The sequence below is a fragment of the Sceloporus occidentalis genome, unplaced genomic scaffold, assembly GCF_023333645.1.
Source record: "Sceloporus occidentalis isolate IW3139 unplaced genomic scaffold, rSceOcc1.0.p SCAF_98, whole genome shotgun sequence".
Classification (NCBI taxonomy): Eukaryota; Metazoa; Chordata; class Lepidosauria; order Squamata; family Phrynosomatidae; genus Sceloporus; species Sceloporus occidentalis.
In genome coordinates this window covers 400,164-530,027 of record NW_028317078.1, presented here as the reverse complement: position 1 = coordinate 530,027, position 129,864 = coordinate 400,164, and the positions used below count along the sequence as shown (strand labels likewise).

General features: G+C 45.9%; 4 protein-coding genes and 2 pseudogenes across 7 annotated transcripts; 4 read left to right on the top strand and 2 right to left on the bottom strand.

The window, feature by feature from the left end:
• The first annotated feature begins 25,658 nt into the window (after positions 1-25,658).
• LOC149284168 (basement membrane-specific heparan sulfate proteoglycan core protein-like) lies at positions 25,659-73,682 on the top strand. Its single transcript, XM_089497106.1, has 93 exons — positions 25,659-25,809; positions 26,692-26,726; positions 30,100-30,109; positions 31,394-31,503; positions 31,664-31,722; positions 31,982-32,142; positions 33,382-33,507; positions 33,778-34,065; positions 34,188-34,307; positions 34,605-34,736; positions 34,847-34,991; positions 35,074-35,225; positions 35,420-35,566; positions 35,652-35,815; positions 36,034-36,213; positions 36,435-36,631; positions 36,880-37,027; positions 37,266-37,393; positions 37,642-37,728; positions 37,834-37,895; positions 38,157-38,224; positions 38,390-38,541; positions 38,850-39,012; positions 39,195-39,374; positions 39,521-39,639; positions 39,723-39,834; positions 40,024-40,137; positions 40,217-40,338; positions 40,491-40,577; positions 40,713-40,762; positions 40,840-40,931; positions 41,139-41,279; positions 41,477-41,668; positions 42,084-42,122; positions 43,534-43,623; positions 43,995-44,078; positions 44,750-44,842; positions 45,080-45,160; positions 45,251-45,481; positions 45,611-45,724; positions 45,832-45,959; positions 46,148-46,234; positions 46,471-46,529; positions 46,776-46,943; positions 47,194-47,301; positions 47,488-47,588; positions 47,919-48,099; positions 51,819-51,878; positions 52,967-53,089; positions 53,175-53,327; positions 53,501-53,643; positions 55,199-55,334; positions 55,472-55,620; positions 55,940-56,075; positions 56,393-56,544; positions 56,657-56,789; positions 56,969-57,120; positions 57,210-57,342; positions 57,471-57,616; positions 57,976-58,105; positions 58,887-59,014; positions 59,518-59,656; positions 59,867-60,010; positions 60,181-60,315; positions 60,613-60,794; positions 61,026-61,221; positions 61,327-61,506; positions 61,753-62,031; positions 62,426-62,588; positions 63,038-63,135; positions 63,436-63,702; positions 63,896-64,008; positions 64,114-64,261; positions 64,395-64,511; positions 64,840-64,857; positions 65,370-65,454; positions 65,778-65,922; positions 66,120-66,219; positions 66,335-66,444; positions 66,843-66,948; positions 67,085-67,183; positions 67,388-67,609; positions 67,917-68,161; positions 69,657-69,828; positions 70,071-70,214; positions 70,504-70,539; positions 70,944-71,019; positions 71,126-71,204; positions 71,704-71,745; positions 72,211-72,281; positions 72,387-72,470; positions 72,791-72,894; positions 73,510-73,682. The coding sequence occupies exons 1-93, from the start codon at positions 25,659-25,661 to the stop codon at positions 73,680-73,682; spliced, it is 11,904 nt and encodes a 3,967-aa protein (XP_089353232.1).
• A 429-nt stretch (positions 73,683-74,111) lies between these two features.
• On the bottom strand, positions 74,112-90,766 carry LOC149284167 (uncharacterized). The gene is made up of 7 exons (XM_089497105.1): positions 90,706-90,766; positions 89,516-89,647; positions 78,225-78,686; positions 77,599-77,784; positions 76,994-77,149; positions 76,611-76,663; positions 74,112-74,207 (listed from the first exon to the last, which is right to left on the bottom strand). The coding sequence occupies exons 1-7, from the start codon at positions 90,764-90,766 to the stop codon at positions 74,112-74,114; spliced, it is 1,146 nt and encodes a 381-aa protein (XP_089353231.1).
• Positions 90,767-90,929: 163 nt separating this feature from the next.
• On the top strand, positions 90,930-101,047 carry LOC149284166 (ubiquitin carboxyl-terminal hydrolase 48-like). Of its 4 annotated transcripts, none has more exons than XM_089497058.1 (27): positions 90,930-91,063; positions 92,338-92,458; positions 92,575-92,731; positions 92,828-92,955; positions 93,039-93,163; positions 93,346-93,454; positions 93,531-93,664; positions 93,753-93,835; positions 94,526-94,705; positions 95,892-96,017; positions 96,401-96,550; positions 97,359-97,559; positions 97,683-97,797; positions 98,058-98,188; positions 98,298-98,369; positions 98,495-98,619; positions 98,757-98,879; positions 99,025-99,086; positions 99,177-99,287; positions 99,369-99,502; positions 99,743-99,849; positions 99,934-100,038; positions 100,120-100,275; positions 100,439-100,564; positions 100,652-100,700; positions 100,873-100,899; positions 101,025-101,047. In XM_089497058.1, the coding sequence occupies exons 1-27, from the start codon at positions 90,930-90,932 to the stop codon at positions 101,045-101,047; spliced, it is 3,114 nt and encodes a 1,037-aa protein (XP_089353184.1). The 4 variants fall into 4 exon arrangements, with proteins under 4 accessions (XP_089353184.1, XP_089353183.1, XP_089353186.1 ...); XM_089497057.1 differs by having other exon boundaries at positions 94,526-94,710; positions 95,894-96,017; XM_089497060.1 differs by lacking the exon at positions 97,359-97,559.
• Positions 101,048-102,567: 1,520 nt separating this feature from the next.
• On the top strand, positions 102,568-106,139 carry LOC149284165 (chymotrypsin-like elastase family member 3B; annotated as a pseudogene).
• A 275-nt stretch (positions 106,140-106,414) lies between these two features.
• On the top strand, positions 106,415-111,414 carry LOC149284164 (proproteinase E-like; annotated as a pseudogene).
• Positions 111,415-113,361: 1,947 nt separating this feature from the next.
• On the bottom strand, positions 113,362-126,282 carry LOC149284163 (rap1 GTPase-activating protein 1-like). The gene is made up of 22 exons (XM_089497104.1): positions 126,238-126,282; positions 126,007-126,054; positions 125,763-125,801; positions 125,495-125,674; positions 125,036-125,139; positions 123,898-123,976; positions 123,598-123,651; positions 123,307-123,390; positions 123,029-123,129; positions 122,661-122,790; positions 122,178-122,333; positions 121,264-121,335; positions 120,714-120,800; positions 119,998-120,138; positions 119,683-119,814; positions 119,055-119,132; positions 118,298-118,407; positions 117,676-117,789; positions 117,463-117,583; positions 114,632-114,746; positions 114,381-114,460; positions 113,362-113,472 (listed from the first exon to the last, which is right to left on the bottom strand). Exons 1-22 carry the CDS (start codon positions 126,253-126,255, stop codon positions 113,362-113,364), a joined length of 2,154 nt encoding a protein of 717 aa, XP_089353230.1. The 5' UTR covers positions 126,256-126,282.
• Positions 126,283-129,864: the final 3,582 nt, after the last annotated feature.

Genomic DNA, 129,864 nt, shown 5'->3' with positions numbered 1-129,864 from the left:
AAGTACTTCCCATACCCAGTACAATAACCCCTCCCCTCTGCCAGGGGCAAGTGCTTCTCAAACCCGGTACAGTAATCTCTGCCTCTGCCAGGGGCAAGTACATCTTGTGCCCAGTACAATAAACCCTCCCCTCTGCCTCCCCAGGGGCAAGTGCTGCTCATGCCCGAGAGCCCATGAAATATTCCCGTAAATAACCTCAGGAGAGAGGAACGAAGAGACAGCGAGAAAACATAACGCAGCAAAAAAACAAACTTCATCAACCCTTTCAGTGCCAGGAGAGGGGGGCTCCAGAAAATACATGGGACCCCACTGGGACTGGTGAGCCGAGGATCCCAATCCGTGCAGCGACGGGATACGGCGGGCACAATTATCGGATCTGGCAGATTATCCGGGGAGAATGTCGTTATTCCAATTATGGGATTGTGTTTTCCTGATAACAGGTGGGGAAAGCCAGATTTTCAGGGACACAGAATTAAAGCCAAACAGCATTTCTGCACGATATAAATGATTCCGTGCAATAGCGCTGGCATATAGCGCAGCACGGTACAAAGGTAATAGTACCAACTGGGATTCGGCCATATTTTTTTTTGTACCCCTGGGGTAAGAGACATGATTATTGTGATCATTCTTATTCATTTACCTCTCAGACACCTGCCCTCACCAACAATTTACCTGCTTTTCCACCTTCGTAGCCTTTTGTGTGTTTGGGGAAACACAAGAAATCCGCCGCTCTATGCTGTCGATAAGGTGTGGGGTTCAGGCGCGGACCCTCGCTGCTCCGTCACTGGTTTACCAAACTGTTAATTAGCATTTGTTGGTTAATTGCTGAGTTTGGGGGCAGAACGGAAGCTAAATTGTTGCCCTGAGTCCACGGATAAGCTGGGGCTAGTTAAAGGAGCGGTGTGTGACCCCCGAGAGCCTGGCATTCGGTGGAAGGTGAGATGTCCTCGCAGTTTGGAGGCAGTGGTCCTGACCGCGGTGGCTCACACTGGCTGTACGTCTGTCTGCGCAGCGGATGATTGCTGTCTGCGCGTCTCGTAGCCTCGCAATGCCAGAACTTTCTGCGGATCTAAGTGCTGCCTCTTTTTTTATCGGCTCTCTGCTGCCACCACGTGGGTCAGTTCCAAAGGAAAATTCCACAGGATGGATGTGCAGCCACGGACGGCACTGACGCCCCTGCCAGGGCTGCGCTCGGGGACGAGCGGAACAAGCCCGTGAAGCCAAATAGTTTATAACAGAGTCACCGTATTAATGGGGAATGCAGAGGGGAGGACGGTGCGGGGAATAAAATCATTGGGCAAACCCCGATAATGAGTTTATCTCACGCCATCTGCGCAATATCTTCTACAGACGCCCAGACCGGGGCAGTCTGTAACCCTAAAAGAGACGGCTTGTGCCAGCAACAATCTAAAGTGATCATGGGTTGGCGTTTCCCTCCGTCAGCCGCAGACCTCAGAGATTCTGCCCCAAATAACTGAAACCATTAACAGGGGCGGTTGTGAAATCTACCCTGGACCCTGAGTGTGTCCGGTTTCACGAGTGGAAATGGTATGAACTCTTTCCCGGTCCTTCTTGTGGCGTCCTTTATTTGTTATATGACTGCATGGATCTGTTATACTCGTTGCGTGTGATTGGGTCACATGACAATCCCGGATATGCCAGCCGTGTGCGAAGGTGTGCCTGGAATGTGTGTCGTGTTTATCAGGCAGGAGGCCAATGGTCGTGTAATAATTGGGGTGGTATGCCTCTAATACTGCAGTGGTTGGTAAAGGTGCCTTCTTGCGTTGTCGTGGGGTAGATCTGCACGCTGTTCTCTATGTATACATATACAATTACTGATGCAGGACAAACCCAGATCCCAGACAGTGAGAACAGCCAATCACAGTGAGAGATCTGTCTCTGCCACCCAATCACAGCCAGTGATTTCTTGGCCACCCAATCACAGTGAGAGATCTAAATCTGCCACCCAATCACAGTAAGTGATATCGTGGCCACCCAATCACAGTGAGCGATCTACCTCTGCCGCCCAGTCACAGTGCACAATCCGTCTCTAGCAGCGAATCACAATGTGTGAGGAGCTCTGTCCGCAGGAGGGAGAGCTGTATAACCAGGAGCTGCCCTCCAGCTGTTGTTAAACTACAACTCCAATCACTCTGATGCCTCCCTGTTGCAGCCCCATGGAAGAGGCTGTCCATAAGGGATGGATCTCCTGGGGCTGAGACTCGGCCCCTGCCCCAGTCTGGATGTTGACCTGGCACACGCAGGGTTACGGGTGTGGAGAGCTGGTAATTTTCCGCTCACTGTGGGCCCGTGTGATGTGTAATAGGAGCGTGACACTTGTGTAATACACCAGTCAGCGGAGCTGCTCTGTGATTGGCTGCGGCCCCACACGGCCGCTCGCTGTGTGTGTAAACAATCAGGCGGTGGGGGCAGGGTAATACTCCTTACTGCTATGGAGTGCACCCCCTCTGCTGGAGCGAGCATTGCGCTGCTGCACAATCATATTGTACGGACTCAATAAAACATGTGAACACAGGTCACGCCAGGAACATTTCAATGTCTTGTGTGTGAAGCAGGAGAGAGCGCTGTGTGTGAGCAAGAGAGAGAGAGCGCTGTGTGTGAAGCAGGAGAGACTGCTGTGTGTGAGCAAAAGAGAGAGTGCAGTGTGCGAGTGAGAGAGCGCTGTTTGTGTAGGAGAAAGCGCTGTGTGTGAACAGGAGAGGGGGCCTTGTGAGTAGGAGCGAGAGGTTTGTGCAGAGACAGGGAAGCAGAGGCCTCCTCGGCAGTAGGATCTGCCCTTTGCCCCAGACACAAAAAACAAGTACCCTTTCAGATAATGTGAAATTCACCTCTCTATCTTACAAGGGCAAATAATGTGAGTTGCCCCTGCCCTGGGGAGTGTTGGGGGGGTAAGTGTCTGTGACTGTATTTACTTTGGGTGACTCAATAACCGTGACAGCTGCAGACGGCGGCTGGACACGAGAGGACAGTCTGTACTATAACAGAAATCACATCGCGGGGCCGTAAACAACAGGGGCAATTGTGACGATTCTCGCAGCGACCTGATCCAACTGCCCCATTCATGATGAGCAGCGATTAACTCTTACAGACAATAAATCGATAAAGACTGGCCCCTAAACAGTTAATTAACTGAATATTTATTGTGTAATTTCACCCCCAAAAATCAAATAACCTGATTCTGGTTTTAACCCCTTCTGCTAGAAAGCCCTGTTTGAAGTGGCTCCTGAAGGCCTGCTGGGGGCTGTGAGGGGCACAGCGGGAGGGAGGTGTGGGGTAAAAGGCTCTTCCCCTCAGTAATGGAGCACGGTGAGTTTCTGACTCTCAGGGGCCCGGACCTGTGCAGTGGCCCTCCTATTTCCTCGTAATGTATAATAACCCAAACGTGTCGTCTCTACGCAGACAGACAGACAGACGGCCACGTCGCTGTCACCTCTGCGTGATCTTCATTCTGCTCCATAGAATTATCCCGCAGATATCACGGAAATTCCCACCCCGGGAGGAGGCAGAAAGGTGGCGGGTTCTGGAGGAGGCAGAAAGGTGGCGGGTTCTGGAGGAGGCAGAAAGGTGGCGGGTTCTGGAGGAGGCAGAAAGGTGGCGGGTTCTGGAGCAGGCAGAAAGGTGGCGAGTTCTGGAGCAGGCCGAAAGGTGGCGGGTTCTGGGGCAGGCCGAAAGGTGGCGGGTTCTGGGGCAGGCCGAAAGGTGGCGGGTTCTGGGGCAGGCCGAAAGGTGGGGGGTTCTGGGGCAGGCAGAAAGGTGAGGGTTCTGGAGCAGGCAGAAAGGTGGCGAGTTCTGGAGCAGGCAGAAAAGTGGCGGGTTCTGGAGCAGGCAGAAAAGTGGCGGGTTCTGGAGCAGGCAGAAAGGTAGTGAGTTCTGGAGCAGGCAGAAAAGTGGCGGGTTCTGGAGCAGGCAGAAAAGTGGCGGGTTCTGGAGCAGGCAGAAAAGTGGCGGGTTCTGGAGCAGGCAGAAAGGTGGCGGGTTCTTGAGCAGGCAGAAAGGTGGCGGGTTCTGGAGCAGGGTGACTGCACCATTGACGCTTTGATGTGGAGCCGCTCTGAGTCTTTTCTGTGACTCCGAAGTTGTGTGTTAGGGGCATTAATGAGACAAAATAGGCAAAACCAATATTCTATCACATACGCAAAAAAATTACGCTATCAATTATTGTAGGACCACATCCACAATATTAATATAAAGAGAGACCCTATATTTTATCTCTGATCCTAAATTATTTCAGATCGCGCCAAAAATTATAATTAAAAATGAGATATCACCACGATATCAAAAATCAAAAATATTATTTATTGTAAAAACACAATTTATAAAATATCTATATTAGTCATGCAGTGCATAATATAAAACAGAACAGTTATCTTTAAAACATGTCACAATGAATCAAATCCAAAATACAGTATATTATCGATCAGATATCAAATATAAATTATTACTTTATAAGTCTAACAGACACAAAAAGCACATGGCATAAACACTTTAGCTTTATCAATTATCACCTTATATAAACAGCATTTATTATCAAATCAATTAATTTCCACTCCACTCAGCAACCAAAAATAATAATCAGGGCGGTAATAAAAAGATCACTATCTCTCTCTATATTATTTTTACTAATATGACAAAAATAATTTAATAATGTTTAAAGAGCATCAGTGAAGTTCCTAATAGATGCAAATAATGTCAAACTTCATCTACAGGTAAAAATACCTTTTCATTATTGTCATTATCACGGGTTATAAGCTGCAGTCTCACAAGCCGTCATATACAATAACGTCATATACTATTTCCCAGAAGAAGGGAATTCTATATTGAAGTAGACAAAATTCACCTCTATTCAGAATAATTATAATTACCACCACTTGTTGCTGTGGTCCAACTGGTCCTTGTAGATATCGAGCCAGGTTCAGTGGAAAATTAATTGGAAAGAAGAATAACTTTATATGTTAGAAACTCAAAGTAACTCTAAGAGTAAAATATGGTGCCAAGATCTTGTGACGTTCCAAAATTCCAATTGTCTGGGAATAAATGTGTCGGTCAGAGTCCCTAAATTATTTAAAACATAAACTTTTAAAGACCGGGCTTATTATCATATTCCCCACCCATTGATTGGAATCCTCCAATAATATTTGTGGGTTTTACTCATTATAATTAGGACTTCTTAGCGTATTTGCACCGTTGTATTTCCAGCATTTACCTCCGAGAGACGCTCTGGTCTAAGAAATAACTTTAAGACAATTAGATATACGTTGGAATTTATCCTTGGTCACCCATATCTCTAGACGTTACCTCCTGGGTAGTAAATCAGTTTCGAGGGTCTCGCAACTTATCCCCCATTCCAATTTACATTCCTAGAGATATGCAGCTTCTACTCCTTAACTTTCTCATAGAAGATAAGACTAATAGGAAATATTTGCTGAAGCAGCTATATTCAGAAACGCTTCCTTGTTCTCAATTATAGAGAGACCAAGGAGAAAAATAAATAAATATATGATTACGGAAAACAAAATGGTTCTGACTCCATTTTGTGCTCATATAAAATCCAGAAATATGGAATACTTGTTTTCCAGCCTAAAATATCTGACAGTGGGAAGCCAAACGCCCTGAGCGATGTAACAAATACGAGACTTTTAAACCACTTTAAATGCCCGTCACGTGTCACTATGGTGTCCCAGGGCAGAGAGGGGCCGAGAAAACAAGCATTGAAGGTAGACGTGGCCGGACCCTGTGCCGTGGCCTCCGTCCTTTGCTTATCTGCCCTTTCTCTTGGTTAATCCTACTTGCAAACGGGTCACATTTTCTGTGGATCACATCATCCGGTTCCCCCTGAGCTGTCGCTATCTGCTGATGTTTGTGTCATCCTCTCACACTAACTGTGATAAACAACCCAATCCGTCCGATGGGCCACGTGGCCCGGCACATGTCCTCCCACTGCAGTTAGCACCAAGACATCCTTTCCGGATCCCAGGACTTAGAGATACTGGATCCTGCTCATTTTGCTGCCTCCAGACTGGGTTCACTCACATTTATTAATCCCGAGATCTCTTCATTATAAAAGCCGAGATGTCTTCAAACTCCCGTAACGTGATCCACCCAAGCCCTGTGCCACTAACCACCGTGTCCCGTGTGGCCGGTACTGCCCCTCACACACATCATGAAACTCTATGGCAAGACATAAATATAGTGCCAACCAGTGCCATGACGCTGTCAACACACGACAACTAAATGAAGCCAGAAGACGTTGGGTGACTGGTAATCTAATGTGGGTCGGGGTTGGGGAGAGAGGGTAGACAGGTTGTCAGAGACGTGGCCAGTGGCCTGGAGACAAGAGAACGTAGCTGGGTTTGTGGCCAGACTGGGGTTTGGCCAACTGAATGTATAGGAAGCGTATATAGGGCTGTCCTGGCCGAGGTGAGTTGCAGAGCCCGACCAGATGCATGATCCGCCAGACTTTATAAACTCAAACGTGGAAGAAGACAATTAAGGGTTGGGCAGTTCCGGTTTCTTCCACCGGAGGGCAGCCTGAGCTTTGACACTGGTGTTAGGTCCCACGCACTGTTTATTAGAGTGTTGCCAGTTTTGGGTTTAAAAAAAATTTCTGCTCCGAATTCATGAAAGTCATCAATGCAAAAAAACAGAATGTTGCAGAATCTTGTAATACATTTTTATTGGACTAACAGTATTTAAAATAATAGACGAGCTTTCGGGAGTCCTCCCTTTATCAAGTCAAAAGCATTTCTCTAACAAACTGAAAGTCATCAGAAATTCTTAAACCATTTAATGCCCCGGACCAGCAGGGGAGGGGTAAATACCTACCACATTTTTAGCAAAATGTCAGGTGTTCATGTTTAGCAGCTCAGTAGGCATGCTGTTTTGCTGTTTTTTAGTTCTTGATTCTGAGCTGAGGGTGTTGGGAGTTGCATTCCAGTCTCTCCCAGGTTGCAGGTGATGTGGGCACTCTGAGCAGATGGGGCCACTAGGGAGAAACAATTGAACCCCTGGGTGACCCCGACTGGGGTATCTCTCTCTGCTCCCTCTGAGACAGATTCTGGAAAGCGTTTTCGTATTAAGTAATATTAATAGTTTGCCATGATCTGTAACCTCCTCGTTACAGCCAATACTGCGGCAATCAGACCCGCACAACGGCTCAGACCTTCTGTTTGTGATTATTTCAGCAGATGGAATTAAAGGGTTAAATGCCCTGTTATTACCACTAGATGGCAGCATTTCTCCACTCCGCCCTGTGCTCTGCCCCAAAATATGTTTCTCCAGCACCCTCCAATGCCCTGGCCAACTGGGAATCCCAATCAGCCAAAGGGTGTCAAAAGATGAACTCAGTTCTGTTGGGGCGTTCTGGTCCGCCCGATATCAGTGAGAAGATATGTGACTTCTCCCAGGAGCCTTTATACAAATAAATCAGGGGAGGGAGCTGAGCTCCTCACACTTCAGTCTCTTCCTCCAGTGGATTGATATCAACCAGAGAGGACGCCGAGGGGCTGTATTATCAGAGAGGAGACCGAGGGGTGGAGTTATCAGAGGGGAGACCGAGGGGATGCGTTATCAGAGGGGAGACCGAGGGGCGGAGTTATCAGAGAGGAGACCGAGGGGCGGAGTTATCCGAGGGGAGACGAGGGGCGGAGTTATCAGAGGGGAGACCGAGGGGCGGAGTTATCAGAGAGGAGGCAGAGGGGCTGCGTTATCAGAGAGGAGACCAAGGGGCGGAGTTATCAGAGGGGAGACAGAGGGGCTGCGTTATCAGAGAGGAGGCCAAGGGGCTACGTTATCAGAGAGGAGGCTGAGGGGCTGCATCAAAGGGGAGGCCTAGGGGCTGCGTTATCAGAGAGGAGGCAGAGGGGCTGCTTTATGAGAGAGGCGGCCGAGAGGCGGAGTTATCAGAGAGGAGGCTGAGAGGCGGAGTTATCAGAGAGGAGGCAGAGGGGCTGCGTTATCAGAGAGGAGGCTGAGTGGCTGCATTGTTGATTTCTGACATAAATATCGTGGTACAGACATGCACACTCATAGTGTCGCTTTACCACCGCTGTAAACTACGCCTGCTCACCCTCCTATACCGCCCATTGTTTGGGGAATCATGTGCTCAGCACCATAAAGCGAGGCAGTAGAACCGAAGGAGGAGGTTGGGGACCTGGAAGAGCATCGTGCTATGGAGGCCCAACTAGGGACAGGCAACGCGTACATGAGTCTCGGCACCTTCTATGTTTTATTCCCCTTTAAGACGAAATAACCTCCTTTGTATGTCAGCCTCAGACCAGGGGGCAGATGTTCTTTGTCTCTCAACAAACATTGGCCAAGGGTAGCAGTATGGGGTTTGTGCACCTGGACGGGGGAGATGTTTCCCGGCTGGACTGTAACCAGGGTCTGGAGGAAAGGATGCGATCGTTTTCTGACCGATAGTTCCTTCTGTAGCCAACTTATGTGTCCTTGGCCACAAATCCAAAAACCACCTAATTATCTATGATTAATGAAGAGCTATCATATTCCATGGCGCTGTACAATGGTTAAAAAGGACCCAGAGGGCCAGCCAGGGCACCTCCTCCTTACCGTTTGCCCCTTGCAGCCAGCAGCGGATTCGAGAGCTCTTCGGCCTCAATTGGTGGTGGGGACCGTAAATGCGATCAGCAGCACGGGAGCAGCAGCATGCGGGGATGTAGGGTGTGAGGGCAGGAAGAAAACGTTTTGGGCGGGGAGCTTGCTGCAGGAATATGTCACATTATGAGAAGTGTTTCAGACATTCACGCCTTAGTCGTAATAATTGTTCATTGTCTTTACATAAACCCTGTGCCCCAGGGGCATTCGGAGTCTGTTAACCCTTTTACTTACTTATTGTCCCACCTCGAGTTCTGCACCGAAGCTGGGGAGGGATCAGGTGTGGAACCGTCTGCATTTAAAAGCTTTCTACATGGTAACGGAACTAGTAACATAGTAACTGTCCTTTTAACCGAGTTTCCAGTTTAACCCTTTGTGTCTCCTATAAACCCGCTCAGATAGGACATGCTGTGTGCCCACGCAAGTCGTCTCGCCCCATGTGCACACACAGTGATACTGTGGGGGTGATTAGAGCACGGCCTGTGGCCTAGACAAAGGGTTAAAGTATGGGATTGATGAAACAGATGGTGTTATCGCAGGAAGCAGGTGCTGCACACATAGGAAGCACAGCTTGGGAAATGGCAGAATTAACTCTTAGAGAACCAGCAAAAGAAACCATCCCAATACCGAGGGAAGCTGTCAGCTCAGTGGCAGAACCCTACATGTAATGAAGGGGTTAATTAGCACAAGCCTGTCTTCAAGTTCGAGTTGTTACTGTAATGACGCCACGTTAAGAAGACACGTAAATATCACGTTATCGAGCATGATTGTTGACATCGGAATCTTGTTGTTAGTACTGATATCAAGTGTATTCAGACCCAGCAACCGGCATTATGAGCCACGTCAGTGTCCCGTTTAACCCTCTCAGGGGGCGCCTATCGTGGAACAAAAACAGGAAGACGTGAAGATTACAGCATCCTCTGATATCCCAAAACAGGGGCCGAGTCTTTCCTGGGGCAGAAATGAATGAATTAACTGGATAGCCACGGAAACCAGGTCCATTCCTGCCCCAGAACGCACACTGGCCAGTCTGGGCCCGCTGGACCCCCCGTCACAGAATCAGCCCAGAGGGAAACATGGATCGGTCCACAGAACTGAGCCAACCTCAAGATGGGAATCCCCGAAGCAGCTGATCATGGCTGTGACTGGCTGAGGGTTATGAGAGTGATGGAGATGTATGAAGTCACATATATTCCACACACTGAGAAATAGCTGTAAGAGTTTCTAATATTCTGTGGGGTTAGATTTGAGGGTCCAAGTTTCCGTCGCCCCCCCAGGAAAGCTGTTCCGGAGGCAGTATCTATAGAAACCTTTAGCCATACATTTTTATCGCAGTGGCATTTTTTTACCCATACATTTTTTCTCCAATCATCCATCGTGAGCCCCGGGTCAGTCATGCCTCAGGGTGAACCTTGAATTTTTTCCATGGGGGGCAAAAAATGATTCCTCTCAAAGGATTGGGGCTTGGGCAGAAAAGAGGATCCCATCTGTTTACTGGACATCTCCCAGCAGCCCCTGGGGGTAAAGATCTACTTTTAAAGTGAGATTATCTTCACTGCGCCAGATTAACACAGAAACAAGTGCAGAACGCAAAGCCCTGCAACCGGGGGGGGGGGGGGTCAGCAGAGATTAACCCTCCCAAAAAGAATTCATAAAGAGGGATTAAAGGAAACCAGGCAAAGTGCCCGCTGTGGGCACAACAACCCCATACTAATGAACCCCCTGAACCCAACTGCCCCTCCTCGAGACTCCTAAAAGCCCCCACCAAAGTACATGGACCCCTCCTCCCCATCATAGAACAATCTTGGCCATTGAAGAAAAGGGCAACCCGTGTAAATGCCACGCTTCCCACTCGCTGGAGATCAGACAGAGGGGCGCACAAATCAGGGATCACATTCCCAGGGCTTTCTATTAACCCTTTAGGTGTGCCATTTAACCCTTGACACAGAATTTGGATAGTGAACCAGACCCTCTCTCTGAGATCTTCAGAACTGCAACTCTCTCTCCCTTATCCTGCCCCCCTCCCAAATGAGCATCTCTCCCTGTCTCCACCAGTAATAGCATCCAAACAGCTGTCAGGTTTACTTGGCTTAATCCTAGAAATCAGATGTGTGTCTGTGGGGGCCGCCCCGGCCCCCGGCTCCGCATGGAATGTATGGAGAGTTTCCCATGTTTGTGGTCTGCCTGTGACATACCCCAATCTGGACGGATTATTTGGGGGATTATTCTATTTGTTCCGTAGTAATTACCGTAGTATTAACCCTTCAAATCACTTCCCGGGCCGAGCCATTTCATTATACCTCGTCCTGGGGTCCGCTGTTTGCCTTGGTTTCTCAGGCTCTGCCTCCTTTCTTCTTCAGATCTTTGAACGATGAGGATAAATCCAGAGGAGATTTAGACGGCCCTTAGTATAAGTGCCCCTATAGAATCTCACCTCCTGCACTTTGTGGCCCCTGATTCTCCCCCAGGCCCTTCATTTTGTTCCAAATCTCTTTTCATCCTGAGCGCCTCTCCCTCGGCCCCCTTTACCTGTCAGCCGCTGCTTTTATCTCTTATTTGCTTTCTGCTTCCTCCCACGATACGGTTTACCAGGAGCCACCCCGGGTCTCCAAGGACTGAACAGACAGGGGTAGTTGGTGTTATAACCCCATCTAAAACTTACGTAAATGATTGCAAGCTCTTTGGACCAGAATTGGGTCTCAGCGAGATCTTAAACTGTGTTTATTTCCCTCTGCATGCCCTGAAGAGCTTCCGACATTTAGGGGCGGAAAGACACTGCAAGGATCAATTCCGGTCCAAAGTGAGAAAAGTTACCATGGTAACTTCTCTCTTGTCCCGCTGGGTACATGTGAGGAAGAGCCCCTGATGTTGCTTGGCCCCTGGGCAATGACCCCTTGGAATGCGATCATTTCTCATTGATCGTATTTTATCACCTTGCTGATGGCGTTTATATCGCGTAACGGCTCCCACCGGTAGCCAATCACAGATTACTACAGGTACCTCTACTATGTAACTGATGATGCCCTAAATACAGCTACAGGGACTAAAGGGGCATAAAGGGGTTAAAGGAATGGAAAGGGTGGTATTTAGGGTGGCGATGATGTCATACGTTCCTGTCTTGATTACAAGTGACAGTCTGTGGACACAAATTCCTTGGATTCCTCTTTTTTTCTGATTATTACACGTCCTAGAGAAAAAAGGGGGAGGGCGAGGGGCAAACTCATTTGAATGCCCCTTGTGTGCTTCCCACTGCCACCTCTAGGGTCAGCACAGAGCAAATAATAAAGCCACATCCAAAACATCTAGGGGCTGCAACATACCCCAAATACCCTAAAGTACAGAGGTAATATTGGCGTAATGATCATCGATGGGCCGGTGGGTAGGGTCATCCAGACCCCTCTGGCTGGCTCACATTGAATATCTCAGGGTAGTTCTGTGCTTGTTGCAGAGGTTTCTGCCCCGTCTCTCTTCTCAGATGTACAGAACACTGATTGCACGTCCCTCCTAGATGAACAAAGCTGCCCATGAAACCGGAAAAACGCGCCGGGAAAACACGGTAACCGTTACATCTCTAAACGACATGGAGGGAATTCAGGGTAATGAACGTCCGCTGCTTCTTCTCCCCATTATAACTGCCCCAGCGCCGTATCACAGGGGGACAGTAGAAAATATATTGCTCGCTGGTAACCCAAACCATGATGTAATGCTTTCCATTGGTTGATGATATCACTCCGCATGCCTTTACACCAGTTAATGGACACCATCTTATTATTCCATTCAAAAGTTACCAAAAAAAGCCCTGAATAGGTGGAAACGGCATGAAGCTGGCGGCCGACGATGTTCTCAGACGGGAACCTTCCTGTTTAACTAATTGACTGCCTCGAAGATGATGCCTACCATTGCCCCCGGGGGTTAATGTAGTGACCCCTGAGCTTTAAATAGCGTTACGAGAGAGGTTTCGGTTTACGCTAAAAATAAGTGGCAGACAAAAGACTGCGCGAGAGGCCATTTTTACACCATTTCCCAGCATGGGGTTTCTGGAGCAGCCTCCACGGCCGCTAATAGCCCCACAGTCACCAGTCCGGGGAGGACAGTAATAGACAGACGAGAATGTGTTCGATGTCCCCAATCCGGTGCAAATTAACTCTCCTCTTCCCCACCAAACCCCAAGTGTTACCGGGGCCTGTAGTGGTTAGTGACTTATACCTTACTCGACATCAGAATGTATTGTAAACGCGGCATCTATAGATTAAATATATAGGAGTCAGTGTATAAGAGGCAGTATATAGGAGACAGTATTTATGAGGGTTAGCGTGTATTGGGGCAGTATATATATGAGTCAGTGTATAGGAGTCAGTAAATACGTGGTGTTGTTTGGAGGCAGTATATATGAGTCAGTGTATAGGAGTCAGTATATAGGAGTTGGTAAATAGAAGGGTTAGAGTGTATTGGGGCAGTATAAAGGAGTTAGTATATAGGAGTCATTATATAGGAGACAGTAGATTGGAGTCGGTATATAGGAGGGTTAGAGTATATTAGGGGCAGTCCACAGTATTAGGAGTCACTTTCGGGTGTGTCACATCAGGACTCTCTGCAGCAGGGTTTCCGTTGGCCGCGGAGCTGACACTCTAGTGGCTCCCTTGTGTGCTCGGTTCCAATCACTGCTTTCTCCCCGTGGAGTGGGTTCGTGCCCTCGGTGCCCCGTGTCAGCCAGTCGTCCCCGCCCCTCCCCATGCGGCTCCGCCCCCTGACCGCCCCCCTCTGCCCTCAGTCTGCTCGGTGCTGGGTCCCGGCGGCTGCTCAAACTTTGTGTGGCCCTCGGCGCAGAATGGGGCCCCCGACAAGACTGCTGTGCGTGCTGCTGCTACTCCAGGTAAGTGCCCGGGGCAGCTGATACTTTATAACCCCTGTAGCTATGACAGGTACCCGGGGGTGGGGCAGAAAAGTGCCCAGAGGGGCAGGTTCTGGGGCCCTGGAGAATGCAGTGTTTGCCCCTCACCCCCCAGACACGGAGCCCGTAAATGTTCTCATTACCTCAGGTTTGTGGCTGGCTTGGGGCCCCGCGTGGTACCGGCTGCTGCTTGGCTGTGGCACTGAGGGGCCGCCAGCCTTTGACAGACAGGAGCTGTTGTCGGGTATCTTCAGTTCCGACTCATTATAAATAGGGACGTGTTAGTTTACCCCGCGGCCGGTGCTATTCGTGGACTCGGTGCCTCCCTGTCCCCGCTCTCGTTGGGGGCTTCGTCTTCGCTTCATGCCAGGAAAGGCATTTGATTTCCCGAGAGCTTCCCTTTTGTTGGGTAAAAGTGGAGCAGTTGCCATAGCAACCAATGGACTGTTCCTGCCAACTGCTGCGCTTTTTCAACTTTGCCTATGGTGTGTGGCACGCCAGCACCCGCATGGTTAATGTGTACATTGGGACCCTTTTCTCTGTAAACCCCCCCCCCCCCCGCTCTCTCATGTTGGTTCCACGCGTGTGTGTGTGTGTGTGTGTGTCTCTCTCTCTCTCTCTCTCTTTACTCCGGGTTCCACGCGTGGCTCTCTCTCTGCTCCGGGTTCCACGCGTGTGTCTCGCTCGCTCGCTCTCTCTCTCTCTCTCTCTCTCTCTCTCTCTCTCTCTCTCTCTCTCTCTCTCTCTCTCTGCTCCCGGTTCCACGCCTGTCTGTCTGTCTGTCTCTGCTCCGGGTTCCACGCGTGTGTCTCTCTCTCTCTCTTTCTCTCTCTGCTCCTGGTTCCACGCATCTCTCTCTCTCTCTCTCTCTCTGCTCCGGGTCTACGCTCTCCCCCCTCTCTATAAGTGATTTCTCAGATGCTGCGCTCGCCGCGGACGGTTCCGGTGAAACCAAGAGAGAGTCTGAGATTGGGAGCAAAGTCCACCGAAATGTGTGCCGGATCCCATAGCAACAGGAATTCCTGCGCAAAATGCTTTCTTACTCTAGGTGTGAGTGGGAGAGGCGGGCGATGTGGGAGAGGCGGGTGAGATGATAGAGGTGGGTGAGATGATAGAGGTGGGTGGCGTGGGAGAGGCGGGTGAGATGATAGAGGTGGGTGGCGTGGGAGAGGCGGGTGAGATGATAGAGGTGGGTGGCGTGGGAGAGGCGGGTGAGATGATAGAGGTGGGTGGCGTGGGAGAGGCGGGTGAGATGATAGAGGTGGGTGGCGTGGGAGAGGCGGGTGAGATGATAGAGGTGGGTGGCGTGGGAGAGGCGGGTGAGATGATAGAGGTGGGTGGCGTGGGAGAGGCGGGTGAGATGATAGAGGTGGGTGGCGTGGGAGAGGCGGGTGAGATGATAGAGGTGGGTGGCGTGGGAGAGGCGGGTGAGGTGAGAGATGGAGAGGTGATAAAAGCGGGTGAGGTGGGAGAGGGGAGGTGGGCAGTTATCGGCATGCTGTCAGATAACGGGCCCCTGGGTTTCGGATGGACGGGTAATACCAGTCACCGCACAAAATTAAGGTGTGACCGGCTGGGGCAAATATTCCGGCTTCAGAATAACCCTGGGGTAAAAATAGCCAGGCAGATTCCAGGGCCGTGTCGGCTGCCAGCACAAGCCTCCGGCAGCAACCATGCACAGGATGCTACAAACCCTTTTTGGAGCAGCCTCCCAGCAGAGGTGGTAGAGGGTAATACAGTGAGGGTATTAAACATGCATGGGAAAGTCATACTGTTCCTGAATCTAAGACGAGACCGACGACTGATTAAGGTTTGAGTAATGTCAGACTAGAGGGGCCAATGGGGGCCGATCTGCAGGCAGGTTTGGAGTTACTACATTAATCAGTGATGGTGGGGTTAACCCTTGCTGTGCTAGACTAGCATACACCAGGAATCCCCCTTTAGCCAGGTGGGGCAGATAACTCACATTCCTGATCCAGAAGGGGGGCTTTTGTCTGAAACATGTGACATTTTTGTGTTCCTGTTCAAATGAAAAGCCCCATGGGGGGGGGCAGCCCTCTCCTCCCTGCAGCCAGGTGGCCCGAGGTGGCCACGTCTCCACAGGTCACTGCCCCTCCCAGACACGGCCAAGGAGCGTGAAATCTCTGTTTGACCAATAAATTGAGCAGATGAAAGGAGCTTTAAGTGGCAGCAAACACAAGCGGGGCCCCGGGGGCCGCCTTCATGTTAATGGTGCATCAAGACCGTAAGAGTTTGTTTCCTGAACCTTTTCACCTCCAAGTTACCCCTGCAGAGCATCTCACCCCGAGCTTACACTGCGTGCAGAGCATCTCACCCCGAGCTTACACTGCGTGCAGAGCATCTCACCCTGAGCTTACACTGTGTGCAGAGCATTTCACCCCGCCTTACACTGCGTACAGAGCATCTCACCCCGAGCTTACACTGCGTGCAGAGAATCTCACCCTGAGCTTACACTGTGTGCAGAGCATTTCACCCCGCCTTACACTGCGTACAGAGCATCTCACCCCGAGCTTACACTGCGTGCAGAGCATCTCACCCTGAGCTTACACTGCGTGCAGAGCATCTCACCCCGAGCTTACACTGTGTGCAGAGCATCTCACCCCGAGCTTACACTGTGTGCAGAGCATCTCACCCCGAGCTTACACTGTGTGCAGAGCATCTCACTGAGTTTACGCAGTGCGAGTGCGTCTTGGCAGACTAAATATTAGGAGCAGCAGTGTGCGAGGCCTCCATATAGTTGCAGCTGTTTATATCAGTTCCTGATGATGTCATAGATTTTCTGGTAATGCTCTGCAGTGATTGTGGTGGGTTAGGTGATCCTGGTCTTTTCACAATGTGTTTGAATGGACCTCTTCACACCGAGGCCGTGGTGGGGGGCCGACGATGGGGCAGAGGCTGCGGTGGCCGGCCGACGATGGGGGAGAGGCTGCGGTACGGGGCCGACGCCGGGGGAGAGGCTGTGGAGCGGGGCCGACGCCGGGGGAGAGGCTGTGGTGCGGGGCCCCGATATTCCCCTTAGAGGAAGCCCGGAAGAGGCTGGCGAACACACTGGGAAGAGTAGCAGCCAGTTTTTCTTTTGCTCCAGATTGCGTGGCCCCTGCGAGTTCCTGCTACTCCAGACTATATCCGGCTAAACTTCATCACGAACAAAGGAGCCTCGGAAGGAAAGGGCAGGAAACCCACAGCTTTTGTCTGGGCGACGGGGCAGGTTGGGTGGAGAAGGTGTCCTCCGTGGGTCCTGCTCCCGAGTGACATTTGGGTCAAGCGATTTTACTTGTGACCCGGATTATTTCCTTAGAGAGTTTCTGGAGACATAAAAGCCAAGAGAAAGCTTTGAAACGTTACGTGGATTACGTGTAACCCCCTGAACTTCCTAATGCCAGCTGGGCCCCCAACCTGCCTGCATTTAATGACGTGCCTGCTGGGTGAGGCAGGGGCCACAGAGAGACTCCCAGATACAGCCGAGTGACAACCCCCCCCCCGTTTACCTGCCACGACTTGCCGTATCTCACCCACCTCCTAGAATCTGCCCAGGTTGGGGGAGTTTAGCATCGTTCTTTAACTTGAAAGGAATTCTCTGTTGTCTGATTTAACCCCGTCAGCGAAATTCACATCTGGAGCCGGCGTCTCTAGACGTTGAAACCTGTACAGTAAGAGAATGAAGCACTCGGCCATGAAACGTCATGGGTTTCTGCTAAAATGGGGAAATGTTTGTGATTAATAAGGGATGGATCCAGCGAGACGGCCCATTGTAGCCTTTGTCACTCCCAGTTTTGGCTGCGCTCACAGGAAGTCATGTAATAGTAATGGTCATCCTGATCAATAATGGGGGACAGATGGCGTGAGCGGCATCCGCAGACCCCAATGCCACGCCCAGTTTGTATTAACTACTGTATTGGGTCAGGAGGTGAGCGGCCGCTAACAACGTGGCAGCCCCTGACGACCAAGCAATCTGAGATAAGACAAACCCAGAACCAGGGAATAAAGAACGATCTCGGATGAATGTAACCAATAACCGCTAGAGAATAAAGAACGATCTCGGATTAATGTAACCAATAAGTGCCAGGGAAAAAAGAACGATCTCGAATGAATGTAACCGATAATCGCAAGGGAATAAAGAACGATCTCGGATGAATGTAACCAATAACTGCCAGAGAATAAAGAACGATCTCGGATGAACGTAACCAATAAGCGCCAGGGAAAAAAGAACGATCTTGAATGAATGTAACCAATAACCGCCAGAAAATAAAGAACGATCTCGGATGAATGTAACCAATAAGCGCCAGGGAAAAAAGAACGATCTCGGATTAATGTAACCAATAAGCGCCAGAGAATAAAGAACGATCTCGGATAAATTTAACCAATAAGCGCCAGGGAAAAAAGAACGATCTCGGATTAATGTAACCAATAAGCGCCAGGGAAAAAAGAACAATCTCGAATGAATGTAACTGATAAGCGCCAGGGAAAAAAGAACGGTCTTGAATGAATGTAACCAATAACCGCCAGAGAATAAAGAACGATCTCGGATAAATGTAACCAATAACTGCCAGAGAATAAAGAACGATCTCGGATGAATGTAACCAATAACTGCCAGGGAATAAAGAACGATTTCGGATGAATGTAACCAATAACCGCCAGAGAATAAAGAACGATCTCGGATAAATTTAACCAATAAGCGCCAGGGAAAAAAGAATGATCTCGGATTAATGTAACCAATAAGCGCCAGGGAAAAAAGAACAATCTCGAATGAATGTAACCGATAAGCGCCAGGGAAAAAAGAACGGTCTTGAATGAATGTAACCAGTAACCGCCAGAGAATAAAGAACGATCTCGGATGAATGTAACCAATAACTGCCAGGGAATAAAGAACGATCTCGGATGAATGTAACCAATAACTGCCAGGGAATAAAGAACGATCTCGGATGAATGTAACCAATAACTGCCAGGGAACAGCAAGAGATCTCAGATGAATGAGTGCAACAAGCAATCTTGGATAGATCTACCTTTATAACGGGTTAGAATGAGCAACCTAAGATGCATCCAACCAATAACCAACAGGGTGTAGTCCCCCATCTTGGATACATGTACCTTATAAGTGTAGACATACATCTAACCAATAACTTGCGGGTTATACCGAGCGATCTCAGATAGATCTAACCAATAACTTGCGGGTTATACCGAGCAATCTCAGATAGATCTAACCAATAACTTGCGGGTTATACCGAGCGATCTCAGATAGATCTAACCAATAACTTGCGGGTTATACCGAGTGATCTCAGATAGATCTAACCAATAACTTGCGGGTTATACCCAGCGATCTCAGATAGATCTAACCGATAACTTGCCGTTACAGCAAGCGATTGATCTGAGATAGATCTAACCGATAACTTGTGGGTTACATTAAGTGATCTCAGATCTAACTGATAACCAGTAGTGTAAAGCGATCATCACGCATTCATCTAGTTGTATTTGATTTATGGAGTTTTCTTGTAAAGCCGATGAAAACATTACCGGTTTGTGATTTTGACCAGTTTAGGCCTGGGGCTCATCTTTAGCCGTATACACTGGTCTAGAAACTAAGCAGTTAAGCTGTAATGTGACACAGCGAGGGACCACCTACTGGCAGTCGATGAAAGACAAATTTAGGTAAGTTGGCACAGTTTGGGTTATTTACAAGGAATGCGGAATGTATTCTTGGCAGGTCTTTACAGGGAGATTTCCTGACCCCAGGTGAGGTGCAGAAAGATGTTTTACAGCCTGAGGGTGGGTAAAATGATGGGGAAATCTCTTGTTACGACCGGAAGGAGTGAAGGTACAACAGCAGTCTGTTTCAGCAAACCCGGCACACCTCTGTGTGTGGCATCCAGTCGGGCAAACAGAGCTGTATTAGATACAAGATCCAGAGCCCACTGGTCCCCTCCTTACCCCACAAGGGGCATAGTCGGCCCTGAATTTACCCAGAATGCCACATGCAAACAGACAACCTGAGAGCCCTCATACATGTACACAGACCATGTGAGAGTCCCTTATTTCAGGTCTTCACAAGGTCTGGGATCTGGGCTCCTTTTCATTTTAATCGTCTGTAGTAACAGTCTGTATCTATGTGTCTTAAGAAGAAAACTACATGGAGATGATACAGTGCCTGTACCAAACATGGCAGACTGCCTGCAGCCACTGCCTGCTCACTGACAAGGAAATGCTGCCATGATCCAGGGGAAGGAAACTGAGAACAGACCCTGCTGGGAAGGAAAGGGTTACATGGAGAGGTGAGAGAGGTGTGGAGTCTGGTATGGGAGAGGAATGATAGGAATGTGAATTCCTGGCCTGATGAAGGACTCTATACAATAAAGTGATCTTACGGGAGGCGGAGCTCTGCAGGAGACCCCCCCACACACACAACTTTTGGGGTGTAAACCCCCCCTGGCTGCATGACCGGACTATAAAAATGTATTAAATAAAATCAAGTATCCCATATAATTCAGGCTTTTGCCTCTCCTTCTCAGTGGAACTGCATGTCTCTGGCACTTTAACGGGATTTGGGATTAATAATAATATGGCGGTCAAGATGCCATCGATGTTAGTGGAGGTCCATCGTGGTGCGTGTGCTTCTCACAGCCTGCCCCGGTTTCCCTCAGGTTTCCGACACGCATCTTTCACTCCTTGCCTCGCATCCTCTATCCCCTCCCGGAGCCTCTAACAAAACGCGGGGGTAAAACCCTAACCCTTAATGCAACCTGAACCATCCTACTTTGTACATCAAGCAAGGCAGAGTATTGGCCTCCTGATACCTGGGCCTGGGAAGGAGTTACTTGTCATGTATGGTTTATGTTGGCAAGAAGCCGTTGGTTTGGCTGCGGGTGATCGGCTGCACTTGTTTAGTGTTTTTATAATTTCCCAAAGAGTAGATTTCATCCTGAGATAGTGATCTTGGTCGAGTAACCAGTTACCCCTGGGCCAGTTATGCCCTTACGTGTCCTGGTGATGTGCATTCTAGTAGCCCCTGTCCCCCCGCAGGGATTTCCCTGCGTGTTGGAGGTTCAAAGGGCTGCCTGCCCTATGAATTTTGCCTGGTCCTAGCACTATTTTAATGAATGAACACGGTTCTGCATGTGTTCGTACTCATGGCTCTGGTTATAGGCTGGATAATGAGCTCCCATACTATTGATGGTGAAATTTTGGTGTGCAAGACGAGAAGCCCCACTGAGCTGTTTGTGCCCCCCACTCAGGTCCCTGGCCGAGTGCAGACGGACACCTTTCCCTCTGGCTTCACATCTCAGGCAGTTGTAGCCACAGTGAAAAGAGAGATTTGAGTTTGTTGTGACTGGGGTCAGTGGGCTCTCTGCCCGACCCCTCCGTGCCTGGTATCCGATGCCAGTTCTGTAGGATCAGCACTTGGCACGCAATTTTCCCAACAGAGGCAAACATATGGTGGGGGTAACATGGGGTAAGATGTACCTTTAAACATTTCACGGTGCAAGTGTATTTAGACGGACTTTTAGTGCCAGACCCCTATGAATTCTGTATGTTGCCGGCTAGTGTGTGAACTTGTAGACCTTTAGTTTAAGGCGTTGTTGGTAGTTGGTCTTAAGTGGTTCTGTGATGAGAAAATTCCTCTGACTAATGCCTCTGTCTGGCTGTCAATTGCCCTTTCCTGTTTTTTTCCTGTAATACAGAATACTGTTTGCTAATCCTGCCCGTTGGGCTGTTAGTCGCGCCTCTCCCTGCAGGGGATGTAATGGCTGCTGGGACCCTGTCTCCTGTGAGACCCCCGCTGCAAGACAAGTAGGCACTAGGCCGACTAAAAATATTTTCCATTTCCGGTAACCTGAGCCGGTCCCTCTCCCGCATTCTGCCAGCAGCTAACAGGTGGCGGCTGGGGGTCGGAAGCTGAGGCCTACGGGTGAAGCCCAGACTGACCTCCATCAGCACGGAACCTGCGTGTCCTGCCAGCCGGTCACGCGGGCCACCCTTTGCTGTCTCTTGTGCTAATTCGTCACAAGAGTTCCCTTTACATTCCCAGCATTGAGGAAATTTCCATGGGATGGGTGGACAACTTTCCACCGATCCCCAGATCTCTGTGGGCTCCAGGATCACCAGCTCGTAGTCCAGGCCAATCCCTGATCGATTTAGAATCCTACGATGCCCTGAGTCACAGAAACTTTACGTCCATACGGTTGAGCCTGGGCGGTGAAGGGCAGAGCAATTCATTCTTAAGTGGCAGAGTGGCTCAGGGCTAGTAATGTGGCTTCCTGAATGCTCAGCCTAAAAGTCACAAAATGAGGCTTCCATGAGCTCCACCTGCTAGCCACCTGATGAGGCTGTCATCCTATTATCACCCCGTGTGTGATAACTGACCAGCCAGAGAGGGAAGTCTGCCTCTAAACACCACTAAACGGTGGCCTTCCTGAGGGTTTGTGGGTTAATCCCCTCCGGGGCGGCAGGTGGGGGTTTGTTTGTACAGTGTGTGTGATAAAGGGGCTGGAGGGGAACTGAAATTAGGAATTAGGCTGATGGCGATGGCGGCAGCTCCAGGGCTGGGGCACTAAATGTACAACTGTGTTTTCATAGTGTTACAATCCTACTGCTATTATGGAGCACGTGGATTGCAAGCTCTCCAGAACAGCATTGTCTTTCCCTGTGTATAGTGAACATGTGTTTAACTTTTCCTTTGTCGTATTTAACAAACTGTACTTTTTTCTTGTTATAATGACACTAAAATGGCCAACAATGGGAGACTATGTGAAATCCATAATCAGTGTGAGGAGTGTGCCGGCCGGTGGCTGTTAAACTGATTGGCCAACGAAATTGCATATTTAAAAGGCAAATCCCTACGTCAAAGGATCCAGATTCAAATGACATCATAAAACCTGGGAGCCTGTGCCCTCCACACAAACCCCAAGTGCATGTCTGGGGCTGTAAGGGGCAATCTGTGTAATCACATTTGCTTCTGTATATACCCTGCCCACAGGTAACTAGGGTTTCTATTATGTGTATCGCTCCTTCTGCCCATTGTGAGACGGCTGTAACGTGGGGCAAGTTCAATCACCCATGGGTGCAGCTTTTTTGTAAGGTAATGGACTCCGTTATGGAGTTGAGGTTCTAGGTTGGTTTGACCAATGGTGGCCCAGCAGAGCCGTCGATTGAACAGTTTGAAGTTCTAGTATTGTCCCAGTGGGGCGAGGAATAAGTAAGCCTTTCCTGTGGCCTTGGACTTCTGCTTCTCCTGGGGTCTAGTCATAACGTTAACTCCATATAGTGTCTCAGTATTCACTAAGCCTGCATGGATTCAAAGCTTGGTACTGCTCTATATTGCAGCGGCCCCTGTGGCGGGAACTCAGTCTGGAGCTGCTTTATTCTGCGTTTCTGACACGGCTACGTGGTCTGCCTGTGGTTTTTCACATTTCTGGCCTGCCACGTACCGACATGTGGAATTTGGGTTTGGAGCCCTGTGAGCTCACATTGTCCGGCCGCACATGTGTGATGTGTGTAAAGGCTGTATGTGTGTACGTTTTATGGGTCCTCCTCCTCTGCCCCCTCCATAATGGTGCCTTCCCCTATGTCTCACCCCCTCTGTGATTCAGCGAAATCACCCGATTCTCCTGCTATAAAGACTAAAATCTTAATAATCGTTGCTCTTGTCTTAGATTCAGGAGCGATCTGCTTACCCCCCTTCACCCTACAGATACTCTCCATTCTATGTGGGTGCCCCTTCTCCATGTAGTTGCCCCCCTCACCCTGTAGTTGCCCCGCTCTCTCCCCTCCGCACTGCTGCCAGCCATCTCTGTTTCAGGTCTGGGCGTTCCCCGTCTCCTGCCGTCAGTAGCCCCGGGGCATGTTTTCGGAGGGAGCTGTAAAAGCTCAGCTTGTTTAAAGACAGTCGGCTTGGGAACGCCCGAGGCCTCGTTTCTTTCTAATGGTGTGCTTTTTGTGTCCGGCTGGGAGTCCTTGTGATCCCCTGTTTTTGGTCTACGGACCACCTGTTTGTGTAACAGTAAAGGGGAATGTTTTACTGTACTAATGGCGTGCGCTGCGATCGTTCTATCCCACGGAGCGGGGCTCGTCTGGCGTCAGGTTCGTGTTACCTGGCAGACGCTGGGAGGTTTGTTCATCGGCAGCAGAATGAGAAGCGACTAAACAGCCTCCTGGCCGTCACACGGTTAATTTCACCTCGACTGACACCACTTCCTCAGGTTAAAAATATGCGGCATTGTTAAGGGTTTCCTCCATCCTAGAGAATTCCCTTTGGCCGAGCAGAAAGAATCGCCCCATGATCCCCGTGGCCCAGCTGCCCCGAGAAGGGGAAGAAAGGGTGTGGAGGGGAAATGTTTTTGTATCCTTCCTGGACTGTAAAGAGCATCTCAACTTAACTTAGCTGCGTAACGATCAAACGTATCATTAGTAGAACCAAAGCATCCCAGTAACACAAAGCGCGTCAGGGGTCACGACACCAGAAAAGCTTATTAAATCTTCTGCGAAAAAGACTTTACACAAAACATCGGCGAATCCGCTTTGGAATACCGCTGGGTAATCCGTGTTTTTTTAGGACAAACAGTTCCGGTTCCTCACAGAAGATAAATGTGATCAAATACTTTTTCTGCCTTTAGCCACTTATTTTTTTGGGGAGACTTTGAAATAACCGTTACCAAGAACATATGTGATCTGAAATTCATGTTCCCAACAGCGCCTAACCCTCAGGCGTGAGCAGGAGAGATCCGTTGCAGAGCGGAAATCTGATGAAGGGGCCGTGGGCTGTGAGATGGCATGCCAGGTAGGGGTCCAGGTATTTGAGATGAGACGCCAGGTAGGGGTCCAGGTATTTGAGATGAGACGCCAGGTAGGGGTCCAGGTATTTGAGATGAGTTGCCAGGTAGGGGTCCAGGTATGTGGGAAGAGACGCCAGGTAGGGGTCCAAGTATTTGAGATGAGACACCAGGTAGGGGTCCAGGTATGTGGGATGAGGGTCCAGGTATGTGGGATGAGACGCCTCATCACCCTGGCAATTTGTGTCATGTCTGCATCTGTGCCAGATAATGAGAGCGTCGCGGTTGGTGCCACCAGACTGAGAGACGTTCAGACACCACGTTGGTTCTGCTGTGTGACAACCACAATCCCGTATCCCACATACCAGCTCGGCTCTGCTTAACCCCTTCCTGTTCCTCTGTATAACATAACCCACCACACTTGGTCTCTGCTACACATCTCACTGGCATAATGTGATGCGGCCCCTGTGAAAGGCATGTCCCCCCACTACGCTGAGCCCGCTCCCCAGCAGTCTTAGGCCTCCAGGCCCCATTGAGCGAGCCTCGAGCTGATTAAACACCCTTTATGTTGGCGTTAAGTCCCTTTGTTTGGCTCCCGTCGTCCTGTAATCATAAGCCGCGTATTTGCACAGAAAGTGCTGTCCCCACACATTCCAGCCTCGTCCCGGTCTGATGAGCTGCAGCGAAGGCCGAGCTGGGCAGGGCGTGCAGTGAAATGGCTGCAGAGGAATTAAAAAGGTCTGACCATCTTGGGGGGGCTGTGCTTCTCTTTATATATTTGACGCTTTTGGATTTCCGGTTGTAGGAGCGTTATTGAGATTTTCATGCAGAGTTTTAGCATTCTGCTTCCAAACACACCAGGAGTTAGCAGCTCTTTGTTATATGATGTGGCCCCCACTTTCCAGTTTCTCTAAGTAAAAGGGATCAGGCCTCACTTGGCCCTGTCTGATGTCATTGAGTTAAAAGGGTTAAACACGTACTGTCCGCTGGCCCCATGACCTCATACTGACGCCCCTCCCTTTCCCGCGCCTACACTTTTTGAGCCTTTCAGATGATCTTATTCTCATTGTTTGGGGCTTGTAGGCGTCCGCCAGGTGACGGCGCAATCCGATAGGCGTCAGGGCAAAGTCACGGGGGGAGGGGAAATATGATGGTGAAGATTTAACCCTGCACTGGCTGTACAAAAATATCCTTCTCGTGTATTTTCATGTTTTTCTTTAAAAATTGGTATTTTCTGTATTTTTCTTACCTTTATGTAAAAAAGTATATATTCTGAGTGGTATTGAGGGAAGTCAGGTGTAGAGTGTAGGTTGTAGGAGGGCATTGGCTGCCTCCGGGGTATAGATATCGCTCACATGTTATATACTGTCTTTCAGGTGGCGCACAGTTCCCGCGTTTTGGATGAGGTGTATTTCCCAGAGTCAGACACACGGACGGGAAGTCACAGATGGAGCTATGGAGACCTGGCAGACGACGAGGATTTTGTGGCGGACGAGGCCTCAGGAGGTGCGTATACTGACCATTCAATGTGACGTTAATGTGAGGGTATCTGCTACAGAGATAGATGGGGAGGTACTCAACATTACCCAGAAACCCCAGATTAGACAGGAATAAAAGTCAAAGATCTGAGCAAATCAGAAACGACGGTAACCACCCCGGTGTGCTCCTCATGCTGCCCTGCATGCTCCTCACTCTGCCCCGATGTGCTCCTCACTTTGCCCTGGTCTTAGAGCTCCTTCCTCTGCCTTGCAAGCACCACTAACAGTTCCCCAGACACTGAACCTGTGCTGCCTGGGAAGTTCCTCCGGTGGGAAGGGGCAATTTACACCATTCCCTTAATTAGGCAAATTGTCTCCTGCAACTCGCTATAAAGCGCATGAACCCCAGACCCCATTAAGCTGATATCAGCGGCTGTGTGTGGAAGGGACACTGCTCCACTGCTTCCTAATTTATGGTATGGAACCTGGTGACCCCATAAAAACGGTGTAAATTACTGCGGCATATGGGGGTATGGCCTTGTACATTAGCACATATTAGCAGTATATACTAGTATAAACTATCACTGTTTGAACACAATAAGAACAGGGGACCACAGAACTGAGACGCGGGTTATTTGCTTTTCATTTAGTTTTGTGATCGCAACTCAAATGTAAGCTCGTTTGAGCAGGGCCCTCCTCACCTGTTGTCTCTGTAAGTCAATTTGTTATGTTACATGCTACTTGTTATGTCCTGTCTGCCCATTGTACAGCGCTGCGGAATTTGATGGCGCTATATAAAACAATAAATAATAATAAATTAATGGCTGTTTCTGCCAGAGTCTCATGTAACTTTAATGGATTGAAGGGGGTGACGTCTGCCCCGTGACTCATGGGACTGTTTTTTTTCCAGATGATAACGGGAGCTCTGAGATCGGCAGCGGAAACGTGGCTTCGGAACTAGAGAAACCAACGCAAGCACCCTACGCTACAGGTGAGGCAAGGTCATGGTTGGCCCTTCCCTTTCAGTCCTATGCCCCCTTTGAGGGCCCTTGCCCCTGCCTGCTGACCCTGCCCACCCTAATGGCCTCCTCTCTCCTAGTCAGCCTCTTCTCCCACCCTCCACCCTGGCTATTGAGTGTATTGAGTATTACAGCAGTAGCAGAATTCTGGTGGTGTTGGCTTCCTGTGTGCCTCACGCAGACGTGTAATGCACATGGTTGGGGCTTCGTGTTACATGTTTAGCCAGTGTGGTATGTGTGGGAGAACATGCTGGACGTGCTGAATTAAGGAGACGGATCTTTATATAAACAGGAAGGACAGGTGGGTATCAGGAACGCAAGGGGACCCGGCTGACTCGCCTGCTGTCGGCATGCTCACCAGTGCCAGACCGGGAGGTGACATCATAGCACCATCTGAGACCGAGCTCCGTAGGAGAGTTTTTCTTGGATATTAAATACAGAAAGTGGAGAAACCAAATGGAATCTCAGCCCAACAAACCCTATGCAGAAAGAGCACTTTATTCTAATTCATTTTACGACCACAACTAAATTGGTAAAAGTGGCTTCTGTCAGCAGGATATGGCTTCCCTTGTAGGACATGGCAGTCGTGGACTACCGGGTTTCTGCTCAGACCAGATCGTCCGCGTTAATTGTCTGTAAATGTCTATTTTCTATGTTGTACGCTTGTTGTGTATTTTGTTTTGTATTGTGCGATCTTGGCCATCTCCCGCCTCCACGTAACACCCCCCCAGCTCCGGAATGTCCTGGCTACTGACGCTCTTCCCACATCTGGATCTCCCCCTGGGAATGCCCCTAGTGGGGAGTACATGGAGGACAAGCATGTGGGAAGAGGGTCTCAACAATGAGGGACATCTGGCAAGTCCCCGTGTTTTTACTCCTCCGCCACTGCGTGAAGAACTGCAAGCTCTGCTTCTAGTAAGAGACGGTAACAGACATGGGGTGTTTCTTTGTCATGGAAGGACTCACCCCAACAGGCAGAAAGAAAGAAGCTTCGGGGGGTCATAGCAAAGTCAGTCGCTCGTATTGCCCCCAAGTCTTTGTATTGTGAATTACGTTTTTAGGAAGGAACAGTGGGGCCCTATTCTGGCCCCAGTGGGATCCTTTTCAGTTTCTGGTCCACATAGAACTCATATAAAACTAACCTGATCCATATTCCACTTCATTTTACAGTTTAATGCCCCCAATGTGTCCTACATGTGTTTTATTGGCCATCAATTTATAGTCAGTGTCAATAATGCCCAAACCATGTCACACGATCACAACTGTGAAATGAGGAATGTTCCAGGTTGGATTATAGAGGCCAGAAATATCTCCAGGCTTTTTCTCTTCTGCCCAAGTTGTTAAGTGGTTTTTGCGATACGTTGTGGATGGGTTCCAGCCAAAGACAGGGATGGACAGGCTCCTGGCGGGCAGCCGCACAGGATTATCCGGGTGAAAAGACCGGCCCTGAAGTTACATGCAAGGCTTTAAGTATTTTTGCACGTGATTTAATATGTTATAGGGATTTTTTTTAAAAAGTTTTAGATCCACAAACAAGGCATGCGCGACCATGTTCTGGGTCAGATATAAATAGCTTTTATGTATCCGTGTGGCCAGGGTACAGCGGGTGCCAGCTCGTGCAATTAAAACAATTCACTGATGCTGACCAGAGGTTACATCCCAGGGTGATGGCAGCTATCCGAGCGCCTGGCTGTCCCTTGGAAGCTATGGTGGACCCAGCGAGCGGAGTCCGCATGCTCTGCGCATGCTGCGTCTTGTTATACCTCACTAAGTGCTGCCTTGATCTGAGATTAAGATCACTGTATCTAACAAAAAAAAAACGCTTGGGACTCCTACCTTACCACTGGGATATCACTAATTACTTTACCCAGTTTGTTAGTTACCCTTGTGAAATATTTGTGAGGTGAGGATCACTGTCCCACTTGGAAATGTGAGGAGCAAAAAGCCTCCAGAAGCTCTTTGATGTTCTCTTTCTCAAATCTGTTTCACTTTTTTCTTCTTTGTCTTTTACTCCTCTCCTCCGCTGTTGCCTCTCCCTCCTGCCCTCTCGTTGCCCTTTCCTGTACCCCCTCTATGTGTTCACCTGCACTGCCCCCTCTTTCTCCCATGGCCTCCCTCCTGCATTTTCCCTGCCCTCTTCTATAATCTCTCTGCCCTCCTACTTTCCACCCCTTTCTCGCCCTGATTTTTGGCCCATCCTTGGGTTTCTTTGTGAATCCCCCATCCCTTGTTTGTTGCCCTCTGTCCTTCCTATCTTGCCCCTTTACCTCCTGTTACCCTGTACCAAATACCATACTTGTCAACCCCTAGGTATTTACACCTCCCCGATAGTGCCCCAGCTGGCGGGTATGAGTGTATCGGAACAGGACCCAGAGCCCTTTCTCAGTAAGTTGCTCCATGGGACTTTTGGCCAGGGTGGGGGTGTCAGTGTTTGTGTGGTTCATTGCATGCATCCTTTGTGTGAACTCTGTATGTAGCCTTTGTGCACGTGTGTGATGTGGTAAGGGCAACTGGACTATGTGATACTGTGTTCATGTGCGGTTACATGTGTTGCAGGAGATCACAGGCCCTGATCTGCTGCTCCTCGTTCTGCCTTTTATTCACGGTTTGTAGGTGATCTTTTATTGGTTATAATTAAACATCAGGGTTACCGCCAACCAGTAAAATCATGGCGCTTGCCCCCGTATTCCTCTGTATCGGGAATCTATGACTTCATTATGCAGTCGTGGCCAGAAATCTCAAATATTTTCCAACTGGGCGGAAATTCCCTTTTTAAATCTGGCCTCTTTTTCTCCCAGGTTGCAGCCTCCTCGCCCCCTGTTCTTAGGTTTATTGGAGGCTTCTGTTGAGTGTAACTCAGTCTGTGTTAGGCAGACGTGACAGTCTTCAGGTCCACGGGGTGCACACAGACTCCTTTCATCCACATGCAGCACATGGAGCTGAGAACGTGGCTCCCCCAGGCCATGCTGCCATCTCTGGGCAGACAGTGGCCATTGTGGGGTATTTTCAGTATCCTGTAAGAAATTCCCAGTTAGATTAACCCCTTCCTTGCAGCCATAGAGGGTACACGATGAATGTAGGAGCGTCTGGCCTTGGCTCACTTAATACCCTGATAAGCTGCTCTGTGAGCCTGACAAATTATTATAGGCTGGACCTGGAGCAGACTGCGCTCTCTTTTGCGAGTGCACAATGTCTACATTTCCAGACGTATTTCATAAATCGCTGCCTATGGGCCAGCCACTGTGAGCAGCTGAAGGTGGCCAGGAGCCTCTCCCCTCAGTGTACATTCCCAGGTGTAGTTTGAATCTGGTTCTGCCCCTTCATATGCTCTGAATATTGAATACAAAGGTTTGTTCTGAAATCAGCGCAAAAACAACAAGGAAGCCCATCCATCCTCCCCCACTGACTTTACACAGAGCCCCCAATGTATGTCCACATTTCAGGAGACCCTGCCGTACACAGCTGTACGTGGTACCTCCTAGCACACACTGCAGGGGCAATTTGGGGCCCTTCCAGCTGCTCGCTGCGGATGGGTCTGTTTTCTGGCAGCTGTCTCTGTGATTGTGTTTAACAAATTGCTCCTGGCTGGACTTTGGGCATCTGTATAACTGCAGCAACAGTGCTGGGGGTTGAAGGGTCTGGTGAGGGTTCCAGGGTCCAGGCCTGTACAGGGTTCCTTATTGCCCCAGCAGGTCTGTCTTCCACCGATCATAAATGTAGATGTCAGAGGGGGAAGTGGGTGTCCAGGCTCCAGATGGAAGCAGATGTTTGGAAGGCAATGGAGATACGTAATCTTTAGGAAATGCCTCAATGACCTTAGTAAATACGGCTGGTAATAGGGAGCCGAGGAACAGCAGGAGAGGACTCTGGAGAAAACTCAAGAAATATTTACACTTCTGGAGAGTTGTCGGCCTTCGCAGCTGAGCATTTGTCCCCAGTTTGCAGCCAGCTGTTATAAAATCACGTGTGACCCTTATCAATAATGTGCTTTGTTATTGTGAATTTATTCTTTCCGTGGTCAAGACTCCACTGGACGCTGTTATTATTCATTGATTTATGAAGCTAGCCAAACCCAGTTATTGTATGTCAGTGAGGGGCTACAGTGATAGTGCCCACTAGTGGTTGTGTTTATAGCGATGGTGCCCACTAGTGCCAGTCTTAACAGGGATGGTGCCCATTAGTGGTTGTGTTTATAGCGATGGTGCCTACCAGTGGCCGTGTTTAAAGTAGCTGTCTGAATGCTTTGCTTGTGGTTTGTTGCCAAAGTGTGTTCAGAAAGTGGAAAGGGATCCAGATAATCACGTCTTGTTGCATTTTCACTCTGTTGTTCTGTCTGTAACTTCATTGTCTTCTTGGGGGGATATAACAAATAACCGCAGGGCCAAGGCCTGCCCTCTCTGTATCTCCCAGCCTCTGACTCATTGTCACTGCCTGTTTGGGGGTCGCTGTCTTTGCCCTTGTGTTACCTCGCAGCGAGCGCTGACAACATGTTAATCCTCCTCAGAATTCAATCAAATCCAGTCAGCTGTTTAAACTGCCCTCGGCGCGGCGTGTTCCCTGTCCTTCCCTTTAACCCATTTTTATTTATTCTAGTCTATTACAGAGCGCTGGTGAATTTCACCCAATCTGTGGAATATTCCCCCAATTTGGACGATGTGTCGTCGGATGAATTTCGGGATTTGTCAGAGGCCGTTGTTGACACGGTGAGATGTTTCATGTTCCGATCAGATATGTTTTCCACCAGATCCGTCAAGTGGAGAATAAGCCAAAGATTGTAGTTTTAGGACGCCACAGTGTCATTTAATAGCCTCATCCCAGTGATCACTGCGCCCGCTGACTAATTCCTTACATGTCTTGTTTCAGCTGGAATCGGAGTATCAGAGAATTCCTGGAGAGCAAATGGTCAACGTCGTATATGTCAAGTAAGTCTCGATAAAGAATAAAGCAGAATTTCCGCCTGGGCTGTGTAAAGAACATGGAGCCATCTGTTCTCCCTTTGGAGTATTTGGATAAATTGATATTTAATTTCCCCCTTATCAGCAGTCAGTGCTCTGTGGGCAGAGAGTGGCCCTGGGATACCGTGGAGAGCATACGATAGTCTTCTGACCTCAGGAATCAGGATGTAACATTGGTCAGGAAGTGTCATTTGATTATTTTTTCGCTCACGTCTTGCCTTTACAGGCTTATTGATGGATACGTATTCGTGGAACTTGACGTGGGCTCAGAGGGTAATGCCAATGATGCCCAGATCCGGCAGGTGCTCTACTCTGTGATTGAAGGTGGATCCATCGCCTCATATGTAACATCCACGCAGGGATTTCAGTTTCGCCATCTCGGATCAGGTAAGGAATCTGTGAAGGATCCTTATAATATCCTGTCTGCGATCTTAGAAATTAATGTCTATTCTCATCTGCATCTGTTGTAAGGATGTTCTGGTTAATCCATCTCGCAAGCCGTGTCAAGGACCCCAGGCACCAAAAGTGTGTTATCTGTATGTAAAGCGTGTGAGGATGGACGCAACTCCAAACATACAGATTCCACCCCATTTCTAATAATGCACTGCATTTATATCATGAATGTGCATTGGTTACAGTATCGGCCAAAGCTCTGTACACAGCACTAACATGATTTTCCTTTGTAGCACAAACCCCACCATCTCCAGTGGGGATGGCGCTGCCAGGTAAGTGACAAGCTATGTGCTGTAAGCAGACGCATGGTACTATTTGTGCTGCACGTCACGTTGTAGGGGTTGTGTGTTTATGTGCACCTAGTGCTTTAGTGAGTATGCGGTTTGAATTGGGGACAATGTTTTACGTAATCCTCCTGATAAAGCTGATGTTTACTCCTTACTCGGTTGCTGTGATCTAATTGTCTTGGCAGTGTTCATTAGACTGTCACAGGACGCCATATGAGGGGATTTTCTTTTTCCTGTGAATAAAGTGCTTTGTGTTCCAAGGCCAGTAAATAGACCAGATTTTGCCTGCTGCAAGTTCTGCATTGTGCAGCAGATTGCTGCATGCACGTCTGCTTCCGTGTGTTGCTGGACTGGGGTTTTGTCATACTTGTAGTTATTGTTTCATAGTTGTGGAGTCGCATGCCTTGCTGCCACGCAGTGCTAGGGGATGTATTTGGCACCCAAGCTTGCGTGTTATGTGGGTGGCGTGCACCAGATCTGCCACGCCAGCATATTCCACAATCTGGTGGACAGCACAGGTGAAGACATGCGCAGGTTCCCAAATCATCTCTGAATTTAGCAGACCCTGGATGTCCTTTAGAGATATCGTCAGCTCTGTGCTAGCAGCATGGTGATGGATATGGACTTAAGTGAAATTCCCCACGTGAGGGGGCTTCCTGCGTCCTGGTGAGGGTATTCTGCATTGTTACCCTGAAGCAAGACAAGTCCTGCTCTTAAACTGCTAGATTCTGTATGTTTTTCATTTGCTGGACGCTCATCCTTTGGTTCCTGGTATTCTTGCACATTTGTGCGTTGCTCCCTTTGTGTGCATGTGAGCGTACAGCTGCATCGGTCGTTGTCTGTCATTCTGTATATGTGACACTCGCTGCGTGTTTTTCTCCTGCAGTCACTCCCACCGTGCGTTCCTGCACAGACTCAGAGTTCACCTGTGGCAGCGGAACATGTATCCCACTGGAGTTTCGCTGTGACCAGCGGCATGACTGCCAGGACATGTCAGACGAGGATGGATGTGGTAAGGGACGAGTATTGAGTATTATTAGCATGCGCAGGGACTAATTATTGCCTACTGCTAAGGGGTTATATGGTGTAAGAGGGGCAAGAAATGTCTGACCCCTATGGATCTTGTTCTCTCTAGAGAATTGGCTTAGGGGGGTGTTCTATTTATCTATCTGTTTATGCTGACCGTCAGCTACGCTTTACTCTTTTAAAAGCCGTGTATCTTCTGTAACGAGCAGTCCACAGTCAGTCTATATAGGGATTTCTCATTGATTTTGCTTTCCAGAGGTCTCCACTCCTCCGGTTCCAAGAATAACAACTGCGTCAGTTCCACGTACGATCCCTTACACAACGAGACCGACTGTTACTGCAACACCTCCTCGCGTATTTACTCGGCCTCCGGTCTACACCACCAGTACAGTCAAACGTCCTACCCCAAAACCAGGCCTTGATCTTGAGCCACGTCAGTGTCGGCGGGAAGAGGCTCGGTGTCCCAATGGACAGTGTATTCCCAGAGATTATCTGTGTGACGGGGAGAAAGACTGCACGGATGGCAGCGACGAGCTGAGCTGTGGTGAGACCTCTTTTCCGCTTCCCTATGCCGGCTGCCAGCCCAGTCCTGGACTGGTCAGAGGCTGGTAGTACCCCCACAAAAAAAAGGTTATTCATTTGCTACGACATATTTTCTTGCTGCAGGAACTCCTACTCCTTGCGAACCCAATGAATTCAAATGCAAAAATGGCCGCTGTGCCTTGAAGCTTTGGCGGTGTGATGGTGACAACGACTGTGGAGATAACTCAGATGAGCTGAACTGCCGTGAGTGCCATGAGAATTGGAGGGGAAGGGGCCGATAGGGGTATTAATATCACACACGTTTTCCAAAGACCTTTCCAAAAGTCACCTGGGTCCCAGGGATGAAAGAAAGATGTGGAGCGGGTTTTAGCGCTTGCAGGGCAGTTTAAGACTGAGCGATGAGAATAGGAGTAAAATAAATAAAAGCTGTGACAGGCTCCAGCCAGGTATGACAGGGAGGTCATTACACTGAATACTGAGCAGCGTCCATTGGCTGGCATACTGGTTTCTCTTTAACACAATACCTTTCTGTCCCCACAGCCACAAAGGGACCAAGCGATGCATGTGCCCCAGATCAGTTTGTGTGCGTGGGCTCCCGTACCTGCATTCCTGCCAGTTACCAGTGTGATGAGGAGGCCGACTGCCCTGACCGCTCCGACGAAGTTGGCTGCAGTAAGTGGGCTTCCATCATTCATTCAACATGCCAGCAGCTTACGGCTTTTCGCAGAGCACACTCCCCTCACTGAAGATCTTTAAGATGAATTTTCATTTGTCTTAATTAGATCCTCCCCAAGTCATCACACCTCCAGAGGAGAGCATCATGGCTTCCAGAGGGGATACCGTGCGTTTCACTTGTGTAGCCATTGGAGTACCCACTCCCATCATCACCTGGAGATTGAACTGGGGTCACATTCCCACCAGTAGCAGGTAAAGTCTATCTCAGACCCTGACTGCATGGGACAGAGAATGATGGGGCTGAACCATTTTGTGTACTTGTTTTGTATTGCAGAGTCTCAATGACCAGTGAGAATGGACATGGTACCCTAATAATTCGGGATGTAAAGGAAGCGGACCAGGGAGCTTACACTTGTGAAGCAATCAATGCTAAGGGCATGGTCTTTGGAATTCCAGATGGAGTCCTGTCCCTAAAGCCAAGCAGAGGTATGCACTCAATGAAGACATTGCAGACATGGCTGGCTTTCAGGATCCCGTCACCTTGGATGGATCTGTGAAACCAGATCCCTGATGACCCCAGCAGAACCTGACATCCAGCCTCATAAAAGGGTTCTGAAGCTTTTAGAACCTCTTGTTTTGAGTGTTTGTGTGATCCTGTCACTGTTTCCATTAACTGTTAGGCCCCTGTCCAGAGGGAACATTTCACATCGAAAGCACATCCAAGTGCGTCCCCTGCTTTTGTTTTGGGATCACCAAGATCTGCCACCACACGGGGCGTTATAGAAGTCAGATCCGCCTGAGGTTTGACATACCTGATGATTTCAAAGGTAATTCATTTTCCAGAATCTATAGATCTCCTAAATGAGAGATATAACCATTAGACATTATATGAAACTATGGATTCCCTCGTAGGGGTAAATGTTACGGCACCGGCACACCTGGGAATCCCCCCATTGTCCTCAAATCAGCTGCAGATCGAAGCAAGCGAGGAAGAGTTTCAGCTGGTGGATCTTTCACGAAGATTCTTGAGTCACGAGTCCTTCTGGACGCTCCCTGCACAGTTCCTGGGGAACAAGGTACGACAGTTGTGGTTTCCCTGCTAAAGGTTACTTCATTGAAACCATAATCCATATGATAATTCACAATGATATTAAAGAAAATGATTTGGCCGATTTTGGCATCTTAATGTTCTGAAATGTTTTTGCTCTGTATTATCTGTTGACACTGTACATGATCTGGTTGGATAGCAGATGTATCTTTGTTCAAGTTTGTAACATGTGATACATTCATTCAGGTTGACTCCTATGGGGGAACTCTAAGCTTCAAGGTTCGTTATGGGTTAACTCGTGGTCAGTCTGAGCCGGTGAGAAGACCTGACATGGTTCTAATAGGAAATGGGCAAAAACTGATCTACCGCATCCACACACCTACCCAGCCATCCGTTGTGAACCAGCGCACCATTTATTTCGCTGAGGTGAGTTAGTTAAGAGCGATGGGGTTATCTGTGTACGAATGGAATAGGTTTCCCTTCTAAGTGAAGGTCACAGTAGGATATGCGGTAAGTCAGCCTGATCTGAGTGATGGATAACGAAGTTACCTTTGTGTGTGGGGCATAAACAATAGTGCAGTGATTTTTTTTTTATGTCGGATATAGATGCACCATGCGTAAACACTGTATCTTCTTCACAATGTTAGGAGAACTGGATTCACGAGTCTGGGGCTCCAGTGACTAGGGAGGAACTCATGATGACGCTGCAGAACCTGGAAGGCATCATGATCCAAACGGTTTATGACAACAAGATGGCGAGCGTGGGAATTGCAGACATTGTCATGGACACAACATCTGTGGAGTATAGCCAGCTGGGCATTGCCACAGGCGTGGAGGAGTGCAGGTTGGTGTTCTCGCAGGCGGCTGATGCAAACTTTCTCACAATATAATTGGTATCTGTTGACAAGGATGTGACTTTTGAGGGGCATGTCCCTTGACCACCCAAGAGCACAGCATAGTGTTGCCCACCACACCTCCAAAACCAGGATCCCCATGTCAGGAAAAAAAAATTAAAAAAAATAAGGTTGTGGAATTAGTCTGTGTGTGTTCCATCTCGTATCGGCATAGGGTCTCACAGACACTTTCTTTCAGATGTCCAGGCGGTTACTCTGGCCTTTCTTGTGAGGTCTGTGCTGCGCAGTTTGAGCGAGTTCCTGGAGGACCATTCCTCGGCACCTGCTCTGGCTGCAACTGCAACGGCCATGCCACCTCCTGCAATTCTGAGACCGGTTATTGTGTGGTAAGAGAAGCCATTGTCTTCCTCTTGCAGAGTAATGGATTGGGGAGGTTTTGCAAAGCACATGACTAATACTTCCTAATACACTGCTCTAATACCATTGCCATTACAAATACTATGCCCCTAACTCATTAGTCTGCAGATGTTGTTGGGGTAATTAATGTCCAGTTTATGTCAGCCTTGGTCACTGCACCACTTTCTTTTGGTTTGATCTATAATATCATCCATTTTTTATATTCAGAACTGTCAGCATAACACGGAGGGGCCGCAGTGTAACAAGTGCAAGGCTGGCTTCTTCGGCGACCCCACCCGAGGTACTCCTGATGCTTGCCGGCCATGCCCCTGCCCGCACACCGACTACAGGCGCAGGTGGGTCCCAAATCCCTTTATCATCTTGATAAGTCTATTGTGCCACGAAATTGGAGACTGGGGATTCTTAAGGAATCTCCATCAACTGCCCTCAACTTCAGTATGAGGAAAAGATCATTTTGCCTTGTGGCTTATGTAGAGGAGATGTGAATTTCTGTCAAATTACTAAAATCTGGGGTTTTTTCCTTACAATTCCTACCATGGTTTTTGCTTTTGCCCCTGCCAATCATACCCTGTCACTTGGCCAGGTATTCTGACACATGCTTCGTGGACACGGATGGGCAGCCCACATGTGATAATTGTCTCCCAGGTTACACTGGACGTCGATGTGAGAAGTGAGTACAAGATCTTGAAGTTCTATGTAAATCTGGTTCTGGTGATGTCATCATTGGGTGCTGCATTGTGGGAAATGTTCAGGAATGTCCCATGTCACATTTCAGATGCGCAGCAGGGTATGAGGGCAATCCCATGCAGCCAGGAGGCCGGTGCGAGCCCAGCAGTGGTAAGTAGCAGCTCGAAGCATACACCACATTATTTCCAGAGGCAGTCTGTTTCCCTGAGGCGTGACCGGTGCTTCCTTTGTCATGTGTTTGATACATTTGTTTTAACTTGTTAATTTCTATAATGATAGGAAAATGCTAGAAAATCTAGTGTAAGAACGTGTTTTGTGTTCTGGGTACCTGGCACAGGTTACCTTAATGCTTGATTTTGAACACCTTACTGCATTATTTGCCAATATCTCCCAATCTTTACCCATTACCAGCGGGACCCCTGGAGGAGTGCGATAAGAGGGGCAGCGCATCCTCATCCGGCCAAACTTGTATCTGTAAGGTAAGCTTCTGCTCATACTATGAACTCATATTGCAACAGCTTGTTGTTTGTCTAACTTGTCCTTACCATGTGCCATACATTAGTTCTCTCAAACGGATTTAGTATTTAAATCATAATATCATGTGTCTTTTTGAACATATTTTTCATGATTTGCCTTCCTCGTAGTCACACGTGTCCGGGGGGCGCTGCAATGAATGTAAAGGCGGCACCTTCTACCTCAGTGAAAGGAATGCAGACGGCTGTCTGAAATGTTTCTGCATGGGTATCACCAGGCAGTGCTCTAGTTCCTTCTGGAACCGAGACCAGGTAATGCTAACGTCTGACACTTATAACAGTATGGGTGTCCGCAGGGGCCATAGAAAAAGTGGATGAATTTCAACTTTGTTGATGCCCAGCTTAGTGTATATAAAGCTATTAAACCTCAAAAGCAAACATAGCAGGATTAGGGTTGTAGTTCCCCTCAAGACAGCACAGAAGTTGGGGAGGCTGGGGGATGTTACTTGTCTTGATACAGCCCTTTGTCCATGCCACATTTTATTGTTACGTTCTGGTAGCAGTTTACACGATACGGATTTGCTAATCTTGGGGACAATCTATATCGACAGGTCCGCTCCACCTATGACAGCCATGAAAGGGTGCCCTTCACCATTTCGAATGCAGCCAGCACCAGAACGTTCACTGACGGTATCAGTGTCTCCGGCCCTTCAGAGCTCACATTTGGGAAATTCAGCAGCATTCCCCCTGATGTGTATTTCTGGGTCCTGCCCGAACGCTTCAAAGGAGATAAAGTGAGTAGGAACTGAACTTACAAACAGGGACAGGTGACCGGATGTGCGAGTGCAGAGAGCATTGTAACCTGACAATATGTCAATCAGAGACACAATATCCTGGGTTACTTTTTGACAAGGGTAATTACTGTGGGTTATCAGGTCAGGAGTTGCTTTAGAAACTTGTTACCTTTGTATCCCAGGTGACGTCCTATGGTGGGGAGCTGCGCTACACCATCACATATGAGTCCCGCCTGGGTTCCCAGCCCCTGTACAGTCAGCCAGATGTGGTGCTGCAAGGAAATGGGATCTTCCTGGAACACTTTGCAAACATCAGGATGGTACCTGGATTCCCCATCACTGTAGTTGTGCCATTCCGAGAGGTAGGTCTGCAATCCCACGCTGGTATCTTTGTTTTTGCTGTAAAGTCTGCAAAACATATGCGTGGTTCAGGACTACAGAGCCAGCACTAACCTAATGTAAGAGGTTGAGCAGTAAGTAACTGACTGTAATGTGTGTCCTGTGGCAGGACTCGTGGCGTCGGACAGATGGTCAGGATGCCACACGAGAGCACCTGTTAATGGCTTTGGCAGATATTGATCTTCTGATGATCCGGGCATCCTACGCAGATAGCATGGCAGAGACCAGGTAAGGCAGTTATAATCTGGTTGTATCCAGTGTTTTCCATTAGGTGGTTACCAAATTAACCGTCCTCTCTGCCCATTATTCAGGATCTCAAATATACACATGGATATTGCTGTACCACACACAACAGGCCTGCAGCGAGCAGTGGAGGTGGAGCACTGCGTCTGTCCCCCTGGTTACGCTGGGCCCTCGTGCCAGGTCTGCTCATCTATGTGTTACCAATACATTGGGAATGTGGGGTGGCGATGGGAAGAAGATCTTGTCTGGTCTGTTATTCCACATGCTAAGTAGATCTGCACCAGTGGAGAAATTACTGAGGACGATAGTCCCACAGGGCTAAACTCTGGACTATATCTCAAATTAGTGTCATCTTGTCATTCCTTGTAGGACTGTGACATTGGCTATACACGATCCACCAGTGGCCTCTACCTTGGCACCTGCGACCGCTGCCAGTGTGGTGGTCACTCCACTGAATGTGACGGAGAGACAGGAGAGTGCCTGGTGAGTGGTCAGTTAATGGGTCTATCAGGTGCTCTACGCAGTGGCAGATGCTTGAGTTGTTCATTCTATTCTCTTCTAGAATTGCCAGCACAACACGGAGGGTGCCAAGTGTGAGCGCTGCAGGCCTGGCTTTTATGGCGATGCCACTAGGGGGAGCCAAGGAGACTGCCAGCCTTGCCCCTGCCGTGGAACTTCCAGCCAGTATGTAACCATGCGCCGCGTATTGTTTGTCTGATCATGTTCTGGTATTCTGTCCATTTGGTGTTTCCTTTTTTAGCTTCTCCACCTGTTCTGCGTTTTGTGACGTATTTCTGTAATTCCAAACATTTTACTTTTTTGGAACTTCTCTTCAGGTACTTTGGAACATGCTTCCTGGACACAGACGGGTACCCTACATGTGACTCCTGTCCATCGGGCTACGCAGGACGTCAGTGTGAAAGGTATCATATTATATCATCAACCTCAATAGGCAAAACAATATACAGGGGTCAGGGTGTCTATCCTGGGACATCCCCTGTCCCTGGTGTGGTATGCAGCTTGATACCTTATCACATGTTTCTAACGTGTCCTTTCAGATGTGCTCCCGGTTACAGGGGTGATCCGGCACGTGGCCAGCCCTGCACAGGTAGGTCGTGTTTTACAGAGATTTTCACACTATTGTGAAGTTAGTAAAATGTCTTAATTCGGAGTGTTTTCCTGTAGTGGATTCTGGCCTTGGCTGTAGATGCGATCTCAGAGGAAGTGTAACAGGCACATGTGACTCCCGGGGACAGTGTCAGTGCAAGGCAAGTACTGTATACTGAACATGTGTAGGGTTTAGCTGTGGATAATCAAGGGCAAATAACAGTAAAACTTTGTAGCTGTTTCTAGAAGGACCATTTCAAACACCCCAAGTGATCACTCAGCTTTCTGACAAATTTATCTCTGGCTTGGGGAATGCATTTGAATTAACTTATTTTATGTGACCCGGTGCATCTCTTTATTCTCTTGTTTTCTTACAGCCTTATGTGGAGAGTCCTTCCTGCAGCACCTGCCGCCCCAACCACTTCTACCTCAGTGCTGATAATCCAGAAGGCTGTCTGCCTTGCTTCTGCATGGGGGTCACCCAGACATGCACAAGCTCCAGATACCACCGCGAACTGGTGAGCCTGTATGCCAAATAAAGAGATCCAGAGAGGCTGTAAAGCTCAGCATTCTTCACTCGCATGGCCCGCCATTATAATCTCTGATACCCCCTATACTGCAAAACCCAAGCTAGTAACATCCGTCACTGGCCTGGTGACGGCCTTGGTCTCTAGTAGTTTAATTTAACGTCTGTTTCTTGTTCATCTGACCATAGATTACCAGCCCCTTCCTCCCTGGGAACTTCCAAAACTTTGCTCTGGTGAACAGACAGCATAGCACCCGGATCAGCACTGGATTCACAGTGGAGATGTCAAGCCATGGACCACAGCTGAGCTATGACCAGTTTGACCAGCTGGGTCAGGAGACATACTTCTGGCAGCTGCCAGAGGGATATCAGGGGGATAAGGTATGGCTAGGAAGAACATGGCGTCTGTCTTTCAGCAGCTCTTGGAGTCACCATCAACACTGCTAAGAAACAAATGTTTATTTTACACCTGTAACAATGTCAGAATCCGTCCGGGATGCAGTTATCCTTTTGCAGGAAATACGTGAAACCATCTGGTCCATAACCCAACAATCAGTTCTGTAGCGTTCACAGCACAAGCTAACACAAAATGTATCAGTAATGTATGGTTATTGTGGATGGCTCCACAGTAACACGTTTATGGAGAGCAGGTTTAAAAAAAGGTCTTTCTCTGCACTTGTCAGTATGTAGGTCCTGCAGCTCACAAGGCGACTTTATTTTCTGCGGTTCGTTACAAACTTTTCTTCTTGTCTTTCTAACGTTCCTTGGTTCTCATTTTGTGATGCCCTTTCTGCAGAGGGAGATGTACTATGCTCGGATACGTCGGGCTCATAAGGTAGTTTGAAGTGGTGGAAACAATCCTGTGTTTGCCCCAGTGAGGATGTGTTGTTGCATTAGGGCTAACACTTTAACATGTAATACACGCATGTGTGTATGTGGGATCGTAACAGAACGTGGCTTTTCCCTCTGTAATGAGCCGTACCATTACATTAACGAGTAATTCATGCCATTCCAATGAATTAGCTTTTTGAGAATTTGTGAAACTTCTAGGAATATTGGCTAGGAGGATCTCCATCAGTTACTGATGGGCTTCCGCTCTCGCTTTATGTTGGAGGTTTCTGAGGGTGCATGCTAACCTGGGGTTTGTTTTGCTGGAGCACTGCATGAAACTCATAGACCTTGTGTTAAAGTGATTGACAATCCAGAATGATTAATGGGTAGCTGCATAAAGTCAGTTTATTGGGCGATTGCGCAGAATTTTTATGTTTTGTGAATGGATTGTGTTGACATTAATTGTTCTGGAATAGCGCCTGGTCTTGTGATGTTTTGGACGGGTGGGTGTACATGACAGGTGTCCCCTGTGCATCCAGCAGAATGAATCATCCCTGACGGAGGAGGAGTTGCGGAAGAGAGTAGCAATTGGGGACACGCATTCTGACATGCACTTTCGTGTCAGACGTCAGGCGAAGGTAGCAGTCCCATCATACGTTCGTTGTCGGGCACTTAATACACAGAACCACGTGATGAACACTACATTTATCCTTACACGTTCTAGAGTTACATGCATTGTTACATGCCCCACGTTTTTATCTTCGTTTTTGCTGATATTTCTCTTTGTTTCGCCCTTTTCTTTCCTCCTACCCTTTGCACCTTGATCCTTTCACCCGCTGTTCCCCTTTCGTATGCCCTATACAAAACCAGATGAATAAAAAGCAGAAAAAAATTGACAGTGAAATCTGGAGCCTTCTGGTTAGCTTTTCATCGAATCATTCATCACCTCCTGAAGATTCTTCTACAAGTCCAAAAATATTGCAGGAATCGCCTGCTGCCGTTTCATCTGCTTTAGTTGCTGCCCCAGGTCCCCCCTCTCCTCATGGGTCTCATAACCCAACACGGCACCACTCAAAATCTAGGCCATCCCCAGGAGCCTCTTCTCGCTCCTTCCCTCCAGTCGGTCCTCCCGGGCAGTACCACAGGCCACCCACCCATCAGGTAGGATGTTAGGCTGGTGATGAGAGGGTTGTCTTTAGAGCTTCATTAGAAATGACATAGAACACACCGGCCCCACCAGCATGGGAACTTGCTAGTATAGGCTTCTCCAAATGGTTTGATTTATACTAAGACTAGAAAACAAGGTGGATATGTCCAGAGAGTTGCGTCCATTAATTTAGCTGTATAGGTTTTTCCGGGTGTTTGCCGAGGCTGTATTTAGTGTCCATATAATATTGTTTTTTTAATAACTCAAGGCTCCGAGAGGAGATTCTCTCCAGACACCAGCTTTGGATTCCACCAACCTCCTCTTCTCTAGAAACACACGGCTGAGGGATGCAGAAAAGGTACTTGGTTACCTTGTGAAATGTGCTTGGTGCACGAGATTTACTTTAACAGGTCTCAAGTGGCTTTTGGTTTTACCGTCACCATCAAGTATGTAAATGGCACATTTTGGTAGTCCTGTTCCTACTAATTTCTAAACGTGGCATATAATTAGCAATTTACCAAATGCTCGTCGAACCATTTGTCCTCTGTTGCACGATGCTAGTCTTGATCTAATTGCGTCTTTGACCTTTGATGGTCACTCTCCGCGTAACCTGAATTGCAGTGATTATCCCGGCTATTTTTTCTTGCCACTGGTACAGTGAATTGAAGCCGTGATCTGTTGTACTTTAATGTTCTCTGTAATTGTACTCTATTCTTCCTCTTTTCCTAGTATTCTCTTATCTACAAGGGCTTTTCTCTTCTCCCTGAAGGCATTTTCTACTGGCAGCTGCCTAAAGCTTTTACTGGGGACAAGGTAAAGGGGCTACTGACGTCACTTACCTACGTCAGTGGTCGTTGTTGGAGTACAGTTGGGTTATCCGCTAATGCATTGGTGGTCTTTGAGGACTGACTTCAGACCCTTGTTCACGGTTATGGAAGGAATGTAATTTTATCACTGCACAGCTTTTTCAGTATAGAAAATAATGATATAGTGTCATTAAATATATATTACAGACTGTTAACAAAATATACTGATTCTAAGATTGTATCTGCAGCAAGAAATGGGACAGATGTTTATTTTTCACTCATGTCAGTGGATTTTGATTTAAAAAAAACAAACAAAAAACAATCCTGCTCTCAAAGTGGGTGCCAATTTTCCTAATCCCTCTAAGGATTATGTGGAGACATGCAGATAAAGACTGAAGGTGTGTCACTTGATGGCTTCCTAACCGCTGTTCCATGGGTTGCCATTTAAAATGAAAATCCAATGATTATTGCTACGGTTTAAATATTTGACAGAATGTCAATTTTAATTGTAAAGTTTGAGAAATAAAATTGTGCTTTTTGCCCATCTGAGTATTTGTAAATCGCGTGGCGAGGGTTTAGGATTCTCCTAGTGCTGGAGATTAATGCTTTCCACGAATAATGTATTTTTTGTGATTTTAAATACCACCCCTTTCACTGATTTATTTTTATTTGTTTTAGGTGGCGTCTTACGGTGGGAAACTTCGCTATACATTAAGCTACAAGGCAGGAATCAGAGGGACCGCACTGGTCGATGCTGATGTTCAGATCATGGTACAAATTAAGAGATTTATCTTTCCTAAGTGTGATTGCCATTTAAGGTGTAAATCTGCCAAACAACAAAGCAGTATCGGGGGGGGGGGACCCCAAAAATTTTTAGATACTCTGTGAGCCCGCATGGGCAGTTAACATTATTGAAATATGAATTGCCTTGTACTGGCTCAAAATGGTGCACTACCACACAAAGTGTGTTATAACTACAGACGAATCCTTTTCTTACATAATTTCTAGGGTAACGACATCACATTGGTCTCCTATCAGCCTGAGCTACGCCCCCGCGAAAGCCATACCTTTGAGGTTATATTCAGAGAGGTAAGGATCGTACCATGGAGGCTGTTGATGGGCCCTTGCTTTTTTACTCTGTGTTAAAAACCAAACCCAAAACCTTTTGTTTGAGTTTAGCATCAGTGGAAACGTCCTGACGGGCGGCAGACCACTCGGGAGCATCTGATGATGGCTCTGGCTGATCTGGATGAGATTCTTATAAGGGCCTCATATTCCACGGATATGATATCTGCCAGTATCACAGGCGTGAGCATGGAGACTGCAGGGCCATCATATACAAGCTTGCCACAGGCATTAGAGGTTGAAGAGTGCCGCTGTCCTCCTGGATACCAAGGACTTTCCTGTCAGGTGGGTTGCATGTTGTATGGTTTGCGGTGCCACTGCCCCACCACAGGGATCTTTACTTAATACACAAGAATAAAAACATATTAATGTCAGAGTGAGATGGTAATTATACTGCTGGATCCTTTTCCCCAGGATTGTGCTCCTGGCTACACACGGACCGGTGGCGGCCTTTACTTGGGTCACTGTGAGCCATGCGACTGTAATGGACACTCGGAGACCTGCCATCCGGAAACTGGTTCTTGCTCTGTGAGTAGCCTCTTCTCCACTGTGTACTGTGCCTCACAGCACAATTTTATTGTGTATGTTTATTGTATGGAGTTTTTTTGCAACAATGAGCACTTTCCTTTTTTTAGAATTGCCTACACAACACAGCTGGGGAGTTCTGTGGCCAGTGTGCGCCAGGGTTTTATGGGGATGCCACCGCTGGGACCCCGGAGGACTGCCAGCCTTGCGCATGTCCATTAACTGATCCAGAGAATCAGTACGTATCCATAACTCACTGCAAAAACAGGCCTTGTTAGCTTGTTTCCTTAAAGGTCAGCAGACCTTTACATTAGATCTTATTTGTTTGCCACCTCTCTAACTTCTCTTTATTTCTCAATAACGTGCGGTACTGATCCTGTTAAAGAACCAGCAAGACATGCCTGACTTGTTTGTGTATTTCCTCAGATTTTCTAGAACCTGTGAAACTCTGAGTGCCGGTGGGTATCGGTGCACAGCATGTCCGACGGGATACACTGGACAGTACTGCGAAAGGTAAGCAATGAGACATACCCAGAGCCATTCCATACCATCTCGCTAACCCGTGAAAGGCAGCCTGTGGCTGGGGACAAGCCGCACACAGAAGCTTTTTATGATTTCTACATGTATTTTTATGTACTTATGTTATTGCCGTCAGTGAAAGCCAACTGTACAATGCGCTCTCCATTATCCTTGATTGATCCGTCATGATATCCTAGACCTGATTTATTTTCTGTTTATTAATGTGGCAGATGTGCCCCCGGCTACACAGGAAATCCCAACATCCGTGGACAGAAATGCGTTCCTGAGGGTGAGTCCAGTTTAAAAGTCTTGCGTTGGAGTTGGGAATGTTTGTATTTAGCAGGTGGTGGTCCTGGTATAGTGTGGGTAACTGACCCAAAAGATTGGTGAAGGGCCTGCTGTATGGGAGTTGTCTCCAGCTATTTGCTTGACCTTCATTTCAGTAACTATACTAGAATATTGTCTTACTCTAGATATAAAGTTTGCTTTCTGCTACCTGCACCGGAGTTTTCATGGTCACATCTTATACTTTCAGGCCACCAAACTAACCTCGTAGTGAGGATCCACCCACAAAAAGCCACGGTCTCCCAGGGGGGTGATGTGACTCTACGGTGCCAGGTGACTGGAAATCCTCCTCACTATTTCTACTGGTCTCGAGAGGATGGACGTCCACTGCCTGGCAATGCCAAGCCAAGACAGAAAGGTATTCTCCCAGTGAGCTGGGTGCAGTTACAAATACACCGTAGAAATGTTTTTAATGGGATGTCACAAGCTTAGCTTCTTATTTTTCTGTTATTGGAAGATGACGATTCTATATGTGTTAACAGGGGGGCAGATCTGGGGTCTTTTTTCCTTTCTACGGAACTTTACTCTGATGAGGCATGGAAAGCTGGTTGGTTTGTGCTTCTGACTCCCATGTTTATGTACATGTGAATGACCTGGTCTTGTTTCAGGGGAGCTGCACTTCTCTGGAGTACAACCTTATGATTCTGGTATTTACATCTGTACCTGCCGCAATCTACAGTTCGCCAACACCAGCAAAGCAGAGATCGTTGTTGCTGGTGAGTTATGTATGAAGCTTTTAAATACCGTGTGAGAAAACATATTTTAGCAAACAGTAGGAATAACAGATTGTACAAAAATATATCAAGACGGTTAAAATATATTCATAGAATGTTTTATGGAAAATTACATTTTTTTAGTTGTATAGAAACTATTATTTACCGTTTTCTTTTCTGCCCCAAAAGCTGCCCCCAGTAAGCCTATCACAGTGACCGTAGAAGAACAGAGGATCCAGAATGTTCAGCAAGGTTCAGACGTCACCTTTATATGTACAGCAAAAAGCAAGGTGAGCAGAGATCATACAGTTTGTGTCCGTGTAACGGTAACGTGGCTCATCATGGTAAAGTTAAGAGTATACATGCAGGGGATGGATATAAGGATATCCCCAAAAAAGGTTTGAGCTCTTAAAACTGCTGGAAAATCAAGCAAAATAGATGGGCCTTGTAAGATGATTCTATGCTTCTGTGATACAATTATTGTAATAAACATTTATTTTTCATAGAAATCCAGCTCATGTTCATTAACAATTGATAATGTCTGTTCAGACGTTGGATATTTCTCCTGATTTTCATGCTTGATTTTTCTTGTTTTCCACTGTACCTCCGATAATAATCAGTCTCCGGCCTACACGTTGGTATGGACACGGCAGAACAATGGCAAGCTTCCCGAACGCGCAATGGACTTTAACGGCATCCTTACAATCCGCAATGTGCAGCCTGAGGACGCCGGGATTTACATCTGCACCGGCTCCAACATGTTTGACATGGACGAAGGCAATGCCACACTCTATGTTCAAGGTTGGTGAATGCATCACCGTTCAGTCCTCTCCATCCTCCACTCCTACCCGCAGTGCATGGTGCTAAACATTTTTCTCCCCTGTCCTCCTTCACCCCTCCACTGCTTGCCAATCCAATAACTAATCTTCAGAGACCCAGCTTGGCTTTTGGGCACTGGCTGTGTTGGCGTTCAACGGTTTTGGACTCTTCCCTTGGCCAAGTGCTGAGTTGTAACCCCAAAGATCTGTTTGCATGTTGGAATGAAGTGATCCTGCTTCTCTCTGCCTCTCTCTGCACTTCACCTTAAGACTGATAAAATGAAGAATACTCGTTAACCTGATCAGACGCTTATGCTGCCTGGGCCCAAACCAATTTATCTGAAAATAACAGATGAGTTCAATTTAAATCAGCTTCTCACCGCTAGCAAAATCATTCCTTCCCAATAAATAAATCATTTTATTGCTGCTTCTAAATCCTTCCGCTTGGATTGCTACCACCTGCATATTAAACCCAGCTTTGTTCTCAGGAACATTTCTGTTATGATGTTTGCGTTTTACACTGAATACGATGTTGAATAGCTGATGTTAATACTAGACCGGGATATACATTATCTTCTAGAACCGTCATGCTACATTTTTGGAATCCTCAAGTAACTAATATTTTTTCAGATGTTTACCGACGACACATTTAGCCATTCATCCGAATTTATATAATCCAACCGTGATTAGAGTTGCTTTCGGGTTTCATTAGCACCATTGTTAAAAACATACTTAGCAATTACATGCAGTGGTAGGGAAGCCCTTTCTCTGGAATAGTATCTTCTGTCCCTTGTTATAATATGAGGAGAAACATTTGTGTCAGTGATTGTAGTGCCGACGTTTAGTGTACAGGAGGGCAGTATACAATATGTGTAAGGGATGACTTGTATTTAAATACAGAAGGGCAGGAATCTTTTAACAGGTCTCATCACTGACACATGATTTTTTTTCATCTCTGGAACTGAACTATTTCTACTCCATCTTTCCAGTGTTGGGTGATAGAATTACAAATAATAGTGAGGGATGAAAAAGTCGCCCTTCCTGCCTCAGAAGTCATATCTCGAGGTTGTGTAGAAGAATATTGTTGTACTGGTATTATTAGTGCAGGGTTTGACAACCTTCTTGGGCAACAGCGTCACTTTATGTTTTATATTTATATTACAAGCAACGATAGCACAAATGAGATGAAAGTCACTCATGCTTGCTGTCTCCATCAGCATTGCTTTACCAGGTTTAGTGATGGATCTGAAAGTATTTATTAGCTGCAGAAATTATGAGTTAAGAGCTTTCTGCTTTTATTAAGTGATGCCTAACAGTTTAGTGGCTGCATTTTCATGTCTTCACAAAGGCAGCAAACTTTAAGCACCATTTGAGCATCATGATTTGCTAATAAGCAGCACTTTGATAATGTGAATTCTTAGATCGCCATGTTTGGGTTATTATATATCTATTTAGTATTACAGTCACAACAGCCCCTGCCATGTTACCGTCAGAGTTTCCACTTATCCCGGCATAATTTTCTTGCCCAGGCATCATTTTATCATCTGTCATTTCTAATAACACCTTTTAGTATCACAGTCCATTTGGTGATGGTATGTCATGAGTCCCGTGTTCCTCCTATTGTTATACGTTCTGTGTTTTCTCTGGATAATATTTACTTTTGCACAGACCTGGGTGGGCTTCAAACTCAGATAATATTCTTTTATGTCTTCTTCATTATGAGAATGTTCTAGATCTACTTGGTAACATTTAATATCCACTCTTCTGTCTTCTTTGTGGGATGTCTTGGATGGAGGGGATTTCTCCTTCAAAATAAGTTTTTGTTAGGAAGAAGTCCAAAGGACAAGTGCCCTGGCTGCTGGGCATGAATCTGATGCATTCTCCTCCCTAGGAACTAGTCTAGTAGCACAAAGCGATCTATAAAAACATTCTCCAAATTGTTCCCCATTCTTGGACCTCTGATGTCCTTACACAGTAAAGTGATGGAATGCAGAGAGCATTACAGTCCAGGGTCTGCTGACCACACACAATCCACTTTGACACGTTACGTGGCCTTCAAATCCTGTGAAATCCTATAACCGCTTAAGGAGAAAACCAAATTGCCTTCATAACTGGACATGCTTCATGGGCCATCATATAAAAGGCATAATAAAACTTTATTCTGCCTTATAATGATGGAGCCAGCACCTAGCTTCAAGATGCCTGTAAGTTCTAAACTACCTTCATAAAATAGTACAGGGTACGTATGGAGGGTGAATAGAAACGTGAATACAACGTTTTTGTCAAAAACTTGAGCTTTGTTGTTGTTTGCTTGTTCATCTTGGCTATGTATTCCTGGTGCAGATGGGCTTGGGTTATGTAGAAGGTGGATGTGTTATATTTAGAGACTGTGAATCACTATGTTGACCTCAATTATAAGAACTACCTCAGGAAGGAATAGAAACTTTTGTCGAACGTTCATTTGGTTTTCATTTTCTGAGTAAGTACATTGTATCTACATGCCATGTCTGCGTCATGTTTACACTTAATAGTTGCACAAATGTACCAAATTCTTTCCTTATGACCTCTTTAGAGGCCAACACTGAGTTCCTTGTGTTACTGTGTTCATTTTCCCTAAATACATTTGACATTAAATCATTGGATGTACTAAAATAAGCTGCAAGACATGATTCGGGACCAGACGCCTCTGACTTATTTAGGTCTGACAAATATACAAGCGTATTTAAAGTCGTGTCGATCTTCATATAACCGGTAGCACTGGTCTGATTGTAGTTTTGAAGTTTAACTTGAATAAAGCTAGTTTTTTTTTCAAATTTCCTCTTGTATTTCCTTTGGGCTATAAAAAGGAAAATCCATCCATTAAGGCCACAGATTTGGATGTGGAGATCTCTGTAAGAAGTTAGGCTTGTTCTTCACTCAGAAACCAGCTCTGTTACAGAAACCATCGGCAGACTTCTATATGCCATGACACCGATGTGTACGACATACTAACAATTTGCACAAAATTTCTCATTGTGCTTAAAGATTGTGCAAACTGAGCTTTAGCTCGAATATATTACACTACGGAGAAACCCACTGGAATGCTGTTGTTTTCAGCCATTTGTTCCATGCCGAATAAGCACACACAGCTCAGAATTAGCCTCTTGTTTGCAAGAAATGGGATAGTTCCTGGCACTTTATTATGTTAGAATTGTCTTCCTAAATGAATGCTCTTTTGAGTTATTGGGGAGCTGGGTTAGCTGTTCTTTCCGGAGTAAGGTAATATGGTTTAACTTTGTCTCATAGTCATGTAACAGACAGGTAAGTGTTGCTGAAGTAGCCTCTGTGTGTTCAGCTCCATACGTGGCTGTTTTAGTCTCTAACCACTAACCAGATGCCAGAAAGCTGAGAGCTAAGCGATGACGCACAGGGAATCCTCCGTCCTCCAGCAGATCCTTTAACACATTCACTGCAAGCAGGGGGATGATGTCCGGCAATAACTGGAATCCAGTGACTGCATGATACCTTATAATATGTAAATGTTCCATTACCGATTGAAAAGATTTCTCTATTCTTTAAGCTTTTTCAGTTGCGAGTGGGTGAAAACCCATTCCATGCACAGAGACCATTGAGAAATACAGCTGTCTGTGTTTGGGTAGATATGGGCAATCCCAGTAGTAGTTTTAATAACTGGTTATAAATATTGTTCTAACTTGTCTGCAGAGACGTCTCAGACCCAGATGTTTTATGGACCATATGAAACGTTTGAAGGACACAGACCGTGTAAGTTGGCATGGAGTGGCTATGCCATTGAGCATTGTGGCTGCAGCATGCCAAACTGCCCCTCTACAGCCCTCGTCACTTGTACTATTACCTCTAGCCATCTCTCTGTACACCACGGAGTGCACTGCGCATGATCAGGCAGAACCTGACTCTGTATCAGCAGTTCGGCGACATAAATACTAATCCTCTGGGCTTTGCCTTCTCTAACCTTCCATCAGGCTGTCTGTGCATTTCTGTGAAATGTCTTCTTGTATACACAATGTGTATTAAAATAATTGTATTTCGCATGGGGATCCCTGCAAAGTAGGAGAGTGGATGGTCGAATCTGAGGGTTTACATATTAAAGCGTTAGAATGATGTCCACACATCTTGGGGAGATTGATAAAGCAGGGACTGGTCATCGATGATCCAACCACATCCCCGTTCATCTTTTTCAGGGATTTACTAGTGAAACTCCAGTGTAGTCCAATAATGCCAGAAGTGTTGCATGTATTTGATGTTAACCACGTTTGTCATTATTGTATTGTTTCTGGTACAACCAGTGGAGTGTTCTGGGCTGCCCTTAACACACCACTTCTTAAGGACACACAATGTAGAGACAGAAATCCTATGGAGGCTGGGCCAGTTGGTCACTAAGCTCCATAGTGTAAACAGCGAGTCTGATCACCCAAAAAGGCACCCTGCCCTCGGTAATGTGGCCCCCTGGACTTGCTGCCTTTGCCTAGTTTGCTAGAATAAGCCAGCATGACTAACTAGGAAATTGGTGTGATGTTAATGACATCAAGGGGTATAGGATTTGACACCGAAAAGGAGGGCAGAATTTGGGTTTAGGGAAAGACGAGCTTGCAGTTTAGCTGGATGTTAAAATTGATGCTCCCTGAGACGAACACAAGATCATGTCCTCTGTACCCTAGGGATGGTGTGTGTCTGGGCCAAATGAAATAACATGATTACATTATAAAGTTCTTCATTAACAGCTCTGTACAGTGTATGGGTTATTTCTTGGTAAAATCTGACCATTGCATTCAGGATTTGTCTCTGGTCAGAAATATCTTGATGAGTGTAATGTATTTTCCGCTCTATATTAGCCGGAGCAGGGGTCCATCCCTCAGCTTTTATTGAACCCAGGCAGCTTACTGTTCAACGTGGTCAACCAGCAGAATTTCGCTGCACAGCAACTGGAAATCCAACTCCAACACTAGAGTGGACAGGTAGGAACTGGTGTGCGAATGAAAGGAAGGATTATTTCCACGTGTTCAATGCTCGATATATAATTTTAATGTCCGTGTCCGGCAGGTGGACCAAATGGAGCTTTGTCTTCCAGAGCCATCATCCAAGGAGGCATCCTACGTTTTACATCTACAGAGCCTTCTGATGAGGGTCAATATACCTGCCACGCACGCAATAGTGCAGGACAACACCTTGCCAGGGCGGATCTCAGAATACACAGTAAGTATCCTGTGCAGGGAAACAGTTATTTGTAGCCATTTTCACTGTGGATTGGAAAAAAAATACTTTTTGCATTGTGTTTTTGCCAGAGAAGCCACTGACATTTTGTTAGCTGATCTGGGGAGTTACATGGTGATTATAAAAAATAATGCCATCTACATTGTGTCTTGTAGGTGGGAGCTTGCCAGAAGTACAAGTGAGCCCTGAGCGTGTAGAAGCCAGGGAAGGGGACACTATCCGATTATACTGTAGGGCAGGCGGCAGTCCACCTGCTACCATTTCATGGAGGAAACAAGAAGGCAGCTTGCCCTCACAGGTATGAGACAGGTTCTACTGATACCTTTTGACCTGATATCGCTCCCTCAGTGTTAGATGTTTAGGACATTATAACAGAATATGATTTGTGCAGTAACAATATTCTGATACGTAGAAACATTTTAACTACTGTGTAAAGGCCCTCAGGTGGCAGTTGAGCACTGATGTCCCCAAGTTCCCTGTTCAAGCAGTCCTTTCCCATCAACTTTACTGAAAAGTAAATAACATCTCAGTACTACAACATTTGGGTACGGACTGTTAGAAAGTCTAGAAGACTGGCCCCTTGTACATGATTATGGCTGTTGGCTTTATGTATCAGAAGATTGTGACCTGACACATCTGTGGTGACACAAATCAAGACCTGACCTGACTTTTTGGCTTGGCTTTCTCTTTTGCCGTTTCACTGCTCTCCTAATCCAGAGCATTTCTTTCTGAGTGGATGACTATTGCCTTTCTCCTTCCTGTCGATCTGTCTTTCTCCCCGTTGCCTGTTGGCCTTGTCCATCCCTCTATGCAGGCCCTCAGCTCATTTGGCTTCCTTCACTTTCAAAGCAGCAGTCTTGAAGCTCTTCGGAGACGTATCCAGGAGCTCCAGGTACCCAGCTGTGTTTGTTTCTCTTTAGTCTCCATCATGGTGACAGCTAAACATGTGTCATCCCTGGTTTACTGATGTCTTGGTGCCCATTGATCAGCACAGCCTGTATTTAGACTAGCAATGCTACTTCTAGCATTTTTCTGCTACTAGTAGTACATTAAAGTAAAACAATTTTGAGTTATGCAATTTATGCCAATAAGTTTTAGACCCTTCCCCTTTCAAGGTGTCAATCTACCTCTTTGCCTGTATCTGGTATCTTATATATATTATGTGAACTCAAGCAGTTATGACCTGTATGAATTTTTAATAAAACACTAGCTAATGGAATTTAAGCCTGCATGGGACAAGCAAAATAATCTCCTGAATATAAGACAAGGCCAAATAAGGTTTGAGATTTTTACAACAGGGAACAAAAACGTAGACTGGTTCTTATCTGCTGTCAGATTCTTTGTTTCTATGCTATTAAAGAGACCACAGACAAAGTGACAGTGAGACAAAAGCTTAGCAGGTGAAGTCAATGCCTCCTAAATTATGATATACTAGCAGTAACCATACTGGCTCTAGTTATACGGAATAAAGGGCCTAAAATAAAAGAATATTACATCCAGAAAATTTAATTATATTCCACCACCCTGGTGCAGTCTATTCGTAAGAAAATAACTCAATATTAGTATTTTAGTTGAACATAGCTTGCTGTGGCACATCAGGTACATGAATGATCCATAAATGTTGTCGGGGAAAGTTCTTCCTCCTGAATTTGTTGACACTGCACTGTTTTTGTGCAGATTCCAATATTAGTAAAACAAGTTCAGAAAGGTTTTTTTATGTACTTTGTGAAGTTACAATCGCTGCATACCGGATCTGTGCATTATAAGAGCTCTCAATCTGAGGTTGATAAAGGTCAGGTAGCGAATTATTTGGATCGTTTGTTAAAAAAAGTAAAGCCGTTCATTTTTTTCAGGCCCGTACAGAGAGGTCAGATATCTCCACCCTTGTGATTCCCTCCATAACAGCGGCTGACGGAGGAATCTATCTGTGTGTGGGGAGCAGCTCTGCTGGATCGTCACAAGCCAGAATAGAAGTCATTGTGACCAGAGGTGAGCAAGGACAGAGATTGTTGGAACTGTCTGAAATGTAACAAACTGGTGACCTCCCAAACAGTGCATAATTCCACAAACAAATTTGGGTCACGTCGGAGAGTTTGAACAGCCTTTTTCTGCCCCGTCTGCTGCAGTTGTCGTCCCTGCGTTGAGAATTGAACCATCATCAGACAGAATAGCGGAGGGCCAATCCGTGGATTTAAATTGCGTGATTCCCGGTTACGAAAATGCCGTGGTTACATGGCACAGGTCAGGAGGACGCCCACTTTCTCCAAATCACCAGGTAAAAAGAGATTTGATGGGTTTATTGTTTTGATGTAATATTAAGACAGGATTGATGAGGCATCTAAAGTTTTATAAAAAATTTAATGTGCAAGTGAGCCATTATAATTCAGAATATAAAGTCGGTTCCTTAGCTCTCTGCCTCCTGCTGGAGATCTGCTGTATTGAACCGGACACATAGCATGCAAAAATGTTATTTTTATTTATTGTTTTATTTAGCGCCATAATATTCCACGGTTTATATAACTGGCTGAGTTTATAATGCTGAACATTGGCCGCATTTCTTATTCCTTAAGTTTCCTCTTTGTTTAATCGTCCAGGTATACGGTTCACGTTTGCGCATTACGCAAGCCTCCACAGCTGATTCCGGGGAATACATATGTCGTGTCACTAGTGGTGCTGGCACACAGCAGACTTCAATCTATATCACCATAACCCGTGTTTCGGGTTCACCACGTATGTTGTTACAGTATATTTTAAATTGGCTTTCACCCTGAAAAAAATATTTAAGATGTATATGACGCCGATTGCCATACTTCAGAGCATCTAGACTTTCAGGCCTTTTCTTTGGCCTCTCATTAGACCACAATACTCTATAACACTTTTATAAAAAAAATCTTATGAAGCAAATTATATTTCCTTTATGGCAGTCGCAGATAAATAGAAACATTAATTTGCGTAAAACAATTACTTCGATCCATACGGCGTTCAGGTATACTTTAATGAATCTGTAATATGCCAAACCAGCTGAAGTTTCCCTCTTAAACCCCTAGCTTCAGGCAGCTCTCCTGCTGTGAAGATTGAATCCTCATCCAATGCTATTATTGAAGGACAAACACTAGAGCTGAACTGTGTGGTAGCAGGACAACCGAATGCTGTGGTTACATGGCATAGATCAGGGCGTCCCCTCTCACCCAATCACCAGGTAAATGAACAGCGGCATTCAATGCTACGTAATTTCAATCTGTCCTCAAACATTCCCTTTTCTGTGGCGGTACACGTACTTTTTCACTGAGATTCTTTCGCTGTGTGGTCAGGTTCATGGCTCTCGTCTGCGGATTGTCCAAGCCTCTGTGGCAGACTCTGGTGAATACATCTGCCGTGCCACATCTGGAGGAGTCACACGCCAGGCATCTGTTACTGTCACCATTATCCACGGCTCGGGCCCAGGTCACTGTAAGTTTTGCAGTATCGCAGGGTGTTTTCAGTACCTCCATCAGCTGTACAACACTTTTCCATTTGCAAATATTATTAGCAGAAACTCACCAAGTCACACAGTCCCAAGCACATCCTGCATAACTAGTAGGTGTTCTTTGATGATAGATTGCATCTTCTCTCGTTCTTGTTAGTTTCTGGAATTACGCCGACAATCAAGATCGAGTCTTCATCTGATTCCGTAGCAGAAGGAAAGACTGTTGTTTTGAACTGTGTTGTTGAGGGTCAGCCACAACAACAGGTTACGTGGTACCGACCAGGAAAGCAACTCGCCCAGAATCACCAGGTATTTGTGGCTCTGGGCTCTATGGGTTGTGGTTACTGCACATAAAGACCCCAGCTCTGAAGTCTTCACTTTCTGTGTTGACTTTTCAGGTCTCTGGCTCCCGGCTACGAATTATCCAAGCATCTCCATCGGATTCTGGAGAGTACATTTGCCGTGTCAGCAGCAGCTCAGGTGTCCAGATGGCATCTATCACTGTGGATATCGAAGGCTCCCACCAACGCAGTGTGTATTACGTGATTATATTGATAGAGTTAATCCTTGGAGGAAGTGGACAATGGCTAATTCAGCTACAAACAAACGGTGATTGTTATTGAAGCTGAACTGTAAAGTATTTTGTTTTGCTTTCCAAGTCCCTAGTTCTCTCTGGATTGAGTCGTCCTCACAGACTACAGTGGAAGGTCAGACGGTGGATCTTACCTGCAAGGCGGAAGGACATCCAGGAGCTTCTGTGACCTGGCTCAGGGCTGGTGGACGTCCTCTCTCGTCAAATCACCAGGTGATTACCTACATTAACTGCAGATATTAGGCTCATTTCCACAGATGTTTCTTGGATTGGGAGGTGTCAGGTCTACAGCTGTACATTCACAAGTCACCATAGCAAATTGCAGTGTTTAAGTGCATGATACTGGTGCTGGTTGCAATGTATCGTGTATTGTCATTTTAAAACTTGTGTGCTTCATATGTTTGAGCCTTCCAAACATTCCAGAATTTCATATATGTTAGCCTGTGACATATTCCTGCGAAATCAATTCATTCTTGGGGATGGTTGTTTGGTTAGAGGTTTCTCAAACTCAGGTAAAATCTGGCATTTTATACATGGAGTTTTCATTGTCAGTAAATTAATTTCTTGTGCAGGTTTTTGGCTCCCGGATGCGCATTACTCAGGCATCTCCAGCTGACTCGGGAGAGTACATCTGCCGTGTAAGCACAGCCTCTGGGATACAAGAGGCCTTCATCACCTTAACCATACAGAGGTCCTCACAAGGTATGCTTTGCAATTAGGTTATTGATCCATTAGGGAGCAAGAAATTTGATCTGTTAGATCATTGTTGTTTTTATTAGAGGGAGACCAAAGTGTAAGTTGATGTGAGTGAAAAATGATTATACCGCAAAGAGACAACATTCACCCAAGGTTTCCCAATTTCACCGGAGCGATTCCAGCATCTGGGTAGTAAATATTCTGTTCTATATTGTTAACTTTAAATGAACGAGCCCTGATTTTGGCAACAAGGCCCACATTATTTATCTCAAGCTCAAAAAAAAGATACTCTGACATTTTAAAAGAACAGATCACTCGCTGAGAGCACAAAGACCCCTCTGTGTGTCTGAGCCATGGAACGCTTTACAAATCCGTCTCTGAATTTTTCCTTTGTGGTCCCATATTATTTCTGAGATTTGACTCTGCCCTGAAAAGACACTACAGCGTGTACGTATAGACACCAGCATCACTGCCTCGTGTTAATTCTTTTACGTTCTGGAGCAGTCATGCAGATTTCAGGTTTACATAAGGCCCTAAAATACTCACTTTGCACAAACCTGACTCGGTGGTAAAGTATGTTTGTAGCGGATCTTAAGGAGTATATAACTGTAAATGCAGTCTTAAGCTGTATACGGTGAGGTTCTATGACTTACTCCTGCTTACATTCCCGGCACATCAGATCCTCGGTTAGTGTTTGTAGAAAATATCGGCAAATATTTTAGTCTGACATCCCTTTTTTTTTCATTTTATACTCGAACAGCTCCTGTAAACATACCGTTGCCTGTAGTTATAGAGAAATCATCTGATAAGGTGGTCGAAGGTCAAACTCTGGATCTAAACTGTGTGATTGTAGGGAATCCACTAGCCCAAGTTACCTGGAGCCGTCTTGGATCTGAATTATCTTCCAACCACCAGGTGGGAAAACAAATGCCTTATAATGCTGGTTTATTACTATGAAAATGCTGCACACACTGGGTGACAAATACCCTGTGTGCAAGTACCAAAAAAACAAAAGCAACTGTGAATTAAGAGTAACACTCATGACTTTTTTTATGTCCTGATTTATATAGATTTGTTTTGATAGGGTTTTTAATCATTTGTGGTTTATAGATTCTTCCATTATACAGAAATACGCTTTTTCCTTACTTACAACTAGTTGCAGCCAGAGCAGATCCTGCGTATACATCCGGTCACAGGGGGAGGATATTTATCTTTTGGTCCTCAATATGGCAGGACTGGTGGCTTATATCCTAGGTCTCATATCCTATCCTGGAGGTACAACTAAAAATATAACCCTCTTGGTCTCACCCAGAGTAGGGAGAGAGTTTTTTTTGTCCTCCATGAGACAGAACTTATATAAATATATAGTTTGCTTTTATTTTTCACTTTAGTTGAACGTTGTTTCCACAATGTTTTAGATCTCAGGCTCCCGTCTTCGCATTGCCCAAGTTTCTACTGCTGATTCTGGTGAATATATCTGCCAGTACAACAGTGGCTCGGGAGTCCAAAAAGCCTCGGTTGTCATTACCGTTATTTCAGGAGCTGCCTCATCCTATCGTGAGTACTGCCATGGTTGATTTTTTATTTTAAAAAAGGAGATATAGCATCCTTTAGTACAGAAACAAACTGCTTTCAAGTAATGAAAAGTTTTAAAGATTCAGTATCTTTGTGTAACTCTGCACCAAATTAATATTTACCAGTCAGAAGGGCATCGCAGCATGTAAGAGTCTGTACATTAAATAATTGTATCTGAACCTTCTTCCATAGGGCTCCAAAGTCCAGTTATTTCTATTGACCCACACACTGCCACAGTACAACAGGGGGGGAATGCTACCTTTAAGTGTCGCATCCATGATGGCGCTCAGCCAATCCGTATTACCTGGCAAATGGCCCATAACCAACCTCTACAAGGTAATGAACATGATGTATTTTTTTCATACTCAGAAAAAATCTTAAATGGCTGAATAGGATGCACTGTGTGGCTAAACCCAAGTATCGCAAGCTATGTACAAATCATGTGCAAAGCATAAAGAAAACTGTATGAGTGGCTCAGTATTACAAATAAAATTGTCTTCTTAAAGGTAACGTGCACATCAGTCCCGATGGCTCCATTATCACCATTGTTGGTGCTCACCATAAGAACCAGGGCTCCTACCGCTGCATTGCTTCTAATGTCTATGGATCAGCCCACAGTGCCGTGACTCTCATGGTACAAGGTATGTGACTCCATCATCATCTTTAGATCTTCTGTATATAAATGTTTGGCTATTCTAACTGACATCATTGCTGTAAAATGACATGGTTATTTGAGTTTTTGTTTTGATTCCAGGCTACCTGGGATGCAAGATACACTTAATCATTCTCATTTTCTTAGTGTCATTCTCGAGCCTTTCGTACACATTGTAACCCATCTTCATTTTGAGTTAATAATAATGTTTCCTTGGTCTGTATTGATAATGCTGCAGTGAGCTCTATAGCCCTGCCTCCACTAAAGGTTATATGTGGATTCCCAGGTCGTCCAACAGTCTCTGTGATTCCAAACGGACCCATCCGGGTGAAAGTGGGTGATCCGATCACTTTGGAATGTATGGGTATGGGTGACCCCCTGCCTTTGGTCAGCTGGCGCCGCACAAGCTCTCGGCAAGACCTCAAGCAGCAGAACCTGGTGCCACTGGACAGTAACGCCATACTACAGGTGAGTCACGAATCTGCTGTGCTTGAACAGTTCATGATACACATGGGTTCTCACAATTAACAATGTTTTACAATTATAAGAGGAAGGAAATGTGGAACATGTTTGCTCGTTTTACAGACAAGAGCTTCAGTGTTTTGGGTAGTGTCTTCTCTCTTCGTATCAGGCATTTGCTCATCAATAAACTGCTCTGATCTCAGAAACTGTATGTTGCCTCTATGACCCATCCTCTAGATTTTATCTGCAAGATCAGAAGATTCAGGATCGTACACGTGTGTTGGCCAGAACCCATCGGGTTCCGCACAAGTCCAGGTAGAGGTTCACGTGGAGGATCGTGTGGTGAACCCCAGTGCTCCCAAGGTCACTGCAGACAAGCCTGTTCACATTGTGGTGGCTGGGCAGAGCGCCACTCTGACATGTACTGCTACAGGTGAGCTTTGCAAAGACAGACAGTGGGATTTAGTAGGCGTGTGCCACCTGTTTTGAAGTGAAATTTCACATTTCTAGAACCAATACCTTTGATTACCTTTTGTAGGAAACCCGGCTCCAACCATAACCTGGTCCAAACTTCGTGCTCCCTTACCTTGGCAGCACCAGGTGGTGAACAACACTCTGATTATTCCCAATGCTGCCCAGCAGGATTCTGGACAATATATCTGCAATGGCTCTAATACAGACGGATACGCAGAGGTTTTCATAACCCTGGATGTTGAAAGTATGCTCTCTAATTTACATATTATATATTTTTTTGTAATGTAATCTTTGTTGACCTTTATTAAGTATATCCACTATAAATCTGTCTGACACCATGAATACAGTTTGGGGGTTACTTTAGCACCAACTTGTACATAAAAAATGTTTTGCAATCAGATCCACACACTGTATGATATATATATTGAGGTTACCTTACCTGTTCTGTTAATAGATTACTACTTATCAATTGCCTCTCTCTCGCCAACAGCGCTGCCTTATGCTACCACCCTTCCTGACGAGCTGTCGGTGAGTGTTGGAGAGGTTATCCAAATCCAGTGCCTAGCACATGGTACTCCTCCACTCAAGTTCCATTGGACCAAGGTCAACGGATCTCTGCCAGACAGAGCCACAACGCGTGACAGCATCCTGCACATCAATTTAGCAACCGCTGCTGATGCTGGAACCTACCGCTGTGCGGTGAGCAACAAAGTGGGGAGCAGCGAGGCATCTGCACAGGTCAGCGTTTTAGGTAAGTTACTGGTGATATGTGAGCTGTTCATTTTTACATTGGGTCATAACAGAGTAATTAGATATACCTTCACATGGGTAATTGCAGAGATTTTCATGATTATCAAACACAAGTAAAGATGACTGTGGTACGAGGGTGTAGCCAGTTCTCTGTGGGTTCATAATCAACTGTATACTGTAATTAGACTAGTCAGTATGCAGGCGTAGCACGAGATAAGGGTGATCATGGGTTAGGTTTAGTCCAAAAAAAACAAATATAGTTTGCGTGTGAACTCGGCTTCATATCTTCTCTGCAACCATAAGCAATATTTGGATCCGCAGTTTGGTTTTCATTGCCAGGGTTTCTGTTTCCTTTCACTTGTTTTGGGGGACTTTTTTGTACCTACACCTGACCTTTAATTCTCTTCACACAGCTCCATTTTCTGTGCGAGTTTCACCCCATGCTGACACAAAAGGTGTAAATGGAATTGCAGAGTTTACCTGCCACGTAATTGGGGATCCAAGGGCTAGAATACAGTGGATGAAAGAAGGAGGTCCACTTCCACCAAATCACAAAGTGCAAGGATCGGTGCTTCGGTAAGTGGCAGCAGAAGTTCCCCGACGTATCAAGAGCTTTTATCCGTGATTACAGAAGTCTATATAAATCTATAGTTCTACTTTAGTATTACTGGGGTATCTTTGTTCCTTTACATGTCACGTTACATCAGGTTATTGAGTAAGCATCGATGCAGATTGACTGCGAAGCTTGACTGTGTCTCTTTCAGCTTTGACACACAAATCTTGAGGTGGTATTTTGATGGCCAAGAGTAAAACTGTATCTCTTCAACTGGTATAAAAGTTGGCATTCCAATAAAAAGCGATGCTAAACAGTGCGCTCAATCCTTACGCAGCTCTGCTATGTCTTCACATTAAAACAGGGAATGTAACAAATCCATAATCTAATGGAATTTTTCTCAGAACTGATGTAAATCCAGCTTTACCGAGTTAAGCTTTAGTAAGCCGCACTGATACTTTCTTTACTACAGAATTTCAAACCTTGAGCGTGGAAACGAAGGGGTCTACACATGCCGAGGAATCAGTCGATTTGGCCAGGCTCAAGACAGTGGGAAGCTGGTTATTCAAGGTACGCTGCCAGTGATAGGAACATCATTTTGTGACATGGACCTTGACGCTTATGTAAAGTATATGCTTTCTGATAGGAAGGAAAATAATGACGTGATCACTTGTCTATGTTCTTAAACGTCAAGTCTTGGGTGCTTTAAGCATCCTTTGTACAGCTGCAGTTCTAAGAACATATCCCACTTTGAAAGCTTTATTTAAAATACTTCTGGGGTACCTGTGCTACTCTGCATCTGTAACCAGGCTGAGATTACAGGCTGACCAGCAGTCTGGAGCTTACTGTGTTTTTGTATTTTCGTCACAGCTCTTCCCAAAGTGAGAATTAATATCCGCACATCGGTGCAAACGGTACTGGTTGGAAATTCTGTGGAGTTTGAATGTCTGGCCATTGGCGACCCTCAAGCCAAAGTTACCTGGAGTAAAGTCGGCAGCCGCTTGCCCCCTGATGTATTGATCAGCGGGGGCATGCTAAAGATTGAGCAAGTAAAGCAGTCTGATGCTGGTCAGTACCGCTGTACCGCTTCCAATGATGTTGGAGAAGTCCAGTCTCACGTCATTCTCCACGTGCAGTGTAAGTATATATTTTTTGCATGAATACCTGTAGTGAGTCTTATAGAACAAATTTTGCAAGGTTTGCATTTGTAAAAAAAGTGGTTATTTTCTGTGAGGTTTTTCATAGTTAATGTTGCTTGAGTATCCTTACACAGCCATAAATATGTCTTCCATATCACGTTATTAACCTTAGTACATGGTCATATTTACAGCCGTTCCGCAAATTGCTGCTCAGCCTGAGATGAAGGAGATAACAACTGGATCAACAGCCATATTCCCATGTCTGGCTTCTGGTTTTCCGGTCCCTGAAATAACATGGACCAAGGTACATGAGCTAATCATGTTTTTGTGGTAAAGCTATGTATTTTTTGGTTGTGCGAGTCGGATCTCACAATGTTCATTCATACTAACACGTTGTGGCCAATTGCAGCTGGAAGGAGATCTTCCTAGTGATGCTCGAATTGAGAACAATGTGTTAACCCTACTGTCTGTGAGACCCGAGGATGCCGGGACGTACGTCTGTACTGCAGCCAACCGCCAGGGCAGAGTCACTGCCTTCTCGATGTTGAAAGTTCGAGGTAAGAATGCGTTTTATGAAGTTTTTTTCATGCTAATATCTCATATTCATTAATTCATGGTTCAGGATCAGCCACTTACATCGTTATATCCCATACATTGTAGCTCCTTATTTAGTTCCATTTATCTTTGCAGAACGGATCGTGCCTTACTTTTCTGGTCGGCCCAAGTCTTATTTCACTCTGTCAAGTATTAAAGATGCGCATAAGAAATTTGAGATAAAGATCACTTTCCGGCCGGATACTGCTGACGGTAAGAAAATTGGAGCAGATCTTACTGTGATTTCTCCTTGTACTTGGTAAATCAGATGCACACATTATCTACCGATACTCCCTTCAGCTTCCTTATTGTGAAAAAATGTGGCTTCTTCCAACTAGCATTGCATCTTTTCTAGAGTTTCTGTAAATGATGTTTTTGTAATTTCTTTTTGCTGTTAGTTATGAAATGTTATTAGGGAATCTGGCTGTGTAAGCCTGTAGTGCCAGCTTCTGTTGGTTTCTTCACTTTACGTTACTTGTGGCCTCCTGTTGCTCGTCTTCTTACCCTTTCTCTGTCCTTCCATTCTCCTGCTTCTCTATAGCTCTGGTTCTTTATTCAGGTAAGTCACCTTCTTCATCCTTGGAATGCCTTCTTTTTGATGTTCAGATCCAAATCATTTTTCTAGCGCATAAATTTGGCGTTACTCACCACAGCTGTTGGTGATAGCATGAGCTGAGAGTCGGGTTTACAAACTGCTTCATAAGATTTCCAAAAAGGACCCAGTTAAAGTCCAGTAAGACATCCAGTTTTGCATCAGTAGCACTGCATGTTGGATTTTGCTATTTAACCCTCAGAAGAGTTTTCACTCCAAAGGAGTGAGCGGTCTAACGTTAGAATTCCTGGTGGCTGTGCGAGTGGGAACGTTCAGTTTATTCGGCTTTCTTTCCTGTATATGTTGTGTGCCTCATTGTATGTCCTATCTATGAAATGACTGTATACAGCGTCTGTGCATCTGATGAACAGGGATATACGTTGTATTTGGTTATTGGAGTTTTTCATCTGAATTATTATGCCTAGTGTGCCGCTTTATTCAGCAGCTCCTCTTCACTAATTTGGGTTGCTTTCTTTTAGGGATGCTGATTTATAGTGGGCAGAAGAAGACTAGTGGGGCTGATTTTGTCTCTTTTGGACTGGTGGGCGGCCGGCCGGAATTCAGGTAATAATTTCTATAAGGTGATCACCCCTCAACATTCAACAGTTGACCTTTCTTTTTGTAGCTTACTTTCTGCTTGATGATCTTTTGACATTTCCGTTAAATAATGATTAGGACGCCATCATTGTTAGACCCCCTTGAACGCTTGCACTGGGTATTTGCCCAGGTATGTGTGGCCTGAGCCCTCAATTTTGGACACATCCAAAGCCCAGAGAATTATTTTTTTCTAGAAGGGAATGCAACTCTCAAGCTCATGAGACCTGAAACTCGCCCATCTGTACATCTGGTACCTCCCTGATATTAACCTCTCTTCTCTGCAATTTTAGATTTGATGCAGGATCGGGAATGGCCACTATTCGTTATCCGACACCTTTGACGCTTGGCGAGTTCCATACTGTTACCCTCTACAGAAACCTGACTCAGGGGTCATTGGTAGTAGATCAGAAAGCTCCTGTAAATGGGACATCACAGGTACTATGACCCACGTCATTATCAGATAGATAACTTGCCTTAATGCCAGGTGACCGGTATAATGAATCCAACATGTCACTAGTTTAATTGTTTACTAAGTTTCTGATGATTCTTCAGAGTTCAGATTAAGAAAAAATAATTTTGGATTAAACGTATGTTGTATAACGCACATAGATAAGCACTCTTTCTGTTCCTAGGGCAAATTCCAAGGCCTTGATCTGAATGAAGAGCTATTCCTCGGGGGATATCCTAACTATGACGCCATCTCTAAGACCGGCTTGAACACTGGATTTGTTGGTAACAAATGATTCACTTGGATATCTGACACTTATTTCTATATCCAGCACACAATACAACCTTTAACTGATGCATCTGTTTTTCTGTTGATTTCTAAAATATTTTCTCTCTCCAGGTTGCATTCGACAATTGATCATCCAAGGTGAAGAAGTGATTTTCAAGGACCTAGACTTAAAATCAAGTGGTATCTCCAACTGCCCAACTTGTAGAGATCAACCGTGCAAGGTACTTTACTCCTAGATGTATCCTTAGCCCTTAAAACCTTCCTATAAAACAAGAATGTTTTGCTAACCGAGTCTACAAAAGTAGCAGAAACATTAATCCACGAGGAGTGCTTTAGGATTATTAATGCAATATGTAGGTAGTGAATGGACCTGTACAGTTTCACCGACAATGCTAATACCACCAACTGTCTAGAACCGCAGGCTTCTGTCTTAAAGCATTTGCTTTTTGGTTGTCAACTCCTACCATTTTTCTTTCCATGCCACCTGTGAAGAGTCTTTCTAAAAGGTAATCAACACCATGTTGTTACATAGCACCCGAAGTTATATGAGATGTTCCGCGGTTTGTCGATATTCAGATTTGGATGAAATCTCAATGGTGTCTGTCTTTTTTTATTTCAGAATACTGGAACTTGTCAAGATACAGAAAACAACTACGTGTGTTTGTGTCCTCCTGGTTTCGCTGGAAGTAACTGTGAACACTCGCAAGCCCTACATTGCCACCCAGGTGAGTAGCTTTTGCCCTGAGATACTGTTTATTGCTGTCTTCTGTACTATGTGGCATCCAGTCCTGACACTGCATTCCTTTACATGGACGGATCAGAGTCTCAGGTTCTGTACCTTCTTCTTCTTCTTGTTCTCAGATGCCTGTGGTCCTGATGCAACCTGCATTAACCGAGCTGATGGCCGGGGATACTCATGCCGCTGCCACCTGGGCAAATCTGGAGACAAATGCATGGAAGGTCGGAGAGATTCTTAAAAACGTATCTGCTCTCTTGAAACTCAGAATTGCTTGTTCGGTCACCTTATTTTTAACTTTTAATTTTGTTGAAAGCATTTGAATTCATCTACCTCCATCACCTTCCCTTTAGTCTAATAATATGTTTCCAGTTTATTTACCCTTCATGGCCTTTTCCGTTTGCCTCACCAAGTTTGTATTTTTACAGGTGTCATGGTGAATACCCCATCGTTTAATGGACAGTCCTCCTACATCTCCTACCCTCCTCTCACTAACATCCACAATGAGCTACGTGTCGATCTGGAATTTAAACCCCTGTCTCCTGATGGTCTTCTTTTCTTCAGTGGAGGGAAAGCTGTCCCTGTAGAGGATTTTGTGTCCATTGCTATGGCTGGGGGGCACCTGGAATTCCGCTATGAATTGGGATCAGGTACATTCTTATGATTGCATGAGATGAACTTGTCATTGCCTAATTTCAGATCATAGGGCTTCATTACCTCCTAATTTCAGATCATATGACTCCATTTCATTAGTCATATGGTCACGGTGAAGTTTAAGACAGCAGATGTGCATATATTTGCCATATTTCCTGTAGTAAGGGCAATAGGTCGTGCATGGGGATAGGTTTTGAGGATAATAAATGGCATTTGTCGTAGGATGGGTAGAATGTTTTTCTTCAGTACTGTATCACTGTTATGGTGTTGCATATCCAGTTAATAACATTTTGTCTGATACAGGTTTAGCCATTCTACGAAGTGCTCAGCCCATACAGCTGGGACGTTGGCACAAGGTATCTGCAGAACGTTTGAATAAGGATGGGACAATGCAGGTAGACAGCAATCCACCCATTAAGAGGTCATCACCAGGAAAAAGTCAGGGGCTTAACTTGAAGACACTGATGTACCTTGGGGGTGCGGATGGCTCTGTGGAACTTCCATCCGCTGCCAATATCAGTCAGAATTTCCAAGGCTGCATTGGAGAGGTGAGCACTGCCATCAACCATAACCCAACCCTCTGTCTCCACAATGCAGTCATAGATCCCTAATAAAACATAGGTCATCTACTTGTTACATTTAATATGGCCTAAACATGACAGACCCTTAGGACTCCTCAGTGCATGTAGGTAACAGTGGCTGAAATAAGTCATGGCACTTGCTTTCAGGTATTTACATTGTTTTGTGGTAATGATTTAGCCTGAGGCAATGTCCTCTCGACAATTGCTTGTAATTGCTGTAACATAGTAACATAGTTCATAAGGTTGAAAAAAGACCAAAGTCCATCAAGTTCAACCTATATACATATTGTGTCCCTACTGTGTTGATCCAGAGGAAGGCAAAAAACCCTTATGAAGCAGATGCCAATTGCCCCATACCAGGGGGAAAATTCCTTCCCGACTCCAAATATGGCAATCAGAATAAATCCCTGGATCAACGTTCTGTCCCTATTAATCTAATATCCATAACTTGTAATATTATTGCTTTCAAGAAACACGTCCAGGCTCCTTTTGAACTCTTTTATTGAGTTTACCATCACCACTTCCTCTGGCAGAGAGTTCCATAATCTCACCGCTCTTACTGTAAAGAACCCCCGTCTGTGCTGGTGTAGAAACCTTCTTTCCTCCAGCCGTAGAGGATGTCCCCTTGTTATAGATACAGTCCTGGGTATAAATAGGTCCTGGGAGTGATCTCTGTACTGTCCCCTTATATATTTATACATAGTTATTAAGTCCCCCCTAAGCCGTCTTTTTTCCAAACTAAATAACCCCAATTCTGATAATCTTTCTGGGTACTGTAGTCCTCCCATTCCCCTTATTACTCTGGTTGCCCGTCTTTGAACCCTCTCCAGCTCCACTATATCTTTCTTGTACACTGGTGCCCAGTACTGTACACAGTATTCCATGTGTGGTCTGACTAGTGACTTGTACAGTGGTAGAATTATTTCCTTGTCGTGGGCATCTATGCCCCTTTTGATGCACCCCATGATTTTATTTGCCTTAGCAGCAGCTGCCTGACACTGGTCGCTACAGGTAAATTTACTGTTAACTAAAACTCCTAAGTCCTTTTCCATGTCAGTCGTCCCCAGTGTTTTCCCATTTAATACATATTCCCAGCCTGGATTTTTCTTCCCCATGTGCATAACCTTACATTTATCTGTGTTGAACCTCATCTGCCACATCCCAGCCCAAGCCTCCAACCTATGCAGATCCATTTGTAATCGTGCGCTGTCCTCTATTGTGTTAACCACGTTACAGAGCTTAGTATCGTCTGCAAAGATTGATACTTTACTATGCAATCCCTCTACAAGGTCATTAATAAATATATTAAAAAGAATAGGACCCAAAACTGACCCCTGTGGTACCCCACTAGCAACAGTCATCTTGTGCAAGATAAACCCTAGCACTTTCTGGATGGATTGTGACTGTTGTAGAGAAACCCGATGAGTTGGATGACCTTCAAGGACATCATTGTCTCCTATAGGTTTCTATTAACGGAAAGAAGGTGGATATATCATACAGTTTTATTGAAAGCAGAGATATTGGTCAATGCTACGATTCCTCTCCATGTGACCGAAGGCCGTGTCTGCACGGGGGGCGATGCATGCCAACTGGAGAGTATGAGTACCACTGTTTTTGCCGAGATGGCTTCAAAGGTAAGAATACCCGCTTGAGGTACAGACAGGTTTATGAGGTATCCCAGACACAGGGTGGGGTTGGATAAACAGCAGAGAACAAAATCAAAGGTTAATATCTGGAAGGTATGATTTTCTAGGATTTGGAAGTAGAAATCGTTAGTGAAGCTGTTTGGTGCCGTGGACTGCCAAATTTCACAAGATAATGGAACATTGTTGAAGGAAATGTATGTTTTTCATTGGCATAATTATGTCACTTGTAGGAGACCGGTGTGAATCTCACGAAGATCGCTGTCAAATAGATAACCCATGTCTCAATGGTGCCACTTGCAAAGATAACAGATGCCACTGCCCAGAAGGCTTTCATGGAACATTGTGTGACCAAGGTGAGGAGTGCCACGTTCTCTGTACTCAGTACAGTACGCTATCAATACGAAGAAGTGTCTTTAGTTGTGCATTCTAAACGCTGTATAAGCTGTTTTCTGCCTTTATGGCATTAACCATTTTCGCAATAATAATATCTGAAACCACACTCAAGCAAATTATTTTAAGGGAGCTTTGCAAAGACTGCTACTCCGCTGCTCCTGCATGCCATTTGTAAAGAAGTTTTATCAGGAATGTGCTGTATGTCTGGTACGATTGTCAGGAAAATAACAGGCTTGTTTATTTGCACAGGAGCCGCACCAGCAAGTCCAGATCGAGACTGGCACGTGGAAGGCAGTGGGGGCAACGGTACATTATCCAAAACTTTCAATATTTCCTTACATTTAATTGTGCTGGATGAAATGTTGGAAGGTAGATTTACTTCGTAGGTATCTGTAAATTCGTCAGATGCCCGGGGTGAGGAGAGCCTGGCTCCTGGGAATGCCCTATTAGTGGTCTCTGTGATGATTACATGCCACTCATGTGTAGGCATCTACTGGCATGTCTTAGAATATCTACTTACTGAAGGCAGAGCATCGTACAGCCATTGATTCTTTCTACAGCTCCTTTCTCAGTAGCTGCAAATAAAGAGTCTTTCACTTGATTTATTCTGCCATAATTCCAATCTTTCTTCTTCTTTATTCTTCAAGTATGTTGATATATTTTATTTTTTCCTCAAATCCATTTTTCTTAAAGGTGTGTTTGTTTTGTAGATGCACCAGGACATTACGGATCCTACTTTTCTGACGACGCTTTTATTGCCCTCCCGAGACATATGTTCCCCAGGAGGTAAGAAGGCTGAGGCTTCATCTACACACATTCTAAATGTAAAGAGATTTTTAAGAGGGAAATGTTAACATCGTAGTTGAGACATTACAAAGTGTAATTCTTTCAGTCGACCAGATGCACCTGAAACGATTGAGTTCGAGATTCGTAGCACATCTTCAGATGGTGTGATTCTGTGGCAGGGAATGGTGAGTCTTTTGCACATATATCTCATTAGCAATATATTCTCTTACATTCTGAAATTCCAAATAGAAGCATATGGAGAAGCTGAGTTTTCTTGCCTCTCTACTGGCGCATTACCCAAAGCCTTGTTATGGCCATTTTTATACAATGTGCTTCACTAAACAGTATAAATAAACGTTTGTAAAGTAAATGCTTCATGTAATGTGTAAAATAGCTTGTTTATCCTCGATTTAGTCCATGTTTGGCCTGCATCGCAGTAAGTAACCTGTAAGCTATGGATCCACTAGATATGTTATGCAATGACATAGCTCATAGCGCTGCCGACCCAAAATGTATGGTGCATTATCCTTAAAGGAAATTTTATGCTGCATCCTGTGCATGTTATTGTCATAGTTTCTTGTGTGTAGTACCAGAGAGCTGGCTTGTCCCATGTAGTTCCTATGAGCACATCTGCATGTTGATAATCCTGTAACCTCCATATTCACTCTACACTTTTTTCTTCAGGCCACCTACCACTCAGAGCATGAACTGCATGATACTAACCAGGTATATATATATAATGTAACTAGAATCCTCCTCCATCCAGACATAGAAACAAATGGATTAGATACACGCTCTATAGTCTAGATACACAATTCTGATTGCTGGGCTTCATAGCGACTAATGAGATGGAACCAGACGGAGCTCCCGCTACTCACAGCGCATTGTGATCGTACACGCTATAGGATCTGTAAGCAGAATACATTTAGCATTCTGTACGCTTCCGTAAGTGAAGTGCTGCATGAAATATACTACGTGCCTACGGGAAGCAACCAAGATGAATGAGTGGGTCATCGACACATATTGACATTTTTCCAGAAATACTCAGGGTACACTGTTCACTTTAATATCCACCTTTACACTGTGCATGGTATATGTCTACAGGTAGTTTACAAAGCTTTTTTGTGACATTGTAAATCTGTTTCAGTTAAGCTGAAGAGTCTTCTCTGCTTCTTAAAATTTCTTTTCCAGGAAGAGAATGATCAAGGCAGGGGAAAAGATTTTATCAGCCTTGGGCTGAAAGATGGGCACCTTCTATTCAGGTGAATGGTGATGAAGCAGCTAATGCTGGATTCATGCTGAATACAGTATGATGCAATGAGATTCACATGTATAAATGTAATCTTGTATTCTCCCATCTGTAACAGTTACCAGCTGGGTAGTGGAGAAGCAAACATTTTGTCTGAGGATCCAGTAAATGATGGAGAATGGCATAAGATTGTCGCTGTCCGGTAAGAAATAAAATTATTTTAAAGTATTGTCAGTGATGCTTAAAAATGATAATCCAGAATATAAAGATTGATTGCATCTGTATATCTAGCACATGCTGAAATGTGCCATTGTATCAACCTGCATATAATGTCATAGCTGTATATGGTATAAATATCAGAGAAATGGCAGCGGGGCGGTTGCGTTACCCTCCCTTACTGCTGTAGGAGTGTCGGTTCTCCAGAATTCCAGCTCTTATCTTAGTAAGTAAGGGTACAAGTACCAGACTGAACTCACACCATCTCTGTATTTTTTCTAATGGTACTGTGTTTGTTGTTGGCAGTGAAGGGAAATCGGGCAGCATCCAGATTGATGGTGAAGATCTAGTCTCTGGCAGCTCACCTGGCAAAAATATAATGGTGAACACCAAAGGCAGCGTCTACATAGGTATGATTCTTAAAATGCAGACATAGCTTCCAGCGATTGTCCAGACAGATCTCTCAGAAGCAGTTGATTTAGTTTGCTGTGCACGGAGAAGGATATATCACCACTGAACACGGCCTAACTGTGAATGGAAAAAAAAATCATAAAAATGAGAATGGCCACTAGGCGGGGCCAACGCGTCACCTATGCAAGTCATATATATATATATATATATTTAAGTGGCTGCAGGAACTGCCAGCACATGGGCCCGACAGTAAATCCTTTCCTGCCTGGACAGGCTGCCAAGAACAGGAAAGTGTTCCAACTCAGCTGACTGAAGAAGTGTAAAACCACCCTCTTTTGGAAACAAAAGCCAGAAGGACCGTTCCCACCCTGTAAGGGAGGGCGATAATCTCTTTGTGCGAGCCGGAGAGAGAGGAGCAGAAAGGGTTTTATTTTTTCCTTCCTCTACATAGAACCCACTTGTCCTGCGCTGACTGGCTGTATGAGAACGCATTTCATGTGATTCATGTGAAAAATGCTGCCACCTACTGGTTAGATTGGGCGGCTGTTTGGGATCTGACCGCATATTTTTAATTCGTTTCCATATTCTTACACTTTTATTTTTTGTTCCTTCAGGTGGAGCACCTAATGTGAAGATTCTAACCGGAGGAAAGTTCTCATCTGGAATTACCGGCTGCATCAAAAACATTGTGCTTCTGAATGCCAGACCGTCTCAGCAACCACTGCAGCCAATTGACTTGAAGCATCACGCGGAGACGGGGCAGAACACCCGAGAGTGTCCTTCATAGGCTGGGGCCGTTAACTCACCAGCATCTCCAAAGCAATCCAGAGACTTTGTTTTTTAAAAGAGAGAGACGTTGATAAAAAGGAGAACAATTGTAAATGGTGCTTTTGCTGCTACCAAATATGAGAGGGTGGCGATAGGTTTTGGATTGTGCATTTCTGTATTACTCAAGCAGGTCTCTTCCTTTTTAGTTATTTTTTTTACCGTCTTCCTATTTTCATGTGTATTATTGCTGGAGGAAGGACTAGTGTCTGTTTTTGATCCAGTTGCTTTTGAGTCCCCCCCTCACTAACATAATGAACAAAAAGAAAAAAAAACATACAGACCACAATGTATAAATGTAATTACCTCCCAGTTCAGAGATGAAGACATTGAAGACTGATAATTTCGTGTTTGGTTTCATGATGTTTGTATAATGTTTATTTCCAAGTGCCTAGCTCTCACAACGTACGTTTTGCTTTGTGAAGCCGACAAGAGGAGTCTCCATAATATTGCGGATAATCGTGTAGGATTCTGCCTCGGGTGCTCCCTGGGAAGACGGGATGAAAATACCCATCAGTCTCCCTCCAGAGGCAATTCGGAGATGTTTTCACCCGCTTTTGTAAGGGAGTAGAACTATTGTTTTCCTGTTTAGTTTATTTTTTTTTTTTTATGAGGGTAGTAAATATTTTTTTATTACATCTCGAGTTTAGTTCCATGATCCTGAGTGCCATCATCTCTTTCATGGAATATTTTTTATAGTATTTATGTTTAAACCATATTTAGCAAACACCCCACTAACTTTACTATACGAAAAAATGGAAAGGTGCCAAATCTCTAAAGGTCAAATTCTCCAATAAAATCATTCCTTAACACCTGTCTGGTCATTCCCAGTGGAATAAATGCTATAGCTTTAGTTAAAAGGAAAACCCATATTTCCTATAAATTACAATCATCAATAAGTTAACTCGGAAAAAAACGAAATGCGTGCAAATGAAGCATAATTTTCATTCTAATCATTATGTCTTTTCCTTGCGTTTTTAAGAATGAATACAATATCCTGCTGTGGAATAAACTAAGATTCCTCAGCATTTAGAATAAATAAAAATCCATTAAAGGATGCCTGTTAGTTACCCCGCTAAGAGGGCAATGTCAACCCTTAAGTTTACCTCACCAAAATTTCTAACCAACCCCAAAAAATCCTCACATCAACAATTAGCAGCCCCGAGTGCGAATGTGCTTTATAGAAACCGGCCTAAGAGCAAACGCACCTTTTTAGGCTTCGTGAAAAGACAGTGGGTGTAGTTGAGGCTCTCAGGACGTGGCAGGAACCAGCCCTGTGTGAGCCATGACCGTTACTTAGCGGAAGATCCTCATTTTTTTTATTGTTAGAAAGAAGTAAAGCACTTACCAGACTTGCTTTTCAAGATCTGGATAAAGAATATAAAATGACTACTGCATAAAGCCCTGGAACCGGAGCAGACTCAAATATTCCCTGCATGCACTGGTGTCTAAACAAAAGAGCAGGCTGTAGGTTAGGACATCAGCAGAAAAAATGCTCAAAAAGTCACTGGTTTATAGATCTAGACAAAGGCGCTGCCGGGGGCTTCTACAAGCGTACACCAACGGAGCCCCTATTCCTGTTTGCAGTAGCAAGGTGCCTTAGCCACACTCAATCCACAGGTTCTCCCGGTGCTATAAGTAAAAAAGCAGCTAAAGTCCACAATACAAACGGTGCTAAATACACAGAATACACACAGCGCACGTAATGACAATAACACATGGCTCATGGGAACGTAACACAATTGGAAACAGTATTTGTTTTAATGTAAAATGATACATGTGCGCAACACCTTGAGTTCGATACTAAGTATAAAGTGGCCACAGCCGTCATTGTAAGGCGGCGCTTGGGTCTTGCGGCTCATAGTTGGACTGTAGGCCTTTGTTTGCAGTAGGCGTCTGTTTAGGATCAGCGTCGCGTCGTATGATAATCCAGTGTTACGTCCAGCAGAGACGGGCCAGCAGTGTACGTCAGATTACATTCTGCTGCCCCTTCTCTCGCTGTCACACCACGATGGTGCTACTTTAGATTCTTCACAAGGAAGAACTCTTGCCTATTTCTTGCCTTTCCGTAGATGCGCAAACGCTTGTTCATGTTAATGGTTTGTTTTACACTGACACTAAAATCACAGCCCTTGCAGAACGTCTGAGCACCAAATTGTCTTTTTTGTTACTTCCAAAAGCATCGTATTACCTCAGTGCATCAAGCTTTTATAACTAACCAATAAACCTGATCTTGGAACATGTAGATCGCTGTCTCTGTTGTGTTATGTTTGCAAACTTTAATCTTGCAAAAGAATGAAAGAACAAGCTTTTTGCAGCTTTTGTACGTGATTTTCATGATTGTTTTATGAATGGCAGTATTTAACAAAGCAATTGTGCAGAACGGCAAAATAAATATAAAGGAAAGCTGGCTGGAAGCATCACAGCATGAAAAGTCTAAACGGATTAGTGACACCTTCAAGTCTTTGCACTTGGTGGGTAAGCAACTCCTTGAAGAGTCTTGCCAGTGAGGTAGAACTTAATACCCAACCTGAAAAGCAAATCTAATTTCACACAACGAGCAGGTCAGATATGTTGTCGTTCTCCGCACGCTTTTTGGCAGTGTCACACTGATGTGTGAGGAATCCTATTCGGGGACCTTCTTGCTCCTATGCATTGAGGACCGGACTCATAGGATGCATGGATAGTAACATCAGACAGGCACCATAGCCGTTGTGTCCTGGGGGGTCACCTTGCCTGGACGGGTCTTGTCCTTCAAAACACAGCTACGCATGCAGAGGTGGCAGGCGGCGCAGAATGAGTTGCAGCATGGAAGGAACCTACAAACACTGCTTCTCCAGATGAACCAACCTGGTGACCAGCAGCACCAAAACAGGATGGCCACTCCTACCACGAGCCCCAGAATAACGTACAGGTAGAGGAGTGAGGTGTATGACCTTCTGTCTGGCAGGACAAAATAAAGGTATCATGCAACGGAGTAAGGCAGTGTTATCAGCCCCTTGCCTGGGACACAAACTGTCAGAAACATTGTGGAAACGAAGGTTTGTAATGTTAGGAAGTGACAAGCTGTGTCATCCAGCTACATCGATCGTGCAATGTTTAGCTAACACAAGTGGTACTTCCATGCCTTACAGATGTTACAATGACACTAACTCTTTTAAGAACACAGATCTTTTTGGAACATCATTTAAAACATGTCAATCTATGTCTTATGTCTTCTTCTGACTTTGCTGGATTATAAGCAAGCAGACAGATAGAAGGTAGTCTATTTACCTGCAGTCGGTCCGTGATGGTGGCCGTTGTCCGCACCATGCGGCTTGTGCTTCCCTGTACCCCCACAGCTCTGGTTTAATGATGCTGCCTCTAGCAGCGCTGAAGTTGCTGTTGGGGTGCTTAATATTTCTCCGGGAATTCCGGTCCCCTTCAAACCTAGCCAAAGAAAAAAATCCATTAATGTTGATACGTTGTTTTGTTTTATTTCGAGAAAAGATGAAGATGTCCTGTTCATTTAGTAATTAGTTACATCCACATCACGGCCCCCATACACCTCTCAAGCTGCTCCCACACCGATTGCCAAAAAGCAAGCTCTGAAGACTGATTAACTTGGAGAACCTCATTCCAAAAGATAGAGTTAAGTATTGTTTTGTATGCAACTATGCATACAAGATGGATAACTTGTTCAGCTTCTGGCAGCAATCTAGTCAAGCTATCTCCTTTCAGCTCAGGTAAGGCACTAAAAAAAAGACCTCTAAACCAACCCCTCTATCAAATCGGCAGACTTTCCCATGTAGCCGGCTTGCATACACCATGCCTGTCGTATGGCCTGCAGAACAGGGAAGTAAAGCCTCTATCGGACGCGACATCTCCGCCTGGCATACCTCTGCTCTTCCCTGCTCTTCCGTCAGCAGATAAGGGCACGCAGTTCGCAGGGGGCCTGGTGGACTGATCACTCCCATCACCACAATTATCTATGTTCTTGGAGTCGCACACCAAGCTGGAGGGGATGCATTTACCATTCTGACAGTGGAAGTATGGCTCTGAGCTGCATTCAGAGACGTTCAGACCTGAAGATTAAAACAATATGTTACACCAAATAAATCACAGAACAGGTTTGCTCCTTTCTAGAATACTTCTTTTTTTGCTACAACATAAGTTAAAAAACGCACAGTATCAGCACAACTGAGAATGTAAACCTTAGAATAGCCCCAGGTGAGTGGCAGGAACAGCATTTTATTAACAGCTAAATACATTTTATTTTAGTCAGTGGCTGCACAGGATTAAAATGTCTAATAAGATGAAAAGCAATCATATAGAGATTGTCAAACACAGTAATGGTTCAGTAAGCACTAAATCTAGCGATGATCCAAATATTCGTATTATATCAAAAGTACTCAAACCATCCGGTATAAGAGGAAACAGTAGGTCTGGACAGTTTGCACGAATAAATCACAAATCATGTCGGAGATCTGACAAAATGTACCTTTTCAAACTTGTTTGCACTTACCTATTCTGAAAGAAGTGAAATCACCAACAAAATCCACTCTGGGTTGCTGGCCTCTGGTGACCAGACGTAACGTCAGATAATTGCCAGTGGACAGAACCGGCCTGGGGATTGTCTTGCCGCAAAGAGGAGTCCCTAAAGGTTCTGAACTCAGGTCCTTGCCATCATAAAACTGGACGTAGGAGCCGGCATTGCAGGGGTCATGGACCATTCCCTTGGTGGTGTCAGCATGTTGTGCACCGTTTACCCCTGGTCCAGGTGTGGGACTATTTGACATGCGCAGCAGGCTGTAGACCAAGAAGAAACGGAACTGGAACTGAACTTTGTCCTTCGATGCAGAGGCTTGCATGGTCAGTCGGCAGTCCGTGCCCATGGTGACAAAATAGTATTTCCTGGACTCCCCGTGTGAATTTACAATCATTCCATCTCCTTTAATTGTTTGGCCACAAAAGTCTACCAGGTTCACTGTGTGAGTCAAAGAAATAAACCACATGATATAAAAGACAATATATAATAGAAAGACTAAAGAACGCAACATCAAGTGAAAACTAAGTACAGGACAGTTACACAAACGCTTCAAACGTGAACAACTCCATTAGCCCACGAGGAATTCAAATGTCCAAACCTACAAGCGGTGCATGCGCGGCTGGAGCGGAAATTTATATATATATGTATATATATATATATATATATAATTATACATACTGAAAGGAGAGAGAGAGGGAAACTAAAAAGTATCCTATCGTGTAAATGAATCCATAGTGTGTGTCCGTCACAGGATAAGGAGAGTGAAATGGAAACGTTTATTTCCAGCACCCTACAGGTTTATTTTTTGGATTGAAGACCTAACGGTCGTGGAGAAAATAAAAGGCACCCCCGGTTTTTACGCAGAGCACATCACCACGGTAACTTGATTTCCCGCCATCAAACATTTACTGCCTTGGTGTCCACGGGAGATGCCTCCTGGAATCTGTGCATGCTGTGAGAATTGGGGGTAGTTCAAACTCACCTCGAACCAACAAAGTGACGTCACGACAAAGAAAAGATAAGAAAACAAAAGTCGCAGAGAATCAGAGACGACTATTATTCCTAATAACTGTTATTCCTGTAAAAATCACACTTTGCTGCGTTGTAACAAACCAATGAGACAAAATGTGGCAAATCAATGACTGGAGATTGTATTCAGTGTGGTTACAATGGAGATTTGTCCTCGTAACAGGCCTTATCTGCCCTCACACACACTGCCATATCTCAAAGACCCAGACCTGGCTTACACCAACGATGATTTGAGATCGTTTATTGTAAAGGTGATTCACAAAGAAACACGTGGGTTCCGCTGTACACCCTACTGGGGCCGAGGCCAGCGTGCCCAAACAAGCGAGCGAAACTCCACTATCTATGGGCCGCGCTGTATAGAGCTGATCTGCGGGTGGCGTGGGCTCTGGGACAGTTGCGCAATGATTTATCTGAATATTCAAAGATCAGATACAAATTGATCAGCACCCTGCGCAGTACAGGCAATCCGCGTATGTACAGACATACTACCGGCCATATTTAAACCTGATCTTGCCTGGGACACGCATCATGTGGAGCAGCATTTCTCATTCCCTATGTCTCTGAAACACGACTGATATCATCTGCTTCCACATACTATCATGTAAACCAACATCGGAGAGGTCCCTCTGCGATCCCCCCACACCGCGGTGGTGTGTGACCGTATCCGTGGAGCATGAACGTCTCCTATAACCAACTATCCCTATTTACCTCAAAACGGCAACAAGAAAACTACACAGCAGAAGCGTTTATGGAGATTTAAAGAGCGAAGCTGCTGCATTACAGAGTAAACTTCCAGATCTAGGAACACAGAAACACAATAAAAACACAATAAAAACACCCCAAAAAGTGCTATGCAATTGACACAACGCACAGTAACGTTTCAAGAATATTTTTTCTTTTAATGTGAAGGAACACATGTCCCCCGCGGCACGGTAACAGGCGACTGGAAGCATGTTTATCTGCCCCGTTACCTACCTGTTCCTATGGGGGACGCCACTTGCATCATAAAACTTAGCAGAACAAATAATTGTGACAGCAGCTGTAAAGTGTTCGTGTTGTCCGGAGCCATGTTCACATTCCTCTTAAGAGTCAGAGACTCCGAAGCGAAGGGTACGGAGAGCGGTCTCGAAGCATGCAACAGCTGTGGTCCGGGCAAGTATCTGCCCCACGGTTACAACCAGGGTGATTGCTGAGGACACCAGCGCTGGATTGTTATTCACAAAGCTTTTCTCTTTGTGAGTGCGGCGGACCCTTAAGCATTGTCTAACACCCTTTTATGGTCTGGAATTGTGATTCCAAGTAGCCATGGAAACTATGGGAGTTTAATGGAGGGATGGAGAGGAGGGGGTAATAAACACTTTTCCATCCTACTGGGCATTATGGACACGCAGGTGGCAGTGCCGTGTCTCATGACTGCTGGACGGCCTCTACTGTAGCCTCAGTACTGCAACCAGCTTTAAAAGTTCTGCCCTTAATAAAATGTGTCTATTCATAACTCGCAGGCAGCAAAAGTGTCTACGCACACGTGATACGGAAGCACGTACATGCTCAGTGCCTTCGTTACACTATTTCATAGAAACAATAAATTAAAAGCGTTGTTCCATTATTTACAGTTATGGGGGGCACTGAATATCACCTTATAAATTCACATAAAATAAACACATAATATAATGGAAGACCACCGAATATCACCTTATAAATTCACATAAAATAAACACATAATATAATGGAAGGCCACCGAATATCACCTTATAAATTCACATAAAATAAACACATAATATAATGGAAGGCCACTGAATATCACCTTATAAATTCACATAAAATAAACACATAATATAATGGAAGGCCACCGAATATCACCTTATAAATTCACATAAAATAAACACATAATATAATGGAAGGCCACTGAATATCACCTTATAAATTCACATAAAATAAACACATAATATAATGGAAGACCACCGAATATCACCTTATAAATTCACATAAAATAAACACATAATATAATGGAAGACCACCGAATATCACCTTATAAATTCACATAAAATAAACACATAATATAATGGAAGACCACTGAATATCCATCTTATAAATTCACATAAAATAAACACATAATATAATGGAAGACCACTGAATATCACCTTATAAATTCACATAAAATAAACACATAATATAATGGAAGACCACCGAATATCACCTTATAAATTCACATAAAATAAACACATAATATAATGGAAGGCCACTGAATATCACCTTATAAATTCACATAAAATAAACACATAATATAATGGAAGACCACCGAATATCACCTTATAAATTCACATAAAATAAACACATAATATAATGGAAGACCACCGAATATCTCCTTATAAATTCACATAAAATAAACACATAATATAATGGAAGACCACCAAATATCACCTTATAAATTCACATAAAATAAACACATAATATAATGGAAGACCACTGAATATCACCTTATAAATTCACATAAAATAAACACATAATATAATGGAAGACCACCGAATATCACCTTATAAATTCACATAAAATAAACACATAATATAATGGAAGGCCACTGAATATCACCTTATAAATTCACATAAAATAAACACATAATATAATGGAAGACCACTGAATATCACCTTATAAATTCACATAAAATAAACACATAATATAATGGAAGACCACTGAATATCACCTTATAAATTCACATAAAATAAACACATAATATAATGGAAGGTCGCCAAATATCCACCTTATAAATTCACATAAAATAAACACATAATATAATGGAAGGCCACTGAATATCACCTTATAAATTCACATAAAATAAACACATAATATAATGGAAGGCCACTGAATATCACCTTATAAATTCACATAAAATAAACACATAATATAATGGAAGGCCACTGAATATCCACCTTATAAATTCACATAAAATAAACACATAATATAATGGAAGGCCCCCGAATATCACCTTATAAATTCACATAAAATAAACACATAATATAATGGAAGACCACTGAATATCACCTTATAAATTCACATAAAATAAACACATAATATAATGGAAGGCCACTGAATATCCATCTTATAAATTCACATAAAATAAACACATAATATAATGGAAGGCCACCAAATATCCACCTTATAAATTCACATAAAATAAACACATAATATAATGGAAGACCACTGAATATCACCTTATAAATTCACATAAAATAAACACATAATATAATGGAAGACCACTGAATATCCATCTTATAAATTCACATAAAATAAACACATAATATAATGGAAGACCACCGAATATCACCTTATAAATTCACATAAAATAAACACATAATATAATGGAAGACCACTGAATATCACCTTATAAATTCACATAAAATAAACACATAATATAATGGAAGACCACTGAATATCACCTTATAAATTCACATAAAATAAACACATAATATAATGGAAGGCCACTGAATATCCACCTTATAAATTCACATAAAATAAACACATAATATAATGGAAGACCACCGAATATCACCTTATAAATTCAGAAAAAGCAAATTTTCCCCAAATACGTGAAAAAGTAAACACATAATATAATGGAAGGCCACTGAATATCACCTTATAAATTCACATAAAATAAACACATAATATAATGGAAGGCCACTGAATATCCATCTTATAAATTCACATAAAATAAACACATAATATAATGGAAGACCACCGAATATCACCTTATAAATTCACATAAAATAAACACATAATATAATGGAAGACCACCGAATATCACCTTATAAATTCACATAAAATAAACACATAATATAATGGAAGGCCACTGAATATCACCTTATAAATTCACATAAAATAAACACATAATATAATGGAAGACCACCGAATATCACCTTATAAATTCACATAAAATAAACACATAATATAATGGAAGGCCACTGAATATCACCTTATAAATTCACATAAAATAAACACATAATATAATGGAAGGCCACTGAATATCACCTTATAAATTCACATAAAATAAACACATAATATAATGGAAGGCCACTGAATATCACCTTATAAATTCACATAAAATAAACACATAATATAATGGAAGGCCACTGAATATCACCTTATAAATTCACATAAAATAAACACATAATATAATGGAAGGCCACTGAATATCCATCTTATAAATTCACATAAAATAAACACATAATATAATGGAAGACCACCGAATATCACCTTATAAATTCACATAAAATAAACACATAATATAATGGAAGACCACCGAATATCACCTTATAAATTCACATAAAATAAACACATAATATAATGGAAGGCCACTGAATATCACCTTATAAATTCACATAAAATAAACACATAATATAATGGAAGACCACCGAATATCACCTTATAAATTCACATAAAATAAACACATAATATAATGGAAGGTCGCCAAATATCCACCTTATAAATTCACATAAAATAAACACATAATATAATGGAAGACCACTGAATATCACCTTATAAATTCACATAAAATAAACACATAATATAATGGAAGACCACTGAATATCCATCTTATAAATTCACATAAAATAAACACATAATATAATGGAAGGCCACCGAATATCACCTTATAAATTCACATAAAATAAACACATAATATAATGGAAGGCCACTGAATATCACCTTATAAATTCACATAAAATAAACACATAATATAATGGAAGACCACCGAATATCACCTTATAAATTCACATAAAATAAACACATAATATAATGGAAGACCACCGAATATCACCTTATAAATTCACATAAAATAAACACATAATATAATGGAAGACCACTGAATATCACCTTATAAATTCACATAAAATAAACACATAATATAATGGAAGGCCACTGAATATCCATCTTATAAATTCACATAAAATAAACACATAATATAATGGAAGACCACCGAATATCACCTTATAAATTCACATAAAATAAACACATAATATAATGGAAGACCACCGAATATCACCTTATAAATTCACATAAAATAAACACATAATATAATGGAAGGCCCCCGAATATCACCTTATAAATTCACATAAAATAAACACATAATATAATGGAAGACCACCGAATATCACCTTATAAATTCACATAAAATAAACACATAATATAATGGAAGACCACTGAATATCACCTTATAAATTCACATAAAATAAACACATAATATAATGGAAGGCCACTGAATATCCACCTTATAAATTCACATAAAATAAACACATAATATAATGGAAGACCACCGAATATCACCTTATAAATTCACATAAAATAAACACATAATATAATGGAAGGCCACTGAATATCCATCTTATAAATTCACATAAAATAAACACATAATATAATGGAAGACCACTGAATATCACCTTATAAATTCACATAAAATAAACACATAATATAATGGAAGGCCACCAAATATCCACCTTATAAATTCACATAAAATAAACACATAATATAATGGAAGACCACCGAATATCACCTTATAAATTCACCTGAAATAAACACATAATATAATGGAAGACCACCGAATATCACCTTATAAATTCACCTGAAATAAACACATAATATAATGGAAGGCCACTGAATATCACCTTATAAATTCACATAAAATAAACACATAATATAATGGAAGGCCACTGAATATCCACCTTATAAATTCACATAAAATAAACACATAATATAATGGAAGACCACCGAATATCACCTTATAAATTCACATAAAATAAACACATAATATAATGGAAGGCCACTGAATATCCATCTTATAAATTCACATAAAATAAACACATAATATAATGGAAGGCCACCAAATATCCACCTTATAAATTCACATAAAATAAACACATAATATAATGGAAGACCACCGAATATCACCTTATAAATTCACATAAAATAAACACATAATATAATGGAAGACCACCGAATATCACCTTATAAATTCACATAAAATAAACACATAATATAATGGAAGGCCACTGAATATCACCTTATAAATTCACATAAAATAAACACATAATATAATGGAAGACCACCGAATATCACCTTATAAATTCACCTGAAATAAACACATAATATAATGGAAGACCACCGAATATCACCTTATAAATTCACATAAAATAAACACATAATATAATGGAAGACCACTGAATATCACCTTATAAATTCACATAAAATAAACACATAATATAATGGAAGGCCCCCGAATATCACCTTATAAATTCACATAAAATAAACACATAATATAATGGAAGACCACTGAATATCACCTTATAAATTCACATAAAATAAACACATAATATAATGGAAGACCACTGAATATCACCTTATAAATTCACATAAAATAAACACATAATATAATGGAAGACCACTGAATATCACCTTATAAATTCACATAAAATAAACACATAATATAATGGAAGGCCACTGAATATCACCTTATAAATTCACATAAAATAAACACATAATATAATGGAAGGCCACTGAATATCCACCTTATAAATTCACATAAAATAAACACATAATATAATGGAAGGCCACCGAATATCACCTTATAAATTCAGAAAAAGCAAATTTTCCCCAAATACGTGAAAAAGTAAACACATAATATAATGGAAGGCCACTGAATATCACCTTATAAATTCACATAAAATAAACACATAATATAATGGAAGGCCACTGAATATCCATCTTATAAATTCACATAAAATAAACACATAATATAATGGAAGACCACCGAATATCACCTTATAAATTCACATAAAATAAACACATAATATAATGGAAGACCACCGAATATCACCTTATAAATTCACATAAAATAAACACATAATATAATGGAAGGCCACTGAATATCACCTTATAAATTCACATAAAATAAACACATAATATAATGGAAGACCACCGAATATCACCTTATAAATTCACATAAAATAAACACATAATATAATGGAAGGCCACTGAATATCACCTTATAAATTCACATAAAATAAACACATAATATAATGGAAGGCCACTGAATATCACCTTATAAATTCACATAAAATAAACACATAATATAATGGAAGGCCACTGAATATCCATCTTATAAATTCACATAAAATAAACACATAATATAATGGAAGACCACCGAATATCACCTTATAAATTCACATAAAATAAACACATAATATAATGGAAGACCACCGAATATCACCTTATAAATTCACATAAAATAAACACATAATATAATGGAAGGCCACTGAATATCACCTTATAAATTCACATAAAATAAACACATAATATAATGGAAGGCCACTGAATATCACCTTATAAATTCACATAAAATAAACACATAATATAATGGAAGACCACCGAATATCACCTTATAAATTCACATAAAATAAACACATAATATAATGGAAGGTCGCCAAATATCCACCTTATAAATTCACATAAAATAAACACATAATATAATGGAAGACCACTGAATATCACCTTATAAATTCACATAAAATAAACACATAATATAATGGAAGACCACTGAATATCCATCTTATAAATTCACATAAAATAAACACATAATATAATGGAAGGCCACCGAATATCACCTTATAAATTCACATAAAATAAACACATAATATAATGGAAGACCACCGAATATCACCTTATAAATTCACATAAAATAAACACATAATATAATGGAAGGCCACTGAATATCCATCTTATAAATTCACATAAAATAAACACATAATATAATGGAAGGCCACTGAATATCACCTTATAAAGTCACATAAAATAAACACATAATATAATGGAAGACCACCGAATATCACCTTATAAATTCACATAAAATAAACACATAATATAATGGAAGACCACCGAATATCACCTTATAAATTCACATAAAATAAACACATAATATAATGGAAGACCACTGAATATCACCTTATAAATTCACATAAAATAAACACATAATATAATGGAAGGCCACTGAATATCCATCTTATAAATTCACATAAAATAAACACATAATATAATGGAAGACCACCGAATATCACCTTATAAATTCACATAAAATAAACACATAATATAATGGAAGACCACCGAATATCACCTTATAAATTCACATAAAATAAACACATAATATAATGGAAGGCCCCCGAATATCACCTTATAAATTCACATAAAATAAACACATAATATAATGGAAGACCACCGAATATCACCTTATAAATTCACATAAAATAAACACATAATATAATGGAAGACCACTGAATATCACCTTATAAATTCACATAAAATAAACACATAATATAATGGAAGGCCACTGAATATCCACCTTATAAATTCACATAAAATAAACACATAATATAATGGAAGACCACCGAATATCACCTTATAAATTCACATAAAATAAACACATAATATAATGGAAGGCCCCCGAATATCACCTTATAAATTCACATAAAATAAACACATAATATAATGGAAGACCACTGAATATCACCTTATAAATTCACATAAAATAAACACATAATATAATGGAAGGCCACCAAATATCCACCTTATAAATTCACATAAAATAAACACATAATATAATGGAAGACCACCGAATATCACCTTATAAATTCACCTGAAATAAACACATAATATAATGGAAGACCACCGAATATCACCTTATAAATTCACCTGAAATAAACACATAATATAATGGAAGGCCACTGAATATCACCTTATAAATTCACATAAAATAAACACATAATATAATGGAAGGCCACTGAATATCCACCTTATAAATTCACATAAAATAAACACATAATATAATGGAAGACCACCGAATATCACCTTATAAATTCACATAAAATAAACACATAATATAATGGAAGGCCACTGAATATCCATCTTATAAATTCACATAAAATAAACACATAATATAATGGAAGGCCACCAAATATCCACCTTATAAATTCACATAAAATAAACACATAATATAATGGAAGACCACCGAATATCACCTTATAAATTCACATAAAATAAACACATAATATAATGGAAGACCACCGAATATCACCTTATAAATTCACATAAAATAAACACATAATATAATGGAAGGCCACTGAATATCACCTTATAAATTCACATAAAATAAACACATAATATAATGGAAGACCACCGAATATCACCTTATAAATTCACCTGAAATAAACACATAATATAATGGAAGACCACCGAATATCACCTTATAAATTCACATAAAATAAACACATAATATAATGGAAGACCACTGAATATCACCTTATAAATTCACATAAAATAAACACATAATATAATGGAAGGCCCCCGAATATCACCTTATAAATTCACATAAAATAAACACATAATATAATGGAAGACCACCGAATATCACCTTATAAATTCACATAAAATAAACACATAATATAATGGAAGACCACTGAATATCACCTTATAAATTCACATAAAATAAACACATAATATAATGGAAGGCCACTGAATATCCACCTTATAAATTCACATAAAATAAACACATAATATAATGGAAGACCACCGAATATCACCTTATAAATTCACATAAAATAAACACATAATATAATGGAAGGCCACTGAATATCCATCTTATAAATTCACATAAAATAAACACATAATATAATGGAAGACCACTGAATATCACCTTATAAATTCACATAAAATAAACACATAATATAATGGAAGGCCACCAAATATCCACCTTATAAATTCACATAAAATAAACACATAATATAATGGAAGGCCACTGAATATCACCTTATAAATTCACATAAAATAAACACATAATATAATGGAAGGCCACTGAATATCCATCTTATAAATTCACATAAAATAAACACATAATATAATGGAAGACCACCGAATATCACCTTATAAATTCAGAAAAAGCACATTTTCCCCAAATACGTGAAAAAGTAAACACATAATATAATGGAAAGCCACTGGTGCAACCTGAACCCAGTAGGAATTGGAGTGTAGAAGCCCCCTGAGCTCCGTGCGCTGCCCTTCCTGCGACACATACACTACGGTTACAATATACATACAACATAGAAGTGATTCTGGTGCAAAGATTGACCGTCGATTCCATTGGTTGCCATGGAGACAAGACTTTTCAAACTTTACTCCAGAAGTGCTTTCAGTGTTTTGCTTACCGCTCTGAAACGCGCGGCGGATTCTCGCACGCTCCGCATCTCTCTTCTGCTGAGCTGTGGCCATGTTGTCGGGGGTCACCAAATGGTTAACACCTGTGAAAAGCCCCTGCAGGCTTCCTGGGGTGAGCAGCCCTAGGGGGCCAGGAGTACCATTCACACCATTATGGGCCACTGAAAAGGATTAACACCTCAAGGTTTGGGGTAGATAATCCCCCCTCACTGTTACCGCAGGGTTGGGGTAGATAATCCCCCTCTGTGTAAATTATGGGGGTACTTTTACCTCAGGGTTGGTGTAGATAATCCCCCCTCAGTGTATGTGATGGGGGTACTGTTACCGCAGGGTTGCGGAGGATAATCCCCCCTCAGTGTAAATTATGGGGGTACTGTTACCTCAGGGTTGCGGAGGATAATCCCCCCTCAGTGTAAATTATGGGGGTACTGTTACATCAGGGTTGAGGTAGATAATTTCCCCTCAGTGTAAATTATGGGGGTACTGCTACCTCAGGGTTTGGGTAGATAATCTCCCCTCGGTTTACGGGGGTAATCTCCCCTCAATGTATGTTATGGGGGTACTGTTGCCTCAGGGCTGGGGTAGATAATCTCCCCTCGGTTTATGTTACGGGGGTAATTTTACCTCAGGGTTGGTGTACATAATCTCTCCTCAGTGTATGTTATGGGGTACTGTTACCTCAGGGTTGGGGTAGATAATCTCCCCTCGGTTTATGTTATGGGGGTAATTTTACCTCAGGGTTGGGGTAGATAATCTCCCCTCGGTTTATGTTATGGGGGTACTGTTACCTCAGGGCTGGGGTAGATAATCTCCCCTCGGTGTATGTTATAGGGGTACTGTTACCTCAGGTTTGGGGTAATCTCCCCTCAGTGTAAACTATGGGGGCAAAATTACCGCAGGGTTGGGGTAGATAATCCCCCCTCAGTGTAGGTAATGGGGGTACTGTTACCGCAGGGTTGGAGTAGATAATTTCCCCTCAGTGTAAATCATTGCGGGTACTGTTACCTCAGCATTAGGGTAGATAACCTCCCCTCAGTATAAACTATAGGGGTATTGTTCTTCCTGCGTTGGGGTCAGTAATCTCCGTTGAGTCCAGTTTGCGCAGGTACTTTTGCCCCCTCAGTGCACGCACAGCGGGATACAGACAGACGAATAAATTCTGCCACAGATTTCCACTCACGGGTGGGCGGGACTGCATAGAACCCGCGCTGGCGTCTCATTGGCCGGCATTTCCGTGACATCATGACGAATACGTGCTGCGGTGACAGTTAAGCGTCAGCAGCGACAGGAGCTTGCGGCCTAGCTTCCGATAGACTCCCCGGCCTTTCACGATAGGGTACCGCCTGCCCGTTTACGAAGCGTTGTAGCTTCCGGCTTCTTCTGTCACACCGGGTCCCCGACATTATGGCGCCGCGACTCCAGCTGGAGAAAGCTGCCTGGCGGTGGGCGGACACAGTGAGACCCGAAGACGTGGGGCAGGAGCACATCGAAACGGCTTACCGGGTCCGCCTGGAGCCCTGCGCCCGGGGCGTGTGCAGGTACCAAGTCTCAGAACCCAGCATTGGGCTGCTATCTGCAGGGAATAAAAGTACAGGCCCTGCGGAGCAGAAAGGCGGGCGCAGCCGAGAGCGCCGGAGATACCGTCCGCTAGACCTTCAACAAGTACCAAAATCACGTGTGGGCTCAGCCACGGCTTCATTTAGTATTTTAAGCCTTTCCTGGAGGGTCTTGTGCTCTACATGCTGTATAGGCGACCCCTCAGTGACTTAATCACCTCGGTGCTGCGTCCAGCGGTGTAACGCCTCTGTGGGGCTTAGGGAGGTGGGGGGCGGTGTAACGCCTCTGTGGGGCTTAGGGAGGTGGGGGGCGGTGTAACGCCTCTGTGGGGCTTAGGGAGGTGGGGGGGCGGTGTAACGCCTCCGCGGGGCTTAGGGAGGTGGGGGGGGCGGCGTAACGCCTCCGCGGGGCGCAGGGAGGTGGGGGGCGGCGTAACGCCTCCGCGGGGCGCAGGGAGGTGGGGGGCGGCGTAACGCCTCCGCGGGGCGCAGGGAGGTGGGGGGCGGCGTAACGCCTCCGCGGGGCGCAGGGAGGTGGGGGGCGGCGTAACGCCTCCGCGGGGCGCAGGGAGGTGGGGGGCGGCGTAACGCCTCCGCGGGGCGCAGGGAGGTGGGGGGCGGCGTAACGCCTCCGCGGGGCGCAGGGAGGTGAGGGGCGGCGTAACGCCTCCGCGGGGCGCAGGGAGGTGGGGGGCGGTGTAACGCCTCCGCGGGGGCAGTGTAACGCCTCTGCGGGGCGCAGGGAGGTGGGGGGCAGTGTAACGCCTCCACGGGTCGCAAGGAGGTGGGGTGGTTGGTGTAACGCCTCCGCATATCTGGCCAACCGAGGAGCCGGGAAGGAGCAGGTTGAGAAGGAATTCTGATGGCTCCGTGCAGAGTTGTTGAAAAGAGAAAACATTTCATGTATCCGCCAGTTCTCGAGGAAATGGAGCCGAGCCGCTTCCCCACCACGGCCACCGAGCACAAGCAGTTCCGGTGCTGGAAGAGCGCGTCGTGTTCTGTAAAATGCCCCTGCTTGAAAATACTCAAAGTTTCAGCGGTGATTATAAGCATTCACCTGACTGTGTACTTTACCTACGCCCATCTTTCTGCTCTGGTACCTAAAGCTTTATATTGCCGGCCGCAGGTAACTGACTAACTGGCCGGCCTCTCCGTGTAGGGGCCGTTGGGGACGCTGCCCCGTGTCGCTGCGCGTGGCGGGGACGCGCTTCTCCTGCGGGTTCCCGGGGGTAATCCTGTTTCTTGGTGTCCTTTAGGAGAAACTGTAAAGGAAATCCGAACTGTTTAGTGGGGCTCGGTGAGCACGTCTGGCTCGGTGAGATTGATGAGAACAGCTTTCACAACATCGATGACCCGAACAGCGAGAGGAGGAAGAAGGTAGGTGCCTTCAGAGAGTAACGGTATCCAAGCTATCCGCGCACGCCACTCGGCACAGGATGACTCGATGCCGCGTCCTGAAACGAGAAACATGTCTCGCGCTCTGTCGTTAACAGGACACGTTTGTTGGTTTGACCAATTTGGGGGCCACTTGTTACGTGAACACGTTTGTCCAAGTGTGGTTTCTTAACATGGAGTTCCGCAGAGCTCTGTATCTGTACGAGAATTTGCGGAGCGTGGCCAAGGCCGAGGAGTGCATCCAGGAGGATAAAGGTGCGTCTGGAGGCTGCAGGGCGTTTTGCTGCAGACACGCGCATGCTGCGTACCTTCGCTGTGTTTAATGCGGCCGACCGTGTATCTTCCCTCCAGAGTACGAGCCCCAGTCCGTCTGCGAGCAGCTCCAGTACTTGTTTGCTTTACTGCAAAACAGCAACAGGCGGTACATCGATCCATCTGGGTTCATCAAAGCACTCGGCCTGGACACCGGACAACAACAGGTGATTGCCTTTGAATTTTCTGCCCAAACGGGGCAAATCGACGCATTTGTCTGACGCTAACTGGGTTTACTTACTGCTTTCAGGACGCCCAGGAATTCTCCAAGTTGTTTATGTCCCTGCTGGAGGACACTTTGTCTAAACAGCAGAATCCAGATGTAAGAAACATTATTCAGAATCAGTTCTGTGGACAGTGTGCTTATGTCACAGTGTAAGTTATGGGTTTGTACTTATCTCGTGACCCGTGGAGGGTTAGTGCGGGAGTGAGGATGCTCGGTGACTGCCTAGCGGTCCCAGTGACTGTCTGGGGATGCGTTTGGTTAGAGATCATAGAGAAACCTAGTGTGTGTCGAGCAATGACTGGTTTGAATGTCGTGGTTTGTCTTATCACAGCTGCAGTCTCTGTGGCCGGGAATCTAAGTGCGTCTCCAAGTTTTATGAGTTGGAACTGAATATCCAGGGACACAAGCAGCTCACGGACTGCATCGCCGAATTCCTCAAGGTACTGTGTGATCAGACTCGGGATAGAGGGGAGGTATTTTCATCCCAGCAACCCCTAAAACTGTTTTCCCGGATAGGAAGAAAGGCTGGAGGGTGACAATCGCTATTTCTGCGAGAACTGCCAGAGTAAGCAGAACGCTACGAGAAAGATTCGCTTGCTTGATCTGCCGCCGACGCTCAATCTCCAGCTGATGCGTTTTGTGTTTGACAGGTGAGCTGCTGCCGTAGCGGCTGTAGGATTACGTTTATTGCTCCCCAATGGAGTTAACTTTTCTAAATGTTTAATCTGCGTTTCACAGGCAAACGGGTCATAAGAAGAAGCTGAATACATACATCGGGTTTTCAGAGACTCTGGACATGAACCCATCTTTAGAGGGGACTGGTTGGTGCCGTTTATTATTTTAGATTAGATTAGTCTCTGCATGGGTTTGTTTTAAGTATCAGGGGCCCAAGAACAACTTTTAAATGTTGCAAGTGATCTCCAGAGCGATATAATAAAGATTCAGACGTTTATATACTTCTGATCGTCTCATAGTAAATTAACGCTGAGTTTTGCAATTCAGCAAAATTCATTCAGGGACCAAGTGGAAGCACGGTATTTCTGTATCAGGAAAGGTGCCAGAAGTTAGGGTTCCATCTAACAACCTATGTGTAGGAATAGTAATAGTGAGGATCGGGCTCTGGAACAGGGGGACTCGGACAAGCTCGGGGAGGCAGGAACGCAGCAGGGTCAGATAATGTAATGAAAGACTCTCATAGCAGAAATCTGTCATATAAGTGATGTCATCAAAGTTATGATCGTATAGTCTTCTCTCTGGTCCTCTAAATAGAGCAGCCAGTGTTTATGACACACAAGCCAACCTCGTACAGTGTTTGTGTGGGAACAGATAGGGACCACGTTTAGAAAGAAGCCGTTACAAACCGCGCTAATGACAGAGACTCTGGTTTGCTGACAAAAAGCTTCTGTAATAAATCTGAGTCAACGTGGAGAATATATCCTGCACTAACCACAGCTGCAAATGTGCCGGAGTCGGGTCAACAGATGGTTTACTTTGTGTCATGTCTCCCCCAGACGGAAGGTTTGTGTACGACCTGAGTGCGGTCCTTATACACAGAGGAGTGAGTGCGTACTCTGGCCATTACATCGCTCATGTGAAGGATCCTCAAACTGGCGAATGGTATAAATTCAACGACGAAGAGATAGAGAAGATGGAGGGCAAGAAACTTCAGCTAGGGATTGAGGAGGATCTAGGTAAAGCCTTTAAGTTGTGAGTGCAATTTTAACATCTAACTTTATTTAGCAATATTTCCCCATGTGGCTCATGTCTTCCCGTGTGATGGTGAAGCCTATCAGACAAGCTTTTCCCATAACACAGGAACCGCCGGTTGGCGGGATGGGTGAATATCGTTCCGTGTCATTCCCAGTGGGAGGTGGTGGCTCTGCCTATACAGGTAACGATATGGGTAACAATCCTAGGGAGCGGGTGCACCAGCAGACCTAGAACTCCTGCAGGACCTCGAATGGTCGATCGATATGAAATATCCTAGTGAAACCCTGAAGGACCTTCCTCCTTAAGGTTCCGGAACAGCTTGGATCTGATGGTGGTTTTATAGGACAAGATAATAAATGATTATGAATCAGGAGGCTTCTGGTGTTAGTGGTATCTTCAACATTTGGGGGTGCCCTGGGGCTTGTATCTGCCCTCCCAGACTCTCCATCTTGGTTGGTCAGGAACCTCCCTGTGGGCTGAAGGCTCATTCCATCTCTACAATGCTGATGTCTGGGGCAGAGGCAGAGGATGGACCTGCGGGTCAAATCCACAAAGCTGCTGTTGGGTAGAACCACGTATCTTCATTGAATGTTGTCTGTTAAAGATTGTGGTTCTTCAATCCCTTCTCTTTCCCTAAAGGGTCCTCCATGTCTCCCCCTGCTGTACCAGGAATGGCGTGGAAACGGAACGTTACCGGAGCCTTTCCTCTAATTTCTCCCCCCCCCCCCCCCAATTAAACTGTTTACATTTAAATTTTTTATTTCTATGCTCATTATAAAATGGCTGCTGCAACCTATAGGTGGCCGGTTCTGCCCATACCTGCTACGGGAAATAAGGAGAAGAGAATTTCGATTTGTGGCTTCTGTAAATTGCGTGAAGCCGAAACAAGCTGGATGTTAAATGCGGATAAACCCTGCTTATCTGAGACTGGTTTCCGCTGAAAGGTGGATTCCTGCCCGTTGTACCCGTTTCTTGAATTGTGAGGCTCCTTGGCATGATTAATGTTAGCGTCCTCCATGTGGCCACCACCTTATCCCATGTCTGATGCCTGCTGAGTTCAGCGCAGGCTGTGCTAATGCTTGATGTGAGGAGGATGAATATTGATGCCTCGCTCGGCACCGCTATGCCGTCTTATATTGACTGCTCTTTGTACCCTGATACCCGCAGAGCAGTCTAAAGCCCCAGCGCGCAAACCTAAATGTGCCAAAGGCATCCACTGTTCCCGCAACGCGTACATGTTGGTTTATCGCCGAAAGTCGGATGAGAAAGAGGATGTACCTTTTGAGGTGCCAGGTAAGCTATTGAGAGGGTTTATTGGTTGTGTGCTGTGCATGGACTGTCTGGGGCTGCCATGTTTGGGTAAAAAATCAATCATGGACCCTTTGATTGGAATATTGGGGGGACGTCACAGTGAGCATTTCTTACACAACCTTCAGCTGTCACGGACATTAATAATGTGCTGAAAGTGGATTTCCAGATTTTCTTGTGTATCGCGGGTGAGACGTGCTTTTATCTAACCGGCTAATATACGGGTAATCACCGCCGCTCGTAGAAATGTCTGACGTTTCGCGAATGTGTGATCTGTGTAACACCACGTGGAGGTTACAAGCCCGTCTTTGTCTCCCGCGGATAACCGGACCCTCTGACTGTCTCTGGTTCTCTCGCCCGTCTCGCAGCTTTTCTGCAGAAGCTGGTGGAACTGGATAACTGCAAGTTTGAGGAATGGTGCGTGGAGATGTCTGAGATGCGCAGAGAAAGCGTAGACAAAGGGAAAGCCAAGCACGAGGAGGTGAAGGAGCTGTACCAGAGGTTACCTGCTGGAGCTGGTCTGTAAGATATTTTAATACTGCCTTTAGCGTCAGGCCGTCTGCATGTCTTGCTCGCTGTGCTGGGGGTTGGGGTTTAGAGCATGAGAGGTTCTGGGGGTTCAATCTCACAAAGTCACGGTTATATGCGGGGCTGCAGTCCGACGCATGTGTACATGTACCTCGGCGTGTCTCTTATGGTAGAGCCTCCTTTCTGGCTCCTAACCTACAGCAGCCTTAAGCTTCAAAAATATCGTAAGATCTGTGGCGGAGGTGGACGCGCCGCCGGAGAAACTTAAACTCATCCATGATTCCAGCGCTCGCTTCGCTCCGGCGGCTGCTCTCCTCTGGCCGGCATGCACCTGGCCTGCTCTCCATTCATTTGCTGTGAGGTTTTTATATTTTAAAGCTTGTGATTTAATTATTGAAAGAGTGAACGATATCTCTGCCCTGCGACATGCTGTGTGTGTTATCTGGGGTGGGGGGGACATTGTTTTAATTGTTCTGATTTATTCTTGTGCCGGGGCTGTCTACAGAGTATTAGAGCTTTTCTATTATCACATAACGCAAGAATTTGCCTTTTTTTATCTGATCCGATTAAAACCCTAAGTTTTCTCGCTATGTGCCGTTTCTATTTAAACTTCTTAATCCGTGACAGACACTAATTTAGAAACGGCTGATTGTGTGTTAAATTATATCGGTTTTATTGCAAATTAAAATGTTTCATTCACTGGAGGGTTTTTTAACGAACTGTCTAATATTTCCCTTCCTTTTTGCGAAGAGGTTTTCTCCTGCCGCTCGTCTTATCGGGATGTCCTCTCTGATTTAGGGGACGCCTATGAGTTTGTGTCTCTGGAATGGCTCCAGAAATGGCTGGATGAGTCCACACCGACCAAAGCCATTGACAACTCCAAATGGCTGTGCCCACACGGCAAGCTGCACCCTGACAAGACTTCCATGATGAAGCGGATCTCTGCGTACGCAGCAGAAATATTTTACCAGCGATACGGGGGAGGCCCTCGCCTCAAAGGTGAGCGTCGCCATCTTTCCCATTATCTGAAGGCCATCTCCCAGCACAGGCCCGTCTTAGTTGGGTGTCTGCGGACGGGGCCTGTTTTATACCCCTGTGTCATCTGTCCATCTCCCGTTCCAGCTGACGCGTTGTGCAAGAACTGTGTGGTGGAGCGGTGCCGGCTCCTTCGCCTGAAGAACCAGTTAAATGAAGATTATAAAACCATATGTAACTTGGTGAAGGTTACGGCCAGCAGGTAGAGACTCTTATTCATGAATACGTTCTCCTAATGTGGCTGTGTCTAGAGTTTTGCATTTGTCATTGAATGATGGAGGGGTTAATGCTTGGGGGGATGTGTCTGAATCATATAGGGGTCTGGCGGCCACGTTTTCATTTCCCTTTTTCAATACGTGCGTTTAGCTGTAGGCCCGACGTGGCGATCACTTATGGCTCGGTGCCAAGTTTCTAATGCCACGACTGCAGCCTGCAGATAACCGGATTTTGTTTTAATTCCAGTGATGAAGGCTTTTGGGTTGGGAAGGCATCGCTGCGACGCTGGCGCCAGTTGGCGTCCGAGCAGCTGGGTCAGCAGGATGATGAACTGGATACGAGCAATGGGAATGTTAATGGAGACGCGCCGAAGATGGGTAAGGTCACCACGTGTGTAAAGATGGCAGCCTGGGGCTGACGCTGTGACTTCTGTAAAATCGGGCTTTGTTTTCTTTATTGTTACGCTTTCCGCTCCTTCAGATTCAGATGATTTGCCTGAAGAAAAGAAAGAAAGTGAGCCGGAGCTTGGCTTTAATGAAGACATCGTTTGCGAGCACGGTGAGACGTTTTGTGCTTTACGTATCCGCTGGTCTGTGTTGGGTTTGGATGTCCTGTGTACGTGGCATCCGCCCGGCGCGTTTGGAGGATTTGCGTTTGTTTTACAGATTTAATGCGTCTTTTAGGTGGGCTCTGCATTGGTGAAAGTGAGAGGAAAGTGATAACGGATGAAGCGTGGTACAAACTGAAGGTGTACTTCCCTAGTGCTCCAGAATTTCGGCACAACCAGGAGTCCTGTTCCCAGTGCAAGGTATTTCCAAGAATACAATAGTCCTTCGCGCTCCGCTGCAAGCAGGGGTTTTACGCGCCAGAGCAAGATTCTTGGGGAATGTCCTGAGAATTCTGGATTTCTGTAGCTCTTGCGATTTTGGGTTTTTCCCCCCCTAGGTTTTAGAAATGGAAGGTGAGAAGAATGAAGCCCTCCATAAGATGATGGCAAGCGAGCAGAAAGCAGCCCTTTTCAACCTCTTCCAGGACAAGAACAGGCCGTCGGCCGCCAACTGGCCTCAGGTATCTGGTGACTCCGAGTATCCTGAGCCGTTTTCTCACGCCGGAGTCTTTTGTCTCTGGGGATATATATATATAAATAAATATAATATAATATATATAGCTACACCGCATGCATTACACTGACGCTTTAACGTCCTTTTACCAGGAGATTTCCGAGCTCTACGTCGTCTCGCAGTTTTTTGTGGAAGAGTGGCGAAAGTTTATACGGTAAGCGAGTAGTTTTTGGGGGCAGACGCTTTGTTTTATGTGTCGTTTTAAGGCAGTTTGGAGAATTTAGATATTTTGTTTCTGAGACAGGAGGCCAACAAGATGCAGCCCTGTGTTGTCCCTGGGTAACAGCATCCTCCTGTGTCCGCACGGGGGCATCATGTTCACGTTTTCCAACATGACCAACGAAGACGCCAGGCTGTGAGTCTCTTTTCGAGAGAGTAATCCATCCAATGTGAACCGCCATCCCAAATAATGCGTCCTACCCTTTCTTTGGCACAGTGTAGCTCTCTTATGGCCTGAAGAATGGGAAATCATGCGGAAGCTCTTTATCGTCGATTACTCGATAAGGATTAGCAGATCGTTTGTGACGGAGGGCAATGGGATTGTAGCTGTGCAGTATGTGTCTGAGCCAGGTAGGTGCTTTGTACCGCGGGACAGCTATTTAAATAAATCCTCCTTCGGCACTCTCGCCATCATGTATCCAAAAAGATCCTCCTGTTAGGTAACTTGGGCTTTAAAATATTGTCTGCAGACGTGTGTGAATTCTGTGTCGGAGCCCGCAGGCACCCGCTGTGTTTGTTAGGAACGGGCATTGCTGGAAAATGCAGGTTTTCCCTCTAAAAGCTGCTTTAATCTGTTTGTCGTCATTTCAGAGATGTGTCCAGACTGCCGGGAAGGGCTGCTATGTCAGCAGCAGAGGGACATGCGCGAATACGCCCAGGCAACAATCTACATCCACAAAGTAGTGGATAACACAAAGGTGTGCGCTTATTTTCATGATATCATGCATCAGGGGCTTGTTACTTGTCGATTTTAGCCTGACCCGCGCGATCCCGTCCCGTAGGTGATGAAGGAGGCTGCTCCCGAGCTGAATGTCAGCAGTTCCGAGCCCGAGGATGAAAAAGATGATCCGCGACCCGAAGGGGAGATTGATCCAGATTTCCACCAGGTGCCATTATTTTACCTGCCCCGTACCTGGCTCTCTTGGGACCTCGCGGTCTTTACTCTTACACCCATTCTGTTTCTGCAGACAAACGGAGGAGTGAAGCGTCAGAAGGTGTCCAGCCAGGGCCACGTTTCCCACCACAAGCAGGGCATCCGGCGCAGCACGCGGAATAGGAAGGTGCGGGGAGAAAAGGCTTTACTGGTCTCTGCCAACCAGACCTTAAAGGATTTGAAAATCCAGGTAATTCAGCCTGAATGCAATGTTGGCGAGGAGGCAGTAAGAGGATATAAATGTGACAACACGCGCTTTCTGTAGAGGGTTCTGTCTATACAGACCGTCGTCGGGTGGCCCCCGAAAGGTTTGCGTGTTCTATGCCGATGTGTCCCGTGTGTCGTTTCTTTAGATCATGCACGCGTTCTCAGTGGCTCCGTTCGACCAGAACTTGTCCATCGAGGGGAAGGTGTTGAGTGATGACTCCGCCACTCTCGGTGACCTGGGGATCATTCCAGAATCTGTGATTTTATTAAAGGTACGAATGTGTCCTGCGCTCTGAGATACAGAGTAGTTTATCTGTTAAGAAATGTCCGGCCTTTATGGATTTTCCTTTGGTCTGCAGGCAGATGAACCGATTGCAGACTACGCTGCCATAGATGATGTGATGCAAGGTAAGTAACGCATGGGGGGATTTATAACGGCGTTCCCAGTCTGGGGCGGAATCATAATCTGTTTGGAGTAAATCATCGGGATGAGATTATGCACGTATTGGCTGTTTGGGTAATAGTTGAAATATGTATATTTTGACATTTTCTTAATATCTGTGTATTCGTCTCTCCCCAGTTTGTATGCCAGAGGAAGGATTTAAAGGTAAGTTGTTTGACACGTTTCTATGGCGATTTACGGGAATTACTTAGAGGAACTCTTATGTAAAAGCGAGACTTTTGTCAGAATGGCCGGAATTCGTTAACACAATTGTTTTCTTTATTTGCCAGGAACGGGTCTTCTTGGGCACTGACGCGGGGTTCGGCTCGTATCGTGGAGCACCGCGGTGTTTCCGTTCAGACCGAAGACATTGGTTTTCCCAGGAGGCCTTTCTTCCAGATTCATCTCCCACTCCAAATGCCTTATGACTACAGCAGATTGCACTGATGGACTGCCGACCGAGACGACGGGATAAATGGATTTTTTATATGTACATAAAGGAGAAAATAAAGTGTATCATGTTGAGGATCAGCCGCCATAAAACTTTTTACATAGAGAATTAAGGGGAAATAGTTTTATGATTCTTAGACTTATGTCTCGCAGCGAGGGTCTCCAGGCGGCCGACGACAGACTTTCGTATTTAAATGGTGGACTTGGCCGGTTCCTGGGGGTCCTGCGCGGCGGCGGGCTGGTGCCCCGAGCTGCTGCCGGTGCATGGCCTGCCCGTGAGCGTTATGCAGTCACTCTGTGTGTTATGTGATCAGACGCAGTATGAATAAAGCCTGTGAAATGCACCGGACACGACACGTCTTCCGGAGTCTGCTTTCCGAGCCGGCCGGTGGGTGGGAGCCGAGACGTTTGCTCTCGTTTAGCCCGTGCGTCACGTTTAGGATGGCTGCGGCTCTCGAGGCGTTTGTGGGAATCTGTCACTAGTCTGCAGATCCCTTTAAAACGTTTTTTTCTACGTGTAGCTGTTTTGTGTTTTTTGTCTTTTTAGTACAAGAACCGTTTCTCCCGTATTTTTACTCTTGTTTAAAAAAATAAACAAAAAAAAACTTGGGGTGGAATCCAAGATGAAGATGATTGGCTGCGGCTGTTCATGGATTCCTCGTTGCCCGTTTGCAGGACTTTTCCGGCTCTGTGTCTCGTGCCCGGGGGGGGGAATTAAAGACTCCTTTCAGAAGAATCCCGCGGCCGGCCCGGCTCCCGTCTGGCGGTCGGGAGGAACGTTTACATGTGTAATGCTTGGCGGCCATGTCTGTCTGCGGTCTGTAACATGTTCTATCGTTTTTGCAATAATGTACATGCTTCGTGCATTGCTATCTCATGTAGCATGCGAATAAAGGCGGTGAGAAGGCGCATTTAGACATAAATTCCTTTTCTGCGTGAATTTCTTTTTTCCTGTAAATTCTAAACACTGGAAAGCCGTATAAGTATATTATGATTACAGAATGAATGCTCTGCGGTGCTGCGCAACGGGGCTTAACACTAACAGGTCGCAATCCACACGGCAACGGAAGGTGTGCGCAGGAGCTTACGATCCGGGAGGAGGTAACTGATTAAATGATGGTACTGAACACTAACTGGGGCGTAAGAGGGTCGAGGACACCTGCCGACAGAGAGAGGTGGTAGGAGGGCAGTTTAGCGGGCGATAAGCTTCTCTGATGATGGATTGTCTGTGGGGTTACACCAGGTGTTGGCACGGCCGGTGATGTCCTTGGGCAGGTGTTCTGCCGTCACCTGTACCCGCTGCTGTGACTGACGTGCGTTCCCAGGACCTCTGATAAAGCCGGTATTTAAGAGCCGCCTGGGATGGATCGTCTCTTCGATACGATGTTCGGACTGGTTATCACGTTGCTGCTGGCGGTGGGAGGTGAGCGCTCCGTCTGTTACTCGGGGGTTAGAATGGGGGGTGTTGCTAGTAATAAATTGGGGGAGGATATGGGGTTAATGCAGCATGGCTCACTTTGCTTCTTTAGTAACATTAAAACCATTGGAAATGCAAAGATCTGTCGGTTTAACGTCCGCCGATATAAAAAGTTAAATTCCAGACAGAGAACATAATGGCTGCTCATGTCCTGAATAAACGTGGCTGCCTGTGTCCCCCACAGTGTACGGCTGTGGGACCCCCACATACGCTCCACAAAGCCGGGTGGTGAATGGGGAGGACGCCGTCCCCCACAGCTGGCCGTGGCAGGTAAGTGGCTCCTGGAGATAGGGTAAAACCCACATACCCACACAGATTCATCGCACTAATAGCCACTGGCACCCGGGAGCCTGGCTTTTAACGTTCTCCTCATTTCTTCCCAGATCTCCCTGCAGTATGAAAAAGCCGACGCATTTCACCACACGTGTGGGGGGAGCCTCATTGCTCCTAACTGGGTCCTGACTGCGGCTCACTGCATCTCGTAGGTTCTGCGGCCGCCTCTCTCTTCGCTTGGGGGCGAAGTTTTAAATGTTGATCAGTTACCATGGAAACCAATTAAACGTTCCCGCTGATATGGCCGCCATAGACCAAAATCCATCTTTCTGTGTTACCCTCTGTGACCCTGAGTGTATTGTTTGTGCTCCAGATCCGGCCGTACCTACCAGGTGGTACTGGGAGAACACAACCGCAGCGCGTCCGAGGGTGGGGAGCAGATCATCGCGGTGGACAGCACAGACATTTTCGTCCATGAGAAATAGAGGAACAGCTGCGTGGCTTGCGGGTAGGGGGCGCTCTTGTTACCTGGGGTGGTATTGTTCCTGATATCACGCCAGTTCTAGGCTGGTCTGAATGTGTCGCCTTCTGTGATGGACAAACGGTCATCATGACGACGTTTTTACCTCCCGCAGGAACGATGTCGCGCTCATCAAACTCTCCAGAACCGCGCATCTAAATGACCAAGCGCAGCTCGGCTGCCTGCCCCAGGGAGGGGACATTCTGCCCAATAACTACCCCTGTTACATCACAGGCTGGGGTCGTCTTACCAGTACGTATGGGGGGAGATGGGTTTACGCTACCTGACATAAAGACGTTTCTTCTATCATTTCTAAAATTCCTGCCGCCCCGGCAGTTCATATAAGACGAGTCTGAGAGAGGCAAAGATCACACGCGATCCACGATAAGACTTTTAATCTGCGTTTTTTGTCTCCCTGTGTTCTGCCAGCCGGGGGAGCTCTCCCTGATGTGCTGCAGCAAGCTCTCCTGCCTGTGGTGGATCATCAAACCTGCACCCAGAGGGACTGGTGGGGCAGCTCCATAAAGACCACCATGATCTGTGCTGGAGGGGACCTCCAGTCTGGGTGTAACGTGAGCTCACTGCTGTCAATCTACCTTTAATGCATGGAGTCCAAGGGGCTAAACCCTGCGCAGCAGCCCACTCGTTATGACCCCTCTTTCCTGTTTTCAGGGAGATTCTGGGGGACCCCTGAACTGCCAGGGCCCTGACGGTAGGTGGGAAGTCCACGGCATCGCCAGTTTTGTGTCCTCTTTGGGCTGCAACGCTCTGAAAAAGCCAACCGTTTTCACTCGAGTTTCTGCATTCAACGACTGGATCCAAAACGTGAGTGGGGGGTGGCAACAGAAAGAATCTGCCGGCCCCATCCGGCCACCGTCTAGTCGCCCGTTTCTCCTGCTGTAAAGACCTTAATCGGTCATCTGTCTCGTCTTAGATTCAGGAGCCGTATGTCTATCCCATGCATGTTTAATACCCTCACTGTATTATCCTCTACCACCTCTGCTGGGAGGCTGTCTCACTTCTCCACCACCGTCTCAGTAAAATACCATCCAGGTTAAAGTTTATTTTCAAGGCAATATATTTATTGTGATCTTTGCGTTTATCATCTAGATTATCGGAAAGAATTAAAGCTGCTGCTGTTATCTGTGAAATTGGGATGTGCTGAATCCACCGCCGGAATTCTCCGACACTGACCACAGCAGATCCTCCCGATACTCATCCAAAATAAACACTTTGAATAGCAATACAAGCTCCCTGTCTTTCTTTACTGTAACTAGAAGCATGGGGCAAAGTACCCCTCCTTTCAGAGCACTCCCATCACTCCCAGTACATGGCATGAAATCAAAAAGTCACTTCTTGGTACTTAAGGGAAGCTCCACACATAGGCGGGCACTGGTTTCACGTATGCACAATGACATGTTCTGAGACACAATAAATGTATGTGAGCCCCAGCGTGGCCCTCAGGGGGCGCCAGCAATTGGTGTTCTTCTACTGCCAGGGGACATAGTACAAGGGGCAATATTATAACTCCCATCACACCTAAAACATAAGGATATCATAACGCTGTATAAATATATATATATATATATATATATATATATATATATATATATACACACACACACACACACCTCTCCAGTGACCCGTTCATTAACAGAAATGTACAAAGAATCATTTCATTCATAAAAAAGGAGCGGATTCTTTACAGTGAGGGCAGTAAAAGGTACGGAATTCTCTGCCGGGAGAGAAGGTTCTATCAGATACACCGGATGTTCCCAAAAGGGGTAAATGGAGGTATAAATGACGAAATAAACAGGAATATTTACAGCTTTTTGATTCAAGAAGGAATCTGATCGCCTTTTGGAGTCAAGAAGGTATATTTACCCCCCTGAGTGACAACATGCGAAATATAGTGTAATTGGGTTCTTTGGTTCTTTCCTTCTTTTTTTTGGGGGGGGGGGGCGTGATGAAGATACCTACTATGCTTCTAAGCCTGATGTAGCGCCATCGTAAGTAATAACGCTGAGCGTGTGGTCCCCTCATCATACAAGGACCCCCTAACACAACCCTGGCTGAAGCCCCCGTTACAAACTGGCCAGAATACATCGATCAATTCTGGCGGCAGCCTGATTCACATATACTTTTATATACTAATAATCAGGAAGCCTTGGAAACCATGTTTATTTCAGATTGAATAATATACATACACTCGTTACAGACATGAGGAGATTCACAGTGTTAGCCCCTCTATTAATTAACAGGCATGATCAGACATCACACACACAGTCACACAAACACACACTCTGTGACAAACACAGTCACACAAACACACACACTGTGACAAACACAGTCACACAAACACACACACTGTGACAAACACAGTCACATACACACAGTCACACATACATACCTGTGAAGCGTACGCTCCATGAGTGGCTTCTGAACTCTCAGGTAATTTAGGAGAGTTGAGAAGTCTCTCCTGAGACCTCCTTCACTCAGACGTCTTATTCCGGGACAATAAGTCCCATTGCAGGACTGTCCGGGGCAATCCGGGACATGCGGTTACCCTACTTCCGGCCCTGTCACAGCTTATTGCCGGCACCAGCGGGGTGCGTGGCCCCAGGTCACCGGCTTCCTAATGAAATCCCAGCTCCTGCCATGGCGGAGTTCCCACATTCCGTGTAATGTACAATGTAACCAACACATGTACGGAAAAGGGGCCCCCATTACACCCCATGGGGGTAATAAAAGAAACACGCAAAATATTCAGTGGGGGTAGTACACAGACTCCATTGATACTTTGTAGGGTTAATACAGAGACTGTCATCATACCCCACTGGGGTAATAAAGGAACCCCTTTCCCTGGAAGCTGCTGGAATCACATAAATAAGGATGCCCCTGGTGGTGGCTCAATGTGGTGATGGCCCCACCTGGCTGGTGGTCTCCAGCTTGTCCTCGGGCCCCTGCTTATGGCCTCATGGCTAATTGCTATAAGGTGTGAATGTCCGCAGCTGAGTCGTCAACGTGCCACGGCTGGGCCCTGTGCCCGTAAGCATGGCGTCCTTGGGCGGGTGTCGTGGCTGGTGTCGGTTCCCAGGCTTGGCTGATAAAGGGCTCTAATAAAAGCTTTCGGGCTCCGTGAGACGGGTCATCTCATCGTGATGCCTCATGCGGTGATCCTGGTTCTGCTGGCGGCCGCGGCTGGTGAGTGGCGCCCTGCGTCCTGCGCAGAAATGCGGCTTTGGGGTTAGAAGGAAAATTAATATCAGCCACGTCTGCCACTTATCGATTGCTTTGCTGGACCCCACAGCCCACGGATGCGGTGTCCCAATGTATCCCCCGCTCGCCCGAGTAGTGAACGGCGAGGATGCCAAAGCGTACAGCTGGCCGTGGCAGGTAAGTTTAGTATTGGAGGTGCTGAGATAATATTAGTGACGGTGAATGCGTCCCACGGCCGCCACTTCAATAAATCAGCAAATTATTCCACGTCCCGTGAAACATCCTGTGAAGACGAGAAGCTGACACTCGTTTTACTACTTTCCCCAAGAAATATTTATCAGCAAAGGTCTGGGATGCGTATATTTAACCATGTGACCGGGTTAAATACCCCCTGTGCCACTCCTGTAGGTGTCTCTGCAGTACCGGAGCGGCAGTCAGTTCTTCCACACCTGCGGAGGGAGCCTCATCGCTGCAAACTGGGTGATGACGGCCGGACATTGCATCTCGTGAGTCCTTTAAAGTCATGTTAATAAGGGGTTAACAGAGGGTATGCACAGAATGGGAGCACCGTGTATTGTGTCCCCTCCGTGTAACTGCCACAATGGGGTTACACGTAGGGGGTAGATGTGGTGCAAAGTGATGAGTGGGGCAATTGTCAGGAACATTTTAATCGCTTGCGAGTGCCATAGCAAGCTCCTTTTGCGCCCGAGGCAAGAATGGAAAATTGTGCCCCCCAGCTACACACACACACACCAGCTTATACAAACATACAAATACCTACACTGCTCTTACACACAAACTGCGCATTCACACTGCCTTTACACACACACACACACGTGCCTATAAACACACGTATGCACATACACTGCCTTTACACAAGCCTGTCCATACACACATGTATACACATACACCGCCCTCACACTCCCCTGCCTTTACACACACACAAACATATACACATACACACACACGCTAGCTTACAAACACTGCTCATACACACGCACTGCCCATACACACATACTAGGGTGACCAAATTTTATTTCTCCCATTGAGGGAAGCACATGAGATTACATACACACAGGTATATACACGTTAGACATGCATTTGTAACTACATAATATATACTTAGCTCTTTGAAGTAAACTGTGAAAGAACAGCTGAACTGGCAGTTAGTTTTCATTATTTGATATTAGATCCTGCTGCCGATGTATATTAATATTAGCCCCTGCTGACAATATATACCAATATTAGCCCCTGCTGACAATATATACCAATATTAGCCCCTGCTGACAATTTTATATCGAAATAATCAGACTCTATGCAAGCATTTCTTTGGGCCCCACTCCACACTCCCTAGCACGCAATAATTCCCTCCACTACCACACCATAAAAAATATTTGCCACATTCACTACAGATTAGGGGAACACTGCGAGAGTCAGTGCAGTATTCTCTCCTTCTGATCCTACCGAGACATTGAGAGGTCCTCTCCCTCGCAATCATCCCCAGAATCCCTTTGTCCCCTCATTCACTAAGCCATACCACTCTTCTCTTTTACTTACTCCCTGTAGTTCAGGTAAAGATCAAATAAACACATAAAACAGCACAACTGAATAAGACATACAAACCCTATAATTACAGGCATACATAAATAATGTATGGAAACATAGCCGGCACAGATCAACACGTGAACACACAAACCCAGCTTTGCATGTATAGATCAATTGAAATTCTCATGTGAACTCCGCATTGCAGGTATTTAAGGTATAGATCAAATAAACAGAATCAGACATACAAATCCTGTATTTGCAGGTATTCAATAATAATGTATGGAAACATAGCATTGCAAGTATTGATCAACAGAACACACAAATCCAGCATTCCAGGTATAGATCAACTGGAAATCACATGTAAACTCAACATTGCGGGTACAGATCAAATAAAAAAAAACAAACGGAAACGGCTTTGCAGGTATTGATCAACTGAAAAAGACATACAAACCCTGTATTTACAGGTATACATAAATAATGTACGGACACACAGCATAGCAGATATAGAGCAACGGAATAACACACAAACCCAGCTTTGCAGGTAAAGATCAATTATAATTCACATTAAAACTCAGCATTAAAGGTATAGATAAACCCCGTAAACTGCAGGCATGGATCACAGGTCGCACACCCCGAAGCCAGCCCTGGGGTCCACACTGCCCACATTGAACCAGACCAGCAACCAAATTACACACATAGGACTTGCCATCTTTGTCCCCAAACAGCCCGCCCTGTGACATCTTGGTCCCCAAGTCTCAAACACCCTGCTTGTGTGATCTTTGCCTTTTTACAAATCTATTATATACAAACACTTTTACACTCGCTCACTAATTCACACTTTCATTCACATAATTCATTCACACAATAATTTACTCTTTCACTCATTCTCACTCTTTATTTATTTCCATATTCTTACTACCCCCTTTCTCTGTAGCTACCTCTCCCCCCTCTCACTATCTATCTATATACACAGAGCTTAAAACCCTTTCTCCCCATCTCTTACCTTTCTCATCTTCCATCCTTTTCAATCATCCTGCATCATCTTCTTTCTTCCATGCTGTCACGGGAGCGCGAGGTCTGTCACTCCAGGCCTCTGCTTTCGTGCTCCCTCATCACTATGCGCCGGCTATTGATGCAGAGCGCCGGGGTGACGTCATATCCCCGCGCTCTGCCTCATTTGCCGGCGCGTAGTGGTTAGGGAGCAGGAAGCCAAGGTCTGATTGGACAGACCCCGCACTCCCTAATGTTGGGCCGGTTATAGGGAGATTGAAATCCCCCCAACCAACCCTGCTCATCGGACAGCTCCTCCCCCGACCAGCGCAATGCCCACAGGGCGCCCGATGAGCAGGGCTGGTTGGGGACAGCACAATCGTGCAGCTGCCTCTACACTCCCCTGAACACCGCCCCGGGGGAGGTGGCTTATCTGATCGCCCCGCCCCTATATAGACGCTACTATTTTTTAGGGGCTTCGTGGTGAATCACTGGCTGTAATGTCATTCACCCCGGGGCCCCTAGAACGCTGGGCCCCTGGGCAGCTGCTCAGAGTGCCCATGCATTTAGATGGTTTCTTTAATGTTGGGCTGTTTAGGGAGATCCGTGATCTCCCCAACCAATCCTGGAGGCTGCAGAGTGCCTCACTCACCTCACCCTTCCTACAGCCCTGCCGGTTGCTATGGTGATTACTCCAGAACTGCTTGTTATCCGTTACCCCTGTACGTGGCTGTGGGGCAGTCTCCTCTCACAGGTAACCCCGTACACCGGTTTGGTTTTAGGTCACTCACGTACCGGGTCGTGGTTGGCGAGTACGACCGGAGTGTGTCCGAGGGGCCGGAGCAGATCATTCCTATTAACGCCGGAGACATTTTTGTTCACCCCGGGTGGAACGATGCCTGCGTGGCGTGCGGGTGAGTGTTTCCTCAATCTCTGGGTGTTGGGGCAGATTCTCGGGGTCACACAGTCTGGACTCCATCATATTCTCCCCGCTCAGATCATATATAACACCTCCAGTTGGTGCTTTTGCTCCCAGTATGTTGTGGGTGATATACCTGCTTGAATCCAGGTGACTTTAATAATGACAAGTCAAGGTTTCCATGACGACCGGTATTAGCTCCGTTTGGGTAACGCATTTGGGAGTCACTGCAGAGAGCCTGCACGATGGGCTTTAAAATCTATTTAAAGCATCTCAGGGGTACGTCCATATACTGACCCTGTCCTCCTCACGTTAACCCAGCCGCGCGGCGTCTCTCGTCTCCCCAGGAACGATATCGCCCTCATCAAGTTATCGCATCCTGTGCATCTTAATGATAAGGTGAAGGTGGGATGCCTCCCGGGGTCCGGAGCGCTTCTATCCAATGAGTATCCGTGTTACATCAGCGGCTGGGGCCGCCTGTACAGTATGTATTAAACCCTTTTACTGGTTCACGTTCCGGGCAACGGCCGTGAGCTCCGTTCTGTGGCATGATGGGTCTGACGGCAGATTAATCCGCGTGTAAATGGCCGCCTCATTCTCATTAATGTCGCTTCACACGGCTCAATGTGCGGCTGCGAGCCCTGGGGCAAGTGTCACCCACAGATCCCAGTGTCTCCGTGGCCCTCTCGGACCGGGCCCGTGCGGCCAGTGGGTATGTACTAAGCCTGTGTCTCTGCAGCTGGTGGCCCTCTGCCTGGCGTCCTGCAGCAAGCTCTCCTCCCGGTGGTGGATCACCCCCACTGCTCCCAGGCAGACTGGTGGGGAGGCACCGTGAAGGAGTCCATGGTGTGCGCCGGAGGAGATGCCCAGTCTGGGTGTAACGTGAGTATCCGCAGCCCACCGTGTACTCGCCTATAGCTGGCTGAGCGTCCTTGCCTTTCTTTGAATGCCCCCGTCTTCTCTCCTCAGGGGGACTCCGGGGGGCCCCTGAATTGTCAAGGCGTTGATGGTAGGTGGTACGTTCACGGTGTGACCAGTTTTGTATCATCTCGAGGCTGCAACACTTTCAAGAAACCTACCGTGTTCACTCGCGTGTCTGCCTTTAACACGTGGATCCAGGAGGTATGTGTTCTCATTAACATTTTGTGTTACCGCTGCCTTTATTCGGCTCCGATCTCTCCTCTTTTAACAGAGATTTAATCATTTTGAACTTTTTTATATCTATTTCAGACCATGAGCCAAAACTCATAGAGCGGAATGCTGAGGAGCAGAGGACACCAGTCCTAGAACGTCTCCCCCCGTCTATGCGGTGTCCGCACTTCCATATACCCCTCTAACATCACGCAGAAAGGAACACAAATGTATCCATTGATCCAAAACAAATAAAGGCTCTGTGCTTCCTGCGCGGTTCCTTGTGTGGTTCCTGCATGCTTTCTGCATGTTTCTTTTTGTGGTTCCCTGCGTGGTTCCTGAGCGGTTCCCTGCACATTTCCCTGCATGGTTCCTGCGCGGTTGAAGCTGTAACTCACCTGCAGCATGTCGCTCATTGAGTTCCCTGTCCCAGCGTTTTGAGTGGCTCCAGGCCCACTGGAGAACCCACTCCGGGCCCCGGCTCCCCCAACCCCCACTAACAACACAGTCCTTAGAGATGAGATTTTATTCAGCCATATATCTTCTTCTCAGAGCCTTTTTACAAATAATATTAACTTTTCCTTCAGATAAATATTTAAACTTTAGCGTTTTTACACAAAAAGACACTAAAAAGAGTAACCACGGCAACAACTTAAATAAATAGAAAATAAAAAGTGTTTAACCCTTTCCCATCGTCACAGAAAGTGAGGAGACTTTACATTACACGGGAACAACGGACAGAGGTGTGATGTCATCACTACAATAAACCACAAGAGGGCGCTGTCTGCATGCGTTACCTGCCCCTATACGAGACATGCTCACTCCTGACGGGAAGCGGCTGCTGGGGCAGGAGCGCAGCGCTGGGGCAGGAGCGCAGCGCTGGGGCAGGAGCGCAGCACCAGCTCCGGTCATCGTATTTAACGAGTGATATCCATAAGACCCAGTATGACAGGAATGGAAGGAGCAGCACTTTACACGTGAAGTGTACACGTGTGCTGGAAAAATGGCGGATGTGGTCACCTCATCCCCACAAGGAAACTAAGTCCATGCACAGCAGTGGCCCCTCGGGAGCGAGGCAAGCGGCCCCATGTGACTCCAGACAGTGCTATTCGGACAGGAACACGTGAACGGAGGTGATTATCGGACACAACAAGTCCACGGTCTACACGCTATAACACGTGGGGCGAGTGGCATCAACCAGGATCCCTCTGGAAACTTGTCTATAACGTCAGCGCATGTTCCTGATGGCAGGTTGGGGAGGTTCCAGGCGCGAGGACCCGGAGACCCCCGATCTGCTGTATATATATATATATTGCTGTTTTAGATGTAATATTTAACTGCAAGAGACTGAGGGGCTTTGAGCCGGTCCAGCACTGAGGAGTTTATCCCCTAAACCGCTGCTCAGACAGTGACTTCGGTGACCCACAAGAGCCTGAACGGGATAGCAAGGGTTAAGATAAGCAATATTAGCGCTCTGACCTCCGAGGGGATGGCGTGTCGTGAGAGAATACTTACAGGACGGACACAGAAGACACAGTGTGTGAAACGCGTTTCCCAAGCGCATGCACAGGGGTTGTGGCGCGATGCTCTGCACTATTTCTCACGTGATTGTATCAGAATTTCTCTGGTCTGCCCCTTTTCTGCAGTTTCCTGGCCCATGTTTTTCTTGAGCTGTACAAATTGTGCATTTCTGAAAGTCCTGAGATAAAAGGCGGTCGGGGGACGGTCCAGACTCCATCACCGTTATCTGTCGGTAACCACCATAACAAACACCCCCACCCCCCATCACTAAGGTCTGGGAAGGGCACTTAACTCTTTTCCAACCACAGGACTGCATTTAAAGGTTGTGGACCCCCTGTTCATTTCGCTCATTTAAATCCATCGCTCATGAATCCACATGAGACGGTCAGCGACCAAACTCTAGACGCGGATCCATCGGCCCCAAAATCCCAAGAACTAACGCAACGGACCTCCAGACTCCAACTAACTGTCGTATATATGCTACGGAAAGAGTTTTGCGCTTTCTTGAAACCCGACGGAAATACGAAGCATCCGCTACGCGGGAAACGGGGATGAGAGGGTCCCTTGGCCACCGCCGCGGTGTCAGAAGCGAGAGGTTGGAAGACCGGGCTTGCAGGTGGGGCGATCGCACTCAGCACTATCGAAGACTGGAGTCTGCCGCAAATCCTTCAGCTTCTGCCGCCTCGGACGTCTCTTTATGAAAGAAAAAATAACACATAATGTTTTAAAGGGGGGCAAACGGTTAGGATTTGTGTAAAGCGGGGGCAAAACTTTATTTTATTGACCTCTCATTCGCTGTACATATCGAGCCGCGGAGTGCGGTGACTCCGGATCAATAAACGTCGGGGTGAATCACACGTAACGCTGAAAATCAGACAATCTGCTTCCTGATGGATTCCCTTTAGGGGCCGAGAAACGACTCTTTAATGGAATTGTATCCTTCCTGGGCAGACGGCGCGTTCTACGGCCGGGGCAATTATTCACAGGTACCGCGGGTTTAAAGGCCTTTATTGAACTAATCCAGTAACGTCATTAGCACTCTCTGCTAGGAGCCTCCTAATCCCTCTCCCCTGTCCATCTCAGCGACGGCAGGACCGGCCGGCGGAACTCCCAGCCGGACAAAACCATCAAAACCAGGACGTGATCCATTAACCGGATCGCTTACACGAGAGACACCGGCATGGGCCAGATCATCGTCAGGTAATATTACAAAAGGGGTCGGTAAGGAGGGAAACCGGATGGAAACCAGTTCATAAACCCAACGGATCCATGAAGATACCGGACTGATCGTCACACTTTGGGACGGGAGAGACTGACCTGCGAGGACAGAGGGACATCGACAGGGAACCGGCGTGGGGTGGTGCTAGCAGCGCTGTGCGGACGCAGACAGACACACGGACAGAGAAACGGGGATAAGAAAAGAAAAACAGCAGGGTCAACAAAGCAGGATAATCACGGCATCACGCCAGTCACACGTTACACGGATATCTGCCCCCCCCGTGCACACCTGTGTTACTACATACATGCACACATGCAAAGGATTCACTAAACCGGGTCACTGCTTTGTATGGTGACCAATCGGAGGTGGGTAACGCCCTCACCTGATTGGCTGTGCGATGCTCTGTCTCTTCCAGTTGGATTTTAATCTCTGGATAGGAGGGGTCTCCTGATTTGGGAACGTCTGATTGGGGAGAGCGAGGAAAACCTGCATGGGGTGAGGAGGCATGCGCGGTTAGCTTTGCCGATGAGCCCCGCACAGTAACGTACGATGATCAACAAGCAGGGGGCACTTTGTTTGTTACTGCCCTCCTTCGCTACTTTATTCAGCATTATTGCCGGCCCCATATGGTACCTATGGAGCTGATCCCACTGGCCGCGCTGGCGCTGCTCCCGCTGTCCTCCAGCCACGTGCTGTATGTAAACGAGTCCCGCTTGTGTGGCGTCCCTGACGAGGAGGAGGCACTTTCCTGGGGGACAAAACAGAGGCTGAGGAGAGAAGCGGAATTGGCGAGCCCTGACCTCGTGTCTGCTGACCAACCTCATAATAATAATAATAATAATACTGATAATACTTCTACTACTACTACTAATACTAACATTACTACTAATACTAACAATACTAATACTAACAATACTAATACTAACATTACTACTAATACTAACAATACTACTACTAATACTAACAATACTACTACTAATAATGCTACTACTAATACTAACATTACTAGTAATACTTCTACTACTACTACGAACAATAATACTACTACTAATACTAACAATACTACTACTAATAACAATAATACTACTACTAATACTTCTACTGCTACTAATACTAACAATACTACTACTACTAATACTAACATTAGTAACATAGTAACATAGTTCATAAGGTTGAAAAAAGACCAAAGTCCATCAAGTTCAACCTATATACATATTGTGTCCCTACTGTGTTGATCCAGAGGAAGGCAAAAAACCCTTATGAAGCAGATGCCAATTGCCCCATACCAGGGGGAAAATTCCTTCCCGACTCCAAATATGGCAATCAGAATAAATCCCTGGATCAACGTTCTGTCCCTATTAATCTAATATCCATAACTTGTAATATTATTGCTTTCAAGAAACACGTCCAGGCTCCTTTTGAACTCTTTTATTGAGTTTACCATTACCACTTCCTCTGGCAGAGAGTTCCATAATCTCACCGCTCTTACTGTAAAGAACCCCCGTCTGTGCTGGTGCAGAAACCTTCTTTCCTCCAACCGTAGAGGATGTCCCCTTGTTATAGATACAGTCCTGGGTATAAATAGGTCCTGGGAGTGATCTCTGTACTGTCCCCTTATATATTTATACATAGTTATTAAGTCCCCCCTAAGCCGTCTTTTTTCCAAACTAAATAACCCCAATTCTGATAATCTTTCTGGGTACTGTAGTCCTCCCATTCCCCTTATTACTCTGGTTGCCCGTCTTTGAACCCTCTCCAGCTCCACTATATCTTTCTTGTACACTGGTGCCCAGTACTGTACACAGTATTCCATGTGTGGTCTGACTAGTGACTTGTACAGGGGTAGAATTATTTCCTTGTCGTGGGCATCTATGCCCCTTTTGATGCACCCCATGATTTTATTTGCCTTAGCAGCAGCTGCCTGACACTGGTCGCTACAGGTAAATTTGCTGTTAACTAAAACTCCTAAGTCCTTTTCCATGTCAGTCGTCCCCAGTGTTTTCCCATTTAATACATATTCCCAGCCTGGATTTTTCTTCCCCATGTGCATAACCTTACATTTATCTGTGTTGAACCTCATCTGCCACATCCCAGCCCAAGCCTCCAACCTATGCAGATCCATTTGTAATCGTGCGCTGTCCTCTATTGTGTTAACCACGTTACAGAGCTTAGTATCGTCTGCAAAGATTGATACTTTACTATGCAATCCCTCTACAAGGTCATTAATAAATATATTAAAAAGAATAGGACCCAAAACTGACCCCTGTGGTACCCCACTAGCAACAGTCACCCACTCAGAGTATGTACCATTAATAACCACCCTCTGTTTCCTATCACTGAGCCAGTTACTTACCCACATACACACATTCTCCCCCAGCCCAAGCATTCTCATTTTATGTACGAGCCTTTTATGTGGCACCGTATCAAATGCTTTGGAAAAATCAAGATATACGACATCCAGCGATTCACCCCGATCCAGTCTTGAGCTCACCTCCTCATAAAAGCTGATCAGGTTAGTTTGACAGGACCGATCCCTTGTAAACCCATGCTGATATGGAGTCATACATTTATTTTCATTGAGATACTCCAAAATAGCATCTCTTAGGAAACCCTCAAACAGTTTACACACAACAGAAGTTAAACTAACAGGCCTATAATTCCCCGGGTCACTTTTTGCCCCCTTTTTGAATATTGGCACAACATTTGCTATGCGCCAGTCCTGGGGAACAGACCCTGTCACTATAGAGTCCTTGAATATTAGAAATAGGGGTCTGTCTATTACATTACTTAACTCCCTTAGAACGCGGGGGTGAATGCCATCTGGACCTGGTGATTTGTCTATTTTGATTTTTTTTAGGCGGCACTGCACTACTACTAACAATAGTACTACTAATACTTCTACTACTAATAATAATACTACTTCTACTACTAACACTAACAATAATACTACTACTGACAATACAACTACTTATACTAACAATACTACTAATAACAAAAATACTACCACTAATACTTCTACTACTACTAATAACAATACTACTACTAATACTAACAATACTACTACTACTAATACTACTACTACTAATACTAACATTACTACTAACAATAGTACTACTAATACTTCTACTAGTAACAATAATACTACTACTAATAACAATACTACTACCAATAATAATACTTCTACTACTAACACTAACAATAATACTACTACTAACAATAGTACTACTAATACTTCTACTACCACTACTAACAATAATACTACTACTAATAACAATACTACTACTAATACTAATAATACTTCTACTACTACTACTAACAATAATACTACTACTACTACTTCTACTACTAACAATACTACTACTACTAATACTAACAATACTACTAATAATACTACTAATACATCAGTCATAGCCCCAAAAACACAGGAACCTCATGATGAGAAGGGAAAAACCAGACAGAATTACCATCCCGGTGTCTTCTTCATCCAACATCTCGTTCTCTTCAACCACACTGGCAAAACTGCTGGCGCTGGACGAGGAGCGCGAGAAATCCCTCTGCGCGTCAGGTTTGGGCGTCGCGTCTATTCTACAAACAAAAGAGCCAGGAGACGGAACACCATATCAGACACCAATATCACCAAGATCCACCCCCAAGGGGGCTTTAAGCAAAGTGTTTACCTGTTCTTTGTGGTGGGCATTTCTGGAGAGCTGTGATTGGATGAATTCTCAGATTTTGGCTCCTGAGAACTATTTCCACTGTCCGGGGTCTTCTGGGGCCCAGTAGGACTCTCTCTGTGAAACACGTTACATAATCACGTTAACGAAATCATACGGAACGGCTCTGACACAAACACTCAGAACCCCAACAAGAAAGCCTTCACCTGTCTCACCGCGACGCGCCACCGAGTCTCACCGCAATCTCCCAAAATCACAGGAATCCCTTTTACATCAAGTCAGATTAAAGATAAATATCTGCCCTAATTCTGCCGCTGGGGTAGTTTCATAGCAGGATAAGAACCGAAAGGTCATTCATTCATGGTCTATTAAGCTCGTATATTGGTCTTGGTCTGATGTCAGCCCGCATCCCACCAAACGTGGACCGAGGAAAAGGTTACAGATCAAACCATGCGCAGCCAACGGGGATAAATGCCCCATCCATGATCTAATTTAGAACATGGGAATGATGATGCCATGTACCTCATATATCACGCATGCACACACATCAGTGACCAGGAACTGGGCTGAGGAAGACACAGCTCATCTCGCGACCGGACGGTCGGCCACCCGGTGACCTCCTCACCTCTTTTCCTGGACCTCCTGAATGTTCTCAATGCCGATTGCGCTGCTCCTCCGAGAGCTAAAAGGACCCGACTTCTTCCTCGTTGGACTCTTTCCCGGGACAATCAACGACTGAAAAAGATTTGATTCCTTCAATGCAGGTTTTCAAACATGAGAGTTTTAAATGTATCAATCTCCCTGCCCTCCTGCAAGCGGAAAGTGCCCCGTGTGGGTGCAGATCATTGACCTGAGCGGGCGGCTATTGTACACGTGAGTCTGTAATGAGGTTCTACTTGTGGAAACTGCCCCTGGTCCTAGGGGTAAATGTGATTGTGTCTGTAAGCGCTCTCCAGGAGATACGGTATCACTCTCGGTGACCGCAGCATGAGAAAGCAGGGCTTGGCGCTCGATAAGCTGCGAGAGGTTAAACGTAGCTCTGTAGATGTACCCAAGGATTGTTCTAGACTAATTATCTGACCCGCAAGCACATCGCCTCGTTAGCATTATAGACGGTGTGGAGTAAGAGTTTCCGCAAGGTATTGTACTGGGACACCCCTTGCGACTGGGTGACCCGGTCACCGACGCCCTGAAATCCCCACCAGCCACCAGGCTGCGCATGAGGTGGCTTGGCGCCCCATCCAGGGAAAGGTTTGGGGGTCTCATGTTTGAGGTGGTTATGGAGGAGGACAAATTCCAGCTGAGCTCCCAATACAATCCCTTGCAGGTCCGGTAATCTCATCATGCAAAGCAGAATCAGACAGCAGGAGATAAGCATCCACCTCTTCTATTGTTCCTATGCCTATGGCACTTCCGCGGCGTCCATGCCTAGCGACTGCTTTCCCTGGCACAAGCAATGACTGGCAAGCCAAAAAAAGCAGAGGACCAAGCAGGGGAGAGGCGAGAGACAGCAAGGGTACGGGGAGAAGAGAGAGAACGCGGAGAGACGGAAAGCCAGGAAACACGGGGTTATGGTTAGGATCATTCATGTGACAAACGGCAAATTGAGCAGGAAGAGGAAAAACAAGGCAACAGATAAAGCGAGATGAGAGGAAGAAAGGAATGAGGGAAAAAGAAAGAAAAAATGAGAAGTTGTGCACCGTATGGATTGTAACAGTCAGTTAATGGTTAATTATTATGTTGCGAATGGTAATTTAACGTCCCGTGAGAGTGTTGCACAGGACTGATAATAGTTCCCTTTCAATGTATGAGGGCCACATAATGGACACAATGGGAAAGCGTCTTCTGCATCTTTGGGGAATGGGGTTCTGTAACCCAAATGGAGATTGGGAAAAACGCTGTTTAGACCCAAAAAGCATAAATATTCACAGCTCCCCATCAATATATGTGACAGACAGATTTAGCAAGCTTTGTCATTATCCACCAATTGCCCCAGGTCGGGGTACTTACTATTCCTGGCAGCTTCGGGGTGTCGGGGTTGCTGTGTCCGAAGCTCCCGCTGTGGCTGGTGGAGACCGTGTGTTGCTTCTTACTGCTGAGTCCCATTGCGTCCATGGACTGGCTGCGGCTTCTTATCACGCGCTGCCACGGAAAACACACGGATAGCTCGTTAAATGAGGCAGGGTGGGCAGTGGACCGTCCCAAGCTCTCACACTGCGCCGGCAAAAGGTAGGTCTCCGGCGAGTGTTATCGGGTATCGGTGAGTTACTGGGTATCATGTCTGTGTGATTCTCAATCGTCTTCAATGAAGAACCTTCTTCTCACCTTAAAAGACTCAAAGAAGCCCCCACCACCCCCGCCTCCATTCTCCATCTTGTCATCGTCCCCGCAGAGTCCCATCATGCACTGGCTGTTAATGTGCAGCTCTTCATACAGCGTTTCTAGCAGCGCGGTCCGCGTGCGTTCCTGAGGACAGAGCGGAAAGTCAGCAAGTAGACAGGGAGATGGCGAATTCGTTAGTGGCTACTGGGTCTGGATTAACTAGAGCTTCCTTTGGGTTATCTGCTGCACAGTGAGTGTTGCCACCTACCTCTAGCTTGGAGAACCCATAGAGTGAGTGCTGACACTCACCTCCAGCGTGGAGAGCCCATACAGTGAGTGCTGACACTCACTTCCAGTGTGGAGAACCCATACAGTGAGTGCTGACACCAACCTTCAGCTTGGAGAACCCATACAGTTAGTGCCGACACCAACCACCAGCTTGAAGAACCCATACATTGAGTGCTGACACTCACCTCCAGCGTGGAGAACCCATACAGTGAGTGCTGACACCAACCTTCAGCTTGGAGAACCCATACAGTGAGTGCTGACACCAACCTTTATCTTGGAGAACCCATACAGTGAGTGCTGACACCAACCACCAGCTTGAAGAACTCATACATTGAGTGCTGACACTCACCTCCAGCGTGGAGAACCCATACAGTGAGTGCTGACACTCACCTCCAGCTTGAAAAACCCATACAGTGAGTGCTGACACTCACCTCCAGTTTGGCAAATTTCTCAGCTTTGTAACAGGCGTACTCTGCATTTATTAACTTTGTCAGCAGAAACTCTTGGAAGTCTTGACCCTGAAAGAAGAAAAAGCAATTGAGTTTCTGGATGATACGTTTCCTCCTGTCGCTTGGGGATCAGAGGGCCGGCCGCTCACTTTCCTCCTGTGTCGGGGCAGAGGAGGCATGGAATGATTTATGTTTCCTTGGATTTCTCCATGAAGTTTGGTTTTGTATCAAGTGCCTTGTAACAAAAACCGTTCTACGTCTTCAAAGAAGATCTCATCTGTTTGACCAAAAAGTATAAGAAAGGCCATGCAGGACCCCAGAACGAGCATCACTCAAACTCCAGCTATGTCTCAGCAAGACCCCCAAAAGCCTTCTGAACTCCGCCACCTGTGATCCCACAACTCCAACATGGAAACCTAATCCCCTCCTGAAATATCCTGTGTATTCTGCCCCCAATGTGACCAGGGGGTATCAGATACCCACAGCAAGCATTTCTAAACCGGAGAGAGGAGAGAGAGGAGCTTCTTCTCACCTTACGGAAAACCGCTGGGTCTGGGAGCGGAGGACCGAAGAAAGGCACATCGTCGCGGGCCGTGACAGACACCTGCAAGACACAAAATGAGTGTCCCAGAATGAAACCAAAACGAGGAGGAGCAACACGATGCAGCGGACAGGGCAACGGGATTCACAGAGTGCTTCAGTTGTGGTGCGGTGGCGGGTCTGCGGGCTTCCAGGTGTGAGATTGTATAGCGAGCTGTACCAGTTATTAACATTAATTAACATTAATTGCGTGCTGTGTTTAATTGCAGACCTCCATCTTCCCAACGGTTTACATCCAAACAGCATTAAGTGTTTCCTGCTGACGGCCCGTCACCCCGCGCTCTGAGCGATTAAAGTGTCGGGCGCTGCGCTCATTAAGCTCACATTCAATGCGACAAAGGCTGAGGGCCGCCAGTCACAAGAAAACGGCTACGTGACGAATATATAAGAAGCTTTCCAGAGCGAGTCTGTTCTCTCCAGACGTCTGACGGAACGGAGCCCCCGGCAGGTGCCAGCTCCCCCGATATCCGAGCAGTCAACGCAACACTATTCCTTTCCAACCCGCATCAGACAGACGGCGAACCGCCGAAGCCACGGAGGAGAACCAAGAAAGTCACTGGAACGGCTGGAACCGTCCCAAACGAATGCCCCGCACGCTCTGGACTGCAGGCATTGCCGAGTCCATTGCCAGGAGCCGGGGGTATTAATGGCGCATGTGGTGCCACCGTGTCCCTAGACCTGAAGATACCGGCAAAAGCAACTCATCCAGCCTTCAAAAAGACAAACTTTTCCAGAATAATGCCTTAAAAACACATATTCACAATATTTTCACCGATATACGGGATGTGGATATTTCTGATAACGTATAGCGGGATTATATGGAGAGCGGATGCTTGGGGGGGTTACCTTATAGAACGTGTTCTCCGTCAGGGGGTTCTCCGCTTGAACCACGACATAAGCGTGCAGGAAGTTGGAGGCGATCATGTCTGGAACGAAGGGCGTGTTCTCATCTTGGAAGACGATGGCTACGATGTCATTCCCTATGTGGCGCTTCCTCTGCAGCTGGATGTAAAGGACAAGAGAGATCAAAAAGTGTCTCGGGAGCCACCAGGGGCCGCTGTGCTACCGAGGGGGCTCTGGGGGTCCAACATATGGCAAGCATGGTAAATGAGGCATCATGCGTAGATTTCACGACGGAACACGTCTCGGAGGAAACGGAACGTTCCTGGACATCATGAGGCGATACATTAAATATCGTTACTATCACAGAACCATCCGCGGGCCACGTTCTAGACATGGTGGGGTGGGCGGTGGCACCGCAGAGGGTCTCAGACCGAACCTTCTCACAGTGCATAGAATCTGAAGCCCCCCATATGGTTTTTCTGTCACCTGCTGGGAGTCTCCCTCCGTGTACGGCAGCTTCGTGGAGACGTGGAACATAATTTCTTTGCTGCGGAAGTTGCAGTAAACGGATTCCGTCCCAGTCTGTCCGTGCGTTACATCCAATCCGCCCCGGAACCTAAAAACCCAAACACGCGCTTATTGGAGAAACAGCAGAAGCGTGATATCCGCAGCACCTGTGATATCCGCAGCACCTGTGATATCCGCAGCACCTGTGATATCCGCAGCACCTGTGATATCCGCAGCACCTGTGATAGTGATGTCACCTCGGAGGGCCCTGCAGGGCCCGGCACGCGGGTTCAGGGTCGCACTTTATAAATGAACACATTTTTTACATTTGCCCAGAAATCGCTCACCCCTTAAAGTCCTGGAGCTGCACCTTTTCCCCCAGAAGTTCCAAGAATTCAGTAAAGGCAGGGCTTTCATCCATCGTGCTGAATAATTCTTCCTCCGATGTCTACAATACAAGTGACACGGCGACAGCGCGGTGATAAACAACGTAAACACCAGCACGCCGACACCCGTACACTCACACACCTCCTCACATCCTCACACCGAGACCCTCTACACACCGCCACACGTCAGTCTGACCCCCCCACACACCGCTTTCACTGTGTTTTCATCAGACTCTGACCTGTCCTGTTTTCTGGTAAATGACCCCAAACTTAAAGTTATTGCTGATGACGTGTTCATCGAAGGTGACGATGAGACGAGACGCCTGCGGATGAAAGAAGAAGTCAGAGAGCGGAAGCTGCCCCTCTCCGCGTGTCTCTAAATACGGCCGGGGCAGTTAATTTACAGTCCGCACGCTCCTGTGATATTTAATAATAAATGAATTTGTTGCTAAGAGACCGGCTTTTAGTGGATGATCCCTTTAGAGGGGGCCGAAGGTCATGAATATGGATCATGCGCAGGGTATCTTCACCTTGGGATACAGGACGGGGTGAAAGCGATCTACGTTGACGTCTTCACACACCAGCTGAAACCACAAAGAGATCTACTCTGACCCAAAGTGTAATGCAGTGCAACCTGTGCACAAGGCTTACATGTAGACACAGGGATAACAGACACGGTATACAGATTGCCACCGGGGCAACAGAGAGGGTGATAAACACTGTCTGAAGGGTAACAGAGAGGGTAATACATGCTTGCCCCAGGGGTAAGAGAGAGGGTGACAGAGAGGTAATAGAGACTGCCCCAGGGGTAAAAGGTCTTTGCTTTATACCTTCGCCATTTGCACCACGTTGGGGAATTCGGTCAGACAGGATATGGGGATAACGTCGTGATACGTTTTGCATTTGGTCCTAAAACAGAGAGACCTGGGTGAGTCCAGCAGAAGAGTGTCATTATCTTAAGTCAAATATATTTGGGGGGCAGTGCAATATTTGGGGGTCAATGTGATATTTGGGGGTCGGTGTGATATGTGGGGGTCAGTGTGATATTTGGGGGTCAGTATGATATGTGGGGGGTCAGTATGATATTTGGGGGTCAGTGTGATATTTGTGGGTCGGTATGATATGTGGGGGTCAGTGTGATATTTGGGGGTCAGTATGATATGTGGGGGGTCAGTATAATATTTGGAGGTCGGTGTTATATTTGGAGGTCGGTGTTATATTTGGGGGTCAGTATGATATGTGGGGGTCGGTGTGATATTTGGGGGTCGGTGTGATATATGGGGGTCATGTGATATTTGGGGGTCAGTATGATATGTGGGGGGTCAGTATGATATTTGCGGGTCGGTGTGATATTTGCGGGTCAGTATGATATGTGGGGGTCGGTATGATATGTGGGGGTCATGTGATATTTGGAGGTCAGTATGATATGTGGGGGTCAGTGTCAGGGCCGGCCCGACAATGGAGCCAAGTGGGGCAACCGCTCCAGGCGACACTTTTGAAGGGGGGCACTTTGCCGCCCCAAGCCCTTTTTTTTTTTTTTTTTTAAAGCGAAAGAGAGAAAGGGGCGCCGAGTGGTTTTCGCTTACCAAGCTGTCAGTACCCGCTCGCCGCAGGACTGCTGAAAGGTAAGTACAAGGGGGGGGGGACGGAGGGAGAGGAAGGGTAGATAATGGGGGAGGGGCAGGGACGGAGGGAGAGGAAGGGTAGATAAGGGGGGAGGGGCAGGGACGGAGGGAGAGGAAGGGTAGATAAGGGGGGAGGGGCAGGGACGGAGGGAGAGGAAGGGTAGATAAGGGGGGGGCGGCATTTTAAAATTCGACCCAGGCGGCATTTTGCCTTGGGCCGGCCCTGGTCAGTGTGATATTTGGGGGTCGGTGTGATATTTGGAGGTTAGTATGATATTTGGAGGTCGGTGTTATATTTGGGGGTCAGTGTGATATTTGGGGGTCATCAGGAGCCAATCCCTACCTTAGGAGCAGACGGAGATGCTCTTGGTCACCGATGACATCATACTTTACTGAAAAGACGAGGTGTCCGAGTGACGCATCCACTGAGTAATAATTAAAATGCTCCTGGAAAAAGAAATAAATGGAAAGATTTCAGGACCGTTGCCTGTACAGCACCAAGGTATATGTCGGTGCTTTACAACAGGTAACATCGCTGCTTTCCTGCTTCATTCTCCTCTCCAACAAACGGATCATTATTATCATCATTAATAATAATCATTATTATTATTATCATAATTATCATCATTACTGTTATTATCATTATTATTATTATCATAATTATTATCATTACTATTATCATAATTATTATCATTACTATTATTATAATTATTAGCATTATTATCATTACTATTATAATTATTATTAATTAGTCATGGCGCTCCTCGGGTGGATTTGGCGGTCCGGCGTCGGGGGGCTTTACCTTTCCCAGGAAGTGCTTGCGGTAGAGCTTGGCTACGTGGTTCCTTTCCAGCTTCGCTTTGCCACTCGGAGACAGCGCAGCGTCTGCCAGGCCACAAATATCATGGTTGGTCCCCTCGATCCAGTATCCCCCAAACTGTGGCAGGAGGATCAGGGGAAAGGGCCCTTCCCGCCCCAAAATCTGGAGAAAAAAGAAGCAGAACTTACAAACTTCGCCTATTACCACCACGTGTGCCCAAAACACACAAGCTTCCCAGGCGTGGTCTCACCTCGTGGACGCTGGGGTACGGAATATAATCCTCTTCAGTCTGCAGACAGAGAGATGAGAACATGAAAAGCAGAAAATACCCGAATCCGCTGAATTCTCCCCAAACACTGATACTGGTAAATGGGGGTCCTTCCACGTCACCCAGCATGGCGTCCCGGCGTGTGCCACACAAGCCACGGCCCCTGAGCGGCATTCCCGGCCCTTCCCAGTAACTCGCTGACTACGGCTCGCACTGGAATCGTTACCTTCAGAGGAGGAGGGAGAGAGTAGCGCTGCTCGTCCATCCGGCACCCCTGCAAGAGAAAAGAAAATCAGGGTGTCCCACGCCAAGCGCCACCACGTCCACGGAAAGATTCCTGAGGTTACGTAAGCGGGATTTAAACGCAGGTTACGGAGCGTGGAGCAGCCGGTATTTCCCGTTTGGCTGTAAATGACGCGTTACACGGCAGCTCATTAAACTCCCGACAGACTCTTACCTGCATCTTCTCAATCATCTCAAACAGGTCCGAGTTCTGTGGGAGCAAAGCAGAGAGGACATGAGACAGCTGGCTGTCCGTCCGTCTGTCTACCTGTCTGTCTGTACGTACGTCTGTACGTCTACCTGTCTGTCCGTCTGTACGTCTACCTGTCTGTCTGTGTCTCTGTATGTCTGTCTACCTGACAGTCTGTCAGTCTGTCTGTCTACCTGTCCGTCTGTCTACCTGTCCGTCCGTCTGGAGATGGAGCTCGTTCTCCGCTTTGATTTCATTAAACCTCTGACTGCTGGCATGGAGTCGGCATTTTAAGAAACATGCAACACAAACATGCGCTGCTTTACATGCAGGGTGCGGAGGGCGATTTGCATGAACTTCTCCATGCGCGTCTCGAGTGCAGGAATGAATAACCAAGGACCCGGCGCGTGATGTTTGAAGAGAAGTCATTAACATAAGCAAGGGGCGATAAACAGCCCCATCTGCCCCCCGGACCGTTCCCAGGGTATATCCCAAAGACAAGAGACTCAAAGGGCAAAATCCCATGGGGGGGCACTGCGACACCCCAAGACCCCAGCAAGCGATCCAGACCCCAAAACCAATGGGATGGGCGAGTCGGAAATAACATGTTTACTTTTAGGTGAAATCACTGAAGTGGACGATTCTGCTCCTTCATACATACTGCCCCCAGTATTATGATCTGGGAGCTCTCGGCCCCCCGGACCCCCATATAACCCAGTTATATCCGGCACTAGGAACTATCTGTCATCCACCTCCCTTATCCAGAGCCCTGATCAGCACCACAGAGAGAGGCTGCGCATGCTCGCCCCGGATCTCCCCAATTTATTTACCCCTCCTGGGGGTATCACTCAGCACCCCTCAGGTGGTTCTGAGATGAAACAACCCCCAGCACTCACCTTTCTAATAAATGCTATCATCGGGTCCCTGAGATGGCTCGGCAGCAAGCTCGGCGAGCGTCTGCCCAGGGGAGGGTACGGAGAGGCATTTATATACCGGCGATAATAATATCCTGTCTCGTTACATCACCCGCCGCTAATAATTACATAAAAGCACACGGAGTACCTGCGGAAACATCGCGCTTGGGTAACGGTTACTGCGGGAACCATGAAGCCACATCACGGCTTCCAAACCCAACCTCCATCCTGCAACCTCCATCCCGCTCCTCCATCCCGCAACCTCCATCCTGCAACCTCCATCCCGCTACCTCCATCCCGCTACCTCCATCCCGCTACCTCCATCCCGCTCCCTCCATCCCGCTCCCTCCATCCTGCAACCTCCATCCCATCCTGCAACCTCCATCCCGCAACCCACTCCTGCATCCTGCAACCTCCATCCCGCTCCTCCATCCCGCAACCTCCATCCTGCAACCTCCATCCCGCTCCCTCCATCCCGCTCCCTCCATCCCGCTCCCTCCATCCCGCTCCCTCCATCCTGCAACCTCCATCCCATCCTGCAACCTCCATCCCGCAACCCACTCCTGCATCCTGCAACCTCCATCCCGCTCCTCCATCCCGCAACCTCCATCCCGCTACCTCCATCCCGCTACCTCCATCCCGCAACCTCCATCCTGCAACCTCCATCCCGCTCCTCCACCCAGCAACCTCCTTCCCGCTCCTCCATCCTGCAACCTCCATCCTGCAACCTCCATCCCGCAACCCACTCCTGCATCCTGCAACCTCCATCCCGCTCCTCCATCCCGCAACCTCCATCCCGCAACCTCCATCCCGCTCCTCCATCCCGCAACCTCCATCCCGCTACCTCCATCCCGCAACCTCCATCCCGCTCCTCCATCCCACAACCTCCATCCTGCAACCTCCATCCCGCTCCCTCCATCCCGCTCCTCCACCCAGCAACCTCCATCCCGCTCCTCCATCCTGCAACCTCCATCCTGCAACCTCCATCCCGCAACCTCCATCCCGCAACCTCCATCCTGCAACCTCCATCCCGCAACCTCCATCCCGCAACCTCCATCCCGCAACCTCCATCCTGCTCCTCCATCCAGCAACCTCCATCCCGCTCCTCCATCCTGCTCCTCCATCCCGCTCCTCCATCCTGCAACCTCCATCCCGCAACCTCCATCCTGCAACCTCCATCCCGCTCCTCCATCCTGCAACCTCCATCCTGCAACCTCCATCCTGCAACCTCCATCCTGCAACCTCCATCTTGCAACCTCCATCCCGCAACCTCCATCCTGCAACCTCCATCCCGCAACCTCCATCCTGCAAGCTCCATCCCGCTCCTCCACCCAGCAACCTCCATCCCGCTCCTCCATCCTGCAACCTCCATCCTGCAACCTCCATCCCGCTCCTCCATCCCGCAACCTCCATCCCGCAACCTCCATCCTGCAACCTCCATCCCGCAACCCACTCCTCCATCCTGCAACCTCCATCCCGCTCCTCCATCCCGCAACCTCCATCCCGCTACCTCCATCCCGCTACCTCCATCCCGCAACCTCCATCCCGCAACCTCCATCCTGCAACCACCATCCTGCAACCTCCATCCTGCAACCTCCATCCTGCAACCTCCATCCTGCAACCTCCATCCCGCTCCTCCATCCTGCAACCTCCATCCTGCAACCTCCATCCCGCTACCTCCATCCCGCTCCCTCCATCCTGCAACCTCCATCCCATCCTGCAACCTCCATCCCGAAACCCACTCCTGCATCCTGCAACCTCCATCCCGCTCCTCCATCCCGCTCCTCCATCCCGCTACCTCCATCCCGCTCCTCCATCCCGCAACCTCCATCCTGCAACCTCCATCCCGCTCCTCCACCCAGCAACCTCCTTCCTGCTCCTCCATCCTGCAACCTCCATCCTGCAACCTCCATCCCGCAACCCACTCCTGCATCCTGCAACCTCCATCCCGCTCCTCCATCCCGCAACCTCCATCCCGCAACCTCCATCCCGCTCCTCCATCCCGCAACCTCCATCCCGCTACCTCCATCCCGCTACCTCCATCCCGCAACCTCCATCCCACAACCTCCATCCTGCAACCTCCATCCCGCTCCCTCCATCCCGCTCCTCCACCCAGCAACCTCCATCCCGCTCCTCCATCCTGCAACCTCCATCCTGCAACCTCCATCCCACAACCTCCATCCCGCAACCTCCATCCTGCAACCTCCATCCTGCAACCTCCATCCCGCAACCTCCATCCCGCTCCTCCATCCCGCAACCTCCATCCTGCAACCTCCATCCTGCTCCTCCATCCAGCAACCTCCATCCCGCTCCTCCATCCTGCTCCTCCATCCCGCTCCTCCATCCTGCAACCTCCATCCCGCAACCTCCATCCTGCAACCTCCATCCCGCTCCTCCATCCTGCAACCTCCATCCTGCAACCTCCATCCTGCAACCTCCATCCTGCAACCTCCATCCCGCTCCTCCATCCCGCAACCTCCATCCTGCAACCTCCATCCCGCTCCTCCATCCTGCAACCTCCATCCTGCAACCTCCATCCTGCAACCTCCATCCTGCAACCTCCATCCTGCAACCTCCATCCCGCTCCTCCATCCTGCAACCTCCATCCTGCAACCTCCATCCTGCAACCTCCATCCCGCTACCTCCATCCCGCTCCTCCACCCAGCAACCTCCATCCCGCTCCTCCATCCTGCAACCT

Excerpts from the sequence above, each read along its gene's own strand:
- LOC149284168 (XM_089497106.1), top strand. The coding sequence starts at position 25,659 with ATGTTATATACTGTCTTTCAGGTGGCGCACAGTTCCCGCGTTTTGGAT. Across the intron at positions 35,567-35,651 it reads CATACCTGATGATTTCAAAG|GGGTAAATGTTACGGCACCG; the intron begins GTAATTCATTTT and ends ATTCCCTCGTAG. Across the intron at positions 44,079-44,749 it reads AAGCTTTTACTGGGGACAAG|GTGGCGTCTTACGGTGGGAA; the intron begins GTAAAGGGGCTA and ends TATTTGTTTTAG.
- LOC149284167 (XM_089497105.1), bottom strand. The coding sequence starts at position 90,766 with ATGTCACGGAAATGCCGGCCAATGAGACGCCAGCGCGGGTTCTATGCA. Across the intron at positions 89,648-90,705 it reads CTATGCAGTCCCGCCCACCC|GGCTGCTCACCCCAGGAAGC; the intron begins GTGAGTGGAAAT and ends CTGGCCCCCTAG. Across the intron at positions 77,785-78,224 it reads TTTCACTTCTTTCAGAATAG|GTCTGAACGTCTCTGAATGC; the intron begins GTAAGTGCAAAC and ends TTTAATCTTCAG.
- LOC149284166 (XM_089497057.1), top strand. The coding sequence starts at position 90,930 with ATGGCGCCGCGACTCCAGCTGGAGAAAGCTGCCTGGCGGTGGGCGGAC. Across the intron at positions 98,189-98,297 it reads TGGAGACGCGCCGAAGATGG|ATGATTTGCCTGAAGAAAAG; the intron begins GTAAGGTCACCA and ends CTTCAGATTCAG. Across the intron at positions 99,087-99,176 it reads GAGTGGCGAAAGTTTATACG|GAGGCCAACAAGATGCAGCC; the intron begins GTAAGCGAGTAG and ends TTTCTGAGACAG.
- LOC149284163 (XM_089497104.1), bottom strand. Across the intron at positions 125,802-126,006 it reads CTCTCCCTCCTCCTCTGAAG|ACTGAAGAGGATTATATTCC; the intron begins GTAACGATTCCA and ends CTCTGTCTGCAG. Across the intron at positions 122,791-123,028 it reads CAGCTCCAGGACTTTAAGGG|GTTCCGGGGCGGATTGGATG; the intron begins GTGAGCGATTTC and ends TTGGGTTTTTAG.